The sequence below is a fragment of the Pecten maximus genome, chromosome 18 (assembly GCF_902652985.1).
Source record: "Pecten maximus chromosome 18, xPecMax1.1, whole genome shotgun sequence".
NCBI lineage: Eukaryota > Metazoa > Mollusca > Bivalvia > Pectinida > Pectinidae > Pecten > Pecten maximus.
Window position 1 is genome coordinate 12149276 of NC_047032.1, and position 144179 is coordinate 12293454.

Sequence of the window (144179 nt, forward strand, 5' to 3'; positions counted from 1 at the left end):
GGCATTACTGTTATATTGCTGTCCACAATGTTTCTGTCCATAATTAGCTATCCAGTGTATTAAGATCACATATTGAAGCTCGATAATTATGACAGATTTTCAATGGAAAATAATTACGTGAGATTTTCATTGGATGGTCATTATGAGCGAATCTCAATAGATTCTGCTCCATTTTGCTGGATAATGAGGAAAGGTCTGTCACCTAGTAACGACTCTGTGGAAATGGTCTGACTGAGAGTTTAGTACTTAAATCATTAGACAGCATGAAGTTGGTCAATATTATACTTTGCTGTTTGCATTCCTGTCAGTTTAACGATGCTGATGAGTATATTATTATTGACGGTTGTAAATCCTGACTCTGATTCTTTTGAGAGCCGAAGGGTCAGGATGACCTATAGCCATCGTGTTTCGTCCGTTGTCGTGAGCCGTCCATAAACTTTTCACGTTTCACACTTCTTCTCAAGTTCAACCTGAGGGATTGAGCTGAAACTTCCCAGAAATGATCCTGAGATGGTCATGACCAAGTGTTGTTTTTTTCGGACCAATCCGAAATCCAAGATGGCCACCATAGCCGCCAACTTGAAAACACATTATAAAACTTCTTCTCAAATTCCACCAATGCTGTTGAGCACTAATATACCTGAAATGACCCTGAGATGGTCCTGACCAACTGTTGTTATTTTTCGGATTAGTTGAGATTCCACTGTCTCACCCCCAAGGGGGTGAAAGATTCTATTAATCTCAACCCTAGGGGAAGATTCTTAAGTTGCCATACACGAGGCTTGCCAAGTGTTTGGCAGCTTAATTATCTTACCCCAAGGGTTGAGATTCCCCTGTCTCACTTCCATGGGGGTGAATGATTATTTTTATTATAATAATCGAAATACCATGATTGTTGAGAGCCCGATCTCACTCTCATGGGGGTGAATGATTATTTTTCTATTACCTTGTTTACCCTCATATGTATCTAATATTGAAGTTACATCATTGCAAGGAAATGTTGACATGGAGTGATCAATTTGTCAACATGACATTATTGTTAGCTCATCTGGTTTGAAAGACCAAGGTAATTATAAGTTTATATTAATTATGCCATATACCATAGTGTCATATCATTCTGTCTGTCAACAATTGACTTCTTCTTAACTGCTGATCTGAGAATTTAACCAAATTTGGTAGGAAGCATCCCTATGTGACTATGATTTTAATTTATACAAATGACGGGGCTGGCCCCCAAATAGCCTAAGGAGCGAGGCCAAAAGGGGTCCATTTGGCAATATAGATATCAAAGACTAATCTTCTCTGGAACTAAGCAATGTATGATTTTGATATTCAGTGGTAACAGACCCTAGGTGGTTGTGATTCAAATGTATACCAATGAGTGGGTATATAGATCTAGACCCCCTGAAGGGTGGGCCAAAAGTGGTCTATTTGGCAATATTGATATTTATTCTTCTCTGGCTTATTAAGCAATGTATGACATAGATATTTCAGTGGCAATACCCCCTAAGGGGGCAATTAGGATTCAAACTTATAGAAATGATGAGGCTATACATTTGGCAATATTGATATCAAAGACTTCTTCTCTGGAACCAAACAATGTATGACATTGCTATTTCAGTTATAACATTCTTTTTTAAGGTACAAATGTACCCCAGTAGTTAAGATTCAAATTTATGCAAATGATGGGGCTGACAGCCATAATATATGAAAAAAAGAAGGCAATATTTTCTTATGTATTGTGGTTGTTTCTGGGCATATTATAGTTGAGTGTTTCTTGTTGGAAATGAAACATGTACATGCTCAGGTATTTGGTTTTGTTTGCCACTGAAAATATGTACCACCAATCGTCAAAGATTTATTTTGATTTATTCATTTTGTATAATTTAATGTTTTCATTTTGCATATTCCTGTTTATTTCATGCAATAGTATAATTTGACCTTCAATACACCCTACATAATAGCATCAATACAGGTAAAGCTTAAGCAGCAAAGGCCCATTATGCCTTTTGTTCCCTTTCCAAAACCTACTACTAACAAAATGCACCTCAGGAATGTTTCAGCTCGAGTTTATTGTCTCGTTGATCCAGGAGCTGTAAACTAAGGAAGTAGATGTATATATTTAACCTGAGTAGTGTACGTACCTGTAGTTCTCCCAAGTGTTTTTACTAGACAACGCAGAAAGACTCTCAGCACTTAAGCTTTCTACAGCCTCTGTTCATAGCCAGTTTGTAAATACTGACATGAGCCTCTGTTCATAGCCAGATTGTAAATACTGACATTGAATTTGTATATAGCAAATGATATTTGATGCAACACAATTCCTCTTTTTGGATTTTTTCCCAAAATATCTTGAAAATCTTTTAACATTTCATTCCTTTTAATTATTAGTTCATATAATTGAAATGTTGAAATATATATTTCATTGTCAGTTCAACTATAGGGTACAGCTGCCATATGGTTTGAAGATTGGATTAGGTATATAAGAATCATGACTTAATTAATGTTGTTAAAAGTTATAATATATCATATATACCTGACATGTGACCCTCACACCTTTGTGGTGTGACCCTCACACCTATGGCTATTGTACGTGTGACCCTCTCACCTGTATCATGTGACCCTCACACCTTTGTGGTCTGACCCTCACACCTATGGCTATTGTACATGTGACCCTCTCACCTGTATCATGTGACCCTCACACCTATGGCTATTGTACGTGTGACCCTCTCACCTGTATCATGTGACCCTCACACCTATGGCTATTGTACGTGTGACCTTCTCACCTGTATCATGTGACCCTCTCACCTGTATCATGTGACCCTCTCACCTGTATCATGTGACCCTCACACCTATGGCTATTGTACGTGTGACCCTCTCACCTGTATCATGTGACCCTCACACCTATGGCTATTGTACGTGTGACCCTCTCACCTGTATCATGTGACCCTCACACCCGACTCATAATGTTATGTGACCCACACACCATACTGTTATGTGTCATGTGACCCTTTCACCTGACTTATGTGTCATCACACCTGACTGTTATGTGTCATGTGACCCTTTCACCTGACTTATGTGTCATCACACCCGACTGTTATGTGTCATGTGACCCTTTCACCTGACTTATGTGTCATCACACCTGACTGTTATGTGTCATGTGACCCTCTCACCTGACTTATGTGACCCTCACACCTGACTGTTATGTGTCATGTGACCCTCACACCTTCGTCAGTCCAAAAGTAAAGTAAAGTCATCTCAAGTTGTCACTAAATAACTACATAAAGCTAAAGCACTAAACTAAGCTACAATTCAACTATAAACTACACTGAATCCTGGAAAGTGAATCCAAACTTCTCCAGTTTTCCCCAAGTCCAAATCTACTCTCCGCTATAACACTACCTCTCTCTATCTCTTTACTCTAAGAACTCCCTACTCTCCACTATAACACTACCTCTCTCTATCTCTTTACTCTAAGAACTCCCTACTCTCAACTCCCCTCTGTTTTTGTCTCAACCCCTTATAATTACTCCTGCTATCTCTCTATTCTTAGAATGACATCATCCATCCCCCTTCCTAGATGACCTCATCCTAAATATATCTGGACCTACTCTGTCCACACCAATGACCTCATAGCTATATATATAACAAGACCTATTCAGTCAACACCAATGACCTCATAGCTATATATATAACAAGACCTATTCAGTCAACACCAATGACCTCATATCTATATATATAACAAGACCTACTAAATCTACACTAATGACCTCATATCTATATATAAACACTAGGCACTAAGTAACTACAGTGTACTCTAGCTTCTACTTTATTATGACTATCCTTAACTACATGTATAACCTATAGAAATAACTACATGTATAACCTATAGAAATAACTACATGTATAACCTATAGAAATAACTACATGTATAACCTATAGAAATAACTACATGTATAACCTATAGAAATAACTACATGTATAACCTATAGAAATAACTACCTATTCACTCTATGGACCTTAAGACTATTACACCAGTCTAAATAATCCTACTACTGATAAGACTCATCCAACTAATTAACTGGACCCTTATCTCTCCACTGTCAATTAGAACCTATACTCCATATCATTATCATTATAGAGACTATAGAGACTACAGAGAACCTGACCAAACCGACCAGACACAATAAATCAATAAACTCACCTGACTATTAGGAAACAAATAATACAAGATTATAACACAAGAAAAATGGAACCTCACATTACCCTCACACCTGTGTCATGTGACTCTTACACCTGACTGTTATATGTGTCATGTGACCCTCACACCTGACAGTTATGTGTCATGTGACCCTCACACCGGACTGTTTTGTGACTTTTACACCTGTATGACCTTTGATCAATAAGAATGTTAAAGTCACATCTGACCTAACAAACTTGATCTGTTTCATATGATCATAAAATCGGTGTAATGTTATATAACATATTGTCATGAGTAAAATGAAGTCATTGCTGAGCCTGACCTAGAATTTGTCATGAAACTTTCATTTAATTTTCATGGGAAAGTTCATGAACTATGCAGGAATATATTTCCTGACCATGCAATTCATGTTTATTCATGAAAAATTCATGAAAATTTGGCAGAGATCTAAGTAAGTTCATGTATGTATATAGAGACAATGTTGACATGTATGTATATAGAGACAATGTTGACATGTATGTATATAGAGACAATGGTGACATGTATGCAGTATAAATTTCAAATTGTATGAAATATTTTCATTACACAGACAAATTCCCTGTTTGTTGCAGAGTCCGGCGGCAGCCAAGACGATGACTGAAGTAGACTGTACCCACATGGAGGACTTTGTGAATACAGGGCGTACAGGGCGTCGTAATGCCTTAGGTGACATACAGGAAGATCAGAACAGCGCAGTCTCTACAGCACCCATCACTTTTGATATGGACAAACTCAGTTGCCATGGTAACCAATCTCTCTCAGTTCTTTAAAATGATGGAACCATATCATTGTCTGATTTTCTTCCAGTACATTTAAGGTTCAATTAGGCTAACTATTTCTATCAGTTGGCAAAACTCATTTTGTATTATAGATATATATTTGATTGAAATGCCTCTTTATAACATATATTATAATTATAACAAAGTTATGTTAAAACATTTTTAGCAAGCCATCATCGGTTGAAGAACAAATTGTCTTTCATCCCTGATATGGGTCCGTTAAGGAAAACAATGATTGTTATCACTTTTCGTTTAGAGGTGTTTGAGGATCTTTCTAAGAGTTTAAGGTTCTGTTTAGACAGTTGTGCTTGGCTAATTTTGGGAACGATCAGAAAAACAATTTGAACAACAGGCAGCCACTATGGAATTTGACAGGTGCAGTTGAATCGTTATTGCCATGCCTCGGACAATTCTGCATGGATCTTCGGTTCCCCTTAATCCTAAATTGTGCACGTTCAGTTTTGAGACAGACCAGAAAATCGAAATCGCTGCAGCTGTTTTGTGTGCAAACATAAAGTGTTCTAAAATGGTGTGTTTTCATCCTTACAGTCTACAACAAATGATTGCCAGTATTTAGTGGGCACTTATTAGAGAACACTTGTGTAGCTAGGATATACAAAATGTACCACTGGAACTATTGTTTATTCCATAACTACACTTGTTTCACAATTGATATTGCACGTGATAAAATTTGTAACAGTGTTTTATTGTTTCATTTACACACCGCGTTGTAACATTCAAAACATTCAGCATTCAAAAAGCCCTGGCCTCTGACCACGGACTACTTTTACTACTCTCACTTATCCTTTTTGCCGTTTGACAATTGAAAAATCAACATGGACACAAATTGTAGATTTGCTGGGGGTCAACATTGTCATCAGTGGGTGAAAGGGCTGTCCTCATGGAAAGATAGATTAATCTGGGGTTTGAGTCGTATGAAATTAAATTTGATATGGTAAAATAGACTATACACGGAAGAGAGATATTGCAATGATCATATAGAGAACAAAAACTTACACCCCCACTTCCTCCGCGATTCTTGATATGCAGTGGACCCTCAAATATCCATGAAAGTATCATCAAAACAAACAAGTGCAATCAATGATTGCGAAAGCTCACCGGCGGCAGCAATCACACTATGTATTCATTATTTATGTATGTATAAGCATGTCATTTTGAAATTGTATGTCACATAATATCGCTCCTAGACCTCTAATGGATGTATAAACCAAATAAGAAGAGTGTGGACTTACAAGCTTTCAAAAACTAACCACCAAAATCTTTAAGTGGGTTTTTGTGTCAAAAAAAGTAAGTCAACTAAATGGTAAAATGCCAAAAAAAATCAAAAAAAATTTCTGCATTATTTTGCCACAGCATCACTCCTGGATCTCTAATGAATGTATAAACCAAATTAGAAGGGTGATAGGTGTTTACTTTTGGACTTACCCCCAAAACTTTAAAGTGAGTTTTGGTGCCAAAAAAGTTAAGTCCACAAAATGGTAAAATGCGAAAAAAAAAACACAATTTTTTCTGCATGATTTTGCCATAACATCACTTCTAGACCTCTAATGAATGTATAAACCAAATTAGAAGGGCATGAGGTGTATACTTTTGGACTTACAAGCTTTCCAAAAACTTACCCCAAAAACTTTAAAGTTTTGGGGTGGGACGCCGACGCCGGGGTGACAGCATTACTCGTAACCGGTGGGCTAATAACAAATGTGCAACAAAATGGTTAAATTGCTGTTCCTAACAGTAGACATTTGAATGAGACAGTCAAAGCACCTAACATAGGCCTAAATTTAAAACATCAAGCTTCCCTTTTCCCTGGTAGAGTGGTATGAATATTGTACCAACAGAAAAAAAAACAATAAATAAACACTTTCTGATTATTTCTATGTACCTTAATTAATTACAAATTTATAACCCAAACACAAAAATGTAAAAATCCATATGTTGGAAAATTTGTCCCCTGTCTGTAAACTGATAAGAGATTTTGTGTAAACACAACGTGAAATACACACATTGTTCAGCACTCCACCTAGGTTTTTCTTGGCGTCAACTGTTCCATTTAAACAACTTAAATTCTTCTCAATGACCCAGAGACCTAATATTAGATATGTACAGTAGCATGCTGGGGATGAAATGCTACCAAATTTGTTTAAATGAATGAAGTTGACTTACATTCTAGCTCACAGGAGTCAAATAGGCTAAAATCTTTAAATGTCGATAGTTTTCTTCTCAATAACCAAGAGTCCCAGGGAGTTGTTATTGGGTCTGTAGCATGCTGGGGTTAAGGGCTACCAAGTTTCTTCAAATGAATGACCTTGACCATATTTTAATTTTGCCAAAATATTTAAAAGACACCATTTCAAATAACTGTGAGACCCTAAGATCTTATATCTGGTAAAAGATTTGATCTACTCTGAAGGATGTTTTGTCTTTAAAGACGAAACATTGATCTACTCTGAAGGATATTTTGTCTTTAAAGATGAACAACCTGAACAAAACGTTCCAGAATATCCAAGTTGTATATATAGGTCCAATTGATCAGAAAAACAAATTGAACAAGAGGCAGCCACCTTGGATTTTGACAGGGAAAATTCTGCAGGGACCTTAGGTTCCCCTTTATATATATATAATCTTTGATTGTACATGAATCAAATTCACAACAACTGTGTAATATGTGTGCTATCATCAGTGTTGCAAAAGATATTTCAGTAAATAAATGTCAGAAAATTCATTGAGACTCAACAGAATTTAAAGAACACTGTTGATACAAGACCGGAAACCTAATACAGTTGTAGTAACAGTATAAAAAGATTCCATACTAGCTGTAGGAAATCCTGGTTATATAAATACATGCACAATCAGAAATTTGATATATGCAGAAGGAGGTTTTCATTCATCCCTGATAACACTACTTTACCTGACATAGAGAATCCCTGATGATGAGGCTAACTTAAAGTATGGCTATTGGCCCTTATCTAGGACGGGAGATAAAAAAGGATAACTAAATCAGAGTCTACCTAATTAGACACAATGAGAAATAGATTTAAGTGTGAAAATAAAAAACAAAAATCCTGAACGTTGTTCATAATGTAATCTATACTAACCTAAGACATCCTGGTGTAGGATGGTATTTCGACACCCATTGAAATTGACCCAGGGGTCAAAATACCAATATGGTCTTTTGGGGTAGATCATTTGAAGTTGGGGCAGATACGGGATCACTTTACCATGACCATGGTAAAAAGAAGCCTTAAATACCATTATTTTGCCAATAGATTTTGTTTTGTTTTCACAAAATCTTAGGTAACTTAATTAAATTCATCATTCTATATACATTTTAACAGCAACCAGATTGGGATAAGTGGTGTCCTTAATTTGTAATGTGAACACCTGTATATTTGTTTCAAACCTCTGTAACATATTGAGGTCATGTCATCTGACCTAAAGGGTCAGGATTACCTAGACTTGATGTAATCTGATCTGAAGGTTCAGGGAGACCTAGACATCATCCCATCTGACCTGAACGGTCAGAAAGACATATAGGCATCATGTCATCTGACCTTAAGGGTCAAGAAAACCTAGGCATCATGTCATCTGACATGAATGGTCAGGGAGACCTAGACATCATGTCATCTGACCTGAAGGGTCAGGAAAACTTAGATAGAGCCATCATTTCATCTGACCTGAATGGTCAGGAAGACATTGAGGTCATTTTATCTGACCTAAAGGTTCAGGAAGACCTTGAGGTCATTTTATCTGACCTAAAGGTTCAGGAAGACATTGAGGTCATTCCATCTGACCTGAATGGCTAGGAAAGCCTTAAGATAGAGACATCATATGACACCTTGAGGTCATTTCATCTTATCTGAAAGGTCAGGAAGACCTTGAGGTCATTTCATCTGACCTTAAGGTTCAGACCTGAATGGTCAGGGAGAATTACACATCATGTCATCTGACCTGAAGGGTCAAGAAAACCTAGACTTCATGCCATCTGACCTGAAGGGTCAGGAAGACCTAGCCATCATGTCATCTGACCTAAAGGGTCAGGAAGACCTAGCCATCATGTCATCTGACCTAAAGGGTCAGGATTACTTAGACATCATGTCATCTGACCTAAAGGGTCAGGAATACCTAGACATCATGTCATCTGACCTAAAGGGTCAGGAAGACCTAGCCATCATGTCATCTGACCTAAAGGGTCAGGATTACCTAGCCATCATGTCATCTGACCTAAAGGGTCAGGAAGACCTAGCCATCATGTCATCTGACCTAAAGGGTCAGGATTACTTAGACATCATGTCATCTGACCTAAAGGGTCAGGAAGACCTAGCAATCATGTCATCTGACCTAAAGGGTCAGGAAGACCTAGCCATCATGTCATCTGACCTAAGGGGTCAGGAAAACCTAGACTTCATGCCATCTGACCTAAAGGGTCAGGAAGACCTAGCCATCATGTCATCTGACCTAAGGGGTCAGGATTACCTAGACATCATGTCATCTGACCTAAGGGGTCAGGATTACCTAGACATCATGCCATCTGACCTAAAGGGTCAGGAAGACCTAGCCATCATGTCATCTGACCTAAGGGGTCAGGAAGACCTAGACATCATGTCATCTTACCTGAAGGGTCTGATTATAGTTAGGAACGTATGGAGGGCACTGTACTTTATTTTGCACAAGCTTAAGGCAGCAATAATTTGAGGGAATATAACTGCTAGCATGAAATATGGCATTTGCCTGCAAAGCTCTGTCATCTGAAAGTACTGTACCAGTTCAGCCCTTTAGTGTTGTTACAGTTTGTCATATGTTAATACACCAGATATAGTATATTCTGTTCTGGTTTCTAGACCATAGAGATCATTTAAAACTCTATATGTCGGTTTTTAAAAGTGAATCTTTCATTTCTTTGCAGATTCATCTGAGAGTCAAACAAAACCCAAACAAGAGGAACCCCCTGGGGCCAGTGGTCAAGGCTCATAGCTCAACCAATCCTCAAAGACAGTCTGTAGGGCAGTGTGAGAAATGGAAGCCTATGTTTGACATGCTGGAAGATACATGTATTACTGCTATGCCTTAGCAATAGACTTTAGCTTGGAGTGAACATAAATCTGTTTCTTAAAGGACAAACTTCACTGTTCAACAGACCTAAGTGTGTGTTCAGCTTTTCAGATCGAGAAATCCTGGCAGAATATTTCGTGTTGCTAAGCAACAGAAAAAGGTCATCAATGGCCTTATCTTCTGATTTTGGAAAGTAGTATGCGTGTTTACCTCTGAAGGGAGGTAACTCTGGAATTACCAGACAGCGAAAATAGCTGCAATAGTAGCAATGAAATAGCTGCAATAGTAGCAATGGGTGTAATTGATTTCCGATGTACAGTCCATTGTCATCAGTTTTAAACCATAATTATTGAGATTAGTGTTTTCAGTCAAAATGAATATCATTAAAGTATGTTTGTTTAGAAACACAACAAAACTTAATCGGCTAGTCCTATGCTATTGTCAATGAGAAAGAGTAATTCGATCATACAGAAAACTGGCCTTGGAGTGTGCTTTTAATACATGGCCTAGAATAGTGATGACAGCATTCATTATTTCTCATGCACTTCTGAATGGTTTTGTGGGATGTCAGAATGACGAGTAATTATGATTAACACCGTCATTAGGATAAACAGGAAGTAGGAGATGGATTACAGTTTAATGTCATACAGCCGAGGATGGAAATCATATCAACATTCTCAAGGAAGTTTGCATTTGTTTCTCATCCTATCTCATTTAATGAAATTTCATTCACATGCCTTTTTTATGAAATAATGTCTTTATATTTCTAAGCTTTTGTACATCAAGTTAGACCCCTGCCTCACTCATCATTGTCATTCATAATTACCAAATACAGGTCAGTGTTTTATCATATCATTCATTCTCTTTTTTGCATATTTCTTTCGCCATTCTTTGTTGGTTTGGGGCTTTTAATGATATTTGTCCTAATTAGTTCAAAATATGCTATTCATACCTGTCAAATCACCAGTTTTCGAATGGAATTTTCCAGCAAACCCCAGATGAAAAATTCTGGTAGATTTTTGAGAATAAAACCTACAATACTATTATTCATTATTTCTTTCAGAAAGGAGACCTCACCAGATAGGTTAGTAATATATCCCCTCCAGGTGAGTGATACAGGCCCAACTTGCCTCTTGCTCATTATGTATTTCAGTAAGAAGACAACACAAGATAGGTTAGTAACATAGGTTAGATACAGGCCCAATGGGCATCTTGGCCATTACATGTTTCAGTAAGATTACCATACAAAATAGGTTAGAAAAATGTTACTTACAGGTGAGAGATATAGGCCCAATGGGCCTCTTGTTCATTATGTATATCTGTTAGGAGGCTACAGGAGATATATATATGTTTAAAGGTTACTAATTAAATAATTAGCAGTATAGGCCCACTCTATTTATCTACAGCAGCAACGTTCTTCTGGAATTTGTTAAAAGAGGATAAATATTTAAGTTCAATTTGGAAAAATAATGTTTTTAATTCAACAATAATTTGCTATGAAATTTGGAATGTGTAGGGTTTTTTTTAATAATTTTGTACTTAATATGTTTTATGTTATTAAGACATACATTTGTATAAATATCAGTTAAAAATCATTACATGTACCAACAGTTTTTAAAATCTCGCCGGGACAAAGTCCAATAGCTATTGCTATACCCCCGGCGTCGGCATTGTACGTAGACAGCTATGGTAAAGTTTTGATGAGACAGTGTTTTATTTATACTAATGAGGATACCACAGTATTAGACGTGTGTTCCTTGTGACAAGGCCTTTCTGTTTGACTACATTTGTGGACCTGCTGACCTTGACAATGGCTTTTGATGTACCCTAAGAAAACAACTTGACCACAGTTAACTTGACAGGAAAGGACTTTCATATTTGATATGTGTGTTCCGTAAGGTGACAATTAGGCCTTTCCATTAGTACTATATTTGCAGACCTGTTGACTTTGACTGTGACCTTTGACATACTTTTAAAAATTAATTCCTCATTTCATTCAACCCATTGGACAAGCTATGATGTCTTCTGGCAACTCTTGTTTATTTTTGGTTGTTTATTCATTTTCTACATCGCTATGCTTTGTTTGTTTTAGATTATTTTACATTTTCAGCATTACTTGCCAAATGATTTTGAAATGTACTTGCAACACTTGCGTGTTTTTGAATTATTTTTAGCAGCTAGTGCTTTAGAGACATACTTTGTGTCTAGTTGATGTAAGTTCAGTTTGTAAAAATCTTCAAGTTGATGTTCATTTTTTGCATCAGATGGTTACTGTAAGTCTAATTAAAACACTGTAAATCAATTTCTAGAATACAATTTTTTACCGACAAAGAAATTGGAAGAATCCGCATATAATATATAAAAATGATTAGTCAAATTGAGTATAATGATTGCTGTTGTACAAGTTTTATATGAAAACTTTTGTATATTTGTTTATAATTTAACTGACAAATTTCTGTGAAACCAATATGAAGATATAGGTCTGTTTGAGCACACAGACTTGGCATGAATTTCAAATCCACGGTCCATATATTTAGATGTATGAGTTTTTTGGTTCATGTAATATTCATGTATGTATATTTGACCATGGGTTGGAAATTCATGCCTGTGGTTTTGAATTCATTTAAAGGGGATGGTGCTTACAAACATCATCAGGGCAAGGACTTTAGAGTTATGCAGTCCTGGAGAAGGAAACTTCTTATTACCAGACACTGTCCTCCCGATAGAGATAAATCTGTATGCACTGTGCATCTACATTTAACATATAACTCCCTTGGAATAACCAATACAGATGTCTACTTTTGAAGAACGAAAACTACATGTATAGTTCCAAAATGATTTCAGCTGCTGCATGGATGTGAAATACAGTAGTGAGGTTTACTAGTCATGCACGTCTTTTTTTAATTTGATTTGAACTAAAAAAAAAAAAAAATTCACAAAAGGAACTTATATTTTTCGAAAAGTCTGAACAGGAGTCGTTAGTCTGAATACCTTAAAATGTAACCAAACAACGGAATGAGCAAGCAACAAATTGCTATTTTCAGTACCATGTTCTGTCATAACATTTACAACTTAGTCGGTTCAGTCGTAATCACTCAAATGGTGGTAATACCGATCAGTTATTGAACTTGGTCTACCTGTTGTGTTTGTTTGGCTATTGAACAACATAGAAACATCATTAAATGTTACAAAAAGTGGCATGCAATATTGAATTTCAATCTTAAGGCAATGTTTCTTCTAGATCAAACATTTTATTGCTCTTTGAACAAACAACTTCTTCGTTATGTACTTATGAATTAAGTACTTACTGTGTTGTATTAACATATGGCCTGTACTCAAAATACAAATCATGTACTGTAATTTTAACAGGATTTTTTATCTGTTTAAAAGGGACATAGCGAAGTAAACTGGCAACATCGCACATTTATACTGTTCAAGATATAATGATCAGAAATTAAATTTCTGAATCATCTATTCAAAATAGATGGAAACCTCCACAAATTTAAAGCTGGGTGATTACAATGACTTTGGAAGAAGTTAAAGGGAAATTTTTATAGTGACGTTCATATTATATTCCATTTTCTTGTGCAATATCAATATTACGTGTGTTTGATTTTGAAATGTTCTTGTTGTACTGGGTGTACGTTCTGATCTCTAGACTGATTTTGGTTAAAATTTTGGGTTTTTTGGATTAAAGTTGCATGCCTCTCTCAGAATTGAAATACTTCCTGTATTCAACTTTCTTATCTATTTTTATTGAAAAAGGATTTAATAGCATAATAAAATGCAAAAAATAACATGTTTGACTTTTTATTCTTACAATAGCTAATTAAAAATGAATAGTAATTTTTACTTTTTCCCCCTTTTATTTATTTATTGATTTATTAGGTCACCTGAGATGAAGTCTCAAGTGACCTATTCTAATCGCCTTTTGTCCGTCGTCGTCCGTAGTGCGTCCGTAAACTATTTACATTTTCGACTTCTTCTCCAAAACCATGCACTTAACCAAATTCAATGAAATTTGGCAGAAAGTAACTATGGCTGAAGGTCAACCAAAATTGTGAATTATATGGTCCCCACCCCCCAGGGGCCTGAGGGGTGGGGCCAAAATGGGTCAAATTGACTAAAACTTCAAAAATCTTCTTCTCTACTCTCAGATATGGTGGAGTCAAACATTCTTCATAGATGGAAGGGTCTTGTGGTGCTTTACCAAAATTGTGAATTTCATGACCCTGGGGTCTCACATTTGCCCCTGGGGAGGGGGTAAACTTTAGTATAGTTTATATAGGGAAATCACATTTTTGACTATTATTTGTTGGATTTGTTTGCCCCTGGGAAGGGGGTAAACTTTACAATAGTTTATATAGGGAACTATTATTTGTTGGATTTGTATTGGAACTCATTCTTATCTGGTCAACATTATCAGCATGGGATAACAGTTTGATGGAATGCACATGTTGGCCCTGACTGAACCCCAGGGGCTGATGGGCGGGGCTAAAAAGGGTCAAATTGACTGAAATTTCAAAAATCTTCTTCTCTACTCTCATATTTGGTAGAATCAAAAACTCTCCATAGATGGAAGGGTCTTATGGTGCTTTACCAAAATTGTGAATTTCATGACCCTTGGGTCTCATGTTTGTCCCTGGGAAGGGGGTAAACTTTAGTATAGTTTATATAGGGAAATCACATTTTTGACTATTATTTGTTGGATTTGTATTGGAACTCTTTCTAACCTGGTCAACATTATCAGCATGGGATAAGTTTGATGGTATGCACATGTTGGCCCTGACTGACCCCCAGGGGCTGATGGGCAGGGCTAAAAAGAGTCAAATTGACTGAAATTTTGAAATTTCAAAAATCTTCTTCTCTACTCTCATATTTGGTAGAATCAAAAACTCTCCATAGATGGAAGGATCTTATGGTGCTTCCTGACTGACCCCCAGGGGCTGATGGGCGGGGCTAAAAAGGGTCAAATTGACTGAAATTTCAAAAATCTTCTTCTCAATACCTATATAAAATAGAATCAAATACTTTTCATAGAAGGAAGGGTTTCATGGTGTTTTACTTAAATTGTGAATTTCATGACCCTGGGACCTCACGTTTGCCCCTAGGGAGAGGGTAAACTTTGCTATAGTTTATATAGGGAATTCATATTTTTGACAATCATTTGTTTTATTTCTATTGGAATTCATTCTAACTTTCTTAAAATTATCAGCATGGGATGAGATGACAGCTTAATGATATGCACATGTTGGCCCTGACTGACCCCATGGACTGATGGGTGTTGCCAAAAAGGGTCAATTAAATTAACTGAAATATTTCAAATCTATGGTGACCGTTAAGGCCCTTTGGGCCTCTTGTTTATTTGACAAAAACAAATCAAAACTCATTATTTCTTTAGATATTATCAATTTCAAAAATCGTTTTCTTGTACTGGCAAAGTTTTTACTTGCATTAGTTTCCCAACCCTAACCCAAAAACAAATTTAAACAATGAACACAGTATAAACTTGGTAACATTTCATATCGTCCCAGGATAAATAATCAACTCCTGTTTCAATTCAAAGTTTTTATTGATAACAATATACATTGGCCTATGCAATAGATAGTTTTAATGTTTTTGAAAGCTATAGCAAGCGATGGATTGAAAAACATCTGTTCAATAAAATTAAAACATCATAATTTTGTACATTACATATCATGCAAGATCTATTGTTAACTCAACTTTACATTCAGAGAATTTGTTGGGAAATCATTAAAACAATAATAGCTGTTATACAATACTATGATACGCATATTTGCTGTCATTCTTATTAAGGAAAAGGTATCCAAATTTTGGAACTTAAAATTTTGACACAAAATATCACTGGAACTGTTTATTGTTCATGATGTTCAATAAGTCCAATAAAAAAGCAGATTAAATGATATAGTAATACTGTATATTTTTTAAGAACATGTCTATAATTGTATAGGATTGGAATTTTGAGCAAGTGCAGTCTCCCCCATGGACTTAAATAGATACAATAACATTAATTTTCATCTCGGTTACATGTTCAAAGCAGTAGTATAATATTAAATATATCTAGATTCAAATCCAAGTGATTTCAAGTCGTATGGTACAAAACAGTAAGTATTGAGGACCTTGGGGAAACTATCCTCATTGCCATAAGAATCGTTTTCATTAATTGCTCTCAATACTTTGCCTATCCGTACACTGGACGTGGACTGTGACATCTACGAGCAAGGGGAGACACCTGGAGGAGTAAATTGGCATCTTCAAGCAAGGGGAGACAACTGGAGGAGTAAATTGACATCTACAAGCAAGGGGAGGCAACTGGATATGGATGTTGACATCAATTGCTCAAGGGAGTCATGGATTGCTTAAAATTCCAAAAACGAAGTCCCTGTACAGATCTGCCAGCACAAAAAAATTACGCCTGACATAGACACGAGCAACACCAAATCATATAAATACCCTGGTTAAATTTTAATGAGGGAGTCAAAATTAGTTGAGAGACAATAAGGAGTGTAACTTTGACAAACTCACAGTCTAGAGATGGACAGACCTGAGTGTGAACAGCAGGACATGATAAGGAAAGTCAGAAGTACACACAGACAGACAAAATCTTATTAATTCTAATTACCCTGCATTTTAAAGCACTTTTGTATGGTATAACAAAGCGGATTGAAATATTTCGAGGGAGACATTTCAGAACAATTAAGATATAATACTCAAGTGACAGACTTAATAAATATCCCTGAAAATCTAACTTCAGCACCAAGGCAATTTGTAGATTTATATAAGAAATATTTGGTTGGACAAAACTTTATACAATCTACCTATAAAACAGGAATTACCCATTATATCATACTACATAGGTGTGTGTGTGTATATAGTAAAAAATGTCATCAATAATGAACGTTATTATACTCTTAAGAATATCAATCATCGGTTTAAACGATAAGCTACAGTGAAGTAAAAACTATAACTGTACTAAGCCAAAGTCAAACTAAGTATTAATTCCTACCCGCCCTAACATAGAAAACAGTGTACGGAAATTACTAAATGGGCATTTAATTTCAAAGGATTTTGCTGAAGTGAACACTAAATTGCAAGCTATTGATTATGATTCTTACCAAATTTCAAAATCAATCAAGGAAAGAGATAGGAGTATTATCATGGCAAACTTTATATATTAATATGTCTATAAGTCCCGGAAATTGTTGATTTAAGAAAATAAATTGCAAGCACGCTGAGCTACCATAGAAATTGATAATGTGTACCAAGTGTAATTACAAACATTGAATGACACATTTCACCCTGATTCCAGTATACCCTCCTACCCCATAAACTTCATTAGAAGGGCATTAAAATGTTTCAAAAAAATAATATAGTACATGTATATGGATAACCAACACCTAAAATTTCATTTCAACTTGACATGGATATAAAATTTAAAATTTCACAAAATTGTTATATTCTCTGGAAAATATAGCCAGTAAAAATACATATCCTGGCAAACTGCATATAAAAAGTACATGTATAAGACATGCAGATTACATCTGAGACAAGACTTTCCTATGAAAAAATAACGTATTACATGTATATTTTAAACTGTTATTATGAAATTTTACATGTAGAAAAATTCAAGTCAACTTGTGTAAATATCAGGTTAATTTGACCTGAATTGGCATGAAGACATTTCTCCTGTGTAGGAAATTTATTGCACTTAAAAAATGTAATGCTTTTGAACTTTATATATGAATTTATCTTTCATAATAGATATATAATTATATACATGTATATATATTTACAATGCATATTTTCATAATGCTCTCTATGGATTGAATACTTAGATTTATCTGATGCTACAAAGTATTAGATAATTTATTACATGTTTACTAATTTTATAATAATCAATACTTTATATTCTGCACAATAATAAATAATATTGTAAATTTTGTAGGTACAGGTACTCAGATGAACTTTATTGACATAAAAACATTATCAGGTATTGTATAGTTCTGGTCAATGCTGAATTTATGTAGAAAAGGAATATATTTTAACTTTGCTATGTAATATACATCTTAGAAGGATGATCCTGAGCATGTGAAATAATTCCACATCAACTTCTGTCATCTTCATCTCAATATTTAAAACTTTAGTGCTTATCAACCATCACTTTCCATTGTAAAGAAACAATGAACGTTGGGCAATCACTTTGATGATGGATATGGATAAAGGCACTTGACAAAAATAACAACAACAAAACATATATCTTGATCTTTTAGAAGTTATAGTTAAATGTTTCAATTTAACTACTCAAGTTGGACTCAATGAAACTACCAAACTTAATCTGTTTCATTTGCTCATGAATTCGACCAGATTAACACTGATCAGTGCGTATGAATACATGGTTAAAATCCTTCCGCGGAACGATTTCACTTTGTCTACATTGCTGTTATAAACATGGAATAATTATTAAAATCATCAAATTTATAATGTATTCTTGTATTCTATGAAAGACCAGATATGCTAGATACTTCTATTTTGACAAAATAATGCTATTTTCAATCCTAAAATTGCGGACTATTTTACTCGACCGACTAGACATGCACAATCCGGAACTCCTCGGGCTTTTCCGCATTTGAACTTGCACAAACTTCAAGACATTAATATCTAGAGCAACTTTTTTATTCGAAAAAAACAACCAATTGAAACATAAGGATTGAATCTTGATTTGGTCGATTTCATGGGGTCATGAATTGAGTTGCTCTTGAGACAAATTTAATGAACTGCAAAGCAGTTCATGTTGAATTTGTCTCAAGAGCAACTCAATTCATGACCCCATGAAATTGAGTTGCTCTTGAGACAAATTTAATGAACTGCAAAGCAGTTCATGTTGAATTTGTCTCAAGAGCAACTCAATTCATGACCCCATGAAATTGAGTTGCTCTTGAGACAAATTTAATGAACTGCAAAGCAGTTCATGTTGTACGAGATAGCATGTAACAGGCTTCTCGTATACGGCTCAGTGAGGTTGCCACCAGCTGCTACAAGCATTCCGCCTTAAAATGACCTTGGCTGTTCACGGGGCGATAAATACAGCAAACAAACAAACAAACAAACAAACAAACAAATGTGGTTAGTAGCCTACTAAATCACAAGGAGTTGTAAGTATGTACATGCATTTACAAAATGTATCTTTTTATGGAATTATTGTCAAAGTACTCAGATTTTGGGTGATCTATTCTGATCTTCTTTAGTGAATACTAAATGTAAATTATTCTGAGACTGTTTGTATTAAGGGTAATATGGTGTAGCAACAAAATGACGAAGGACGACAATTTTATGACTCGTATCCTGACCGGGCCTCCAACTCACGATCTACCGCATCTAATCGCCTAGCCAGAAATACCCGCAACTTAAATATACCACTGCACCACATCCACACCCGTGTTCTATGAGTTAGATGTATGTATTTATACTTAAATGTCATGGCAACTAGAAGGCAATAGCCATATACATGTAGTTCATACAGAAAAACATCATTTGCAGATTAAAATTACAGTATCATACGCTAGACATTCATTCTTTAATTCCTCTTAAAGAGATACAGAAAAAATTCAAGATAAATACAAAGCAATTATTTTTTAGTGACAATAGCATATTTTTAATCTTCACCTATCTAAGAGAGAAAATAAACGAAACTCAACAGTTTTCATATTAACCTGTAACTATAACACAGAATTATGGCTGAGTGAAAATATTACACAAACATTAAATTGATTGTCAGAATCTCATAATATTTAACTATAAAAAATCAAGTGACATGGCAAATGAACCACACTGTGACAGATTACTGTGAAATTGATGTAATGTTTGTAGGGCTGCCAATGATTGAGAAAACTTTGATATCATTACAATAAGGTTAAATTACAAATCTTATATTCGGTTAAGACATTAATATCTTATATAGATAATTGTAATAGGAAACCAGCGGAGTATATCAAGCATTATGAAGGTTTGCTTTAAACAGAAATGATACCTGTATTGTTTTACAGAAGACGCATTAATGTTCGCTCAAAGCGTATCAACTAACTGCCTAAGCAGCAAAGACATCGATGACAGTCCTAATATTTATATCCAATACACAAAAAAATGATAATGGATACCAGGAAACCCAATTACTTTTTCAAAATTATTATGTGATTTAGTTCTTCTGTATTTTTTTATTATGCAAATAAAGTGAAATATGCTAAAGAAATATTTTCATATAAAAAAAATGTCTTTATGACAAAAAACAAAAATTTAAAAATTCACGATCTTGAGCACACTTATCATTTAAAAATCACTTAATAAATGTACACTGTTAACGAAGTAATACTTTTTTGTTAGTGAATATGGTATCTTTTTACTTTTGTATATAAAGAATTTTTTGAAGTACTGTTTCATGGACACTTGACATTTTAGTTTACACTAATAGAATTCACTAATGTTAACAAGCATGTCCAACAACTTACAGGAGTACCCATAAAATCCACGGAAATGTGAACAGGGGTCAGCACATACAAGTACATGTCAATCAAACCTCTTCAAAGTTTACTTTAAAATTCTACAATCAGAACGTAAATTGAAAAATATACTTGGTAATATAATGATATAAATAAGCAAGCATCAAGCATGAGAAGAAAACTATCAAAATTGACAAAAAAAACAAAAACAAAAACAAAAAAGAATAAACAAACATAACACTTATTTTTAAAGACCATCAAATTTAATGTACATGTATTGGTAATGAATTACCCTGCAGGTTGAAATAATTGTTAGAATACCTAACAATTTACCCTGCTAACTACCTGTAAATGACTACAACTTCTCTCCTTTTTACCTGGAGTTATGGCCCATTGATTAACTAAAACAATATTTTCTGTCGTTTCCATACTGGAATAATTGTTAACAGATTTTCTTCAAACTTGTTGAAAAGATTAAATGCCTTAAGGGCTCATCCAAGGCCCATCAGAACTTTTGCCTTACTATATTTGATGGAGTTATTGCTCCTTAATTAGCGAAAAATGTTGTTTTCTATCATTTCCATGAAATTATTGGAACAGTTGTCAACTGGTTTTCTTCAAATTTCATATAAAGGTTAAATGCCTTAATGACCAGAGTTTGATAGCCTAATGATTAATGAAAATTTTTGTTTTCTGCTATTTCCATGCAATTACTCCCATGAATATTATCTGATTATAATCAGATTTAATATACGTAACAGAGTTCTTGCCCCTTGATTCAACAGAATTTATCATACTCTCTCAAGCTAAAATGATAAACATAATTACTCCTAACTTCAAAAATGTTTACCTACAATATGTCAGGAAAGTGGCAGATATAAATTCCACGAATAGCTTGTTTATGTAAATAGTTTTAAAAGTCCTCAATAAAAACACAGTGTTGAAGTGTTGTGTAACTTGCATATTTCATCAATGATGAATAATAAAAATATATATCAGTAATACTGATTCAGTATACAAAAATATTTTGTAAATTCGTTGTTTAAAGAAGGCAATATTTCACAGGTTTCAAATTATTATCAGGCTTCACTTTTTGCTCTTTCTTCAGTAACAATCACCCATCAATGTCACTTCCGACAGCCATTTCAAGACGGAGGCTTCTCAGTATAACATCTGCATCCATTGTTTCTTTTGAACATCTGCCGTCTGCTAAATCTTTCTGCAAAATAAAAGTGAAATTTCAATAAAATTCCGTAAAAAATATCACTTAAAGGGTTCAAGTAAACAAATTGATAACCCTTAATTGAATCACTTAAAGGGTTCAAGTAAACAAATTGATAACCCTTAATTGATAGAGCTGGTGTCAGAAGTAAAGGCAGTGGACTTACTTCACTTGAGTCAATGGTACTATGTCCTCCGTCATGAACGGGCTGGTAGACATCAAATGGGGGAAACAGGATTGGCACAACTTCCTTCATCACCTTGTCCAGGTCTGAAATAAAGTTAAATCATTAAAATACAATAGTTTGGTCGGCATCTCAGACCATCGTCTGCCAATATTGTAATATACAAACATTATCAACCATTCTTTAACATGCATTGCCATTGAATAGCCAATCATCCTTTTGGACCCGCGATAATCCGGACGCCGATAGTCCGGAAAACTCGCAGTCCGGACGGAATAGCACGGGAACGGATTTCCGTAACGTTATTTGTACTCACCAGTCCGGAAATTCGGTTTCCGATTCCGGAAGCCCATTTTGGGAACGGAAAGTTTTTTTCATTAGTAAATTTCCCCCGATAATCCGGACGATTTTTTCACCACGAGGAGAGAAAAATGTCGGGCAAGTCACCCGTGTCGACAGCTGTACAGACTATCGCTTGACACTGTGCGTAGTCAGCGACCGCTGCCAGGTCATAGCCCCGGGTGTTTACCTGTGTTACAATGTAGCTCTGTTTTTATAACGGTACATTGCTTTTCTTTACGCCCAATAATCTATTTGACCAGTCACTAATAAGTCGTCAGATACCGCTGATTTACTTCAGTAAGTGTCACATTGTTAAGTGAATACGGGTTTAATAATTATCGGACAGCTTGGGTAGTTCTCGCTGGTGTCGCGTACTTTTAAATAGGTAGCTTGGAGTTTCTGGTACAGCAAAGTGAGTTACGATTCACCACATTAATTAATATTAATTATTACGTGGCGTATGTCTGAATTTTATTTACACGATTAAAAACACACAATATTGTGAATAGTTTTTATTATTATTATCCAATCAGAATAAATGGGCGTAACGTGATGCGATAACTTCTTATATAAAGACTGTGAACATACCAAACTACACATTGCAACTTATTCATTGTATCTTCATACTTACGTAAAAATCATATAAAAAAGCATGGACTAATGGTAAGTTGTACATAGTGGGTCTTTCATTTCACGTTTCTGATTTACGTAACAAACGTACAATGTACATAGCAGTTCGTTTATTTCAGGTTTTTAACTTACAGTAAAAAAAACCCCACAAAAACACAGACTGTTGGTAAGTTGTAAAAACCGGGTCTTTCATTTCAGGTTCATAATTTACGTAAAAAAACGTACATTGTACATAGTGGGTCTTTCCTTTCAGGTATTTAACGTATGTAATTTCTACTCGTTTGTGAACCTCTGGGACGTAACCCATGTGTGTTGTTTGTAGGTCACATATGCCCGCTATAAATAAAACAACTTTCACTTCACATGTCCTTTTAAAAACATTGTTTATTTTTTAAGTTTCTACAAAATAAAAGAAAACAAGAATCATATCAAGAACATAAGTATATTTATTTTTTAAAAAGACTGACTATTAGACGTGTTTATGAAACGTCATTAAAACGTCCCGTATTGTATATAATCAAGGGAGATAACTCTTACACAACAATTTTTTTTTGACCTGGTAGACGAAATTCGGTAGTCCGGAAAACTCGTAATCCGGACGGTTTGGGCTGGGAACGAAGGTGTTCGGATTATCGAGGGTCCACTGTATATGAAATTGAGATTGATATCAACTTGTTCTGATGCACAGAAAATTTGAAACCCTATATTTGGTTAACATCATGTGTCAAAAAGATAAACTGACTCAATATGTTCTAGATTTATAAACATATTTCATTGAAGTTTTTTGTTTAGTTTTGAAATTCAGAAAAGATTAAAGATGGTAGATGATAAATTGGTTTATCAATTAAAAACCAATGAAAGTACTTTCTTAACACAAATGGCTCTTGCGGTTTGATCCTTTTAACCGATCTGCATTAATTTCATAATCCCTCCTTTTTATCTAATGGATATATTAGCTCATGAATTATTAATTGATGTAGTTAATAAAACTGTTTCATCATAAGTTGTAAGCATTTTGTTACAGCCGATGTATTATAAATCCAGGCTGTGTGTGATCAACTGCCTAGAAACCTCCATATGGTATGTGGCTGGTTAGTTGTTTTATTCCCAAGTTTAGATAGTTATCATAATGTGTACTGCAAGCATTTAGTCATATGCTATTGTATCTTTTATATTAAAATTATCCATGTGATATTCATAGTCAAGTAATGCAAGTTGTCATATTATGTTAATGATCTGATTAAACAAGTATCCATTGCCTTTTTCAAATGAACATAACTAGGCACAGATACTCAAGTTACTGATATGCATATTTTAAAATTGTAATATTAATATGATGATCTGTTAATGCAGATATTGTATAGTCATAATTATTTTCATGTCTATGGCTTTTCAATAATGCACATAGGAGTTATGTCCCTTGAACCTTGAATTATCAGGTCTGTACATTAATACCAGACTAAAAATACCAACCAACCTAGAGATAAAGGGTGATGATTGGTCAATGATGAAGTATCAAGAATTAGTTATCTGTCACAAGCATGTCAAAAATTGGAATAAAAAAAGTATTTTCACAAATTGAATCCATACCATCATTTTCAGATTACACAATAACAGACGGATGGCAAACCGGATGGACAGAAGAATGGATGGGTGGATGGACAGATGAATGGATGGGCATATGGACAGATGAATGAATGGACAGACAATGGATGGGTGGATGGACAAATGAATGGATGGGTGGAAGGACAGATAAATGAATGGGCATATGGACAGATGAATGGATGGGTGGATGGACAGATGAATGGATGGGCATATGGACAGATGAATGGATGGACAGATGAATGGATGGGTGGATGGACAGATGAATGGATGGACAGATGCATGGATGGGTGGGTGGACAGATGAATGGATGGGCAGATGAATGGATGAGTGGATGGACAGATGAATGGATGGACAGATGAATGGATGGGTGGATGGACAGATGAATGGATGGGTGGATGGACAGATGAATGGATGGGCATATGGACAGATGAATGGATGGACAGATGAATGGATGGGTGGATGGACAGATGAATGGATTGGCATATGGACAGATAAATGGATGGGTGGATGGACAGATGAATGGATGGACAGATGAATGGATGGGTGGATGGACAGATGAATGGATGGGCATATAGACAGATGAATGGATGGACAGATAATGGATGGGTGGATGGACAAATGAATGGATGGACAGATGAATGGATGGGTGGAAGGACAGGTAAATGAATGGGCATATGGACAGATGAATGGATGGGCAGATGAATGGATGGGTGGATGGACAGATGAATGGATGGCATATGGACAGATGAATGGATGGGCAGATGAATGGATGGGTGGATGGACAGATGAATGGATGGACAGATGAATGGATGGGTGGATGGACAGATGAATGGATGGGCATATGGGCAGATGAATGGATGGACAAATGAATGGATTGGCATATGGACAGATGAATGGATGGACAGATGAATGGATGGGTGGATGGACAGATGAATGGATGGACAGATGAATGGATGGGTGGATGGACTTATAAACTTACATCAATAACATTTGCTGGTGCAGAATGGACCTTCCTGAAGAAGGAAACCAGAGTACCCGCGGAGGAAACCTGTGTGGTTGGGCAGGTGACCCCCTCATGGGGTGTTGCATTATAAATTAACTTACCTATATCATCCATTTTCTTCTGGACATCCTTCACAACATTCTGTGTTTGTGATGCTGCAACAATGGCTAGAGTACTGTCAACCAAGCTGAATAGCTCTACCCTTTGTGGTCGACTTAATTGAAAGAGGTCTGCCGCCTGTAGAAATTAATAGATAAATTAGGTTTTTTTCCCTTTAAACATATCAGAGAGGTTTTTTCCCCCTTAAAATTCTAAACATAACTAGAATACTGACATGTTGGAGAGGGCCTTGTATTGTATTTGTCTTTAAATCTGAGCTTAATCCGATTGTTACACAGATATTGACACAGTTATACCAATATAGATACAGCACTTATGATCCAAATATCACATGCACTTTGGTTTGTTTGGTTTGTTTTTGTTTAACGTCCTATTAACAGCTAGGGTCATTTAAGGATGTGCCAGGTTTTGGAGGTGGAGGAAAGCTGGAGTACCCGCAGAAAAACCACCTGCCTACGGTCAGTACCTGGCAACTGCCCAACGTAAGTTTCGAACTTGCAACCCAGAAGTGTCTGGACACCTTAACTACTCGACCACTGTGGCCCGTTCACATATACATTATTTTGATATTACGAAACTATTGAGAATTAAATCCATAGAGGAGTTCATGAAGTATCTTGTTCACAAACCTTTTTATTTCACAAGTGGTCAAGTGTGACCTTTGACCTTTAAACCACGAAAGACAACTACCTATTTCTAATAAAGTTGACCTTCACCTTATGGACTTTCCAAACCAATATTGTATATCTGCTCGTGATGTGATCATAAGGGCTTTATATGATGCGATTTTGACGGTATATTCCCAGTTCTAATTTTGGTAATATTGACCTTGACCTTGTTATAAGGAACTTTTAGGACATTTTTAACCTATTACAATGTACACAGTTTCAGAAGGATTGGACTTCTGGACCTCTACTGCCATTCAATGTGTATCATGTGAAAAATCAGAAAGTTTGGTTATAACTGTGAGGGCCTTTGGTGATGTTTTTTTACAGTATATTCCTGGCTCTATTTTTAGTTACAGAGATCTTGACTGTAGGCGTCGAATACGCCTCGAAATCGTTCTGGCTATCGTAATAATAAATGAGGTCAATTCCATCTTCCTGGCTTCATCTGTGTTTATTATCTTTGACATCAGTTCAACTACATACATGTACAGTACAGGTGTAGTGACTCAATGATAGTTCTACGTAGATAGATTGACTGTAATGAAAAGAAACAGTACTTATTAGACTAATTAACTAAGCAACAGTTACTATTATGCCTTGTCATCTATAACACATGACGAGTTTGATCTGTAGATGAGATCGAGACAACTCGCCCTCTACTATTCAGTATACAATACACATGACTTGACAAGACTAGGACGTTTCGGCCCAGAATGAATTTAACCGAACCTGATAAATATAGCAAAATACAATAGTATTACGATACTATTACTCTTACACATTTATAGCAAGTTAAACAGCAATGAAACAGCAATGTATCAATCATATCATAGCATACAAATACAGCAGAAATCAAGTGATAGACTAGAATGCACGAGGGACTTGTCGTCTGTCCACGGTTCACCGACATATTTATATATTGGCCGAATTATCCAAAATGACATTATAACATGATGACATGAATTCCTAAACAAGCATAAATCATATTCAAATCATTCAACAGTAATTAGTTACCGTATCGTATCCTACGATAGTCCGAACGAATCTTCTCATACTCAAAACATGTGCTGCGCTTGGATAACGCTATCCCATAATATTCGTCTATACTAAAACCGGAAACCGGATAACCGTATTTTCCGGAATCTTAACAAAATTACCACAAATAAAACTAAACAATAAATTCAACATAAAACTAACATTTAGGCCGTAACATACCGGCCCCTTAATCGAGGCTTCAACCGAGATTATCAATTCGCAAAAACGGCCTAATAACCATCAAACACATCAATTAAATCATTATGCTTAATCATAAAATAATTACAATTACAAAAGTACATCTGATATTTTAGTTCGAATTGTCCTTTCACTCAAGCGTTCACCGTATCCATTACTCAATGTCTGACTCGAGCAAGAGCACGAGTTTTGTCACTGGACGCGTTAACACATTGGAAGGGGTCTTAACCTTCACGAATCGCACAATGTCATGTTTGTCTTTCACAACTTCCTGAATCCTACCGGTTATCCACGCATGCCTAGGTGTACTATCAGCGATCAGCACAAGATCTCCAGTCTGCATATTACGTCGTTTCTTCATCCATTTCTGGCGTCCTTGCAGAAGCGGTAAGTATTCCTTGGTCCACCTATTCCAGAAAATATCTGAAAGGTACTGTATCTGTCTCCACCTCCTTCTGGCATAGTTATCCGTGGCGACGAATGTTCCAGGTGGGAAATACTCTCCAGGCTGAAGCAATAGCAGATGGTTTGGGGTCAAAACCCGTAGGTCAGTTACGTTATCCGATGCTTCAGTTAACGGGCGTCCATTTAAGATAGCCTCTACCTCACAAAAGAGTGTCTGAAGTCCTTCGTCATCCAGTTTCGCATTCTGCTCATGCATAACAGAGTACAACACCTGTCTCACAGACCTAATGAGTCTTTCCCAGACTCCGCCGAAGTGAGAACCGGAGGGAGGATTGAATTCCCACTGAATGCTAATCTGCAACATGTTATCACGAATTTTGTCTGTGTTCCATTTCTGAATATTTTCCTTCATTTCTCGTTGAGCACCGACAAGGTTGGTTCCGTTATCCGATCTGATAAATACAGGTTTTCCTCTGCGAGCGATAAATCGTCGAATGGAGTTGATGCAAGAATCTGTATCGAGCGACGCAGCAACTTCTAAATGGACCGCACGAGTCACAAGACAGGTAAACAATACCCCATATCGCTTTACCACACTCCTTCCACGTTTCAGTTCAAAGGGTCCGAAGAAGTCCATCCCAGTTCTGCTGAAAGGAGGCTGATCAGCTGCGAGTCGCTCTGCGGGTAAGTTTGCCATCTTTTGCTCAACACATGGAGCTCTGTATTTCCTACAAGTCACACATTTGGAAAGAATAGATTTCACCAGAGTGCGAGCACCAACAATCCAATATTTTTCTCGAATGAATGCAAGAACAGTGTTCTTTCCTAAGTGACCACATGATCTGTGGGCATCATCCACAACGAGTCTCGATACGACAGATTCCCTAGGCAACACCACGGGGTGTTTTGCATCATACGAAATTTCAGCTCTTTCAAGACGACCTCCTACGCGAATGACACCATCTTTAACAAAGGGGTCCATCTTGAATAATTTCGAAGTCTTCTTGAGTTTTCGCGACTGAACACCATTGTCCTGGTGAAGGATCTTGCTTTCGGCTGCGAAGTACTTTCGTTGCTCATACTTAATCAACGCGGCTTCAGCTCGTTCCAGAATATCCACAGACAGGCACGCTGTACGAAGGTTTTTCTGTCCTTTGAGAAGTCTATCCTGTCTCTCTTTCGACAATGCTAGCTTGATTTTCTGGTCACGTTTCACAGGATCAGATTCTGAACTGCTGATGTCCTGTTTTATCTGCCGGCTCCTCTCAACAGCTCCCTGCAGGTTGTCCATAGCTCTCATAAGCCATCCAGTAGCTCTCCTAAGCTTATTAAAGTTGGAGTAATAGTCGAAAAGATTTTCGACGCCACTGTTTGTGTCTAAAACAACTGATGTAGCGCACGCAGTCGTCCTTATTTCAGGATCATTCTCTTTATCCGTGATATTAACGTCCTTTTCCACAACGGGCCATTCACGTTCGGATTTCCAGAGGAACATTGGTCCACGAGTCCACGAGTCAGGCAACTTCGAAATGCTCGTTCCTCTTGATGCAACATCAGCTGGATTCTCCTTAGTGTTGATGTAATACCAGTCATCTTCCGACGTAGCTTCGTGGATAAGAGCAATGCGGTTAGCTACGAACGTGTGAAAGCGCAAATTCTTGTTTGCGATATACCTTAAGACTGAAGTGCTGTCAGTCCAAAAGAAGAATCGATCTATATTGTAATTCAGCTGTTCTGTCACCATCCTGCTCAACTTCACTAGAGAAGAGGCTGCTGTAAGTTCCATCCGGGGTATAGTCACTGCCTTCAGTGGTGCGACTCTCGCCTTCCCGAACAAGAACGTGCAGTGGATCTTTCCGGTGACATCAACGAGTCGAAGATAGAATACCATTCCATATCCAATGTCACTTGCATCTGCGAAACCATGAAGTTGACAGGAGGTTACCTTGCCGAGGTTTTTCCCTTTGTAACACCGATCAATGGTAACATGCTCTAGTTCAGGTAGCTGAAGCAGCCAATCGGTCCAGTCCTTCAGATCTTTTCCTGTGATCTCCTCATCCCATCCCTTACCATCCCTACAAAGTCTTTGCAGAATTGACTTGGCCTTAAGAACAAACGGGGATGCAATTCCTAAAGGATCGTACACTGAGCTGGTTACTGATAGAATACCTCTTCTAGTAACGGGCTTGTCTTTCATCTGAATTTGGAATCCAAGGGAGTCATTCTCCATGAACCAATAAACTCCGAGAGCTCTTTCGATAGGTGGCTTACTATCCAGACTCCACAACTTGACGTCTTGGGCACGATCACCCTCTGGAATAGATTCCACAACCTCATCACTGTTACTCGTCCATTTGGTAAGTCGGAATCCTCCGGATTTACACATTTGAGTCACATCATGTATAAGACTAATCGCCTTCTTCTCTGTAGCAACGGAGGTCAGACAGTCATCGACATACATATTTCTTTTCAGTGTGTCCTGAACTTCTTGGGAAAACCGTTCTTGACTGTCCTCTGCAGTTTTCTGAAGAGCAAAGTTGCAAACACTGGGAGATGATGAGGCTCCAAACAGGTGAACCGTCATCCTGTAGCTCCTTCGCTCATTCGCAGTATTCCCGTTGGACCACCAGTAAAATCGCAGATAGTCTCTTTCATTTACTGGGACCTTCACCTGATAGAACATCGCTTCAATGTCTCCAATGACAGCCACTGGTTCCTCCCGGAATCGCATCAACACACCAAGAAGATTGTTTGTAAGGTCAGGTCCCTGGAGTAAGTTGTCGTTAAGGGAGACACCTTGATATCGCGCAGAGCAATCAAACACCACTCGAATCTTGTTCTTTTTCTTGTGGTATACACCATGATGAGGAATGTACCAGACCTTTCCTTTGTCAAATCCCACAGGTGCTGGTTCCGCATGACCTTTCTCCAACAGTTTTTCCATGAAAGCAGTGTAATCTTCTTTGAACTTGGGATCTGCCTTGAACCTGTTCTCAATGCTGCGTAATCTCCGTTTAGCCATTACCGAGTTATCAGGCAAAATAGTGACCTTGTTACGAAATGGCAACGAAACGCAGTAATGTTCTCCATTCTTATAAATAGAGTTTTCAGCCATATCCAAAAATTGTTTGTCCTCCCTGGAGTTTTCTTTTCTATCGTCAATAAGACGCTCAGGGAAATCGAGGTTCATAGATCTCTTAACCATATCTTCGATGTCTTCTCCAGACTCATCCTGAATGTGAACTCTGTTGACTTGTATAGTACCGCTTTCTCGAAGAACATTCCAGACCACCCATCCAAGCTTAGTTCTTGTAGCATGTGGTGATCCACTAGGGCCTGCAAGTATCTCAATAGGCGAGTAGGCATCTGGTACGTTGCTGCCAATCATCAAACCTATCTCACAGTTAGGCTCAGCTAGTGAAACCTTTGCTAAGTGTTCCCACCTTGACACCTCTGCTTGTGTTGGGATGTGCTTCTTAGACACAGGCATTTTCTCCTTCGTAAACACTCGCGGAAGATCAATAGCATTTTCCGAGTCAATGTCACTTACTTGCAGTCCACTGATGGAAAATGTGTTCATGATAAACGGCTCACCCATTGTACTCAGTGTAAGCTGTGTCTTCTTACCTCTAGCTCCAAGCTGTTTCATAACTGTCTCGGTGCAAAATGAAGCGCTACTACCTGTATCCAAGAATGCGTATGTCTCTATACTATGAGGTTTATCGCGCAATCGAATTCTAACTGGGATTATCGCCATGGCACAAGACACATCCCCCTTTTGATCTTCTGTTGCGATAGCATAACCAGTACTGGCATTCGATACACTAACAACTGACGATTTGTCTTCATTGTGTAAGATAGATGGATGACCTTTTTTGCATATGCCGCACTTGGAACGATTGTGGCATCTCTTCGACAAGTGGCCTTTCTTGAGACAGCCAAAGCATAATCCATTTTCTTTAATGAAGTTGACTCTTTCGTTCATAGGTTTGGCAGTTATCTTTTTGCAAGTATCCAGAGAATGGGAAGTAGAGTCACAGAAGAAACACTTATAATTCGGGGCTGGAGGAGGTACGGTGTCACTGGTGCTCTTAGGTATAGAATCTGTAACAATCTCTGGAACTGCATTGCTGGAACGTGCAATCTTTTGCGGAGTCTTTGGTCTTGAAGTCCCAGTGGCAATACTTCCATACGTAGGGTCGTTGATTTTCTTAGCCTCTGTCTTCACAAACTTCACTAAGTCCTTGAACCGAACCTTCCTCTTTGCTTCCTTGTACTTATATACTTGGTTCCTCCATTTATCATGCAGATAGAAGGGTAGTTTGAGCATTAATTTCTTAATATTGTCCGAGTAGTCAAGAACGCCATTTGATTCTGTGCCAACTGCATTATCACACTCTACAAGAAACAAAGAGAAGTCATCGAGTGCCTTCGGGTCTCCAGGACGAATGGTGGGCCAGTCTAATGCTTTCTTGATGAAAGCTGTCGCTATAACTTCCTCATCGCCATAGCGATCCTCCAGCTGACTCATGGCTGCCTTATAAGCCTTGTCGCCGTTAAGATGGCTGAATCCTGACACCACTTTATGTGCATCTCCGAATGTAAGTTGTTCAAGGTAGTTCATCCTTTCATCGTCATCATCAGTGTTGATTACAACCTTCGAGTGAAATTGACGAATAAATCTGCGATATTCTAGAGGATCTCCACTAAACTTCTTTACCTCTGCCACAGGTTTTCTTAAATGTTGAACTACCGACTGAACTACGGTTTGTGAATGGGACGAATCAACATATTGTTCAGGTAGTGTTCTCGATGACACTTCTGCTACACCATTCATATGCGGTCTAGGTCTATCATATAGGACTGGAGGGGGACTTGCACAAACACTTTCATCTGTAAATCGTACAGGCAATGGTCGCGGCTTAGGGGAGGTAAATCGAGGTTGCTCGAACGCAAGAGCCTGGTCAACTGAAGCATTCAGATTTTCATTTGAGTCGTACTTGTCGAGTACTCCACTTCTCGCTTGAGCGACAGCTATACCGGTATCAAGTTCCAGTTCTTCCTCTTTGAGCTTTAGCGACAACTTAGCTAACTCAAGTTCATGTTTCTTTGATAATGCTAGTTTCCTTGTCTCTAATTCTACCCTAACCTGTTCTTCTTTGATACGTTTCAAAGACGCGTAAGAACTGGCAGTACTGGAAACGGATACATTATCATCGGCTTCTGGATCAGTTTTCTTTAAAATGCCTTGGCCTATTTTCTCACCAGACACACTCAACTCTTCGGCTACAGATAAAGTGTTCTTACTCAATGTCATAGCACTCCGCGAAGAAATGTAGTCCTCAATCCAACCTTTGAATTGTTTCGCAGAATCATAATTCTCATTGAACCTTTGAACAAACTCATCATGCTCATGGGAAGAGACTTGGGGCAGCAAAATGTCATACAGTTCCAAATATTTTTCGAACTCACTCATCCACATACTGTATTTTTTACGCACAATATCCAAAGGTTCGTCATCTTCAGTGGCTATTTCTTTTAAATATCTCTCTGACCTACATAGAGACTTGTATTTTTTGTCAAGCTGTTCCATATTGTACTGCATGCCTTTCTCACTAAATTTTCTGGCCCGTCCAGAATCTGAATTTAAGTCATACATGTAACCTTCTACAGCTTCTCTGTCTCTAGTAGCCATCTTGTTCCAGATCTGTATCTCTTAAAAGCTTGAAGATCATACCTCTTACATCTGGGATGATACGTCAATGAGTGTAGGCGTCGAATACGCCTCGAAATCGTTCTGGCTATCGTAATAATAAATGAGGTCAATTCCATCTTCCTGGCTTCATCTGTGTTTATTATCTTTGACATCAGTTCAACTACATACATGTACAGTACAGGTGTAGTGACTCAATGATAGTTCTACGTAGATAGATTGACTGTAATGAAAAGAAACAGTACTTATTAGACTAATTAACTAAGCAACAGTTACTATTATGCCTTGTCATCTATAACACATGACGAGTTTGATCTGTAGATGAGATCGAGACAACTCGCCCTCTACTATTCAGTATACAATACACATGACTTGACAAGACTAGGACGTTTCGGCCCAGAATGAATTTAACCGAACCTGATAAATATAGCAAAATACAATAGTATTACGATACTATTACTCTTACACATTTATAGCAAGTTAAACAGCAATGAAACAGCAATGTATCAATCATATCATAGCATACAAATACAGCAGAAATCAAGTGATAGACTAGAATGCACGAGGGACTTGTCGTCTGTCCACGGTTCACCGACATATTTATATATTGGCCGAATTATCCAAAATGACATTATAACATGATGACATGAATTCCTAAACAAGCATAAATCATATTCAAATCATTCAACAGTAATTAGTTACCGTATCGTATCCTACGATAGTCCGAACGAATCTTCTCATACTCAAAACATGTGCTGCGCTTGGATAACGCTATCCCATAATATTCGTCTATACTAAAACCGGAAACCGGATAACCGTATTTTCCGGAATCTTAACAAAATTACCACAAATAAAACTAAACAATAAATTCAACATAAAACTAACATTTAGGCCGTAACATTGACCTTGACATCAGGAACTTTTTAACCCCTATTGCAAACCCTCACATCATAGAGTAACATCACACCATGTTATGTTTTAGAAAGCTTGGTCTTCATGACTCTGAGATAATTTCTGGAAACAAATTGAAAGTACTGAATCTTGACACTATATTTCCTGTTCTATTTTTAGTAACAGCTACCTTGACCTTGGCCCAAGGAATGTTATCAACTCCATTTGCACATCTTCATTTCACATTGTTTGAAAAACCAGAAGATGATGTATGTTTGAAAGAACATATTCCTAGTTCTAATTTCAATATCAGCGACGATGACCTTGCACATCACAGCTAGTAAAATAGCATGTGAAGTTTCATAAACATTAGCTGTTTCATTTCTGAGAAAATTTCAAGAAACAAAAAGTGATGACAAACAGATCGATGGACCAAAAAAAAACCTTACATTTATGAGAATAGATGCTACCACTAATAAGGTATGCCAGCAGAAGCCTAATTCAATGTGACTGTCAGTTGAATTAGGTCTTACATTAAAAAGAGGCCCAATAGGCCTGTACTGCTCATCTGCTTCTAATGCAACTTTGCTCAGCTGATTACAACATTAAATAAATGATAGTGTATTGTGAAGTCCTTATTTTAAGATTTTAGTGCATTTCACCCCTTCGATCTTCAAAGTAGGTCAAAGTCATTCATTATAACAAACTTGGTAGCTTTTCATCCCAGCATGCTTTTAACTGGTCAAATATCAGGTGTCTGGGTCTCTCAATTATTGAGAAGAAGTTGTTTGAAGAGAATAGTTGATATCGAACAGATGACGGGCACCGCACCAAGGCTTAAGGTCACTTGCCCTTTGCGGTAGGGGAGGTAATAAAATGAATATTCTTCATTTGAGTATGCATTACATTTAAAATTATAACCATTGGCTTCTTAGATCAGATTTTATCATTAGGATCTTTTAACAAATCTTACCCTTATGACTTTGGTGATATGGCAAGGTCAAATATATTTGTAAACTTAGCAGTATTTTATTACCTCACCCAGGTCAGATTTCCAGGTCTGAGCATCATCCAAGTCCCTTGGGCTGTTGAACTCTTGGCCTGCATATAGAGCTGTGAATTTACGGACTGATTCTTTTATGTCAGAGCGGAAACCCTGCAATCCTCCCTTTATATCTAGTCCAGACGCTAATCCAAAATCCACAATGCGAACTTTAATGGAGCAATCAGATTCTTTTTGGAGCAGGATATTTCCAGCTGTCACAAATAACAAAGATCAAAGTCAATAATTAAAGTACAAATTATTGTAGACAGTGTCTGAATCAACTAACCACTGTCTACATTAACTGACCAGTGTCTGAATCAACTGACCAGTGTCTAAATCAACTGACTAGTGTCTGAATCAACTGACCAGTGTCTGAATCAACTGACCAGTGTCTGAATCCACTGACCAGTGTCTGAATCACCTGAGCAGTTTCTGAATCCACTGACCAGTGTCTGAATCACCTGAGCAGTGTCTGAATCCACTGACCAGTATCTAAATCCACTGACCAGTGTCTGAATCAACTGACCTGTGTCTTAATCACCTGAGCAGTGTCTGAATCCACTGACCAGTGTTTAAATCAACTGACCAGTGTCTACATCAAATTATCAGTATCTCAATCAACTAATCAGTGCCTGAATCAACTGACCATGGTCAAATGACTAATGTCTACATCAACTGACCAGTATCAAAATCAACTGACAAGTGTCCACATCATCTGCATGGTCTAAATCAATTGACCAGTATATCAATCAACTGACCAGTGTCTAAATCAAATGACCATTGTCTCCATTTAATGACTAGGGTATGAATCAACTGACCAGTGTCTAAATCAACTGACCAGTATTAATATCAACTGGCCAACTGTATCCAGACAAAATAACAATTATCCACATCAACCAACCATGCAAATCCTTGTGTGTCCAGTTGTTGTCATGCATTTTTTGGACAGCAGATAGAACTCCATGGAAAACACACAGGGAGAAAGGCCGGACAAGTGCTGGGTTGGAGGCTCTGATGGTGTCCATGTGAGAATCAATAACCTCTCGCAAAGTGACCACTGTAAAAAATGGACTGCATTATATATGGGATATCAAAACCTGGAATAATTAATATAAATCTCAAATAAAAACAGAATTCATATCATGTAGAGTCGCCAATTAACATCCAGTTATCGTAAAACGGAAAATAATCCTTCTTCATCAGCGGTCAAAAGGTGTGCATAGTTATCATATTTGCATATTTACATTTACACTGCAGCCCCACTATATAACTTTACCAAGCTCACTTGGAAGTTATGAGTCCATAACTTCCAAATCTTTATTATGATGTCATTATTATAGTGACGTCATAATTGTCACATCGGCGATAACGAAAGATGGCTGTTGAAAAGGCTGTTCTGTCTTTGACGATAATGATTTGTTCATTCATCGTCGGAGCAAAATTCCTGGATATAGTCTTTAAAAATCGTTGTCAAATGTAAATATAAGCATTGAACTGCTTTCATTTGGAAGTTATGGGCTGATGAATGCCAACTGCACAAAAAGGCAAATTCAACATGAAGCGCGCTAAATGTACCCTGAATTTGATCATTATACTTCAAATCTTATTTCAAGCATTATTTTTAATTTTTGAATTTCTTTTAAACATATTTGAAGTTTTAATTTCTTTTTCAAAGATCTATCTGCTTCTAACCGTTTTCTAATTTCTCCATATGGATATGGACTTTGTTTCCTTCGATTCTGAAGAGGTAGAGTCTTGGAGCGATGCCGGTTTTATCCAGATCAACCCAGGCTTGGATTTCTTCTTTGCGAAATACTGATATCATGATCTGAAATAAGCCAAAAAAAAAATTTGATAATAATAAACCTATCAAAATAAAATATTTTTAAAAATCTATTTAAAGGTAGACCTATTCCAGTTGATGGTGGTGATTGCCCTGGTGACTTAAGAAGATATTGGAAAACTATCAATCGTTACACTACTTTAAATGTAGATAGTGTTTACCATTTCTCCTTTAACTGACTTTAATTGACAGTCTAGTGTCCAGCTTGACCAAGAAAAATCTTCAAATAAACCCTTTCTAAAGGCATAATGATAACACATATCGGAAGCGAGGCAAAACCAACACTGCAGTGCTAATACAATGGTTTGGGTGAATTTGTGTACATTAACTGTGCCTGGTCCCTGTCCAGTTTCCAGTTTATCTGGACTACATACTTTATTTTGGTAATTATTAACGACTTTATCTTCTGTGGTCGGTAGGGGTTGAAAGTTGGAGCCCTTTTGCTAGACTAAAACTCTATAAACCTACTTAGAGACAACCCCTATATCGGTTTCAGTAGGACTGAGTGTAATACATAATTTGATTTTCAATGAAATACTAAGTAATGTAACTGCTGTCTTCATTTTTTTCAAATATTGTTGTGTCCTTTACAAACATTCGTTATCAAGCATAGTTTAATGTTCAAAAGAGCAATGGTAAAGGGAAGTAACTCTGACTCACTGTCTTCTGAGCATGCTCAGTCTCCGTCTTTTTGTCCTTAAGCACAAATATGTCACCTGCTGAGTTGCCTGTACCCAAAATATTCTGTGTTTTCTCAAACTCTGAACCTTCTTCATACCAATTGCCTTTGCTAGGGGTTATCTGAAAAATTACATTATATGGAAATAATCATTTTTTTTCCTAACAGTTTATCTTTTCAAGAATACAAACTTAGAGTTTTGGTGACTTAATATGCTGTTCGACCAATGGAACAGGGTGAAATATGGAAGGTCACACTCCGTAGCCGTGGTTTGTTCCAGGCTGGTTGGATGTGAAAAGGTATAATGGATTGTGCCACCTACTGACCTAGTGGGTTTTCTCTGTGAACTACGCACTGTTTTCTCAAACAATAAGAAAAAGTTTTTTTTTTCCACAAAGATTTCACATGGAAACTTTTCCTTTATAAATTGTGTTTTTGTAAGTGCACATTGTGCTAATTAAATGTCATATTGTTCTGTACAGATTTGTGTAAATAACTTTAATTTTTGACATCTTTTGATGTTGACTTTGATGTTAGATTTGAACCACTTTCCATTCTCCTGTCCATGTCTACCTTTGAACTATCCAGATTCACTCCTGAAGGGTTCTTGTTTTTCTTAAGGTATTCAATAAGTTCTAAACAAGCATCAATCTTCCGTTGATGATCCCCAACTTTTGGGGTAGTAATGACGTTTGCATTGGAAGGATCCCAGTACAAAGGTCTACAGAGAAAAATAAAATTTAAAGTTCAATGTCACCTAAATGATAAATAAAACAAAATTTAACGTTCAATATCACTTAAATGATAAATAAAACAAAATTTAAAATTCAATATCACTTAAATGATAAATAAAACAAAATTTAACGTTCAATATCACTTAAATGATAAATATATCATTTTATTTAACAAACCAGAAACCAGTGCAGGTTTTTTGTCTAACGCCTGGTCTTAGCATTAAACTTTTAATATTCATAAAATCGCCTTTGTGCCATTGTGAACTGAAAGTTGAAGGGCTATAAACTCTTGAAGTCCTTGTTGAAAATGCTGCAGGCAACACAAAAAATTATCACACAGAAATGGAAACTTTATCTTCATAAACTGAAACTAGAAAATGTCTGTAAGACATAAATGTCCCTCTGCTACTTGAAAACCTGAACTCAGCAGTTCCTGAGTTTAGCAAGTTACATTGCATCAGCACAGGACGGACATGGGTAACACTATATGACCACTACCCCCCATTTCATGGCAGAGGGCATAGAAACAGACAACAAAAAACTAAGGATATTACATTCTCATGAGAGGCTGTAACAAGGCAGAGACAATTGAATCTAGAATATCCATACTTATGTGTATCTTCATACTGTATGACTGGACGGCCTTGGTGATCTACTCCTATCTTTGCTGAAACCAGAAATAAGCCATCAATTGTAAATCACGTACTGCAAAAATATCTAATTTCTTCACATGAAAATAAAATGGCAAAAATTCATTTAGAATGGCTTATTTGTGAATACTGTTTTTTTAAAGTGATGTAAAACTATGAAAAATATTTTCGCACCAATGCAGACTAATCATATTGGTGTTATTATTTATATGAATCCTTAAAACTCTTCACAGAATTCCATTAGAGTGTTGATACTTTGTTTTACACTGCTATCTATGAAAAACTATACACACTCTTTTGACTTGTTGAAACATTACAAGTGAATCATAACTTTGCAATTTTTTTTAAGATTATTCATTTCTCTGAGTAACATGTAAAAAAAAATGTAAACTGCAATGTGAGGTCATCATTTGTCCCGTCCGATCAGGGAATCAAACCCAGGCTGCTTAGGTGAAAGGGATGTGTATAATACCACTATGCCACCCTACCACCCAGGCAGTTACATACCTTTGTGACTGTGAAGGAGTTGAACTATTTGGTTAAGACCCCCTTGGCTGGATGGAGACAACCTCCCAAGGTTAATGTTGCCCTGACTGTCAACTTGATCTGAAAAACAAAACCCCAAAATCAAAACCTTTAATATAAGCCTACACCAATACAATCCTTTCATTTTGCTTAAATTGTAACAAATTTTAATGACAATAGAAATGTTTTAATCTGCAACTGAGCAGAAATCTGGAAAGTAGTTTTGAAGATGAAAATGTTGATAAATGACTGATAACTGTTAGACGAGGGCTTGAGTATTACTGTATATAGTAGATCTCTGAACCCCTGGAATATGTCATGGCAAAATTGAAAGAACACTTAAAGGTATTTGGACGTGTCAGGAACATTCCATCGGTATCTTAATTTTGAACCACTATAAGCAAACAATAGTATACTCTACAACATTGTATACTGTAAACTTGTTTTTTCGTGGGGGGGAGGGGGGGGGGGGGGGGGTTCAATTTCACGATGTTGATATATAAACTATACAAGTGGGATAATTTTCATAACTGATCTACCTTCTGCTTAACTAGCATAAATTTCCCCCTCGCATGAATTTCCACGTTAACAGTAATTTCCTTTAGTATTTCAAAATAACAAATTTCTCACCAGTTGTCTCCTCTGTTGGGTGACTCAGGGTCAAAGTTGAAAGGTCACATGGACTAGATTCTGTACACTCAGTTGCCATGGCATTTAGATATTTTTCAGGGGTCACGGCTAAGACTAGAGGTCACAGATTGTAGAAAATGACTAGAATAATAAAAGGCGATCCATGTGTTGTATCTGCAAAAACAAAATTAAATCCATTTGATTTTTAAAAGTGATATATACATGTATTCAATGAACATCAAATACAGTTTATAATTTTTTCTAATCTGGCATTGAAATTTCTTTTTTTCCCCCAATAAATAGACCAATTTGAAAGCTGCTATCAGTCTGTTCATGAAATATGCAATGCTGATGGTATAACGGTAAACTATTGGAGAAAGCTATACAGCTGTACCAGAGGCTGACACTGGGTATGTAATCATTCATATGGACTGAACCCAGGACCTCTAACTTACTAGTGTTGTGCTCATGATCAACTAATTGCCATAAAGAGAAGTTCTCTCCAGAGAGTGGGTATATTAGTATTGTGGCTATTTAGGAATTCATCATAGATTCATGACAGCTGGTAGATTTTATTTAATTTGATGTATAATGAAAAAACAGGAAGGGCTAGTGCACCACAATAATCTAAATTAATGACATTAAATGTAGTTAGTCTTTTTTTCCCTATTAATAAATCTTTCCCTGGAAACAGCTTCACTTTTGCCTTTAGTTGAGCATTCACCCCTGTGAGTTTGGCCTTTGGTTGAGCATTCCTCTCTGTGAGTTTGGTCTTTGGTTTAGCATTCATCCCTGTGAGTTTGGCCTTTAGTTGAGCATTCCTCCCTGTGAGTTTGGCCTTTGGTTGAGCATTCCTCCCTGTGAGTTTGGTCTTTGGTTGAGCATTCCTCCCTGTGAGTTTGGCCTTTAGTTGAGCATTCCTCCCTGTGAGTTTGGCCTTTGGTTGAACATTCCTCCCTGTGAGTTTGGTCTTTGGTTGAGCATCCCTCCCTGTGTGTTTGGTCTTTGGTTGAACATTCCTCCCTGTGTGTTTGGTCTTTGGTTGAGCATTCATCCCTGAGTGTTTGGCCTTTGGTTGAGCATTCACCGCTGTGAGTTTGGCCTTTGGTTGAGCATCCCTCCCTGTGTGTTTGGTCTTTGGTTGAACATTCCTCCCTGTGAGTTTGGCCTTTGGTTGAGCATTCATCCCTGTGAGTTAAGCCTTTGGTTGAGCATTCCTCCCTGTGAGTTTGGCCTTTGGTTGAGCATTCATCCCTCTGAGTTTGGTCTTTGGTTGAGCATAATCCTCCCTGTGAGTTTGGCCTTTGGTTGAGCATTCATCCCTCTGAGTTTGGCCTTTAGATGATCATTCACCCCTGTGAGTTTGGCCTTTGGTTGAGCATTCCTCCCTGTGAGTTTGGCCTTTGATTGAGCATTCATCCCTGTGAGTTTGGTCTTTCGCTTAGCATTCCTCCCTATGAGTTTGGCCTTTGGTTGAGCATTCACCGCTGTGAGTTTGGCCTTTGGTTGAGCATTCCTCCCTGTGAGTTTGGCCTTTGGTTGAGCATTCATCCCTGAGTGTTTGGCCTTTGGTTGAGCATTCCTCCCTGTGAGTTTGGTCTTTGGTTGAGCATCCCTCCCTGTGAGTTTGGCCTTTGGTTGAGCATTCATCCCTGAGTGTTTGGCCTTTGGTTGAGCATTCATCCCTGAGTGTTTGGCCTTTGGTTGAGCATTCATCCCTGTGAGTTTGGCCTTTGGTTGAGCATTCCTCCCTGTGAGTTTGGCCTTTGGTTGAGCATCCCTCCCTGTGAGTTTGGCCTTAAGTTGAGCATTCAACCCTGTGATTTAGGCTAATTGTGCTCTGTCCCCTTGCTATCGAGACATACCGACATTTACAAAAATGATAGTTGATTGCTATGCCTGCTTTATTAGTGTTGAACATTTTTGGGAGTGTGAAGACTGGTTGGCCCGTTGTCAGTATAATGTGACCAGGTGGGATGTCCTGCTGGGTGTCTTCAGTGGTATGCTTCAGTGAGGTAGCACTATAAAGGTGGCATCAATTCTGTGCTATCACAAGGAGACAAACACGAACATACTTCAGCCTCCCAAACCACAAATACACTACAAGTATATGCATCTTGCACACGGGGAGGCCAAAATTATATGACCAAGTTAAAGCTGTTGATAGGACATTAAAAAATACCAACCAAATCAATCCGATCATAAAACTGGAATCAAATCATTTTTCAGTACTTTTGACCAGAATCAAATAAGCCAAAATATCAAATTAATGTTTAAATATAGCATAGAATATCATCTAAATACGTACCAATGTGACGTGATACAAGGGTAGGAAAACATACAAGGTTGTTTCACTTGGTAACCTTTATGTGACCCACTCAATCTTGACACAACAAGATGTTTGATCACCACAGGCTGATAACACTGATTAGAGTTTCCTGGTACATTATCACCGAGCTATTTTTGGAATGTACAAAATTCAATATCTATTTGAGCTGTAATCTTCAGAATTTCTAATATTGTCTAATTTAAAAGTACCTGTCATACCAGCAGATGTAAGGGGGATATGTGCTGGTCTTTTTTCCAGTTTTAAACATTCTGTACATACTGTATAACAGAAATATCTAATAATTTTAAATTAAGGGCTCATTACATTGTATTACATATCAAATCTAACCAAGTCTTAATTCATTCAATAAAACACTTTTATTTCACACATTCAGCTGACAATATCAAAATGTTAGCCAATGTGTCTATAACAGTCCAGTAAAAATGTTAACAAAAAATGCTCCCCTCTCCTTCAATAAGCCTACCCCCTACTGAGAGTCAAAGTTATGAGTTTGCCTGGACATATTGCAGGATAAATGTAATAATGATTTAACAAGCATTTTCATTGGCGCAAAAAATGACGTCACTGTTTGTAACGTCACTTTTGATTGGCTGATACAGCAGTGTAATAATTTCTAAGAGAGAAAAGTGGATTTTTACAGTGATCATGTACAGTAGATTTTATAAGAATTATGTTGAATATACTTTTTTTATGTTATGGAGCTATAGATCACAAAAAACAGAGTTTGCTCTTTGCTGTTTATGGTATTTTTTGTTAGCAGCTCCATCAAGTAAACAATGTATTCAATTTAATCCTTAGATATTTGGAATATGGTAACTACTTACCTATTTTTACATACACCTTGCCCCTTAATGTGCCTCATCAGGATAAAAAGTGATGTATTTAGGCCCAAAAAGGAAAATACATATTTATAGATATTTGAATTATTGTGATCAAGTTAAGATCATAAGAACACGAGAATTTGATACAGTCTATATTTGGACATATCCTACACAGGGACATGAGAATTTGATACAGTCTATATGTGTATTTGGACCTATCCTACACAGGGACCTGAGAATTTGATACAGTCTATATGTGTATTTGGACCTATCCTACACAGGGACATGAGAATTTGATACAGTCTATATGTGTATTTGGACCTATCCTACACAGGGACCTGAGAATTTGATACAGTCTATATGTGTATTTGGACCTATCCTACACAGGGACATGAGAGTTTGATATTATATTTGGAAATATCTTACAGAGGGACCTATATATTTATTTTGACTCATCCGGTGGCAGTAAATTATGATGACATTTCAGCTTAATAACAATTATATAAACAAGTATTGCCCCATTTCCCAGAGCATTTCTGAGAGGGATTTAACTATTAATATCTGGGAATTATGTAATCTTTTTTGTCATGTACTCTAAAACGTGAACAGGTATCAAATGAAAACAAATTGCAGTTAAAATATGTACAAGGAAATACTAAAATTGTTATTTTTAGAAATTACCCTGGAGTTATAGATAATATTTTAGACATTTTGTTCATTTATTAGTATCTCAATCACTATGTATCAACATTCAATATATAATAACATTGACATGCAATTTAAAAGCAGCCCAGCAATAAGAATATTTTACAGTGCATAAATTTATCTAAAATGTTTATTTTTTACAAAAGTTCTAGGAAATTTAAACAACATGTCAATCAAATGTGTCTGACTGTTGATTCCTATAAATGTACAGATTTATACTGTCTTATGCTGGAGTATTCAGCTAAACCATTCAGTTAAAGTTAAATATTGAAAAAATGAACCTCAAAGATATACACTGTAACAGTCAAACCTAGGGACAGATCAAAAGTGTCTTTAATAGACAGGTGTCCTTTTAACAGATAACAGATAAATGTGTAAGCAGAAATATTATCTATATCAATGTACATATCTATACAAATAAAAATATACTTACAGGTATAGAGGGAGATAAAAATGATTATGAAATATTCTCAACATATACTTCCAGGAATAGGAATATTACACATTGACAGGCTATGAAATAGTCTTTGTATGTTTTTAAATAGGAAGCAAATTTAATCCCAAATAAGAGATCCCAGAGGGATCTTGGCGCCCACCAGTGAATGATCTTTATAGATTCCATGTCAGATTGATCTTCTCTCTATTTTTCCCTTCCAAGTCTACTAATCTGTGTAAATTGAGAAACATCCCTCCAGTACTTTTCAAACAAGTGGAACTTATCTATGAAATGTTGATCATGTTTTTTTCCAGATTGATCCCAAAATACAATATGACAGACCAAGGGCAACCTATATATCAAATTTCAGAAAGATCCCTTCAGTACTTTCTGAGAAATAGCGATAGCAATCTTCAATTGCCAAAATCCAAGATGGCTGCCTTTCGGCCATGTTTTCCGATCGGTCCAAAAATGCAATATGCATAACTACAGATCAAGGGGAACCTGCATGTGAAATTTGAGAAAGATCCCTTCAGTAACTTCTCAGAAATAGCGATAACAAGAATTGTTTACGGACGGATGGAGGGAGGGATTCAGACACAAACACAATGCCCAGAGGGCCTGTATGGCTCACCTATAGATATGACAGCAAAGAGAAAGAATTTTTTGCTACATTTCCCTTGACAATTTAATATGGGCCCTACTCCTCAGGCCCATGGGGCCAGACTAAATGTTAATACAAAATTGGATAATTCCGACCAAATTTGATTAAAATCCACACACTTGTTCATGACAAGGAGTGATTTTTGGGACAGGTGGGCTATATCATAAACAAGAATATTTTGAAAATAAACCAGCTACAAAATGTGACCTGTACCAGACCAAAAATACATGGGGAAGTTCAAAATTAATTTTCTCTAAGGGTCAGGCAGTAGGGTATAGGGGGAAGTAAAACTTGTTAAAGTAAACAAAAAATATATACCGGTATATAAATATATAGATACATGTATCTATTCACATTTTTGACAATTAGATAACCATTCATCACTGCTTGTAAAAGTTAGGTAAAATAATTATATAACTTGCACAACAAATTAACTGTACAAAAAATTCTTCCTGTTAGTACTAGTTAGGTTGATTCCTTTAAATCTACACACACAGAGAATGATAATTGCCCAGTGGAGTGAGGTACAATATGGTATTTAAATTAAACAAACATTTTGACAACCCTTTCAAAGCATTTTCAATATCAGCTCTGTACTTTACATAATGACCCGATTTTCAAAACTTCAATATACAGTACTGTATAATATGTTTTGTATAGGAGCAAATTTCCTAAAAAAAAATTGGCCAATTTACGTCTGTTTATTAGGATGCAAGTACCTATATTGGGCCATGCTATTGTTAGTACTGTACTTGCTAGACCCTATATACATGTATATATATATATATATATTATATATAAAATAATTAGCACAATGTATCATATGTGTTGGTGATCTGAAGATAAAGATTTGAATTTCCTGTCATAGTTGTACTGTGATGAATATATATATATATATATATATAAATCCTCTTTGGGTTTACCTGGTTCCAGATGAAATAATCCTTTTCCACTTTCACCATTTACGTGACAATCACTAATTAATTGTTTAGATTATTAAGCCAACATGAGATTTTTAGAAATATTCACAAAATTTCAACAGTGAAATTAAGTTTTTTTGACAGAATTCTTCCTGTGTCGATAGTTAAAGAATATTTATGATAAAACCAGGATAATCCTTCCTACTTACCATAAACAGGTGTCCACAGTGCTTAAAGGTAACTCATTGTATTTATACAAATAGAGAAATGATTATCCAAGGGTATAGTTTACCTGAATAAGCTTCCTACACTCAATCACACTATCTGGGGCACAGAAAGGGGCTCGGTACACATTCCGACAGCACATACTAACAAGAGGCCCATGGGGCCTGTATCGCTCACCTGGTTGGATTAGACCAAATGTCAAAATAATGTTCATGCTCAATTCGTTTTATTTGTCAATCTCAAACAATGCTATATATGGTTATGGTGTGGGGATCCAAACTGCTTTAAAGAAATAATGAAGTCCAGACTCTCTAAGGGTCTGAAAGACCTCAAGAATTGTTTTTAGAACATCCATTTATAACTTTATGACTATAGTAGCGATTTAAAGGAATTACCTCTATTTCCCCTATGGGGCCCCACCCCTTTGGCCCCTCGGGGGTCAGGGTCACTATTTATGCAAGATCTGTTCCTCTTTCCCCAATGATGTTTCTGACCAAATTGGGTTCAAATCCTTTCATAACTTTATGAGTAGTAGCGATTTAAAGGAATTACCTCTATTTCCCCAATGGGGCCCCACCAATTTGGTCCCTCAGGGGTCAGGGTCACCATTTATGCAAAATCTGTTCCCCTTCCCCAAAGGATGTTTCTCACTAAATTGGGTTCAAATCCATTCATAACTTTATGACTAGTGGCGATTTAAAGGAATTACCTCTATTTCCCCTATGGGGCCCCTCCCCTTTGGCTCCTCGGGGGTCAGAGTCACCATTTATGCAAAATCTGTTCCTCTTTCTCCAATGATGTTTCTGACCAAACTGGATTCAAATCCTTTCATAACTTTATGACTAGTAGCGATTTAAAGGAATTACCTCTATTTCCGCTATGGGGCCCCTCCCCTTTGGACCCTCGGGGGTCAGAGTCACCATTTATGCAAAATCTGTTCCCCTTCCCCAATGATGTTTCTGACTAAATTGGGTTCAAATCCATTCATAACTTTATGACTAGTGGCGATTTAAAGGAATTACCTCTATTTCCCCTATGGGGCCCCTCCCCTTTGGCCCCTTGGAGGTCAGAGTCACCATTTATGCAAAATCTGTTCCCCTTCCCCAAAGGATGTTTTTGACCAAATTGGGTTCAATCCAAATCCATTCATAACTTGATGACTAGTAGCGATTTAAAGGAATTGCCTCAATTTTCCCTATTGGGCCCCGCCCCTCAGGCCCCTTGGGTGTCAGAGTCACCATTTATGCGAAATCTGATCCCCTTCCGCCAAGGATGTTTCTGACTAAATTTGGTCAAAATCAACTAGTAGCGATTTGAAGCAAATGTTGATGGACGGACGACGGATGATTGACGACGCACCATTGCATAAGCTCACCGGGCCTTCGGTCCCAGGTGAGCTTAAAATTGTAAATCAGAACATTATTATATAATTTCATTTTAACTATCATGACTTTAAGTTTGATCATTATTAATCCCTTCCCTGGCTTTTTTATTTATTTATTTGTTTATTTTTTTTATTTATTTATTTATCTATTTTAACTTATTTTCATATTATTAAATTCTATTTTGACATCAACATATATAATTATAATCAGAGACTATATAATTTTACTTCAAAAGTTGCATTTTCAAGTAAGATTATTATCAATCACCAGCTTCTTTATTTACTTAATTATTGTTTTAATATACCATTTTAATATAAACATTATATATATATAATGTAACTCTTTTCTGCTCTGTCGTAACAATATGAAACCATATACATGTACATTGTAGTTCAATATTTTGTACATTATGACCTCCATTTAATTATACATACCAAGGTATGTCAGTCCAAACTGACCTGTTATGTTGAACTTTACAAGTGTTATTGACGTATTGTGATTACAGGTATGTAAACACCTGTTTTATCGTCCAGTTGATACATATAATACACACCTCAGGATAAGACCGGTGATAGTCTTATAGAATGTAGAACCAGATTTAAAGTGTTATATATGTCTGGGTTCAGGTATCTGATTATTCATCCACTTTAATGGTTTTCAGATTCCTTTTGAGGTATGAACAAAAGTGAAATGTGAATGCAGCATGTATATGATTTTAATTAGAATGATACCAAGGTAGGACAAATATATCATCTCATGACACCAAAAAAAAATTGTTTTTATTTGTTTTTAACAATTTTTAAAAATAATATCACATTTTGATATAAAATTGTGTGTCTCGATAAATAATGATTTAGTGTACATACATGCATTGTCTGGTGCATATTTTAATGGTTAGAACCAATAAAATATTTTGAGGTAAGTTTTTTTTCTGGGTTTAATTATTACTTTAAGCCTGAGATTGTTTGATCTTTTGATTAACATGTAATCGTGCAGTCTCTTTGAATGAATGACCTATATGCTCCACTGTGACATGAATACCAATTGTATTGAACTCACCTGCAATGATTATATATAATTAATCAATAAACATAAGGAGACCACAAATGCTCAGTTGGTCGAGCTCCGACCACATCAGTTTTAGGTGAAGATCCAAGGTACGTACTTAACTCCATGCTTCCTACCCATATCAGTTTGTAATTCTTGGGAAGCTGTGTAACGGACTGATCTGTGCTGTTGCGGTTGTGTCCTTGGGCATAAGACTGCCTACGGTTCAGTGAGGTAGTCACCAACTACTACAAGGAGGCCCTGCCTCAAAATGACCCTAGCTGTTCACAAGGTCCATAAACCCAACAAACAAACAACCAACCAATATATATGATATGGTTTAATTATAGAGGTCAATAGGTCATTTGTGGTCGACTTTATCATATGAAATGATCAGCACGAACTCCCACTAAAAAAAAGAACTTCCAGGGATATACCTTATAAAGTATGTATGTACTTATATGCAGGAATGCTCATGTTTCCCTATGAACACTCTGAAGTCAGACAATGATCTAGCTACTATTGAGTCAATGCAGACCTTTAAAACATCTATGAGTTAACAAAAACTCAAGCAATTTGTCACAATAGCATATATAGAACTTACCCATTGAATACAGAAATAGACAGGAATTATTTCATTTCTAATTGGAACCATGTACAGGTTCTCACTTCCTCTGTTGATACATTTAAGACGAGTACTTAAATATATAAGTGGTTAAACCGAAAAATATGGTGAAGTCAGACCAATTTCCTGGTAGATATTTCCTATTAAAATCAACCCTCTGTTGTGTTGTTCACAAACTGAATCCCTTCAGAACTGGGTTTTATGTGATAGTAAGACATTAATTGATGTGACTAGAATAAATCTACTACCCAGTTGCAACACTTGGGATCATAAATCACTGATATCCTGTCCACTCTCTCTCTCGGAGTTTAATTAAAAATTGCTTTCTTCTTTTAATGTTCTCCTAGATATCAATCGTCACATGACCCTCACTGTTGGTGTCTCTCTAGATACTCATCCTCACATGACCCTCACTGTTGGTGTCTCTCTAGATACTCATCGTCACATGACCCTCACTGTTGGTGTCTCTCTAGATACCAATCGTCACATGACCCTCACTGTTGGTGTCTCCCTAGATACTCATTGTCACATGACCCTCACTGTTGGTACGTGTCTCTCTAGATACTCATCCTCACATGACCCTCACTGTTGGTGTCTCTCTAGATACTTATCGTCACATGACCCTCACTGTTGATGTCTCTCTAAATACCTATCGTCACATGACCCTCACTGTTGGTGTCTCTCTAGATACCTATCGTCACATGACCCTCACTGTTGGTGTCTCTCTAGATACTCATCCTCACATGACCCTCACTGTTGGTGTCTCTCTAGATACTCATCCTCACATGACCCTCACTGTTGGTGTCTCTCTAGATACCTATTGTCACATGACCCTCGCTGTTGGTGTCTCTCTAGATACTCATCGTCACTGACCCTCACTGTTGGTGTCATTCTAGATACTCATCCTCACATGACCCTCACTGTTGGTGTCTCTCTAGATACTCATCCTCACATGACCCTCACTGTTGGTGTCTCCCTAGATACCCCTTCTCACATGACACTCACTGTTGGTGTCTCTCTAGATACTCATCCTCACATGACCCTCACTGTTGGTGTCTCTCGAGATACCTATCGTCACATGACCCTCACTGTTGGTGTCTCTCCAGATACTCATCGTCACATGACCCTCACTGTTGGTGTCTCTCTAGATACTCATCGTCACATGACCCTCACTGTTGGTGTCTCTCTAGATACTCATCGTCACATGACCCTCACTGTTGGTGTCTCTCTAGATACTCATCCTCACATGACCCTCACTGTTGGTGTCTCTCTAGATACTCATCCTCACATGACCCTCACTGTTGGTGTCTCTTGAGATACCTATCGTCACATGACCCTCACTGTTGGTGTCTCCCCAGATACTCATCCTCACATGACCCTCACTGTTGGTGTCTCTCTAGATACTCATCCTCACATGACCCTCACTGTTGGTGTCTCTCTAGATACTCATCGTCACTGACCCTCACTGTTGGTGTCATTCTAGATACCTATTGTCACATGACCCTCGCTGTTGGTGTCTCTCTAGATACTCATCGTCACTGACCCTCACTGTTGGTGTCATTCTAGATACTCATCCTCACATGACCCTCACTGTTGGTGTCTCTCTAGATACTCATCCTCACATGACCCTCACTGTTGGTGTCTCCCTAGATACCCCTTCTCACATGACACTCACTGTTGGTGTCTCTCTAGATACCTATCGTCACATGGCCCTCGCTGTTGGTGTCTCTCGAGATACCTATCGTCACATGGCCCTCGCTGTTGGTGTCTCCCCAGATACTCATTGTCACATGACCCTCACTGTTGGTGTCTCTCTAGATACTCATCGTCACTGACCCTCACTGTTGGTGTCTCTCTAGATACCTATCGTCACATGGCCCTCGCTGTTGGTGTCTCTCTAGATACTCATCATCACATGACCCTCACTGTTGGTGTCTCTCTAGATACTCATCCTCACATGACCCTGGCTGTTGGTGTCTCTCTAGATACTCATCCTCACATGACCCTCACTGTTGGTGTCTCTCTAGATACTAATCGTCACAGGACCCTCATTGTTGGTACGTGTCTCTCTAGATACTCATCGTCACATGACCCTCACTGTTGGTACGTGTCTCTCTAGATACTCATCCTCACATGACCCTCACTGTTGGTGTCTCCCCAGATACTCATCCTCACATGACCCTCACTGTTGGTGTCTCTCTAGATACTCATCGTCACTGACCCTCACTGTTGGTGTCATTCTAGATACCTATTGTCACATGACCCTCGCTGTTGGTGTCTCTCTAGATACTCATCTTCACATGACCCTCACTATTGGTGTCTCTCTAGATACTCATCGCACATGACCCTCACTGTTGGTGTCTCTCTAGATACTCATCGTCACATGACCCTCACTGTTGGTGTCTCTCTAGATACTCATCCTCACATGACCTTCACTGTTGTTGTCTCTCTAGATACTCATCGTCACATGACCCTTGCTGTTTGTGTCTCTCTAGATACTCATCGTCACATGACCCTCACTATTGATGTCTCTCTAGATACTCATCGTCACATGACCCTATCTGTTGGTGTCTCCCTCTTAAGATACCCCTTCTCAGATAACCCTGACTGTTGGTGTCTCCCTAAATACACCTTCTCACATGACCCTGGCTGTTAGTGTCTACCTAGATACCCCTTCTCACATGACCCTATCTGTTGGTGTCTCCCTAGATACCCCTTCTCATATCATGCACCCTTGCTATTTGACCCTATCTGTTGGTGTCTCCCTACGTTGCTTTTGTGGAATGTTTATTTAAAACCTATATCAAACAAATGAATGACATGTATGGTATGAGCTACACATAGAGTATTTCAGCTTTGTAGTGTCAAAGTTGCTTCACCTATAAGAAGCAGTTTGTAACAGGGAATTTCCTGATCAACACAGACTGCGACATCCTTTGACTGATGACCACCCAACATCCTTCCTGTTATTGGTACATTGTATAATCCTTGGCCCTTGGACAAATTTTCCTAACATTGACATTGAATTCAACGTAAAACAGACTTTGATACAGGGACTTGGCACTTGCCCCCAGCCAACAGTTCATACATATATATTTACCATTGTATGGCACTGCCACTATATAACCCTACCAATTCAGTTGACCAGCTTATGAACTGCCAACTGAAATTTGAATTTGAAAATTTCAAAAAAAAATCGCACGACAAATAAAAAATTGCAGATGGTAAATATAAGCATTGAACGGCTTTCAGTTGGCATTCATAGTCAATATGAATGCCAACTGAAAGCCGTTCAATGCTTAATTAAACATGATACATATAATGCTGGAGCATGGGTTGGAAAAAGTGAGCAGATAGAGTTAGGTTTGCTGGTACTACAAATGCAATTATTTTTTCCCTGGAGGATGAATACACTATACAAGAGTACGGTCATCAGTACAAAGCTCACCTCACATTGTATATCACTTTCTACCACAATACGCTGTGTTGTTCCACTCTCAAGTCATTGTATAAATGTGCCGACTGTTGGATATATATGTTATATTCCGTCTTTTGATTGGTCAAGAATTCGAACTTTGAACCCAAGCTGCAATTGTTATTGACATCATCAATAATCGAATGACGTCACATCACTGAGTCCTGGCCGTCACCCTGTATACCTTATTTGCATACGTGAAATAAGCCTTGGCCACGTTTCCCTTTGATTAAAGCCGATATTATTGTGGTAGAAACAGGCCACACGATTCGTGATTTTTGGATATGGAATTTATTTCACACTCGTAAGTTATATTTAAAAAAATAACTTACGAGTGTGAAATAAATTCCATATCCAACAATCGTTGTGCAACCTTTATATACCTCATCACTAGGGGGTGAGTTCACCAACTGGAATCTAACGTACATGTAAACCGATATTTTAACAAAAAATATTTTATATCTAAAGGTAGAAATGACATAGAATCAATTAGTTTTTACCCCTTCAGCAACCCTTTAACCAAATTTAAGTATCATAGAGTAATTGTAAACAAGAGGACCATGGGCCTTAACGGTCACTCGACTTATGATATATTTTAGCATATTTGGTCCCTGTGACCTTGAATGAAGGTCAAGGTCATCCATTTGAACAAACTTGGTAGCTTTTTATCCCAGCATGCTACAGACCTAATATTGGGTCTCTGGGCCTTTTGGTTATCAAAAAGAAATCATTTCAAGATCTAAGCATATTTGGTCCCTGTGACCTTGAATGAAGGTCAAGTTCATCCATTTGAACCAACTTGGTAGCCCTTCATCATATCATTCTTCAGAAGACTGAATATTGGGTCTCTGGGCCTTTTGGTTATCAAGAAGAAGTTGTTTAAAGATTTTAGCATATTTGACCCCTGTGACCTTGAATGAAGGTCAAGGTCATCCATTTGAACAAACTTGGTAGCCCTTCATCCCAGCATTCTATAGACCTAATATTGGATCTCTGGGTCTTTTGGTTATCAAGAAGAAGTTGTTTAAAGATTTTAGCATATTTGACCCCTGTGACCTTGAATGAAGGTCAAGGTCATCCATTTGAACAAAATTGGTAGCCCTTCGTCCCAGCATGCTACTGACCTATCATTAGGTCTCTGGGCCTTTTGGTTATCAAGAGTAAGTTGTTTAAAGATTTTAGCATATTTGACCCCTGTGACCTTGAATGAAGGTCAAGGTCATCCACTTGAACAAACTTTGTAGCCCTTTATCCCAGCATGCTACACACTCAATATCAGGTCTCTGGGCCTGTTGTTTATTGAGAAGAAGTTGAAAATGTAAATTGTTTACGACGCACGACGCCGGACAAAAGGCGATCGCAATAGGTCAACTGAGACTTTGTCTCAGGTGACCTAAAAAGTTTACTGATGCCTTTCAACACTTGCACCAAAAACTTAATATTACATTTGACATAAAAAGTCTAAGTCCAAAATGTTTACTACAAAAACAGACATTTTCCCCCAAAAAAATTCATTGACTTCAAGTAGTAATAGTTACATGTAACCTCCAGAGCAACCCTCAAACCAAATATCAGAACCCTAGTACAATAATAAAGGAGGTTACTCAGATCCCATTTAACACTTAAATGCACCAAAAACTTAACAATTATTCGCTGACATCAAAGTGACAACATAACCTTGATCCCTCTCAAAGAGGCAAGCTCATAAAAATTTCAGTAGAGATCTCTATGACTTAATGTTTCATATTTTTTGTTAAAAGAAAACTCTTTGCTTTTACAACATTAAAGTGATCTATGAGAATTAAAGTTTTCCATGTGAATGACTATAGTCCTGATGTGATCACTGCAGGTTATAATTTAAAGGCATAAAATAGTAATCCATTCAATCAGGACATAAGAGGTCTGGTATATATTATGGGTTATGTATTTGTGGCAGATCATGCAGGTCAGATAATCCAGGAAGCATCATTGTTTTTTCGGCATAGCTGTATAATATTTTTTTGGCACCGGATATGACGCGACAGGTGGCGTTACTCAGGTCAAGATGAAGTATGTGATTAGTCAATGCAGCGGTAAATGCAAAATGCAGATATGCAATTAAAAACAAAGTAAAGATTGAATGCAAGCTGAATAAGTGGATGTATCTATTCACATGACACATTAATAAAATTATATTCCTGATACAAATGCAGTCACCCATTATCACCAAAAATGATTCAAACTGATATAATTTTGCTTTCTGTGCTGAAACGCATTAGTTCATTAATTTATTTCACCAGCAGTTTTACATTATATCAACAATTAAGCATTAAAACTATGCCGTTTATCTTTTTTGAAAGATATTTTTTGTTTTATGTTACATACCTATTTATCTAATTTTTAATTTAACACAACATAGTATTATAATGGTACGTACTGTTGATCCATAAGTTAAGCACATACACTATTTATGCTGTCAGTCATATAGAAATACAAATGTATGAGATTTGTTATGCAATCACCATTTGGGCGTTTCACCATTGTCCCATCCATTTCTTTGTCCTCAACTTTACAAAGTGTAACTAATACTTAGTTCTTTAAGCTTGTCATTATAGTCTCTCATAGTAATAAAATATCTCTGACATGCAACATGGATGTAATATGCTAAGATTTTTATGTTGTTTACCTGTTTCTTGCACAATGACAGCTAGATTTTTACGTCAAGGAACCAACAGGTGTTTTACTTGAACTTGTTTACAAATATTTATATTGAAACAGTAAAAATCTATAGCACAGTAAAATTTGGGACCAAAGATATGTCATTACACATTTTCATATTTCATATAAAGTCATAAATCCAAGATTGCTGCTATATGGTCGCCATCTTGAAAAAAACATTTTTTTAAAATTTCTTCTCCATTTCTGCTGGTACCATTTGGCTGAAAATTGGTAAGGATTATATGGAAGGAGATCAAACAAGGTGTTGTTATTTTTCGGACTCGTAAGATTTTCGCCATAGCAGCCGCCTATTTTATACAACATTATATGAGTTACCTCCCCTCTTCTAACTTCTGTGTTGACACATAATATCTCCGATGCCAGCATCATTGCATGGAGACTTGATACAAAATTAGAATTTGGAAAAATGTCTATAAAATATTTTACGCTTAAAGTTTTAATGTTTGGAAATAAACTCCTGTAGGTCTCTTCTGTTATAAAGTAGGTAAAAATCCTGTCAAAATGTCTGAAAATATCTTGTTACTCCTGAATTTAAAATCATTCACATTTATACCACCAAATGCAGTTATTGAAGTAATTTGAATATGATAGGTCTGTCAAGCATTCAGTTTGAATAGAATTAGTTCCTACACAAATTCATTTAGCATGTATTATTTCACAATCTGTTTAAAATCATCTGTTCTTGATAGCTTACTTGGCTTTGTTTCTAAAATTAGGTTGAGGAAAACCACTGACTTTTTTTTTTGCAATGCGTATTATTCACCAATTGAGGTAGATTGTATATAGATTTGTTACTAAAAATAGGAGAAATCACTTTACACTGAACTTTGAAAAAAAAATTAATCCAAGTTGTATTTATTTAGTCATGAAACATCATACAAATGCAGAAATAAAAATAATTTGCACATTTACCAAAAATTGATGTACTGGTAACATATTTCAGGTAGTAACTTCATGTTTAACTTTAAATTTCTAAGTAGACACCGCTTATAGTAAACATCTTTCAGATCAATATTATAAACCTTCATTGTCTTAAATTAATGTGACTTTTAATAATATATTGCAAAATTTACTATTTTGGCTATTTTTAGCAACAAATCCATGCTCCAACTGGTATACATTGAAGTATATACAGTGTAGATATATAGAATAATTCTAATTAAGTATATATATATATACAGAATAATTCTAATTATCTTAAAGATATTTTTCAAAAGTTTTTCAGACTTTGTACACAATATTTAATCAATCACTGTAGAGACGATAATGCAACATTTTATTCTGAAATCTGATATCAATGCAATGTCATCCACTAGCAGTATTTAGGGACGAATCGTCTTTGAACTCTTCGATATACTTTCACGTGTGGGGGAATTCAAAATATCTCAGCCGTTGGTCGCATAGCGTTCTAGTGTTGAACATGATACAGTCACGCTAGTATCCGCCTTTGGCCCACGTTTGCCGAAGGGTTCATTGTGGTTTCTCCAGTTACTAAAACATTATTCTTAATGTATTTTATTGTATTTCCAGTACTTCTTATATATATTATGTGATTGTATCTGTATTTTTTGTGTTTTGATAAAGGGGTGGATTGCCTCGAAAATTTAACAAGCCACATTGTCCACACTGTTTGAATTACTTCTTTGCCCCAAATAATCATTGTCGACCAGGTAGCTCAATATTGGTAGAGCACCTGGCTAGTGTTCGGAGGTCCCAGGTTCAAGCCCCAGTCTGGCCGTGCATTTTCCCACTCCTCTTACACAATAATATACAGACGTTAGGACCTGGAGTAGATTAGCAATGTCTATCTCATGATATAACGATCAATGCGTCCCCAAACTATACATGTACACAACACATGCAGTAAATAGGCCTAATACACGACTACTACGTATACATTAGTGGGGGAATCAACCTTTACCTCGTCTACTGGAAGTGGAAAGGCTTAACTAGCAGATGTTAACCCGCAAGAAATGATTTTTTTTCTTAACGACAAATCATTTGGAAGTGATGACTCGAAGTATCACTTGATTAAGCCTGTGGCTGTGATAATAAAAAGTTACACCTTTCACACTTAACTTTTCTTTGTTATCACATGTACATCGCCAAATCATACAGTTTACCAGTTAAAGTGTATCTAAATAATATATCAATAGTATACTTACCGTTACATGTCTGCAGATGTCACTTAGACCACAAAAGCGGTGGCCACCTGCAGCAAGAATGTTAATCCCGTCATGGTTTTTGCGATAAACTTTGACGCCATTTTAAGGTCATGTGACCACACAGTACTTTCTATTTTTATACGCACTCCGTGATCTATAGAGAAATGTAGCGGGAAAATCCAAATACCATGTCATGGAATCGTCAGAATTTTCTTTAATTTGGCATAAAATAGGCACAGATGATCAGTGTATAACTAGACATTATTTCGTAGAAAGGTAAGATAACCCAGTACATGAAATGGCATGTTTTTTCATACCCTTGTGCAATAAGACTGATTTAAATCAATACATTATAAAATAGAATCTAGACTATATGAAATTTTTCATAACGTATGCAAGACATTTTACATTACTTGGTTAATTACTGGATCACCATTTCTCCACGAATATTCATCACTGTCAATTTCCGTCGGATTAAAGAAACAAACAAACTGTCCCCAGTAATTATCCAGTCCCGCTTTCAAAAGTTTTCTTGAGTTTTGACAATGGTTGACTACTCTTCCTTTAAATGCATGTTTTTCTCTTATTATTAAATTTTAAAATTTCGTTTTTAAAGAAAAGTCAATAAGACTTTCAGCGAGGCCGAGTAGATTAATTTGCGAATCACCTGCGAATTTTCAAGCGACAGGCAATGATTTGAGAAATCGTACAGAAATGTCATAGTGCCCATATGCTAAGTTATATTTGTATCTTATTCTATGGAACCAGGCAATTCATAGCATCAAGCGATCTTGATAACTTAGTTCCTTAAATCCGGATAACCGCGTTTTTGCTCTTTTCTGTACATTTTCAATTCTGTTATAATGTCGTTTTGTTTTTTGTTTTTGTTTAACGTCCTATTAACAGCCATGGTCATTTAAGGACGTGCCAGGTTTTGGAGGTGGAGGAAAGCCGGAGTACCCGGAGAAAAACTACCGGCCTACGGTCAGTGCCTGGCAACTGTCCCACGTAGGTTTCGAACTCGCAACCCAGAGGTGGAGGGCTAGTGTTTTGTTGGTATAATATGGTTTCAAATGCTAGCCCGTATTAGAGACTTGTATGATATATACGTCTCTGCCCGTATATACAATTTAAGAGGTTGAAATTAGTTTAATCTTAAAATGTAAAATCCTATTAGTCCGTAAAAGTACGGTCTTTAATTATCTCGAGGTCCATTTCCCATTAAGTTTCATCTTGGCGACAAACACTTTATTTAAACGAAGGAATGTCCCTTTAATTCTGCTTCATGACGTTCGAGTTATATTTGCCTTAGCATTGTTAAATTTTTATGATCTAGGATATTGTGATGCGAGATGCCAGGCAAGTTCACGAAGAAGTACATTTAATAGTGAGTTTTCGCGGTGGGGATGAAGGCTTTGTATATGTTTCAGGTAGCATTCGTCTTTTTTATGGATTTGCCAAAGTTCGCAAAGACATGGTATCTTGTCTCTGGTTTAGATTCCTATTGTCTGTTGAAGGGAGTTTGTACCACTCCGACTTTTCGCTCTGTCATCTGTCCTTCCAGTACACAGGGGCTTGGCACGATTTTCCAAATGATAGTCTATATATATATGTATATACTATATACATATATATATGGACTATCATTTGGAAAATCGTGCCAAGCCTCGATTTTCCAAATGATAGTCTATATATATATGTATATACTATATACATATATATATGGACTATCATTTGGAAAATCGTGCCAAGCCCCTGTGTTCCAGTATACATGGTAAATAGAAATGGGAGTTTGTTTCATTTTTTTTTCAATAACCAAGGTGTCGTTTGAATAACGTGTTGATAGGTGCTGATATTTGACGACTTTTGTACCGTCCTTTGGGATTGTCGGTGGTAGACACTGCTGGTGGACTAAAGTCCCCTGAAGTTTGCCGTGTACGAAACGTTCTTTTGAAATCCAATATTAAAAAGTGTTATTGAACTGTGGGATTATTGCATCTCTTCATCCAGATTTTGGCATTTCTTTCATCCTATTATAGTTACTAGAAAGCAACGGAGAAACTAAAAAAAATCCAAATATATTTGCAGTTTCCTTGGTTACCTACTAATAACTAACAAACATCTGTATGATGCAGTCTTACTTGTTTAGCTCTATCGTATCGGATTCCTAACTTAATTTGTTTTCAAAAGCTCTATATATCTTCTTGTCTTTTGAAAAATCATTTTGTTATTTTTTTTATCTAATGCAAGGTTTTCAATCAGATTGTTTAATGTCAAGTGATGCTTTCCTTTCATGGGTTGAAGTGTGACTGGAATAAAATGTTGATGAAGTGTCAACATTGTAATAAAACGTTCCGTCTGATGATGCTTTTGACACAAAATTTAAGAAATCCTTACAAAAAGACTTTGTAGTAGTTGGTGACTACATCACTAAACAAAATACGGGAGAACTGTAGCATGCCACCCTGAACAATTAGGTTGAAGTGTTTTGCCCAAGGATACAACCACAACAGCACAGACCAGCCTGTTTCTCAGAAAAACAAACGGACAACATGAACCTTGAATCCTCACCTGAGCCACATACATGTACCCTAGATCTTCCGGAGGTCACGTGGTCAGCGCTCTAACTGACCAAGCTATTATGGCCTCTAATGGAAGCAGAATCAGATATAAATCCTGAATAGTGGGACTCAAACCTACATTCTTCCTGAATAGTGGGACTCAAACCTATATTCCTCCTGAATAGTGGGACTCAAACCTACATTCTTCCTGAATAGTGGGACTCAAACCTTATTCTTCCTGAATAGTGGGACTCAAACCTATATTCTTCCTGAATAGTGGGACTCAAACCTATATTCTTCCTGAATAGTGGGACTCAAACCTTATTCTTCCTGAATAGTGGGACTCAAACCTATATTCTTCCTGAATAGTGGGACTCAAACCTACATTCTTCCTGAATAGTGGGACTCAAACCTACATTCTTCCTGAATAGTGGGACTCAAACCTTATTCTTCCTGAATAGTGGGACTCAAACCTTATTCTTCCTGAATAGTGGGACTCAAACCTTATTCTTCCTGAATAGTGGGACTCAAACCTTATTCTTCCTGAATAGTGGGACTCAAACCTTATTCTCACTGAATAGTGGGACAAACCTATATTCTTCCTGAATAGTGGGACTCAAACCTACATTCTTCTTGAATAATGGGACTCAAACCTACATTCCTCCTGAATAGTGGGACTCAAACCTATATTCTTCCTGAATAGTGGGACTCAAACCTACATTCTTCCTGAATAGTGGGACTCAAACCTACATTCTTCCTGAATAGTGGGACTCAAACCTTATTCTTCCTGAATAGTGGGACTCAAACCTTATTCTTCCTGAATAGTGGGACTCAAACCTTATTCTTCCTGAATAGTGGGACTCAAACCTTATTCTCACTGAATAGTGGGACAAACCTACATTCTTCCTGAATAGTGGGACTCAAACCTTATTCTTCCTGAATAGTGGGACTCAAACCTACATTCTTCCTGAATAGTGGGACTCAAACCTACATTCTTCCTGAATAGTGGGACTCAAACCTACATTCTTCCTGAATAGTGGGACTCAAACCTTATTCTTCCTGAATAGCTGGACTCAAACCTACATTCTTCCTGAATAGTGGGACTCAAACCTTATTCTTCCTGAATAGTGGGACTCAAACCTACATTCTTCCTGAATAGCTGGACTCAAACCTACATTCTTCCTGAATAGTGGGACTCAAACCTTATTCTTCCTGAATAGTGGGACTCAAACCTACATTCTTCCTGAATAGTGGGACTCAAACCTACATTCTTCTTGAATAGCTGGACTCAAACCTACATTCTTCCTGAATAGTGGGACTCAAACCTACATTCTTCCTGAATAGTGGGACTCAAACCTACATTCTTCCTGAATAGTGGGACTCAAACCTACATTCTTCCTGAATAGTGGGACTCAAACCTACATTCCTCCTGAATAGTGGGACTCAAACCTACATTCTTCCTGAATAGTGGGACTCAAACCTTATTCTTCCTGAATAGTGGGACTCAAACCTACATTCTTCCTGAATAGTGGGACTCAAACCTACATTCTTCTTGAATAATGGGACTCAAACCTACATTCCTCCTGAATAGTGGGACTCAAACCTACATTCTTCCTGAATAGTGGGACTCCAACCTTATTCTTCCTGAATAGTGGGACTCAAACCTATATTCTTCCTGAATAGTGGGACTCAAACCTTATTCTTCCTGAATAGTGGGACTCAAACCTTATTCTTCCTGAATAGTGGGACTCAAACCTATATTCTTCCTGAATAGTGGGACTCAAACCTATATTCTTCCTGAATAGTGGGACTCAAACCTACATTCTTCCTGAATAGTGGGACTCAAACCTACATTCTTCCTGAATAGTGGGACTCAAACCTTATTCTTCCTGAATAGTGGGACTCAAACCTTATTCTTCCTGAATAGTGGGACTCAAACCTTATTCTTCCTGAATAGTGGGACTCAAACCTTATTCTTCCTGAATAGTGGGACTCAAACCTTATTCTTCCTGAATAGTGGGACTCAAACCTTATTCTCACTGAATAGTGGGACAAACCTATATTCTTCCTGAATAGTCGGACTCAAACCTACATTCTTCCTGAATAGTGGGACTCAAACCTACATTCTTCCTGAATAGTGGGACTCAAACCTACATTCTTCCTGAATAGTGGGACTCAAACCTACATTCTTCCTGAATAGTGGGACTCAAACCTACATTCTTCCTGAATAGTGGGACTCAAACCTTATTCTTCCTGAATAGTGGGACTCAAACCTACATTCTTCCTGAATAGTGGGACTCAAACCTATATTCTTCCTGAATAGTGGGACTCAAACCTACATTCTTCCTGAATAGTGGGACTCAAACCTACATTCTTCCTGAATAGTGGGACTCAAACCTACATTCTTCCTGAATAGTGGGACTCAAACCTACATTCTTCCTGAATAGTGGGACTCAAACCTACATTCTTCCTGAATAGTGGGACTCAAACCTACATTCTTCCTGAATAGTGGGACTCAAACCTACATTCTTCCTGAATAGTGGGACTCAAACCTTATTCTTCCTGAATAGTGGGACTCAAACCTACATTCTTCCTGAATAGTGGGACTCAAACCTATATTCTTCCTGAATAATGGGACTCTGACCTACATTCTTCCTGAATAGTGGGACTCAAACCTACATTCTTCCTGAATAGTGGGACTCAAACCTACATTCTTCCTAAATAGTGAGACTCAAATCTATACTCTTCCTGAATAGGGGGGGCTCAAACCTACATTCTTACGGAATAATGGGACTCTGAACTTTTATTCATCCTTTCTTCAACACAGTCTTCGACCCTGAAGACGCACACAAGATCTTACACTCCATTTGTGGATACGCTTATTTTGGCGTCAAATATCACAGGAAAGTTAAATGAAACAACCAGACTGGAACTCAAACCCAGAACCTCCCAATTATACATGTAGGCTCTAACCACTTGAGCTTTATGTACTTGACCACATTAGTTCACTCCAGTCCAATCTCACAACAATTGTTTAAGTTCTGAAATGGGCATTTTCATCATTTTTTTCCCATAAAAAATTTGATGCTGTTGACCAATCCAAATCAAATCTATAGAGAAAGATAAAAAAAAGTTTCATTTTATCTGAATTGTTTGCGGGGTTCAAAACCCAGGTAACAGCCGAGGGTCATTTGAGGTAAGGTCTCTTTGAAGCAGGCGACTACTTCCCTGAACAACATACAGGATTTGGTTTATTGTATTTTGTTTAATGTCATTTTAACAGCCAGGGTCATTTAAGGACATGCCAGGTTTTGCAGTTGGAGGAAAACCACCGGCCTACGGTCAGTACCTGGCAACTCCCCCACGTGGGTTTCGAACTTGCGACTCAGAGGTGGAGGGCTAGTGATAAAGAGTGGGGACACCTTCACCACTCCACCACCGCAGCCTCACAACAACATACAGGATACCCGTAGCATGCCATCCAGAGCAATTAGGGTAAAGTGTCTTGCCAAAAAACACAACCACAACAGCACAGACTGGCCCATTTCTCAGCTGCCCGGGGAAACACTAGCTGATTCAGGTGTCAAACCATTGGACCTGTAGAACCTGGGATGTCTTTGAGAGCGAGGACTTTGTGAAGAAGGGAAGAGTATAAAAAGTAACAAGTTAATATTGAAATATTTACATTCTGTGTGACAGTCTCCCATTACTCCTGTGTTAAACCAGATGGTATTGATCACCGTATAAATGCAGCCCAGATCACATGACGTCACTTCCGTCAGTGTCAAAAAAATGTTTGGCAATGCGTTGCGGGTGAACCAAACCTAGCAAGGATTTCGACTTGGAACAATCGCATAAATATGACGTCATTTTGGTGCTTTGTTGATCATAGTCACACCGAGGCGTTGTATTACACATCAATTTGAATGCAAACCAAGCACTACAAAAAAAATTGATTTCACATGTGCCGTTCTTTCAATTGAACAAACAGGGGAAAAGCTGAACTTAAACCCCAGATTTAGCAAAGAGAAAAGTTTAACGTATCTTGATGTAAACATAACAATTAAATGCTTGTAAGATTGTATTTATCGCCAATATCAATGCAATCTGGGTGACAGATAATTATTCATTAGGCGTCATTCTATTTATCTGTCACCAAGATTGCATTGATCTTACCAATAAATACAATCTACCAAGCGTTTAATTGTGAAATAGTTTTGAGAAAATAAATTGATGATTGTCAGAGTGATGAATGTACAAATGCATGTTTGTAGTTTTATCCAGGAATAGAATAGGCTGTTATTTTAATTTTACAAGGTATATATAGAAATGAGTGTGTAAATGATCAAAATGCATATCTATTAAGAACTAAATAAAACTGCATCATTTAATACCTATTCTTATTTTCATTTTTGATGTTTTATCTTGAAATGCTGCACCGTGATATTGCATGACAACCACAAAGTATGTGTCAGCGCCAAATTTTTTTTCAGAAACTAGAACTGTCGCCAGGATGGCTGACTAAATATAATACCCGTGTAATCTGCATCGGTCAATGGACAACTGGAACTGTTATGTAGAGGCTAAATAAGATCACCTATGCATGCCCCTATTTCTGAAATTCAGAATGGCTGGAATATGTGTTGTTAAAGAGAATCTAGTGATAAGTTTTGTTGAAATCAGTCCACAGGTTTTGGAAGAGTTGTCCGGACAATAAAAACCTGTTTATAGTGACCAGTTACCATGGCAAAAAAATTTAGCATTTAAACTGCTGCATGCACATCTGCACATGTTCCTTTACATCCCCGTCACTGCACATTTTCCAAAACATTCCCATAAAATGTTGTAAAAATCGGTTCACCAATTTAGGAGGAGCTGTCCAGACAAAAAAACCTACAAATAGTGACCAGTAACCATGGCAACCAAACTTTTGGAATTTAAACAGCTGCATCCACATCTACACATGGTCCTCTCTATTTGTGTGAAGTGTCATTGGAATCAGCCCACCGGTTAAGGAGTAGTTGTCCGGACAAGATGCGTTTACAGACAGATGGATGGACAGCCCGATTCCAGTACACCCACCCTAACCTCGTTGCAGGGGTATAAAAATTTCCTCCACTCAGTATTTTGAAATTGTGTTGATCGCTGATTAAACCTTAAGGTGTCCAGCTGGGTGGATTTTCTCTTTAGCCTGGTGGTACAGCCTCCATTTCTAGAGCTAAAGGTTGCTACTTCCTTCCTCAACAATGACATAGGCAAGATTATTTCATTTTTTCTTAGTGTTACAATAATTTTTTTTTTTAAAGTAAAATTTCATATTATTATCAAAACAATAAAAACTAAAATGATTTAGCACTAGGATGATTTATTATTCACATAACACTCTCAGCCTTGAACACCGAACCTCCTCACAGCTTGTTGAATGCAGCAATGTCTACACTTTGAACCTGTAAGAAAAAGTATGACATTGTTAAAACCTAGGACACCAAATTCCAATAGTAATGTCATTTTCCCATACACTACTTTACTCGGGCACCTCCAAAAATCATTGCCAGGCAGAACTTCCATAAGAAGTCTACACAAAGGTTTATCAAAACAATCAATTTTACTTCAGTATAGTGAGTTGTAATAGGCATCATTTATATACACAAAATGTGTATTTGTTACAGTGGTCGTACCACTTAAACAAAAGCTCAACTGTTTTTTTACATTTCAAAGTGTTATAATTAATTTTTCTTTGTTTTCATGGTAAATACTCAAATGTGATCGGTCGAAAAATTCTTTTCATTCTTCTATGAAAGAAATTCCGAGAATGGCGCGAAAAATGTGACGTCACAATACGACAATTGACGTTGCGTATTGATTTGAGAAAAAGAATCCCATTTAAAACCAGAAAAATTGTACATAAAACATGTTTTGAATTAGAAAATCATTTTCAAAAATTAATTATAAGCGTTGATCATGATGTCAATTATTTTTTAGTTTAATCGGGGTATGAAACAAATTTTGTTTGCAAACTGTATGAATCCGCTTACGAATACCCCGATGAAACTAAAAAAAAAAGACATCAATGCTTAAAAGAAGATTAACTTACTTGATCTCCAAAGTCATCTGTAATTTTTTCTTTTAAATCTTCCACAGAGACTTTGGCATCCTCAATAACTATGGCTATCTGCAGTTTCTTGATTCCATATGCCAAAGGAACCAGTTTTGCTGAAATAGAACAATTAATAATTTACATACTGACGTAAATATATAAAGATATGATGTTTTACTTTTCAATCAACATTTTAAACATCTCAGCCCTGTGACCTTGAAAGTAGGTCAATGTCATTCATTTGAACAAACTTGGTAGCCCTTCATCATGCTACTGCCCTAATATCATGACCCTGGGCCTTCTGGTTATTGAGAAGACGGAAATATAAATTACTTAAGACAGACCTCGCATAATGACAGACAAAAAAAAGATTGCAATAGGTCATATCACAGATGACCTCAAAATCCCAATAGAGTCCGTCAAGATGCTTCAACTCTGGGCCTACTGTATTGATCATAACTCTAAGAGAAATATTGAAATTGACCATAACCAAATCAGAACTTGGCCTATACATGATTAATATTCAACTAGAGCCCAAAGTACAGTTCTATAGCTGTATCCCTTTCAGAGTAAATGAGCGGAAACAAAATTAGTTAGGGCAGAATGAGGGCAGCATTACATCTATGTGTCCCATCCACAAAATGGCAGCACACATGGAAGTACATATACTATAGACACTGAATATCCTAACCTTTACAGTATACTTTAAGCACCATTTCTTACATCAACACATTCACACTAGCAGTGAAGTTTTCTTACCAGCGCCCCACAGTAAACCATCCTGGTTTATCGAGCGTAGTGAATTTTCAACTTCCTTCATATCGGTTTCATCATCATAAGGCTTTACATCCATAATAACACTTGACTTTGCTATAACTGCTGGTTCTACAAAACAAGATAAAATATTGAATGTGTATTTAGTTATAGATGGCACAATACAATTTATGAAGACAAGAATTACATGTAAATATATATTAGACTTGTTCCTCTTTGGCAGTAAAGTCAGTTTTAAGCAAACTCCAAAAACCCTCTAAATTATTTTTTTTCCATACCAGAGGCCCAAGGGCCTTAACAGTCATCTGACACTAAAGCCCCTTGTACTATATATTGTAGTATACATACTCAGCAGTGAGTATATAGTGGTATTGTATAGGCCATGGCAGCCATCTTGGATTTTGAACCCCAAAAAATTATCAACCCTTGGTCAGGACTATCTCAGAATCATTCAAGTTAAGTTAGAGCTGAATCCCACTGGTGGAACTTCAGAAGAAGTTTGAAATAAGTGTTGTTCAGGAAAACCATGATTGTACAATCACGTTACAAAATAGCCACCATGGCTGCCATGTCAAAGTATTCACTTGGCTGAAAACAATTAACACTTTGTTGGCTCCTCTTTCTTAACATCCTGGAACTGGAGAAGAAGTTTAAAATGGGTTTTTAAGATGGCGACCATCTTTGATTTCAGATCGACCCAAAAAATAACACCACTTGGTCAAGACCATTTCAAAATCATTTCCAGCAAGTTACAGCTCAGTCCCACTCGTGCAACTTGAGAAGAAGTTTGAAATGTGAAAAGTTTACACAAAGCTGACGACAAAGAACAAAGTATTATGAATATAAGTCATCCTGACCCTTTAGTCTTTGTTTACAAAATCACCCATTCTCAAATTTCACCTTTAATAATATGACATTTTCACCTTCAAAAATTACTCTTTCTGAAAAGTGAGAAGAAAATAAATCTTATATACATGATAGATATCATTCAAAGTTGGCAATCAAATAACTGGTAAACCAATTGGAGACTCAAAATTTAAGGTAATAAACCCACAAATACAACAATAAAATGAAATTCATATAAACTGTCGAGTGTGTTGATGATATCCATACTGCAATGCACCTATATTTCCAGCACCCCTTATTTACAGTCACTGGATCATAAATTCTAGATGATATTTTTTAAAATGCTGACTGTGTTGATATGTTCACTATGAGATCTAACTACCTATACACCAAGTTTACTTAAAGTTATTCTTTTTCTTTTTCAGCACCAGATACAAATGCAAAACTTAAAGTGAAATATTTTTTGACACGCCATTGTCGCGGTAAAAGGAACACAATGGTCTCACTTTGCGGCTTCGTTACAGACAACAACCAGATTACACATTACTCACTTTTAGATTTTTTCTCATGGTAAGCTTTTAGTCGTTCCTGTTTGATTCTTTCTAGTTCTTCTTTCTGTAACATCAATTGACACGTAATTGTTTTTGATAACAGGAAAATAAACTGTTAATCATGTTGCTGTTGACTGGGCTATCAGAGAATTTTCTCCAATGGTATAAGAATATATAAACACAAGGTTTCACAATGTAACACTCGTCCAACACTCAGTGTTTGTCATTGCGGCTTGTGAAAACATTAATTTGAATAAGAGGAATTATGATATATTATCTCCTTATATTATTGACGAGCTCTAATATTTGGAACGGGAGGACGATTCCCGTTCAAGCGCTTTCTACGAGGAAGAAATGATTGAAGGTTGAGAAAAATTGGCCCCACAGAACTCTGAGATACTCTGTGGAGAATAATTTTCTGTTCATAGAAACAATAATCTTAACCTTTGACCTACTGTCCTTAAAGGGACAATTTAGTCTAGTTTGTTTACTTTTTTACCATTTCACACATTATTTCATGATAGTGTACTTCAGTTCTTCTTATGAACTATCCTTGGTCATATATTGATACAAGTTTATGTTTTTCGTGCGTTTTTTAATTAATTGTAAGGGGGATCCTAATCGTATAACCATACGATTTATATGCAAATGAGCAAGTCGTCTCTAGTCTCTCTACACACTTTGTATACGTGTGTGCAAGCACAGCCCCGTCTCGTGACTGTAAACAACATTGGTTTGCATTTGAAGCTGTTAGCGGATATTTTAACTATAGGTTGCAGCTAGTTTTTCGAACGGTTGCGACAACAATGAAGAAGTTCATACAGTTGCGAGCGAGTTTGCCGAGACTTGACCTAGATTGGCCTACGGAGTTATGTTGAGTGCGATATTTTTGTTCTGTACAACTTCCATTATCATAATTCCATTCGTACTTGTTATAAGTATCGTTCTGATTACATCCTGGATGGAATAAATCACATAGATTGGTGTTAGCGTTTGTTGGCATTCGTACACAAATGAAAATACAATCTTTTTCTGCATACGTATCGGCCGTATACATGCATGTGTGTACACAATTACATGAACACTAATTCCCGTTTGGTGATCCTGGAATAAACCTATGTTTGGTGGATTTGAATTGTCAAAACAATAAATCATTATTGAATCAATCAATTATAATACATGTAACAACTGTTTGCCACGCATGTTGTTAAGTCGAAATCCAAAGAAATAAGTATCTACCGTGTCGTCACTTACAACCAACTCTGTTCCCCCCAGATGGCGCAACAAGTTGCACTATATTTGGAGCATAGCTATAATATTTGACGTGGGCTTTCCCAAAACTTAAACTGACATAATGGACATTGGCTACGTAGTAGATAACTGTTGACCGCAGATTATTTAGTCTGGGTATATGTTTTATCGATTCTGCTTGAATTATAAAAGGATGCTTGACTAATTAATTGTCCCTTTAAAAGCAGTCCTAAACAAGCACTTTCTCCAAGCCATGAAATAAGTGTAAGAGACAAACTGACAGATGCACTGAAACATGGACATGTTTAACCTGATCTTAAGAATGGATAGAACCACACAGATGGCAATAAGTCACATCAATATGTTGAAAGAGGATAAAAAGTTATCAATGCCCATCTCCAGTTACCAGATCTGATACCTACGTCTTCATCATCGTCACTGCCAAACAAATCAATATCGCTGTCACTGTCATCATCTTCTGCAGCAGCTGCAGCCGGGGCCTTAGCAGGGGCCTTAGCAGGGGTACCACCTGATCCACCTTCCAGGACCCTTACACGTCCCTCCAGCTTCTGAACAAGGGCTTTCATCTCATCCACAGCTGTAAAAAACATAACATTAATTATATGTAAACAGAAAGTAGCCAGTGGTATATTTTTTCAGTATTGGGTTATATACACAGCAAATTATGAAATTCACAGCATTTTCCTATACCTACAAGATACATTGTCCCGAAATCATTGACCACTTTGACATTTATGTAAGTCAAAGCATTCATTTACACATGTAACAGGCCAACATTAGGTATCTTGGCCTATAGGTTATTGATAAGAAGTTGAATGAAAATATTGATGCTGGCTGGCATTAAAAGCTGATGATCAATTGCCCGTCAAGCAGCGAGATAAAAAATTGTTTCTAGCACCATACAATGACTTATTAAGATTTTTGATATGACTGTTGGCAATCAGATGTTCATTATAGTTTTGACAAAAAGACACTGACATGGAAATATGTCTTAAAGAAGAAAGATTGAATATTCTGTAATTCACCTAGAGGTGTAATAACGACGACCGAGACAGTTTTATTTGCAGATTGTGCCTCTGTGTCCTTTTTAGTGTATATCTTACCACCTGTCCAACTGTTGACTTAATTAACCTCAAATACTGGTAGGTAGTTCAAGATACAACTAATGCAAAAACATTGTGAATTTCGCAAGATACCAACCAGTACGGAGTTCCTTGTTTTCGCGTTCTAGGTTATCGATCCTCACGGTAGCATCCCCACCACCAGAGGGTGCCGATGAAGCTCCGGCCCCAGAACATCCACCCTATAGTGAAAAGATTTTTTATTTCAAAACTGAATCGTTAAAATAACACAACTGTGGAGTGAAAAACATTTTATACATCTCATATAGTAATCCATGCCAGATAGAGCACTGGTTAAAATGAGGTAGCTTTCCCAGTGGAAGGGAAAAACAGCCTGCCTACCAACCCCACTTTTGAACAAACCAAAAATTAGCTCACTTATAAATACATTATGCTGTTCCTGTATCTGAAAATGTTTTATTTAAGATTTTTTACAGCTGCATTTCTGAGTATGTTTACTGTATCTCAATTATATACCCTTCCTTCCCTTCATTTGTCAAGCTATTACGTACACCTAGTCAATACACTGGAGTTGTCACCAAAACATACCACGGAGCCAAGTTTAAACAAAGATTAGAAAGCATACGTAGACGTGAGTAGCACATTTACATGTGTATTGTTAGTCATGGTCTGCAAAGACCAGTACAGTCAAACCTGCCTTGGTGACCACCTTTACTAATTAAGCAGCTAACTCTCTTATATGACCATATTTTACCAGAACCTGGATTAAGAGACCACCTGTCACATGTGACCGTGGTTTTCCCTCCCTATACTATTTACTATACTAGTTACCAGAACCTGGATTAAGAGACCACCTGTCACATGTGACCGTGGTTTTCCCTCCCTATACTATTTACTATACTAGTTACCAGAACCTGGATTAAGAGACCACCTGTCACATGTGACCGTGGTTTTCCCTCCCTATACTATTTACTATACTAGTTACCAGAACCTGGATTAAGAGACCACCTGTCACATGTGACCGTACTTCCCCTCCCAATGTTATTTACTACACTAGTTACCAGAACCTGTATTAAGAGACCACCTGTCATATGTGACCGTACTTTCCCTCCCAATGTTATTTACTATACTAGTTACCAGAACCTGGATTAAGAGACCACCTGTAACATGTGACCGTATTTTCCCTTCTCGATACTATACTATACAAGTTGCTTGAACCTGGATTTAATAAGAGACCACCCCATCTAATTAAAATTAGACTTGTAATTTCCACTCCTCTACGATACACTCCAATACAAGATCTAACGATATCCGGTTGTAGGAGGTCATCTCAGCATGACCTTTGAGCTTCAAATATAAGCCAATGAAAACAGGTCAATGACGTCATTAATCAACCAATGACAAAGAGTCTTATACGAGCCTTCGGTTGCATCTCCTTAGTATTTATGACTCAATTCATCGCCTGACTTGAAATACATGTACGCAAAATTACACAAACAATACTGCTAGATTATCTTAATGGCCACGGTAATAAAAATATTGCTAATCCTCTGGACGTTACATTGAAAGAAGGAACAGAAAACAATTAAACAATATCTCGTCAACAGGACGGATTGTGTAGCCGGCTGGATTTCGAAAATCATTACTGTACACAATTATATTCCCTCTCAAACTATCTTTGTTCATGATGCTGTTGCCTTCAATGTCTATCTCCTGTAAGATGATAAAATCATGAAGGAAAACCCACACAAACAGTACACATTTGTTGAATTATAAATCCATCGAGGTTTCTTGGTGAGCCGTAGTGGGCGAAGCCATATTGTATGGCTATCAACCATCGCAATACCTCACGAACGATGCATGAGTATTTATACTTCCGAAGAATGAAATCACACTGACAATTTCATAGGCGTCGCGTTTATTGGCTGAGCTCAAAGGTCATGTTGAGATGACCTCCTACGGAGCATCGTTAGATCTTGTATTGAGTGTATCGCAGAGTATTGTAGAGGAGCGGAAATTAAAAGTCTAACTTTAATCAGATTGAGAGACCACATATATGTGGCCTTTCTTACTGCCTCCCTTGGAAGGTCACACTAAATGACAGGTTTGACTGTAGTGTATAATTATGTTGTGAATAGAATATATGCAATAAGGGAGAGAAAATACACACAGGAATTTGTATCCACCAGTTATGAACCCTCAATCGCACAATGTATACAACATTGTGAAACACATTTTGATTATGGCAGACTCCAGATCTCCATTGCCAGGCCTTTACAATTTATAAACCTGCACCAATTTTGAACCGGCCCTCAATTTTATATATTGCATTGTAAAACAAATGGCAGACTGGCCTTTTGGGCCACCTGCACTAGTATTGTATCCTCAATTATAATGATTTCAAGTTTAACTCATTATAAGGCAGACCGACTGATATAACTTGCAAATTCATATAAGTAAAGTAGATTTTGGATTATATTGTGCATCACTCATGCATATAATTAGTGGCGTACACAGTGAACCGTTGTACGTAATCCATACTTGTTTACCAATCATATAATGTACATCAACATTAACATACAGTTGTGTTTTATAAGTTGTGTTGCCTACGTACATGCAGTACTCTTCCATGTAAATTTTAATAAAATCTGAAAATCACTTGTCAGGGGAAGAAATTTTAGTGATGGAACAATGATGGGGGATACCTTATTCAACCTAATAAGTACGCTGTGCCTTTACAAAAACACAAAAGGGGTGTGCGTAATAAAAACATGTACTAGGAAAAGATTCCATGATTAATTTTGAATTTGCACCTAATTTTCCATCCCTAGCACATACACTTTAATTAGAAACAATCATGCAATATGATGCAATATCCATCATTAATATTTAGCCTCTTACTTCCTCTCTAGATCTTAAGTACCTCATCTTTGTATGGGTCAATGGCTAAACTTTTTTAAGAATGACTAAACATTGTGTGGAATGGCCTGGTTAGTCTTTGCGTGGAATAATCTGTCAAGAATAGATATTGCTTGTGTGGAATGGAAAACCTTTGTGTGGAATAATCTTTGTCAAGAATAGCTATTGTTTGTGTGGAATGGCAAACCTTTGTGTGGAATAATCTTTGTCAAGAACAGCTATTGTTTGTGTGGAATGGCAAACCTTTGTGTGGAATAAGCAACCTTTGTGTTGAATAATTAAGCAACCTTTGTGTGAAATAGCTAACCTTTGAGTAAAATAGCTAACCTTTGTGTGAAAAAGCTAGTCTTTTCTGCAAATAAACATGTTTTCCTTTGAACATAACATTATTGTACAGAGCAATAAATTAACACAAAATAATTCACAAAAGCAACACAAAAAGGGAAAAAATGCATGAAAAAAGTGCAAACTTATTGCAAGCAATCCTCCAGACCTTTTTCTTTATACTGACAAATTGTCGTCATTAGCATATATAAAGCAGAGAAGTAGGCATTGAAAGTCTTTGTCAATTACCGAACCTGTCAGATAATTAAGATAAAATCATTGAATGGTTTAAGTATACGTACACTGAATTTTATTGTAGTCTTGCCTATCTATTATTCAGCATATAAAATAATACGCCAGTGACAATGGTTACCATGCCATGCACTATCTTGTAGTTTTGATGCATCGTCTCATTGATACCCAGTCGACAGCTACATATATACTATCAATTGATAAATGTACAGTGTAATCATCAGAAACAGACAATGGTTTTAAAGCTTTTATCATGAAATTTCTGAAAATGAAAAACATTTCGAAATTGGGTTTAATTTTTTGATAAAAGCATCAACTTGGAATGTTCATGTATAGTATATTCTCACTAAAATACACAAAATATAGCATAAATTATCATTTCAAGCAAAGGTTCTCTTAAAAATAAGTAGCAATACTGCAAATATCTTGGCCAAGGAAGACAGTCAGCAGTGAAAACTATACCAGCATATATACAAAAAGAACAAAAGACTCACAACACAAACGGATATATAGAATTAAAAAAAAAAATTTGGGTTATCGGATCCTTTTTATCAATACTTTGATTCCGAGTTTTGAGCAATAGTATTCTATAACTGACATAGAACCTAAACGAACAAAAAATAAATAAAAACAAAAAAATTACTACTACCACAACATTTACAAAACAGAAAAAGTAAAAGATATATTACATACAAAAAATGTATATAACATACTCAGAAATTACTCACAGATCTCAAAACATTTTGTATATGTTGTCGTGCCTGAGCGATTTCGTTTTTGATAGAGCTTGTCTCAGTTTTCTGGCCTGATGGTCCTGCCTACAAATACAGAGCACACAATTTACTTGTCTCATCCAGATTCTTGATTTTCTCTTTCACATATTGCAGAGAATTTTGTACCAAAGCTTCAATTTATTAAGGATTTTTTCCCCACTAATTTGAGAAGGGAGTTTTTTTTTGTTTTCTTTTATTTAGGGATAAAGTTGTTCAATTAAATAGGGGAGGAAATTTCAGGAGTAAAATGTAAGTTTTTAGTTTGCTTATAAATTATAAAAATATTAATATTAGCATAATTTGAAATAATTCAATTTGTGTATGTGATCAAATTAACAGGATATCTGTTGCCATCCCAATAATCCCGCAGAAAAAAACTCTAGTATCAGTTATTTTCCTTGAATTTCCTGACCAGAATCTATGAATCTTTAAGTTAATAATTTATTTGATAAAAATACTTCATCAATATTTGAAGTTTTATTGAAATGCACTTATCGACGAATTCACTAGAGCATTGCAAAAATCTTCTATAAATAGCAAGTGTCCTTGACCTTGCATTTGGCACCGTAGGCCTGAAACCAACTTGTTCAAGGTATTTTCATATAATTATGAAGTTTTATCAAAATTCATTTCGAAATAAAGTCACTTGAGTGCTGACAAAAGGTGAACATACGAACGAATCTCCTTCCTGACTTCGTCACAAAGGGAAACATAAAAACCCTTTAAACAACAACTTCATACGTATACGGTATCCAATAAAAAAAGGCAAAACTCCTATCCTATATTGCAAACAATGTTTTATATAAACAAGAGATCCCACAGGGATCTTGGCGTCCACCATTGAATGATCTTTATAGGTTCCATGTCAGATTGATCTTTTCTCTACTTTTCCCTTCCTCTAAGTCTTACTAATCTGTGTAAATTCAGAAACAGCCCTCTAGTACTTTTCAAACAAGGGGAACCTATATATAACATTTAAGATTTAGCGATAATGGCTGTCTGTTGTTTTCGGATTGGTCCCAAAATGCAACACAAGGGACCAAGGGGAACCTACATATGAAATTTGAGAAAGATCCCTTCAGTACCTTCTGTAAAATAGCGATAACAAACTTCAATTGTCAAAATACAAGATGGCTGCCTGTCAGGCAGGTTGTTTTCTGACTGGTCTCAAAATCCAATATGCATAACTAGGCACAGAGGGCAACCTACAAATGAAATTTCAGAAAGATCCCTTCAGCAATTTCTGATAAATAGCGATAACAAACTTCAATTGTCAAAATCAAAGATGGCTGCCTGTCAGCCATGTTGTTTTCCTATTGGTCCCAAGAATTAGATGCAATATGCAGAACTACAGACCAAGGGGAACTTGCAAAAATGTTTGAGAAAGATCCCTTCAGTACTTTCTGAAAAATAGCGATAACAAACTTCAATTGTCAAAATCCAAGATGGCTGCCTGTCGGCAATGTTGTTTTCCGATTGGTCTCAAAATGCATTATGCATAACAAGGCACCGAGGGGAACCTACATATGAAATTTGAGAAAGATCCCTTCAGCACTTTCTTAGAAATAGCGATAACAAGTTTCAATTGTCAAAATCTACGATGGCTGCCTGTCGGCCATGTTGTTTTACGATTAGTCTCAAAATGCAATATGCATAACTTGGCACCAAGGGGAACCTATATATGAAATTTGAGAAAGATCCCTTCAGTACTTTCTGAGAAATAGGGATAACAAACTACAATTGTCAAAATCCAAGATGGCTGCCTGTTGGCCATGTTGTTTTCCGATTGGTCTCAAAATGCAATATGCATAACTAAGCACCAATGCAAGGGGAGCCTACATATGAAATTTGAGAAAGATCCCTTCAGTACTTTCTCAGAAATAGCGATAACAAACTTCAATTGTCAAAATCCAAGATGGCTGCCTGTCGGCCATGTTGTTTTCCGATTGGTCTCAAAATGCAATATGCATATAACTAGGCACCAAGGGGAACCCACATATGAAATTTGAGAAGGATCCCTTTAGTACTTTCTGAGGATTAGCAATAACAAGAATTGTTTACGGAAGGACGGAGGGAGGGACGGACGGACCACGGACCACGGACGCAGGGCGATTTGAATAGCCCACCATCTGATGATGGTGGGCTAAAAATGCTGACATCCCTGTACCTAAATGTAATCAATTCCTTAACTAATTGCTTAGTTTATTTCTTTATTGCTAATAGTTTATTTCTTTTAATTTATTTATCATTATTACATTCTTAACAGCCCAACAACACTTAAATGGTCATATTAGAGCAAATTAATGGTATGCATAATAATTATAGTAGCGTTACCCGATTAAGTGGAATGTGCTGTACTTAATTAATTTATAAGTCATACTTTAAACTAAAGCATTAGAACAGGCACCTGTAACTGGGTATATGATTAGATTATAAATTCAATTTAAACAGATATCATTTGGCTGAACTCGACTGGCAGCTTTTTGACCTCCGATCATGATTTTGTTGTTTGTAAAAATCTACAGCATTCTCACTGCAGCAGAAAAATTTACCGAACAAAAACTGTCACCACATTTGAACAGATTATTTAAAAGTTGAGAGACACTTTTTAAAACTTATAATTATCTATTGTATTGTTCATTTTTCACTTCAACCCAAGTCAAAAACGCTGATAAGTTGAGCTTGGATATATACATATACAAAAACTTCACATTATCTTTCAACTTTTGGTATATATATGCAGTACAGATTTCCATCACGATGCCACCTTCAATATCATATAAAGCGTTGGCAAAAAGGTCGTTAAAAATTACTGATCATAATTAATAAGGGAATTAATTGTTACTATGGCAGATGAATTAGATCAAAGAATTGCAAAACATATGCAGAATATTTCTATTCAATATAGACATTTAATCTAATTCCTGACATCAGGCAGGTGATGAGCTACTACTTACATACAGATACACACAAAAATGATAAAAGAATTAACACAGTACTAGTGTCACCTATCATACCTCATGTTAATATTCAATGGACAAACATTTTCATAATATGTATGAAAAACTTAGGTTTGAATTGAAATATATTGTCCTTACTATCTACCTGGTATATATATACATGTATATATAAATATATTTATGGCAAACATGTCTTCCTTGAAAATTAGTCACTGAATAAGTCTGACACCATGGAGTACCAGCTTGGACTAACCTTTTTGTATTAGGGATAATTTCAGACATCATGAATACAAGCGGTAACTGATAGTGATGGGACATCGGTTGAAAATCTGTTTCGATTATCGGTTCGCATCGGATAGGACAACCGATGTAGTCAACCGATTAATAATCGGTTTATCACAAGTGTTTTGTTTCAGTTATTAATCATCATTTTGTTATGTAATGTGTATCAATACTTATCTTTTGTAAGTGTAATTATTCCTATTTCTAATAGTTGATGGTGCACATGAATGTATGATTGAATGATTAAGACAGTTACAACTGTACTTTTGGTCAACAGCTATGACTTTCAAAATAGATATTAATTATCCAAGAAGAATGAAGAGTAAAAGTATCTGGATTTCACAGATTTGTTTATAAAACATGAAATTGTCCATGATTATATACTTTTGTTAATAAAGTGACATTTTCATTTTCTACATGGTCTTTGTAACTTTTGTTCGTTGAATTCTAGATGCAAAAGTAGTAGAATACAATATGAGCAGGTACACATTGGTTTATTAATCATGCATGAAAATGCAATTATTAGCGCTTTTAATTTGTCGAACAATGGCCAAATAGTTGGGACTTCCAAAATTGATGAAGAAAGTTTCAAAAACCTATTTATGAGAAAAAATATTATAACTAGCAAAGTTTTATTCAACAGATTAAGTAACAACTAATTAACAAATCCACTTTCTTTGATTTAACAAAAATATAATTTGGAAACATAACTTAACAGTTCAGTGAATAAATGTTAATTTCAAATATTGTGGTAAACCATAACTTTATCTATTAATATTACAGTATGCAATTACAAAATATAAATAAAAATGTGCTTCTTTAATTTGTAGAATGTAGATTGTGTATTTCCTATTGCGAGATTATATAAGTATGCAGGGATTGAGCAATGTGGCTGGACTGTTTCCCTTATATCTAGCAGAAACATACCTCATTACTCAGCTAATATATATCACGATAAAATATGCTAAAACTTATCGTTCAGAAACCAAATGATTCCTCCACTGGGCTACTTATTATCAAAAATAATAAACAGATGGAGTCATTTTATAAGTCTTTATCTATCTAATACTATCAAATACCGAAATGTAGCTACCTGTATTTTTGTAACATTTCTTACAAAGGCGGCAAACAGCAACCGTCATGTCAAGGTTTTTTCTAGAAGGACCCCGTTCTTTTTTTTATTTTGCGGAATGCATATATCCCATTCTTTTGACTTTGGCTTTCCAACCCCGGGTGGTCGAATAGCTCTGTATCAGTATCCGTTGTAGTGGCAATTGCAACGGAGTCGTCGACGACAATGCAGCCGTCTGCCATCTTTATTCTAAGGTTATAACATTAGAGTGACTTCCCTTGATTCGGGCGCGTTCGATGATCGATTCTTGAAAAACGGAAATCGATGGTCGAAATTGAAGGCGCATTCGATTCGTCAACTGATTATAATCGATGATCGGCGCACCACTAGTAACTGATTTAAAAAAAAAATATACATGTATGTATGTATATGCCCAGTTACTATATATAGTTAAACCAGAATGACCCGTCGCGTTGAACTTTTCGTGGAATATTCAAAGAGGGTAGTTCCATTTGTGCACAGGTAAAGTGCATGTACGTGTTAACAAAACATATTGATTTAGAATACTACTGTGTCCAGCAGAGTGCTGTTTTGGACCATTCCTTTTTCTTATAATTTTATATTGACAACACAGGGATTGTATCATTTATTTTTTAAGCATGGTTTACACATATTCCATGTGATCAATTGTTCACGTTTACAGTTTTGTCACTAAATCTAAACCAGTATAAATACAAATGATGCAGCTGATGACAAGGTTTGTTACATTATAAACAACTAACAGATATACATGTATATATTGAAGCACCTTTTTTCCCTAAATGACTATAGACTCGTCTGTTATCAATATGCTAATCAAAGTTCAACATGACAAGTCATTCTGATTGGACTATAATAAGTTTAAGATATATTTCCATTACCCAGACTGCATAACCAGCAATGTTTACCACAATCACCCACAACAGGGATTTCATTTGACCCTTGAAACCATAACTCGCTACAGGAATTTCGTTTGACCCTTGAAATGTGTCTGACATGAAATTTCATTTTGTTGTCATTCTCTGATTTGAAAGGACACTTATTCCATTCTCTATATATACATATATCAGAACATTATTAGGTTTACTTTTTGTACTCCTTATATATGTACATCATGGATCCAAATGAAAAGCCCTGCGCATCACAATTAATGATATAAGTATTACCAATCATATAGCCCTGGAAAGGTTGGTTATATGCTTATCAGAAACCATTAGTAGGAATATGAAACAACCCACAGCAAATAAGTTAAGGGGAGGTAATCATTTATCATAGTTTTCATGTGATATTAGGCATTAGTAAAAAACAGATAACATGAACATGTTTTGTACATTAAACATTTCAACAGCAGTAAATATTCACAGCATTCCTGTTGACAGAGACTACCTTACCACTACTTATTTTTTTCACATTAACCCAACACTAAGGCTGATAAATTGAACGGGTAAATTAACACCAGATTGAAATTGTAAGCAATTTTAAAAACGTGTAAAAAGTATATTGTACATACATTTTCAACCATTCCAAGTGTAACCCTGGTAAATATTAGCCTCAATATACCTCTTGGCTAGATGAATTTTTCTTAAGCTTGATTTGCTAAAAGTAAGACTAGTAATCCTGAGGTCCTGAGTTCGATCACTAGCAGAGGCAGTGATTTAAATTTAATTTCATGCACTCTGATACATTGGTGCCGATGTAAGGACTCAAAAACTATTTTCAGTTTTGTTTGCAAAATTATTGCTGTAAGCCCAGGAAACTTGAGGACGAGTTCATTCTTTGTGGGGGAGAATGGTACTCTGGTAAATATAAGCTTCAATATATATAGATCTAGACCAATCGGCTAGAGAGATTTTCTCTTTCGCTCTATCGGTTGAGCATACGACTAGTAAACCAACGGTCCCTGGTTTGATCTCTAGGGGAACCAGTTTTTTTTAGAACATAATTTATCATGCGCTCTGTTACACAAGAAAATATAATGATTTTAATTCCTGACAAGAAAAACAAATGCATTAGATCTTCATTTGTTACCAGCATCTGTTCAACAGATATATAGTTATCAAATTCATTTCATTCCTGAGGGATTAAAATAGTTTCAAACGATATCAATCTGGAATCTTGTAAAATGCCTGATCAGCAAAGTGTTTAGATTTCAGTGGAAGGGAGAATTAATTATGACTGGACCTGCTGGGCTCCTGTAGCTTGTGTTCCAGACAGCACTTTCTGGTAAAATGCCTCAGCATCTTCAAACTTCCTTTGCTGAAGCCAGACTGAATCCTTCATGTATGGAGAAGCCATTCTAAAACAACAAACACACAAAAATTGATATGCATGAGTCATCAGAGATTAATAATTTCAGGGTATCCACAATTTACACATTCTCTTTTATAAGCAAAAGTCCTTGGCCTATTCTGCAGCATGTGAAGTAAAGATTTACATGTAATTCAATTTCATGTGGTAGTGCATTTCAAAGTTGATTAAAATATGGCCTTGGATGATGTGGAACTCTCTCTTTTTAAATAACGGTTATGTATAACTCTATAATTTGGGTATTCAGGGAACAAATCATTTGGAGACAATCACATTTTTATGATGTCCAAAAATGCTGTTTTTCATCAGGTGTGAAATCACTCAATTCATCAAAAATGAAAACTGTTCAAACAAAATGTTGTTTATAATGAGCAAATCAACTTTCCATGTGACAATAACTTGACTATGACAAGATCAACCACATCATAGGGGTGCATGACTAATGCTAGACTAGTATTCTCATTCACCAAACTCGGAAAGTGGATAGAGCATCATCACTCTCATCGGTGATGGGTTATTTTCGCCCTAAATCCTGTTCGCACTAAGGGTCATTTCGCGCTAAATCCTGTTTGCCCTTATTTTTTATTTTTGTACAAATTATCAAACATACCAAACTTACAATTCTATTCAGCATAACGATATAGTTTATAAAGGAAGACTGTGAATGAACCTGTTCATTACCGAAGCTGAGAACTGACATATAAACCAAGCTAAGCCTAATATATATATTAGAAAACAAAACAAAGTAGCACATTAAATTGATTTAAATGAAAGTTGATTTGTGACAAATTAGAAGCTACTAGACCTACAATGAAAAGAAAAAAACTAAACAAGGTTTCGCACTAAAATTTTAGTTTTTGGGCGAAATAACCTTGTGCGAACGGGATTTAGAGCGAAACAACCCGGATTCATAATTAACATCCATCCATCAATCAGTTCGAATAGGTCCAAGTTTAAATAGTTTCAAAGTTGACAACAGACAAGGCAGCAAGACATAACTCAATCTAACCAGGAACCTATCTGGCAGGTATAAACAAGAGCCAGCAATCTAACCATGCCCCCCCCCCCCCCCCCCCCCCCCCCCCCTCTCTCTTTTTTTTCCCCGGAAAAAAATCTGGTACTGAAGTATGTCAGACAGCGAGGAAAGATGTATTCAAATGCTTCCTAAAAAAAATGTGCCTGAAATTAACCGATGGGTCGGAGTCGTAAAATTGTGCTTTTTCGGCCTCTGAATTGCTGAAGATGCAAAAATATACGTACCTATTAAAGAGACCGGTGCGGTGTCGTCGATTCAGGCCGTTAAAAGGAAGTTACACATGGAAAATTTCTCCGAAGTAGCTGACATTATTTTGCGTTGATTGGACAAAAACAAATGAGTCCTAAATGGTGTATTTTCAATTGCCCAGTTAAAATGTTACTTTGCTGAGGTATTTTCGATTTACAAGTTATCCAGCCGACATATTATATATAAAGTTTGTCTAAATTAAATTTTATTCATTTTTTATTCACTCCATATCGACTTCCGATAACGATGGCGGACAAAGATGAAAAGAGCTCCTTGCCTCTTTCAAGAATCCGAACGATAATGAAAAGTTCACCCGACGTGTCTAGTATCAGTCATGAAGCGTTGTTCCTCACTGGAAAAGCAACGGTATTTTGGTCTTTATGTATTTCTTACAATGGCCGAAAAAAGCGTTCCGTTACTTAAAGAGAATTTTTTACACAAAAACTTTGATGTGCAAAAAATGTTACTAAAAGAGAAATTAGCCCAAACGCTCTTTTCTGTCAATGACAAAAAACTGTTTAAAAAAAAACAGAAATTTGCCCAAACACTCTTTTCTGCCAATGACAAAAACTGTTACTAAAGGAGAAATTTACTCGTGTTCTTAGTTGACATAGCATTTGATTAGTGTTTAATGGTTTTAACAACATCTTCTTTGTCGAAATCGGTTATTTTATTTTATTTACTTTTAGAAATTAAAAATTAAGGCGTTTCTTAAACATGATTTCTAATTAATTCCAATATTTCAGTATTTTAGGAAAAAATCTGTTCATAGTTATTAGTATGTATAAGCGAAAGGTTTACACTGAAGGTATAAATCATAAGTGAAATAAAACATAATGAAATAGAACATAATGGTAATAAACCATAAGTGAAATAAAACATAATGGAAATAATTTTTTTTGACCTTGGAGAAAATAAAACTTAATGGAAATGAAACATAACCTATATTGATATCTGTTTCACTTTACTTTCATGATGATAAAAAAAGTATCTTCAAGTTATGGTTGTGGATATACAAATGTGGTATAAAACCGGTTTGGAGACAGGTCCAAGGGGAGGGTTCATTCCATTATACCATGGGGTGGATAGGAGGACTGAGTGACTTTATGAACATATGGTCAGTTTTATTTACCTATAAGATGAAAAGAATTTCACTTAAGGGACAAGTATTTTGCATTATGTCTGCACATAATTTTTTTTCACTTAAGTGAAATTCTTTTTGTCTTAAGGGATATTAACCTTTATTTGCATTATGTTTTATTTCACTTAAGTGAAAAAGAATTTCACTTAAGTGAAATTCTTTTCACCTTAAGGTGAATAAATTATTTGCATTATGTTTTTTTCACTTAAGTAAAATTCTTTTTTCACTTAAGTGAAAAAATATCCCCTTAAGAGGAAATAGGATTAAATGTTAAAACGGCTTGCCATACTCGTGTAATTAGTACATACCAACAGAGACCTATATACTAGTACATGTATATAGGTCTCTGATACCAATTACAACTCTTTTCCGTGATTGACAGAAACGTATAACTTAAGATAAACCTTCCCAAACAACATATCAGTGACATCACAAAAGTGTTGGAATGTCTTAACGAGAGTTGAAGCAAAACAGATGGCTCGGGCCTTAACAAATTAGACAGAGGACATTTCACATCGTGATTCACATGCATCATGTTCCCATTTACTTGGTACTTTTCTCGAGTAAATGTCCGTCAGTAACATTAGAATTAAGTTTTGTTCTCAAATATCAATTTAATTTTAGTACTTGCACCATATAAGCACAGACCTATATACTAGGTCTCTGATATAAGTTAAAACGTATTTCTACCACAATACCCCGTGTTATTCAACTCTCAGACCATCAGTTAATCATTACAGCCGTTGATTAACAATCTGTTTATACCACACGTGGTATAAACTCTGTACGCATTTTGATTGGCTAACACAGTGAACTTTGACCCAAGCTGCAATTGTTATTGACGTCATCAATAATCTAATGACGTCACATCACCGGGTCCCGGACATACACTTTATTTGCATACGCGAAATTATACTTGGCCACGTTTCCCTTTGATTCAAGCCGATATTATTGTGGTAGAAACAGGTCACACGACTCGAAATTGTTGGATATGGAATTTATTTCACACGAGTAAGTTATTTTTTAAAAGTTGCAAAAAACACTCGCTAAAGCTCGTGTCTTTTGTAACTTTTAAAAAATAACTTACTCGTGTGAAATAAATTCCATATCCAACAACCACTCGTTGTGTAACCTCTATATATATTAGGCTAGTGATTTTACTTATTCATATATGAAAAAAGATCAATCGCAAATCAAAGTTTTCAACTTTCTTTGTAATATTATAAAAAGCTGCACTTGTTTGATAACATTATTATGCTTCTTTATATTTATTACCATATTACTTCAATATAAGCCAAGAATTAAGATCCAAATCGATAAGGAGTCTAGTCTGATACTATATTCTCAATACCGGACCAGCAGCTAACTCTATCTGATATCCGTGATCTTTGTGAGTTGATTTATTATCATTATCAATGATTGATAATCATTTCTTTTGAATGTATTATTGTCATGCACACTAAACAATTCATTAATTGAAGGCATAATGCATATTTCAAATAAAATTAAACTATGTAGACCTTTAAAATACTGTACACATAATGTGCGTGTCTAGGGTGCAGTTCGGTAATTAATCCAATTATGATACTGGTTTATTGTTTTCTGCATTTGTAACAACCAGGCTGTACACCAATGTGGATATACCCTTCTTATATAAAAGTCCATAAACTCAGAATGAGATCCAGTGACTTCCAGTGACGGATTATTAATCATGGAAAGTTTCACTTTGTCATGATTTTGTTGTTTAATTCAACATTATGTAACAAGTATTAACTTATCGTTACCACGTACAGCGTGTTATATTTTCGCAGGAATACTCAGTAGATCATTATCTTTGTATCAACAGAAACACTGCCGATTAAAACTTAGCATAATTTGTTATTGGTAAATGCATGTTTAAAATGTATCTCATTGTTTGTTATATATTGCGGGTAAATGTAAATTTCCATAATAAAAAAACACAGAACTACACATATATGTGAATAAGCAAACTGTTTTTGAAAATATACAAACAGGCGTTATACATAAATTTGAAACATTAAATCACTAAAAGAACAATATTTGGTCCATATTTGATTATAACTTAGGGCTCATCTGTTTGATATCATTGCAGGTATTGTGTTTCCGACAGCTATTGCCGGTCGTTGTCGTGATGGGACCGAATAGTTTTTTGGCAAATTTATCTTTTAGTAAAGCTTTTTTTATAAGAAATACATATATAGACTGTTTCTAATCTCTTTGATACATTGTATACACGTCTCTGCCTTGGTTTCTACGATAACTGTGTAAAAATTAAAATATCACTTGTGCATTTTTCTGTAAAAGAAAATTTTGTAACAGGAAATCACAATTTCTGTTTCATTTGCTTATTTCTTAATATTCAGAATTTCAGAGCCACTGCAACCTTTTTCTTATTTTTTTCAACTCAGAAGATGATAACCATCATTCTGATCTATTAGAGTTACTTCCCTTTTTCCATTTGGTAAGAATATATATATATACAGAGATAGAAAATTAAAACAGTGATTTTATAGAAAATGCACAGGTGAAATTTTAATTTTATTGCTGATATTGTAAAAACCAAGTACATGGATCATATCCACTCAGGGATTTTCCTACAATAGAATATGGGTCCTTTAGAAGGACCCATTCCCCTAAAGAAAATCTACTTGCTACTGAAAATTCCCAAAATAAAGGTAAATTTTTCAAGATTGAATATGCCTGATGGGAAAAGACCTTGGGTAATTTTGAATAAATAATATGATGATGTAAATAGCAAATGAAATAAAGATAAAGGTAATATCTATTGAAAAAAACCTGAATTTCACTTTCCTCTGTTTTCCCAATTTCCCATTTTGCCATGAAAAAAATGTCCAAATGAGTACGTGGACCCTGACGAAAAATTGAAGGAAAATTCCTGCCACTATAACTCTCACTTTTCACTTTTGCCACATCTCCCCATTGATTTATCCTCTATAATCAACGTTGATGAATAAATTTTTTTTTGTGAAAATGTTTCTATACATGTTATCTGAATAACCTGTTTTACCTGATGGTGTTGGCCATTGCACTCGGCAACTGTCATCCATGTATTAAACACCAGCTTACATTCCAATGATGTTAGAGGTTCAACACAGCGAGAAACTTTTGACAAGGGTTGCATCAGCACAATAATATCAGATAATATAATAAAACGACCTATTAGCAGCCTCTATGCCATAGGGATATTAACTGATTTACTGAGTGACTGCATTGCTTTATATATATATATATTTCACTTTTGAAAAACCTGTTTCAATTTTTTGTTTTACATTTCTTCAGGAGCTGTTTGTTCAAAACCTTGCACAGGTGTCTCTTGATCGAAGCAAGGAAAAAAAACAGCTTCATTACGGTGACCTGTCAGAAGTGGTGAACACTAACGACGTACTTCAGTTTCTACAAGGTATTGTTTTTACTATTTCAACCATTTATACAATTTTGATTTTTGATTTACATAGGATTTTAGGCAGGTAAGATGATTTCTTTTCAAAGTTTGATAAAGGAAACTTCGAAAATCCAAAATATCCTGATGTACAAAGAGTGAATTTCCATATACCAAATACAATATTTCCGGTAGTTAAGACTTTTTTTCCCCCAAGATGACAATTTCAAAATTTTCATAATGCACAAAGAAAGAGATTTTTGAGGACATGAACCTGATATGAACAAAATGCATTCATCACATTTGTTTAATATTTAGTGGGTGGGGAGAGGAGGACAGGAAGAAAGGGAGTCAAATTTGATATAAATGTATAAACGATAAAAGACATGAGAAGAGATTACTGGAGGAAGAAATAGAATATTATGCAAATTTGTTTCTTATTTACCAAGAGTATTGTTGAAGCAGAATAATTCAGAGACACGATTAACAAATTAATAGATTTATCGGTTTAATTTCAGACATCATTCCACGCAAAATTAAAGCCCAAGAATATTTCGACTTGATCGAAGATGATGAAGAGGAAACTTGACATGAGAGAGGAACTAGATAATGGCAAATCATTGAGACCTATACTGAAATGCCTTTGAGCTAACAATGAAAATTTACTACTGGAACATTTGACAAAAATTCATACCCTGCCTACATTGCTCTCCGACAGGCCATCTGTCAGAAATTGTCCATCAGTCGTCCAGAGCTACGTTATCGCAGCTACTAGAACATCAGAGGATCCTATACATGGCTACACAATGTTGCATTGATGTATTATTTGTTAGTGTCCAATGAAATTCAAAAGTTGTCGGTGTATGTAATATACCAGTAAAACAAAGGTTCTATTTCTGAACAAATAAAAATCAAGGATTGAACATCTGTTTATACATTGAATATCATTTCTTCTTTTTTTTTTTCTTTTTTTTTTTTTTCTTCAAAGCACAATTTTTTTATTTTTTTTCTTCAAAGCACGATTTTTAGAGCTATTTTGTCAATTGTAGAACAGGAGATATGAAGCAGAGGTCTTACATTTTCAACTTGTAGATTTTTCAAAGTCTTAACCTTTGTCTAGTATATAGATGCATTCTTGTGATTACATATACAGATCTGAGATGCTCCATCAAATTAACTGTAACTTCTTACCTTTATTACGATGTGTTAATTATAATAATAACTTATATAATTACCAGTAAAATAAGGAACTATCATTCTTCTCAGATTATTTTTTCATTGTGTCTTTTGATAATGAGCTGAAATTTGGTATACAGCTAATAGGCAGTAGCATGTTGTATTTCGGTTTGATATATAAGTCTACGACAGAGTTATGGCCCTTTCTAACTTACAGTGTAATAATTTGTTGGAGTTGGGAGCGTGGCAGGGATATAGTTACTTTAGTAATATATACTATGCTTGTGTATAGTGAAAAGAATAGTTGTATAATGGCAAATAAAATAGCTGGGCCCTGTTTATGCAGACAAATGTGTTTTAAATGCAACATTTTGGGCGTGAGTCTTGGCTAGGGGTGTATAAAGTATACATATTACAGTCCTAGATCCTAACAGACCTATAGATGTTCATACAGGCATTGAAAGTCTTGGTTTACTAGAAATTAAATTAAAATTAGATCACTAGATCAAGCCTTATTTCATTAATGAACAACTCTTTGCCTACTTGTCAGACTGTTTGTATCCACAAAAATGAGGCACTGATGCTTTGATTGAATGAAGCTGTAAAGTTCACGTGGAATATCAGAATCTGTCTTGTATTAAATGACAAATAAATTCCATTTTTGTTTTTGTTTCATATCAGTATTTGTTATATATTTTGATTGACAATAATAAAAGTATGTATTTCTTGCTGTTTTATTATACGGGTATAGTTGTATGTATATCATCGTAAACCATGTTATATTGAATACGGATTGACTCTTGTTCACTCTGCCCAAGATGAGGCATTGTGTCATGTACCAAAAGTAGGTCACTTTACCTTTGACCCATATATAGCCACAGGCGCTTGCATAGAAAATTAGAAAAAAAAAAAAAATTTTAAATGATACCAGTGGTATGTGTACTGTGTAATACACTGTCAAATAAAAAAAAAATGAAAATCACATATTCTATGCAAGCGCCTGTGTATATAGCTACATCAAATGAAAGTGCCCTCTCGATATATCTGGACTCCGTTTCCTACACTACTGGTTACATGATGTTGAAAACATAACACGGTGTGTTAATGACATCTGACGACAAAAAAACAATGATAACATAAGACTGGTTGAATATAAAAAAAATTGAGACTATATATATAGAGTGTGTTAGAGAATGAATTATTCCATGATGTAGTGTGTGATCCCATCAAGACAAAGTAGGGATAAATAAACATCGGAAATATCAATTTTAAATTAAACCCATTTAAAAGTTAGACATAATCTGGGAACATTGGTGATGTAAAGCACAGGGACTCGGCATGAATTCCTAACCTATGGTCCATATACACATGTATGTATGTATTTAGCTAGAGTTTCCTCTGGCCCTGGTACATGTATCATGTCTGGTCAGGGCCAGAAGAATCTCAGGCTAGTAGATATTAAAGTAAAGTATATATTTTATATATTGACCGTGTGTTAATTTTGGATTTAGTGGCAAGACCCTGTGATGCTCCCAATTGCCCCTCCCCTCTCGGTACATATTCTAAAAGAGAACATAATAAAACGGTTACAGGTTGAGTTATCACTATCAAGTAAGACTACCAGGGATGTATAATGAATATTAGCCCAAATTTCCTCTGGTCCTGATGTCTCCGACTGAATGAATACATACCAAGTCCCTGGAAATGCCTCCATAAATGTTTAGTAATTGTACTTTTAGCTCACCTGGCCCAAAGGAGTTATTGTCCTTGGTAATAATATTATTATTAACAATTTCTTTTGGTTCACCTTGGCTGAAGGGTAAATCTTTTTAAAAAGCTACTAGTCCTGAACAACTAAATGGATTTTGATGAAATTTGGTCTGCAGAATTATTTGGCAGTGTTGTCTGCTGTATAAATGAAGGATGTGACACCTTTGGGCAGTAGAAAGGGGGCCTTATAGTAGAAAGATATTTAAGATATAATTTAAGAGTATTTTGCCATAATTACTGAAATATCCAGGTTAGCGATGCAGGCCCTCTGGGCCTCTTGTTTTATTCTTGGTCTGGGATCAGTTGCAACAAAGGAAATATAGTGCAGTGTCTCAGTAATTTTTATTTTGTAATGATATTATTATTATTATTATTTGACCTTGTGAACATGATAACTTAAGTAAATATCAACAGTGTTAGCAAAAACTGAATATACATGTACAGACTTATGTCAATAGGATCTTACACAAGTTCAAAAATGGGAATTATTCGACAGTAACTTACAGAGTGTTTGGCCTTTATAATAATATCATTGGACCTTGTGAACGCGATACCTTAGGTAGATATCAAGCAAAGTTGATGAATCTTTGTATGTTCCTTATGTCTAAGATATCAGACAAGTTTAAAATTGGGAATTATACAACTGTTTCAGAGTTATTAGCTCACCTGCCCAATGGGCAAGTGGGCTTATGCTGTGGTGCGGCATCTGTCGTCCATGTGGTGACAACTTTTTCCTTTAAACAACTTCTTCTCAATATCCATGAGGCACAAAGGCCTGAAATTGGTCCAGTAGCATGCTAGTGTGAAGGGCTACCAAATTTGTTCAACTAAATAATCTTGACCTACATTCAATGTCACAGGAGCCAAATTAAATGATTTCTCATTAACCAAAAGGCTCAGGGACTTGATATTAGGCCTGTAGCATGCTGGGGTGAAGGGCTACCAAGTTTGTTTAAAAGAAAAACCTTGACGTACATTCAAGGTCACAGGGGTCAAATAGGCTTGAATCATTATTTTTTCCATAGCCAAGAGCCCTGATATTAGGCCAATAGCATGCTTGAATGAAAGACTAAAATTTATTTACATGAATAAAGAAAGCTTACAGTGGTAATCAGCATTGTTTCTGCAGAAATGACTTAGATCAACTTCAAAGTTGAAACAGGCCCATTTGGCCTCTTGTTATCCTTTGTAATAATATTATTATTGGACCTTGTGAACATGATAACTTGAGTAAATATAACCAAGTTTGTTGAAACTTTGTATGCATGCTGGGGTGAGGAGCTGTCAATATTGTTCAAATTAATAACCTTGAACTTCATTGAAGTTCACAAGGGTCAAATATACAAATATATGTAAAAACTTGTTCATTGAATGCATGCATATCCATTTATAGATGACAACTTCATTGAAGGTCACAGAAGTCAAATATACAAATATATGTAAAAACATGTTTATTGAAGGCTGCATATCCATTTATAGATGACAAGTTCAATTTGAATACAAACCATTGAACCACTGTCGGTTATTACCCCTCCCAAATTTCATAAATTTGCAAAAGTGCAACCAATACTGCTAGTTCATGGCGAACAAATTTTGATACCCAGGGATGTTTATGTACATGTATAGACTATAATGATAACCTCGTTTTACGTCTAGTCCATATCTTGAGCAAGTTAATGTAGTGATCACCGTCAATGTAAATGCAATATATCGATTTAATAACGCAATTTAAACTACCAAAATGATGCAGCTGAAGAAAATGGGACGATATCATCACCGACATAAAAAAAAAACCCACGTCATCTACTTAGGTTTGATCTCACAAACGATGTCCTGTACCTTAACTTGATTTTTTGCAACCAATCCATAGCATTTTTTCCAAAACATAGATTTTATAACGTTGGAACAATCCGTAACCTAAATAAACAATTTATCTCTTGATTTTCGACAAAGTATCTCATTTGGGAGTTTGGTTTATTTTGTTTACCGTCCTATTAACAGCCAGTGTCATTTAAGGACGTGCCAGGTTTTGGAGGTGGAGGAAAGCCGGAGTACCCGGAGAAAAACCACCGGCCTACGGTCAGTACCTGTCAACTGCCCCACGTGTGTTTCGAACTCGCAACCCAGAGATAAAGTGTCAGGACACCTTTTTTTCCCAGATAAAAATCATTTTATTTTCCCTGTCAATAGGGCCCCGGGGGTTGGGTCCCCCGTGGTTCCTCACAATGCATAAAACGTATTGATATTTTCATTTTATACACTTTCTTATACATTCTTACATTAAGACATAATATCACAGTCACATTTCTTGTGTAGACATATCAAAACATAATTTGTATATCACAGTTACTTAATATGATTATATCATTATCAGAAGTAAAATACTGTATAAAAATTGCCCTTTGATGTGCATTAATGAAATAGGTTAAAATATACTTGACGAAACGATTGAAAGTGAACTTGAAACATTTGATAATATCTACATTGCCTTCTTTACACAAGACAAGTTTTCGTCTTTTAAAAATACAAAATCGTGCTACACTTATAGATTGAAGTTTACTATAAAACTATTAACATTTTTCCATTTCTCATTAATAGCCAAGCAAAATAAGACGAATAAAGTTAATACACTTAATGTTGTCAATGCTCGCACTATAAAATAACTTTTTTAGTAAACATTTGAAAAATACATAAAAAAAAATTAGGACACCTTAATCACCCGGCCACCGCGCGGCCCTTAAAATCTGCCGAGATAATTTGGCGATATCGAGTTATCTAAAGGGTCTAATATCTCTCTACCTAGTCGGAGAAATACTCCAGAGTGAGATAAGTTAACATGTCATATACTGTTTATGTCCACATGCCTATACTTTTCGAAAATTAAGAGATAAATTATTTATTTTAGGGGTTGGTCCAACCTTATAAAATCCAAAAACGCCATAGATTGGTTGCAAAAATCAAATTATCTGGTTTCGATTGGTCCCAAAAACTATTGCATATATAATGCACTATACGTATGATTGATAGCATTGATCGTTGCAAATGATGGTATCAAAACTTTCTTTTACGGATATTTGATCTAACGATGATGGCGGCCTTTCGTTGCTTTAATTTCAATGCCGGGGAGGAAACATTGAAACAAGTTATTGACCTTAGCTTCTCTGTCCACCCAACCAAAAGGTTAAAGAGTACTCCCAATGTTTCCTTCCTCCAGTGTTAATTTCTTCAGTGCTATTTTTGAATGTGAGATTTTGTTTTAGGGGAAATTTATCAGTTTTGTTTTAACATTATATTAAGAAACTTGAATCTTATCATTATTAACACGTGTTAATGAACGTTGAAGACATCGATAATTATAATGACTCTGCTCTTTGCTCTTACGGGGCCGAGTGGTTAAGGTGTCCCAACACTTTAACACTAGCCCTCCACCTCTGGGTTGCGAGTTCGAAACCTACGTGCGGCAGTTGCCAGGTACTGACCGTAGGCCGGCGGTTTTTCTCCGGGTACTCCGGCTTTTCTCCACCTCAAACCTGGCACGTCCTTAAATGACCCTGGCTGTTAATAGGACGTTAAATAAAAACAAACCAAACCAAACTTTGCTCTTTGGTAACCAACATTTTCGAATACTCGAGAATATTTTTGAACCCCTGTTTGTGTAAAAGATAAAACCTTCTCAGATAGTGAGATAGTGTTACTATATAACCACCCATGATGTACATGTACTGTAAATCGCTTATATTTCGCGTGGGATTTATTTTCGCGTTAATTCGCGAGGAGACTCAAACGCGAATTCAAATCCCTCGCGAATATTTGTATAAGAATGACAAATCTACCGTAATCTTAAGTTGGTGAGCAAATATCGCTGTTAAAGTAATGATAGCGTGATATCAGAATGTGTTTTTATATCACAAAACATCAAAATTTCACACACAAAGAAAAACACTGAACACAGATATTGTGGTTGAACTCGGACTTGGTTAACTTCTAGACTACGTTTTACATGTAGTTTATTTAGTATAATAGGTACGGTCCCGAGGATCCCGGACGATCACCCGGGATACGTCGTACTTTATTACCCAAGCTGTTGTAAGTTATGTAAGGTATACCGTATACAGGTAGGTTTTCACTACTATGCCGTAATATGGCCGTATACACACTATAATCAGATACAAAAAAAAACCAATGCAAATGTTTTAACAGCATTTTATTATGTCTCAGAAATGCACCAGTTAACTTAACATGTCAATAAATCGTCTAAAATGATAATTACATATATCATCTTCACATTCAGATATTATAGAATGCTAATATCAGATTGAGTAATGAGATGAATGAAGCGATATATTAAAATTAACAATATTTCTTCTAATAAACATTTGATATATGAAGGCAATCACACATAGATCTAATGATTTTTTTTTCGTTTATATTTATTTATAAATTGTTAAAATTTCACTTGATGTGTGCTGAAATAAAAGTCAATAGAATCAACAGTTTCCAATTTACCGACACATTAATGGAATTTGTAGTTGCTGAATTTCTGTTTTAATACGAACGATTAAAAATATTATATATTTTGAGAGAGAGAAAAAGAAGGAGAAGAAAAGTTCTTTAATCCAATACAGTTTCAATTTAATACTTTATTATCGTTAACATACAAGGGTCTCGGTACGATACATCTCTATTCACTCACAGGGGCATGTCTAGTTTTATATTAAAAAATAGTAAGAAATACCTCTCTATATATAGGTATTTCTGACTATTTTTTTTAATATAAAACTAGACATGCCCCTGTGATTCACTTGCACCGATAGAGCGGGGGTACGTACATTTTTCGCACACTTTCGGTATGTATCTTAAAACATTTCCATCAAATTAATTCAAATCGAGAAAGAATACCTCATATTGTTAGATGTAGAGATGCTTCGTAACATACATGTGTAACCTGATGTGCGCACACGTATCACTGCGCATCGGAACTGTTGTTAACTTGTGTTTATGTCCGAGTTTGAAAACGATCGGGAACGTACATTTTGTAATTTCGCACACCCATCTAACTTCTTTAATTTTGTAGGTAAAATTAGTTTTCAGCCATTTTGTAGACAAACAACATCCTAAACTAAGATTAATCCCAATACCATGATTAAAATAATATTTAAAATCAAAATAATGTAAAATTGTAAAGTGTCAATTTACCGCCATTTTTGCTTTGAATAATGACCGCTCCCTATGGAGGTAATGTAAACAAGAAGGCGAAAATGACGGGGTGTATGCAGGTCAACGCTGTTATTAGTTATACTTTAGAGGGTTTTATTCAGTTTTTATTATAATATGATCAAATGATATTTCCCCTGAATATTTTCATATTCACATCCCAATCAACAACTGGGATTATTTTAAATAAAATATTTAATCATCCGTATCAATTTTATCGGAAGAGAGTCGTATCAGTTAAATTTTGGTAATAGTATCAAAACGATCTAATCTAAAAGGGAGAATTAAAATGGCAAAAGTTCCACTTAAGTTTGGCCTTAGTCAACATATAAACAAAAAAGCACAGTCCTCGACCACTTGGAGGAAAAACGCAAAAAAATCGTCAGGTGTGCGAATTTACGTACCCTTGCCCTATCCTGAAAATGGCATCCGATGTAATTAAAAATTAAACGCTTAAAACAGGGACTTAGTATAGATTCCATACAACGATCATGCTTAAATATACATGTAGATATCCTGTTGAAGCTATCTAGTGCAGTTTATCGTATACAACGTTCTTTGATCGCGAAGGGTTAATAAAAAGTACACGTAAAGGGAAAAAAACCCGCAAGAATCAATGACACATTTCAAAAGAACGTAAGAATCAATGACACATTTCAAAAGAACGCAAGAATCAATGACACATTTCAAAAGAACGTACATTTCAAAAGAACGCAAGAATCAATGACACATTTCAAAAGAACGCAAGGAGTGTCCTGATCATTTTATAGCGATAAACGAAGATGCCACCTTGAACAATTAGAATTTTGTCAATAATTCAGGACAGTGAAGTGTTTTGAATATTTATAAGGAAGGATTGAATATTTTTATCACTATATACAGAAAAAAGAACAAGAAAATATGGTTTTATAGGAGCAACACATACTGACTAATTCATTTTAAGTAACATTCTTATTACAATAGCGTGCAATGCGTTGTATTCACTGATTTACTACATTTTGACGGATGCTCGAAACCTCTCCCACGGTCCTAAGAAAGATAATATCATTATTTTAGCACGAATTAACTGAGGCAAGGATACCTATGTTCATTTTCATATGATTAATTTTTCTTTGTTTTCATGGTAAATACTCAAATGTGATTGGTCGAAAAATTCTTTTCATTCTTCTATGAAAGAAATTCCGAGAATGGCGCAAAACAAATGTGACGTCACAATACGACAATTGATGTTGCGTATTGATTTGAGAAAAAGAATCCCATTCAAAACCAGTAAAATTGTACATAAAACATGTTTTAAATTAGAAAATCATTTTCAAAAATTAATTATAAGCGTTGATGTCAATTATTTTTTAGTTTCATAGGGGTATGAAACTAAAAAAAAATGACATCAATGCTTAAGTGGTAGTTATTTTAGTCATCTCTGACTGTATATATCATATACTTTTCATGTTATGTTTAAACTTTGAACCATAAAACGTTAACGTTATCGCAACAGTCTTGGCCATGTGACCTAATCAGTAACACTTCGGCCGATTCCGGCAAGATTCCGTTCGGGCATTGACGAATTTAGCCGAGATGCTGCGATTGGATACGATTGTGCTGAATTAAGATATTTCACTAATATCAATGACAGAGATGCTCAATATAATTAGCATTTCTCTTATAACTACCGGTGAAACTCTCGTAAATAAAACATATCTACATGTAAAATTATCGCAAAATAATGCACACACTGAAATAAAATAAATATTTTAATGTACATGTCTCTAATGCATCTTCCGATTCCACCACAATAAATAGTCGACAACATAATGTATATGATATAAATTATTTGGCATCGAGGAGCAATTACAATCTTCAATTTTTTGACATAATTAACGAAGACATATTTGACATGATGTATGTGTCGTATGGCAAATTGATAGAATGTCATTAAATACAAATACATGTTTTATTTTACTGGCAAAGCAATTGTTATAACTGATAAATAATATTATGGGAATGCCATCGAGTTCAACAGAAATATCAAATTTCTCCCAGGGGTTCCTTGCGTACACTGAGGAGGCCCCAAAGCACTCTGGGAGATTTAGAAATATCGGACAAAAGTAACAACCGGAACCGGAAGTCAGCTAAGTGGTGGGCCGGAGAGGCGGGTGTCTTTTGTATATATTAGCTTCAGGGTGTGTACCAAAATCTCAATGATATATTGAGATCTATATCATCTCATGATAACTTCTTTCAGTAGATATTTTAACAAAACCAAAGGGGCTCTATATATATGCTCTTGATCCACAAAACTGTAATCAAATATCATTTTATCTGACAATAGAAACGAGATCACGTTTTAAGTGGGTATAGCAACTAGTGAAACCCCATGAAACTTTCTACTCCATGCAGAAATGGTAACTATGTCTTGGAAACTTCAAAACACATCGGGATGTCTCGTTTTTTAGAGGAATTTTTTTACCGCGTCTACGAACGCACGGTAAGTGTGCCACGCCACTGTAACGTGCGTGATATGTATAGTCGATCAATGGAAACAAAATTATCCATCCATTTTCTCAAAGACACCATGCATATTTTGTCACGGTTGGACCATAATTGTTCACTTAGCTTCCTTGAAAATCTAATAATAATATTGTATATACGTCAGGAATATCCAACTTTGCCGATTCCCATAATATTGACAGTAATTGCTTCGAAGGTGAGAACTTAAACAAGTTGGTCAGCCATTGTGACTTCACAGCTGCTTATTCAACCAAAATGAATCGGTAAGTGAGAGCATATTGCTTCTTCAGAAGATTTTCTCAATATCTGCCATAAGGTCTTCCTCTGTTTTATCATAGGTCGGTGCTTTCCTGAAATAGAAGAAAAGAAATGTTGATGAAATTAACGAGAGCGGTTCTAACTAGCCTAGTAACCCTTTATGAAACGATATATTCGCCATTTCTTAAATCATGTTTTATTTGCTGCACACGTGATACATTTTTACGTCATATTCTGTTTGTTTAACCTTGCTTCAAAAAAAAAAATAAAAAAAAAATAGATAAATATTATTTATCATATATCACAAAGTTCACAAAATCTATATTCGTTATAATTTCTATTATTCTAACCAACTTTTTTATCGTAATGATCTGAATATGCAATACGAATACTTTCAAAAATGAACATTTTTATCTGATTTTAAACTCAAATAAACTAAAATAATAGTAATTTGTTTGGCCACTAAATGGACCGCAGATGTCAATAGGCCGAAAAACCCAAATGTTCCCATACTGTAAATATCGTGAGACCTCAGAATGTGTACAGTCTATGTGTATTTTTTTTTACCCTAGTTCGAATAACACATTTTCAGACTTTTTCTTTTTCTTTTTCTTTTTCCCCTTTTTGTGAGTGGGGTGGGGGGTGGGTGGGTTATCCGGTAAAATTTACCCCCTAGTTGATCATTATAAAGAGCTCTTTGCTGGTTTTCAGTCCTCTGTATGTTGTAGTAGACTGTAACCAATTCCTAAGTCTCTCCAGATAAGAACGACAAGATTGCGACATACCTGGGTATGGATTGGCGACCTTGTTCGTAATAGGAATCCGGGTCATGCATGTCGTCATAGCCATGTCGTGACGTATACGGATCTGGATATCAAAATTGATATATAACTATACATATAACAACTAACTGTATATGTTTTGTCTTTCTGTCTTGGCAAGAATGTGATACATATATATGTACATATTAATAGAACTTACATGTCGTTTATACATGTTATAAGATTATACAGAAATTGCAGAATATCATCAATAGCACTTTCACGTTGCAATAAAGAATACAATTTTTAATAGATTAAAAAAACAACAACACAAAACAAAACTCAGAACGGTTAACAAAGCTGCACGCATCCTTGATTTGATACGTCGTGTGCCTTTATATGACGTCATCAGGCGCGGATGCAGGAATTTGAAAAGGGGGGGGGGGGGGGGGGAGTCCAGTAATTTAGTGGTTATGCGAGCGCCGTAGGCGCGAGACGAATTTTTTTTGGCGAGGGGTCTGGGAACCAAAATTTCGGAAAATGAAATGATTATCGAATAATTTGATAGAGGCTGCTGACATAGTATGAAATTGTTGAACTATTTTGATTAATTTTATGGCGCGGGAAGGATGTCATAATTAAATATTTCTGCCTAGGCAAAAATCGAATATTGCTTAGGCAAAAATATTTCAGCCTAGGCAATATTCGATTTATGCTTAGGCAAAATTATTTCTGCCTAGGCAAAAATCGAATTTTACCTAGGCAGAAAAATAATTTTGCCTAGGCAAAATTATTTTTGCTTAGGCAGAAATATTTTTGCCTAGGCAATATTCTATTTTTGCCTAGGCAAAATTCGATTTCTGCCTAGGCAAAATATTTAATTATGACATCCTTCCCGCGCCATATAATTTCATATGACATAGCTTAACATTATATATATACTAGTACATGTTTCCGACTGATTTATAAATATGGACTGGAAACTATATATACATGTAATAAAGGACCAAGGTTTGTTTATATATATATCATAAGTTATACACTGAAACAGGTTTCCTAAAACGTCTGTTGTCGAGGACTTGATTTGATAAAACGTAAAGAGCCTGGTTGTATCATTCGCTATCTTTGTCATTATCGATTATAGGTTCACGCCCTTGGTGTAAGTCAACATTGTTACACACTAGCACTATCTCACCAGTAACTAACTTTATCAATAATGCAAAACTCTGGTACCTACGTTCTACGTACATATATATATATGGGTCAAAGAAGTAATATGAACAGTATAATCCAGATAACACTGGATCCTCACATAAATGTATGGAGGATACGAATTACTTGTAATGATTATATGGGGCAAAGAAGGCGAACGCTAATATCCGCCTTCGGCCCACGTTTGCCGAAGGGTTCATTGTGGTTTCTCCAGTTACTAAAACATTATTCTTATTGTATTTTATTGTATTTCCAGTACTTCTTATATATATTATGTGATTGTATTTGTAATTTTTTGTGTTTTGATAAAGGGGCGGATTGCCTCGAAAATTTAACAAGCCTTATTGTTTACACTGTTTGAATTACTTCTTTGCCCCATATATATATATATATACAGATGTAATATATATGTCTACACATTGTGATCAAGGTTTTGGGGCTTTGTTGTCCAAGCTTTATTTAGTTTTAAAGGGAGATTTTATGACAGTTCTATGTAGTTCATAATTATGTTCTATGCTATAATTCATAAAATAAATGTATACAACATAACAAATGTATAAATGTATAAATGTATAAAAGTATTTTTTACTAATGGAGGACATATAGTTGATTTTTCAACCGAATTTTTTTTATGTACCATTATTTTGTATATATATATACATTTTTTGATTGTATATGTAATTTAATTTTCATCAAGCAAACCATGCTTTTGTATACACTGGCTACTTGACTTTAATTAAGACTCAGACTCACTGTTTTTGTATCCTGGACGAATATGTGCGAGGCTTAATGGTAGATAGTCATTCAATATAGGAACCATCACATTGATATAATCACACAACAAAAATATTGATTAATGGTCGTAATACAAATTACGATACATTTTTGTATTTTCATTTTACCACACATCTAGACCGTTCTGCCATGTAATTTGGGAATGTCATAAATAGTATTTTACGTATAATAAACAACTTGTGACGTCATTGGTGACTTCCCGCCATTGTTTCGATAGTGATTAAAATTTAATTACAAGAAAATAGTAATTGTATTCGTGTCAGCTTACCTGGTGTCAGATCAAATATATCTCTTCGTGGTGGCTATAAATAGAATACAAAGAAGTTGTATGTCTTATTGAACAGTAACGCTAGGTACGTCTATCATTTGTGTTGTATATAAATGTATATTTCTTAGAAAGATATCTTTAAGGTTTATTATTGAAACAGTAAAGTTGTATATTGCGAGGTCTTTTAATGTTCAGCTCTGATCAACTGATATAAGGCTTATCAATTTAATTCAATACAAGTGTCGACAAGCAAAATTTATCATTTATTTTCAATTGTTGCCTGGTAGTCGAAAGATTATGAAATGTTTTTATGTATTATGTTATATAAAAGCTACAACTGTATGATGTGGACTATCTAGGAGATTAGTTGTAGTGGTGTTACTCACCGGAGCGGCTTTGTTCGCTGCCCTGAACTTCGAAACATCAAATTCTCCCGATTCGTTCTAAAACATAAAAAGAAAACAATAACATTGACAATAAACAACCCTATTCCATTACAAAACTGGCCTTGTTTGTAATATTGTATGTTGATGTGATTTGCTTTAGGAGCCGCGTAATAATCTCAAACGATAATGTCCCTTCAAGAAAATGAAAAGTATGTACATCAATTTGTCTTGTTAAAGTGTCATTCTTCTGATTTCATTCTGAATTCCAGTGGTGTATCGGTGGTGTATCGGTGATGTATCAGTGGTGTATCAGTGGTGTATCAGTGGTGTATCAGTGATGTATCAGTGGTGTATCAGTGGTGTATCAGTGGTATATCAGTGGTGTATCAGTGGTGTATCAGTGGTGTATCAGTGATGTATCAGTGATGTATCAGTGGTGTATCAGTGATGTATCAGTGGTGTATCAGTGGTGTATCAGTGATGTATCAGTGATGTATCAGTGGTGTATCAGTGGTGTATCAGTGATGTACTTCGTCAGGAAATCGTTAATGTATGAACAGGAATGGGAAAACTTAAAGCACGACCATGAGAGAAGATCGTTATTTAATTATTATTTACTTGCCGCTGTAATAAATCATTTATTTCAAGAAACAGTTATTTTTGTTTGAACAGTATGACAGATTTGAACGCACATAGATTTCGGCAGAGGTTGACTTTAATGGTCCAGAGTGCACATAGAGCCATATTTGACAGAAACTGTTTACTTATACTAAAGTTCCCCCTTCAGGCCACACAGGGAATGTAAGAATCATTATTATTTTTACCTTTTAATCAAAATGTCGACAGCATATATCTTTTTAATAACAGTACATGTATAAGTCATATTTATTTCTAAGAGATTCATTTGGAAGGAATAAATAAATAAATAAATAAATAAATAAATAAATAAATAAATCAGTAAATAATAAACAAAAGAAAACGAAAGAAAACAGAAGAAACAACTATTTACTGTAGTGATGTGTTTTGAATTGAAATCGATTTTAAAACTTATCTTATCAGGGACCCTTTTGTCTGATGAATATAAGTGAGATATTATAAAATGTTCAACTACAGTCTGAATATAGCCATGTGTAAACGCCAATTCACTGTCGTACACAGAACATTGAAATATTGGAAGTCGAAAATATTGAAATATACGAATAATGATGATGATAATAATAAATAGATAAATAATTAAATAAAAATTTTTTTTTTTTTTTTTTTTTTTTAAGTAATAAATAAAATAGAGAGAAATTAAATTGTATCTTTGCATCTCAAGTATGTCTTTCATTATATCATGTTAATCTGATTGATTACCTGATCTATTTTTCAAGTTCACTTTTCATGAAAACTCGGAATTTCAAACCCCTTCTTGAACCTCCCAAAGTCGAAGTGGCTAAGTCTCTAAGGAGGGACCCACCCGTCAATATTGATATTGACAGACTACGGACCTAGATATAGCCTTTTATGTAAACTAGCCTGTGGTACAGGGGTATTGTAACATTGGGGAACTTTCATTGTCAACTTCTGGTGTAAATAGTAAGTATCGTCATATTAACCTCGATATGATATTAGTATGATGTCCACAGCATTGTCAACTTCTTGTCTGTATAGCTGTATAGTATCGTCATATTAACCTCGATGTGACATCAGTTTAATGTCCAAAGCATTGTCAACTTCTGGTGTAAATAGTAAGTATCGTCATATTAACCTCGATGTGACATCAGTTTAATGTCCATAGCATTGTCAACTTAACAAGCAGCGTATACCAGCTTACCATTAGTGTCGACTACTACATACATGAACAACATATATATCTTTACCACGAAAAAGTGACACCTAGTGAGAAAGGGCTATAACTCTTTTTGCAAGGGATACAAGATCTGATTTTCGTATGCAGCATTCTTACGTCAGAAGCAGTAATTGTATACACTAGTACATCATTCTGACGTCAGAAACAGTATCCGTATACACTAGTACATCATTCTGACGTCAGAAACAGTATCCGTATACACTAGTGCAGCATTCTGACTTCAGAAACAGTACCCGTATACACTAGTGCAGCATTCTGACGTCAGAAGCCTCACTGTTATATGATATATAGGAAATTATATGAAAGCTTACTTGATGTTTACCCCGACACACACGTTGGATGAGAATGAGAGACGTACGAAAAAGTAATGGCGGTATTAAACCAAGTGCAATCAATGATTGCGACAGCTCACCGACGGCACCAATCACAATTGTGTATAATATCGCTCCTATACCTCTAATGGATGTACTTTTGGACTTACCCCCAAAACTTTAGTGAGTTTTGGTGCTAAAAAAGTTAAGTCCACAAAATGGTTAAATGCGAATAAATCACAATTTTTTTCTGCATGATTTTGCTATAACATCACTTCTTGACTTCTAATAAATGTTTAAACCAAATTAGAAGGGTGTGAGGTGTATACTTTTGGACTTAGAAGCTTTCCAAAAACTGATCCCAAAAAAGTGGGGTGGGACGCCGACGCCGGGGGTACATCATTAGCTCACGGTTGCTCGTAACCGGTGATATAATGATCTTAACATAACCATATTATACTAATACAGACCTTCCATGTTGAGTTTCAGGGATACTCTCAAAAGTTAAACGATCCTAAATATGCTAACCATATGTTAATAACTGCTTTCACTACATATGTCATTTTTCATAACAGAGTTAGGACATTCTGTAAAAGGGAATATGTTATTTTGTTTTATATTCATGACTGGAAATAACTTCTGACTTATCATGCATAGTTTTTGTCCTTCCGTTTGTTGTCATTAAAAATGACCGTAGTTGTTGATAGGACGTTAAACAATACAAAACAAACAATTTTTCTTTGTTCTTGTTAACTTACTCAAATCAATAATACTCGAATATATCAACAAAGGGAAGATTTACAATGAAGACACTGAGAGAAAGAATAAATAGAACAGGACCAGGTGTTCCTGAATGGGAACGTCTTGTATGAAATGAGTATCTTTTCTATTGTGAAAGAAATAAGCAAAGTTATTCTTAAAGAGTATTTATGACAAGTTAATGTATTCTATGGGGACAAACATGTAATTTGAAAGGGTAATCATCAAGTTATTTCAAGATTTGTGTTAAAGTTGTATCAGGTAAGACCAATACCAGTTATAATTAACCATCCTATAAGTCCTACAACATTAAGTAAAATCACTTATAATCTGACATAAATTCAAACAATACTTAAGTTAGTGGTCTCTAGTTGGTGCGGTCACTGACCTACGATGTATTATTTCTCCGAGATTAATACTAACTACTATTAACAGATTTTATTAACACTGTATACGTGTACCGACATTTCCAACTAAAGGACATTCCTTTAGATTGTCGCCGTTAACCCCGAGACTTGTTACCTCAGATTTATAGAACCAAAAAGGTTCCACACATCTGAGGTACGATCTAGTTTTTACAGATGACTAGACACGAAAGTTGGATTACATAAATGTTCGAATATAGAACAAGTATTTGCTTTGCATGACCGAATAGCTAGACTGTCACGTAATTCGAGATTCATCAAAAACCATAGTCTATATTTGGTGTCCTATAAATTCACCACTTGTGTTGGGTCTAAATCCGAAGCGGCAATCACCGTAAGTCTGTAGTAAGGTAACTCAAATACAGAGAATCCTATATCAATACCTGGTGGATTTGTGGCGTGTTAAGTGGTAAAGCAGGCAGATTCAAAACAAATCTTTGAAACATGTATCCTATGAATCATTTTAAAGGAAAACCTCCAGACTTTTACTAGTGTATATGGTTACTGCTTTTTATCATCGTCATTTCGAAGCTACATTTCTTAAATGTCCTGCTAATAACCATGTAAGAAATGAATTTTGAAATAATCGTACAAAACTCTTACAAGTTGATATACCTTGAAATATGAATGTAAAAAGCACCATACAAGATTTTAAGATATTCATATTTACATATTTATTAATATATATAAAATGTGTTGTTATGTAAATTTATTAATATTATCTAGGCCATTGAATGTTTTATTGTTTAATTATATGTTGGGAGAAGGCTTTTATAAGTTCTAAAAGCTTGTGCCCTTTCCTTTTGTTCAAATGACAATAAAATAGGTTTAAACTAAAAAAATACAGGTGTTTCATGCTTTTAGAGCTAATCAGTAATGCTATATAATTCAGAATAGAATTGTCAGTGAATATGGAAAATGTGTTTAAAAGGGGTTTATTTCAAAAAATATTTTTCCAAAAAAAAAAAAAAAAACAATATATAAAAATGAATAAACATATAAATAAAAAATAAATAAAAATATATGAAAATAAAAACCAATTCAAAACTTTTTTCAAACAATTATGTAGTTCTTACACAAAATATTTTTCAAAGAAAATTTTTTCAAAAACATATTTTGTTCTTAAACAATGTTTTTCTCTCAAAAATAGTTTTCTCAATACAGAGCTGTACACTGATCATGAGTTTCGTAATCATATGATTCAGCAAGTGGTATATTAATCAATAAATTCATAATACATATATATTCTGTGATGTTCCATTTAACTAGCTATTAACTGTACATAGATTATTCTCGTGTTAAGTATAAGTATAATTCGTATCCCTTCAATCCGGAAGCTGGATCAATGAGACAGTGATAACCATCATAATTCACTATTTGAATTATAATTTGTGTGATACATAATAAACTACGAAATTAGAAATTTATAGTCCGTTAGTCCGTTAACATCATTACACGAAAACCAATCATATAAATAAGAGCCATATATATTCTTATGTCTATTTACGCTAAAATATCAATACACATACATGTACTGAATGGAAAATTCACATTGAACGATCTGTTCAGTAATGTGGTATGTATTAAGTTATAATGGACATGACTTATGATGAGGTGCATATATTGATTACTTCACCATGAAACGGTTATATTTACACGATACTATAACGGTAGTGGGAGACTCATAGATATCCATTGTTCATACACTGAACTAAGGGGAAACCTAGAGTTTACTGAACAGGAGCTAATTAGGGATTACTTCGCCAGTCCTTATAAACAAGGTACGGGTCGACTCGCCCAAGCTGTAAAATCTCATTACACGGTGTTGTAGATTTTCTCAATAACATGAAAATATCTATATAGAATGTTGGAAAATTCTCATTTAAGCGAAAACAATATTGACAATACAACATATTAGTTCCTAAATGTGTCATATAAACATTATGTTGTCATGGAAACTCAAGTGTAGTCAACTTCCTGACGATAAAAAAGATAATATTCCAAAATTATTTTTATTTAAAAAAAATTAATAAATCAAAATAAATTCGATATCAAATTACCCTTAACTAACTTATAAACACGACAAGCATTAAAACTGTTTGACATTGTTACAATATACGTGTATATATGACATGTTATAATGGAATTTTTAGTCTTCAACAGTTTTGAATGATGACATAACTGGGTGTTAGAGTGAATCTATAATATAATCGGAATGGCTTATCAGGAATTGTTCATGTTTAACTAGACCAGCATCATATAATCCAAACCTGTAAGAAAATTGAATAATATACAATGTATGAAATTCTGATTAGGCTGACATTTTTAGGGGACCTATTTTGTTTCTCTTTTTTTTTAGATTATAAAATGGCAAAATACAGATCACATAGAAAGTATAATAAATAGAGTAGATTATAATCTGTTTCATTATTTCCACGAAAAATGCATTTTTTCATGAAACTTTCGGCAGTAACAATATTTGTGCATTTCTTTTTTTGTTCCAAATTTGTGTTAATTAAGAATTGCGTTCGTGAATATCAATGAAATATTACTTTCTGGTGAGGTGAATAAAAGAATAAAAATGTGGTCTTTATTGACAGTTCTTTTTGGGTTTATTGACCTTTATTGATCAATTGTATAATAACTGGGGAAAAAAATAGAAAAAAGTAACCCCAAAAAATAAATAGATAAATAAACAAAAATTGATGACGGGATAAAACTGCACTTCCCATTTAAACGGAAAATGAAGATGTGCACTAAATGTATAGAGAGTTCGGTAGGTAGGGGCTGTCCCAATCACCTGCTCTCTGGATTGGAATTTGTGATTTTGTTATTGGTTTAATTTATCTAAAAAAAAAATATATTATTGTAATAGTCCTTTTTCAGAATATCAATATTTATATCTTATCATGGTTAATATGATTTATCCTCGATATTAAACTATGTTTTATACTTTGTAACTATATACTTGTACAATGTAATTGTGATATATGATACTTAAATAAACAAAATTGATTGATTGATTGGTTGTATATCATACTTATATACCATGTATCTGTTGCTGTTGTAATACCACTGTGGACAAAGGGCAATATCAACGTTATATTGAAGGTGAGGTACAGATACACATACACGTGATTATATGTTCAGATGGACATTAAATATAAATGTGTGAGGGAAGGATATACAACACAAACATAAAACATTTATCTCTGTCCACGTAAGAATATCAAGAGATCACCATTATAAATTGTTCGACTTCAATAATTCAGGATGATCAATCTGTTTATCAATGTGAATGTTGGATAATTAAGTTATTTCTGGATAGAAAACCGTTTCCAACACGTTTCAATAGAGGTTTGGTGTTATAATCCCATAACACACATTGATATTGCTGACAATCTTCAAAAATTGATTTCTTAAATATCCATCACTTGAATTTTCATTTCAATGGATTAGCTACGTTTTATATAAAAAAAAAAAAACGTTTATAACTTACTCTCACTTTTTGAAGCTCTTCGAACTGATGTCATGAAAGTGGTCATGTGATCAAATGATGTTACAGACTTACGTGTATTGTAATCGTTATACATTGCACATATGTGAATATTATATGAATGAGTGTGATATGGACGAATATGAATGAATTCAATTGAATATTTCAATGATTAATTCAATCCTGTGGTACAAATATATATGTAAAATGTGAATGGAATCAAATAATACCTCGGAAAGTTCAGAAAGTCCCTCAGACTGAATGAAATAGAAACATGACGGGTGTATATTTCAAATGAGGTAATGAATGAACTTTTTAAAACAACGTTCGTTCTCAACATAAATAAGTTCTGAATTCTTTGAAATATAAAATGTAATATAAAATGAATTCCTCCGAATTATATCTTAATAGTCAATGATATCTAAATAATGTAACTTGTAAATACATGTACGATGATAAACCAACGAATGAACGTGTGTTGAGATTTCACTTACAGTACATTTTCACAGTGACATGAATTACTGTTACAATGCGAAGAAAATATAAATGAAAAAAAGTGGTCTACCTGTTCCTCCTCTGTCGGCTATTGAAGAAATGAGAAAAATAACATGATCAGTACATGACACAATAAACATACAATGAAATGGAAATATTTAACATTGAAACAATTACGACATTTAGATAACTGCTTTATCATGACGTATGTAGATATTTTATTAATACGTTATTGAACCCGACGAAAAATGTCAAACAGAGATTGTATAATGGATGAAAAGAAAAAAAGAATCTTAGCCCAACTCGGATATAAAGATACAGGTTAAAAGTATATTACCCCGATCTGGGGTATGAAGTCACATGTCAAGAGCATACTACTCCAACTCGAGTATAAAGTCACAAGTCAAGTGTATACTACTCCAACTCGAGTATAAAGTCACAAGTCAAGAGTATACTACTACAACTCGGGTATAAAGTCACAAGTCAGGAGTATACTACTCCAACTCGGGTATAAAGTCACAAGTCAATATACTACTCCAACTCGAGTATAAAGTCACATGTCAAGAGCATACTACCCCAACTCGAGTATAAAGTCACAAGTCAGGAGTATACTACTCCAACTCGGGTATAAGGTCACAAGTCAAGTGTATACTACTCCAACTCGAGTATAAAGTCACAAGTCAAGAGTATACTACTACAACTCGGGTATAAAGTCACAAGTCAGGAGTATACTACTCCAACTCGGGTATAAAGTCACAAGTCAATATACTACTCCAACTCGAGTATAAAGTCACATGTCAAGAGCATACTACCCCAACTCGAGTATAAAGTCACAAGTCAAGTGTATACTACTCCAACTCGGGTATAAGGTCACAAGTCAGGAGCATACTACTCCAACTCAGGTATAAAGTCACAAGTCAGGAGCATACTACTCCAACTCAGGTATAAAGTCACAAGTCAGGAGTATACTACTCCAACTCGAGTATAAAGTCACAAGTCAAGTGTATACTACTCCAACTCGGGTATAAGGTCACAAGTCAAGAGTATACTACTCCAACTCGAGTATAAAGTCACATGTCAAGAGCATACTACCCCAACTCGAGTATAAAGTCACATGTCAATATACTACTCCAACTCGAGTATAAAGTCACAAGTCAAGAGTATACTTCTCCAATTAGGGTATAAAGTCACAAGTCAGGAGTATACTACCCCAACTCGGGTATAAAGTCACATGTCAGGGATATACTACTCCAACTCGGGTATAAAGTCACAAGTCAGGAGTATACTACTCCAACTCGGGTATAAAGTCACAAGTCAGGAGTATACTACCCCAACTCGGGTATAAAGTCACATGTCAGGGATATACTACTCCAACTCGAGTATAAAGTCACAAGTCAATATACTACTCCAACTCGGGTATAAAGTCAAGAGTATACTTTCCCAAATTGGAAAACGAAATAAATGATAACTATGCTGTTTGGTCCTTTTGCCAGTGGTTCTTAATGTCAACAAAAAGAAAATCCATCAGTTATCTTAAGATTCGAAAATACAGCAGAGTTAATAAATCAATATAAATAGTAAGATTTTTAAAATCCTACATCAAGGGAATGGTCTACAGTATTTAAAACAGTGATGTAAAGCTAATACATAATGAACCAGCGTCCTCATGAATCCTTACCATGAAAACGCGGCATATGCTGCATTATCGGTTAGGTCACTTACACCAACGGCTGGTGTTTGAGTTATATTTAAACCATGATATATATTTCTTTCTTTTTTCATTTTTCCACCTGCCATTCATTTGAATAAAATGTCAATGATGCTTGAAAGAAGTGCTAATTAAGATACAGGCATTGTATTTCACACTAGTATCTCCGTTAGGATGTGTCAGCATCACTTCATATCTCTGGCTCTTTATCTTGTATGTACTCTTATATTATGTGTTTTTATTTTTTTTTTTTAAAGATTTTTAAACATCTAATTTTGTAATGTGTACACCTATGTACATTTCCTTTAAGAATAATTTACGCTTTAATAACAGCTGAATTATGCAACAAAACTGTATGCACTACTAAAAGCCAACGTTGACAATTCGGAATGCTTATTTAAATCTAAAGCCATATCCACAGCTTTGGAAGCAATCAATTCTATTTATTAAAAGGGAAAATGACATCACTTCAAATCAAAATTCTGTCAGCATTTTGAACCTGTTTTATCTATTTGTCTGTGTAATATCATTAGATTGACTTCTGTCTCATACAGGTGTGTCTGTGTACGTACCTATTGACAAATAATATCGAAAATCTTAACCTCTGACAGCTCCTTCGCGACGTTGGCCCCGCCACAAACTATAGTCCTCATTTTTGTTTTACCTCGTGCAAAGAAACTTGAATGTCTATCATGATAATTGACCCATTAGAATATATATTACATGAACATATTTTGAAAACTTACATTTAAATATTTAGAAGAATATATGAAAATATTTACAATACACTGAAACGTGTTATGGATGTCAATCGCATCCTCATATTTATTATAGATATCTGATTTAGGAATTACGGAATTGATATTAAGAGATAGTTTTGAATATCTTTACATTTTGACCATTCATTATCAAATGGTTTTAGTTAAAGTAAAACAAATGGCAGTTATCTAAACATTTTGAAGATATTACCTTAACATATTACACCTTTAAAAAGGGCTGGTAGATGAACACAGTGAGTGGTTGGCCATTTTAAAGAGTCGATTTATCGCAGCTCATAAGACTGTCAGTGAAGGTAATTAGAACATATTAACCGTGTTTACAAGGGTGTGCTGGGGTCTAGTTAGCTGTATGTACACAACCCAAACTCTGGCCTCAAATTTTACATAGATACATACAGCTAACCGTCCCATTCAGGCACTAGACCAACGCCATGCTCTCTATTCAAGTTCTATGTTTGCCTTTAGTAAATCAGTTATCACTAAATCTAAACTGTTTATCAGCCCGGGGTCCATTTTACTGGACTTTCATTGCACCTATCATTAATTTATTGTGAAATATGATTTATTAGAAGGAAAATATAAAATGTAAGTAATAAAATCGAAAAGATCTGTTCAATATGACTTTTTGTATGTCTAGAGCTAAGACTATTGATGCGGTTTTAAGTAAAGTGTTCCAGAATTGCATTGTTGTTTGGAAGAAATGAAACGTTTACGTAATTTTGGTAAATCTTAGCAAAGACTTTTGAGGTGATATTGATTAAGAGTTTTTAGACGTGCAGTTTTATTATTGTTGTCTGGAGGAAAAGGAAAGAAAAGACTAAAATATTGATAGGTCGGTACAATGGAGCAGGGTGGTTCATCTTTAGATGTAGACTTACTGGACAGAATTAGTTTCGGTGCCAGTTGTACTATTTGGCTTCCTACCATGCAGGATCAAGCGATATACATGTGCTTAAATGAACATCCTAGAAAGGAACCTTACTTGTAGGAAACCGACATTATTTACATCGGATGTCATGGTGTCAGATGTTTATTTACATGTTTACGTCACTTGCCATATAAGGACATAAACTTTAATGAATAATGAAAGTGTTTGCGCCAGCATTGGTCTAGCGAGCCATATAACACGCGCCGTCGCGTGGAGCTCTACACTCATATGTTGTGTTAGCTTATTACCTGATATAATCTATCGATGAAAGTCTTGCTTTTTACAATTTTAAGAGCACATCTTTATGCAAATTTACCATGTTGATATTTTAAACTTACCAGGAGACATTTTAAGGTAGACGTAAACATGTAAAAAAGGTTATCAATTTTTCTTTATTCGGATTATCAAGTTGTTCAGTCTTCGACAGTAAGCTTAATGATGTTTTATTTAAATGATATTTTCACTTATAGTCATTTTGATATATAAAATCCAAGTGACTTGTTCCGCACATAAATTGATAAAATTGATATAAATAGCAAGATATTTAAATCTTGCATCAATAGAATGGTTTAAAGTATTTTAAACTAGTGTGTAAAGCTAACAAATCATGCGCAAACGTCCACACCTAATAGCAAACAGAGGGTAAACTGCACTTACAAATATATTGCTATTATCAATTTAAATCTGTCGACTTTATGTACAAGGATTCGACTTATGAATTAATTGATTTATCTAACATATCAATCATAAAACCTCGTGTTAGTAACTGAGTTATCTATATATATATGTAGAAGTGGGGTCTCGTGGTTGTATAACGATTCCTTGTGCTATATAACTATTTTAATCTTCTGTTGGATCTTGCCACACCCCAAAATAACCTACACAATGCCACCATATATCAATCCTAACTAAAATGTAACTGTAACTAAAATGATATATTTGTTCTAATATTTGTTACAGTTAAGAGCCTTGTTTGAAAAATGCATATAAATAAACGAACTTGTATTTCAAATAGGTATAGACAAAGTCATTGTATGATAGTAACTAAAAGCTCATGAGTACCTTTTCCTTATCCGATATAAGAACCAACAATTAGAATATTGTTCCTTAAATCGTTACTACGCCAGTTCTCACTTCAGGGATATGACATGGCATTAGTTGGATTTACAATTTCAATGAAGGATGTGATCAGTAAAACAGCAGAACACGGAGAAGCTGACCATGGTGAGAACAAGAAAATCACATTTCTGCTAACACAATGTACAAGTCACAACGGCCAGTTCAATTTACAATTTTGTTTCATCGAACTTCGCTTTGAATGGCGGTTCAGCTTTATTTTTTACTTCTGTTTATGAAATGACACTTTAATTGGCCGCTAGAAGCTCTATTTAATGGTTATTTAGTAAGCATTAAATTTCAATTATTTCATAAGTTACATGAAACCCAGTGAACATAAGCCTACATGCCTTTTATTGTCATTTTTTTTATTAATTTTTTTTAAACAATTATTTTTGTGTTAAGTACACACTAACAACTTTCCCCCTGAATTTTCCCGCTTAACACATAAACCGTTTGGTACTTAGTGCACTAAATAGGTATTAAAGGTCAAAAGGTTAGGCTTACCTTAAAGTCCTATACAAGGGACAATGGCCGCCTTCATATATAAACCTCACACGTTTCACACACTTGGGTGCGTTTAATCTTATTCGTGGTCATGTGCCATTTTTTTTCTTCTCAATAGCATTTTTTTCCTGTCTGTACAATACCTTTTATACAAATCCATGGTGTATTGTAATATATACAATAGATTTACCTTAATAATACGTCACACATATACAATATACCCAATAACTAAGGTTGAAAACGTTATATACACATACGATGTACATTTATACAACCATACGGTATCTCATCCCAGACCAGCTGCATTATGCATATCTAGATATATACCATAGTAACTCAAGACTGGTACAAGATGAATTATATATAGAGACTCTAATACTATGCCATCCTTCGACAATACTTTCAGTGCCCTCTTAATAAGAAAATAATATAGAGATAGTCATATCAAACCAGTTTCTCCATTACCCATATCTAAAATAAGCCAAATGCCTCTTAATCAAAGTCATGAATTGTTTTTTTTCTTTCCCCCCCCCAAATTTTGATTATTTATTTTCTGATTTATCTACTATTTTATTTATTTATTTTTTTATTTACCTAGAACTATTTTCTATTTATCTTTTTTTTTTATCTATCTATTTTATTTTGCTGAACAGCAACATATATGAATGGGCTTATTCCCGAATAAATTTGATGATATGCTAAATTGACCTGCTTTATAATTGTAAAGCAGGATCCACAAGTTTACAAAGTAACATAAGAAAGGGTTGGTTTATTACTAGGCATGGTGATATTGTTGAAAAAAAATGTGGCATTAGTTATCACAAGTCAAGTATTCGTATAAACCAGTATGTACTATGTCTATAGGACACTGCGCATTTCTCTGGTTCGTTTAATAGGAGTCCCGCTTTATCTATGTATTCACTACCCGTACATATTTTATGACGTTTTAGTAATGGTAGCACACTGTAATTCATTTTAACGAGTCTATTGCTATTCATTGACAGAAAGCCTATTTAATTTCTAATCCATATCGGCCTGGAACTGTGCCACTTCGTTTAAAAAATATCTGAAAGATATATGAAGGCGCCCCGGAATTTTTTATTTACGTCACAACCTACTATCTACTTAAAGTCGCTATGGCTTGGCGCTTTTCTATTTGATTATTTTCTATCTGACGACAGAATGAGGGGTAAAAATGTGGTAACTGGATACACTGGGACAGGTGCAATATGCAATGGCAATTATTAGATATGGCGACATTATAAAGTGTGTCACAAGTGGTGACTGGATACATTATAACGGGTATCATATGTGGTGACTGGATACATTATAACGGGTATCATATGTGGTGACTAGATACATTATACGGGTGTCACAGGTGGTGACTGGATACATTATAACGGGTGTCACAGGTGGTGACTGGATACATTATAACGGGTATCACTCGTTGTGACTGGATACATTATAACGGGTATCATATGTGGTGACTGGATACATCATATGGGTATCAGAGGTGGTGACTGGATACATTATAACGGGCATCATATGTGATGACTGGATACATTAAAACGGGTATCATATGTGGTGACGATACATTATAACGGGCAACATATGTGGTGACTGGATGCATTATACGGGTGTCACAGGTGGTGACTGGATACATTATACGGGTATCACAGGTGGTAACTGGATACATTATAACGGGTATCATATGTGGTGACTGGATGCATTATACGGGTGTCACGGGTGGTGACTGGATACATTATAAGAGGTATCACTCGTGGTGACTGGATACATTATAACGGGTATCATGTGTGGTGACTGGAACATCATACGGGTGTCACAGGTGGTGACTGGATACTTTATAAAAGGTATCACTCGTGGTGACTGGAAAAATAATAATAGGGTACCACAAGTGGTGACTTGATGAATAGTGACAAATATGCATTTCTAGAGCATCAGGTTTCGTCTTTGTATTTGTCGGGCCCTGGTGTCATTCATTTCTTTGTCTTATATTTCAGTTCCTACTGTCGTTTTTGTTCATTGTTTGGCGCAGATAAAGATACATTGCACATTCAAAGAGAGAAGTAATTTTGTTATTGATCCGTTCATGTGGCAAAATTTCACAATTCGAATGGAAGCATATCTTTAGAACCACAAATCAATCTAACTAACTTCAAACATGTATAAGTATTTACTCTACTGTGTCGAAGGGTAAATGTCAATATATCTTATTTACTATACTAGTAGTTCATGCATTAATTCAGTGGGATTTTCGTAGTTACGGCTATAAAACACGAGATATTTATAGCTAGAGAGCATATCAGTACACACCTAAGATAGAGGATTAACCATCAGAGGAAAACCAGAGTTTAAATAGCATTGTAAATATTTTATTATTCTGTAGTTGAATCAATAGCGAACAGAAAAATAGAATATGTGCATTCTATTATAAATATATTTTGTAGGTTTATCGATATCGAAAAAAACTGGATAAATCTTTTGGTGGCATATGTATACAGAAAATATCTAGTATAGAATAAAGTTTAAAGTGACCATGTGACGATAAATGATAATGAAACAAAAAGTCAAACACATATCTGCTGTCTTCAAAGTACTTTCGCGGCTACAAAACTATGACGTCGTATAATGATCTACCGAATAAAATCATATTCCCCTGAAGAGCGGCACGGTGTAGCCGCGAAAGTACTTGGGAGACAGGGGATCTGTGTTTGACTTTTTACCTTATTATATAGATATATTTTCGTGTATGCATCTGTCTCTTGTACTAGATACTAACACTTTGCTACTGGTGCATTGGCGTTGACAAGTACAGTTTACATGTCTAGTTTCTCAACCCATATGATAAACCCTATAGAATACTTTCTTTTAAAGCAATACAATTATGATAAATACCTGATAAGCTTAATGTCAAGTTTGATGGACATATCTTATAAAAGGTTTTCTGAGGTTAAGCTGACAAGTCTTCAGACAATTGCTGTTGCGTTGAATAATAATGAGTTCATACGTTGATAATGAACATAGAATCCACAACTTCATGGTTAATACCAAATACTATTGATATAGTTATTGATCATGTCGTTGTTTGTAGAATAACAATGCGTTATCTACCGGAAACCATGTTGATACTATTCTAAAATTGTCAGTATATAACAAAAACCCATTTCATACTGGTATCTATACAATACCTTTTAATAATGGTATATATACAATACCATTTCATACTGGTAGAGACACAATACCATTTAATACTGATATATATACAATACCATTTAATACTGATATATATACAATACCAGTTAATACTGATATATATACAATACCATTCAACACTGATATATATACAATACCATTTAATACTGATATATATACAATACCATTTAATACTGATATATATACAATACCAGTTAATACTGATATATATACAATTCCATTCAACACTGATATACATGTATATATAATACCATTTAATACTGATATATATACAATACCATTTAATACTGATATATATAAAATATCATTTATACTGGTATATATACAATACCATTTAATACTGATATATATACAATACCATTTAATATTGGTATATATATATAATACCATTTAATACTGGTATATATACAATACCATTTAATACTGATATATATATACAATACCATTTAATACTGATATATATACAATACCATTTAATACTGATATATATACAATACCATTTGATACTGGTAAATGCAATACCATTTGATACTGATATATATACAATACCATTTAATACTGATATATATACAATACCATTCAACACTGATATATATACAATACCATTTAATACTGATATATATACAATACCATTTAATACTGATATATATAAAATATCATTTATACTGGTATATATACAATACAATTTAATACTGATATATATACAATACCATTTAATATTGGTATATATATACAATACCATTTAATACTGGTATATATACAATACCATTTAATACTGATATATATATACAATACCATTTAATACTGATATATATACAATACCATTTAATACTGATATATATACAATACCATTTGATACTGGTAAATACAATACCATTTGATACTGATATATATACAATACCATTTAATACTGATATATATACAATACCATTTAATACTGATATATATACAATACCATTTAATACTGATATATATATACAATACCATTTAATACTGATATATATACAATACCATTCAACACTGATATATATACAATACCATTTAATACTGATATATATACAATACCATTTAATACTGATATATATAAAATATCATTTATACTGGTATATATACAATACAATTTAATACTGATATATATACAATACCATTTAATATTGGTATATATATATAATACCATTTAATACTGGTATATATACAATACCATTTAATACTGATATATATATACAATACCATTTAATACTGATATATATACAATACCATTTAATACTGATATATATACAATACCATTTGATACTGGTAAATACAATACCATTTGATACTGATATATATACAATACCATTTAATACTGATATATATACAATACCATTTAATACTGATATATATACAATACCATTTAATACTGATATATATATACAATACCATTTAATAATGGTATATATGAAATGCATTTTAATACTGGTTAATAAATATCTTTTAATACTTGTATATATACAATACCTTTTTGTCCTCGGGTTCCCATTCATTTGGATCCCTATATATGGTTTTCTGTCTGAGGAGGTCAGTACGTTTGTATTGTTCCCGTGCATTTCGCTGGGCGTATGTCTCTGGGTAATTTTCAATAACAGTGTTATTGTTCATTTGTCTGTTATAAGCATTTCGCGCGTCCTCACGACGAACACCTCCCCGCTCAGACAGAGGTGTAGGGTACACTTCCTGTCGTTTGTTCTTTGAAGACCATTCTGAATCTAGATTTAAAACATCATCAATATCCTCTTTTTTATTCCGATGTGATTGAGGGAATGAGAGGATTTCTGGACATTATTATTTTGAAATGTTTGATTATTATCAAACTGTGTCCTATTATTGTTAGGATATTGATTTTCAGATGTTTGTTTCTGTAGCGACGAATTTTTGTTATCATTGTCATTTTTTGTCATCAGCGTTTTCGTCGTAGATATTTTCGCTGGCGTTGTGTGTTTAGTTTCCTCTTTTTTACTTCCTCCGGATCCCATCCTGTCTGTTAATTCCACTGTTCCAATCCTATAATTCACAACATTCCAACAAATACGGCCCTCGTATCAAACTATGACGTAGAGATATCCATTGCGAATCACTCCTAAGGGAAACTCCAACAAATAGGAAAATATATAAATACCAGAACAATATGGAACACTTTATCCAGTCCACGCTATAATGTATATTCCGTTTCCAGATCGATTTGAAATCACACTGCCACAATGGACACTTTGGGTTAAGTTTACATTAGTACATGAGCTTACATATATATGTACATATTTCTCCTACACCGAATGCATACGTCACATTGTCCTCTTGTGGCACGATAGAGACGGGTTATTGGCATTCATAAAAACACTTTACCATATTTCCCGCTGGCCGGACCACACCATATCGGATTTATACCTTTAACCCATTAACACATAACCCTCTGTGTCGTATATACAACGCACTTTTCAAAATATCCAAGGTAGATTTTATACAGGTAGCCGTACAACTTTAACACCTGTATATTCAGGAAGGCTTATATATACAAATATACCTTTAAATACCTGAATAAAACCCCGGACGATTCCATTACACTGCTAGAGGTAATCACTGCGAGTCACGATCGGGTGTATATTGAAATCCCATAAACGTTAATGCTATACCAGTTCAAAGAAAATTCCATCGATCTGATATCGGAATGAAAAAGTCGACAGGATATTGCATTTCTGCCCGGGTTAAGATTTGACATGATGCTTTCACGTGGAATAATTTGAAATTGGGGTTAAATGGCGTATGTGTCAATAGCTCTCCATTAGATATCGCCAGTGTTATACTACTGACCAAAGTGGCTAAGTAGAGGGCTGGAAGGGAAGTCACTCAGAATGGTTACTTTTAAGGTCTCGCACAACTAATTCAGCCAATCAGCTGGTATTTCGCCTGAACCAAGTCACTGAAGAAAATGTATTTCTTAAGATTGCAACTATTCCCTGAGTAAATAACACATGAAATGGGTATTTTCTATATACGAGAATAAAGAGTATGGTCTGAGGGTTGAAAATCAAAAATATACACTCCTGGTATAAATAGAAAGACAAAGGATTCCAGGAGTAAAAAGGCGGGAATTCCCAAGGAGGGGTTGCCTTGTTCACTGTAAATATCAGGGTTACTGTCTTCCAAGTACTGGTGTGCTCTTATATGCTGTTACATGTAAACATATACAATAACATCATTTTGTTGGTAGGGAAATCTTCAAACTTTAATTTGATCTAAATTTAATAACATTTGAACTTCAAATGAGCGATTAAGAAGATGGTGTCATTTGTAGTAATATATAGTGAAACAATTAGTTGTGTGAGACCTGCACACTTTCCTTTAACGAGAAATAAGCATCTTCTTTACGCTCCATAATCCGATGACTACTAGTAAAGTAAAGATACACGGTACAATGGGACGTAGTATGTTATATTTCACTGGAGGAGGTATAGTAACCCATCCCTACAAGACCAAGACAAATTCCTAGGTGAAGCTGTCGAGACGACATTCATCTTTCACCTTTCCATACGATACAGCCAAATGGAATGAAATATATCCAATGCTTTGAAGAAGCCTACATACTGCTTTTTAAATCTTATAGACAGCATGATATGGGAGCCTGCAATTGGTTCCGAGTTCCGAGTTCCGTTTTACTTAAACGGAACTCGGAACTCGGAACTCGGAACCAACTTCAGGCTCCTGCATGATATCCCAATTTTACGCGTATAATATCTTCTAATCATCTGTAGCATTTATTTTATATTGTTATTCTTAATTTACCATGTTTAATTGTTTTTAGAGTACAAATATCATTATCACTTACAGTTTACTTATCTGATGGTATTGGGGGTATTTTTACCTGCTCGTTTCTGTATTCACATTTTACCTATAAGGATACATCTGTGTCCTATAAGGAAGTTGGTTATAAGAGCGAGATATTAGCAGGTCAGACCCTAGTAGGGTTATTAAGACAGACCCGGTTAGGTCAGGGAGACCCGGGTAAGACCCGGCTACATTGTAGGTAAGGGAGACCCTGCTAGGACCCGGCTAGGGCTAGACACCCGGCTAGGTAAGGGGGACCCTGGTAAGAACCCGGGTAGGACCCGGCTAGGTAAGGGGGACCCTGGTAAGGACCCGGGTAAGACCCGGCTAGGTACAGTAGATCCTGTAGGGCAAGGACCCGGGTAGGACCCGGCAAAGTAAGGGAGACCCTGGTGAGGACCCGGCTAGGACCCGGCTAGGTAAGGGAGACCCTGGTGAGGACCCGGCTAGGACCCGGCAAAGTAAGGGAGACCCTGGTGAGGACCCGGCTAGGACCCGGCTAGGACCCGGCTAGGTAAGGAAGACCCTGGTAAGGACCCGGGTAGGACCCGGCTAGAAAGGGGATCCTCCTGGTAGTATAAATAGGGCTGTAGTCCTTTAACTGTGGAGCCAGACCAACCAGGGAGCCAGACCAATTGGGGAGCCAGACCAACTAGGGAACCAGACGAACTAGGGAGCCAGACAAACTAGGGAGCAGTTGATTTAGCTTGAAGCCAGTCTTACCAGAGAATCAGTTAGTGTGCTGGAGTGTGTGATATGTAATATTGCTGTACTGGACATGTCTGTATACTTTGTTGCTGGATAATAATACAATTTGGAACTAGATGTCACCTCGTTGGTTTTCATTCAGCCAGGAACTGTTTAACTCACAGACCCACATTAATTTATGTAACGGTCTCGTGCGCTACCTATCACCGAGACCTCCGGATTCACCTACGTAGTGTAGGAGAACACAAGGGCGGTAACAGCTGAGTCGTGTCAGGCACTTATTACGCACACTTATCGAAGCAGGGATCCGGATAGACCGGACCGCGTTACACATCTTTTTATTTAGAGGGGAATAATCAATGTGAGACTGCCTACATAGAGGGCGGTACTAACGTCATGGAAGGAGATAGAATTTACCATTAACCATTCCACGAGAGAAAGACGACTCGTTCGATCCTATACTTTTCTTTAAACCGCTTTTAGCTAGCAATATATATCTATTCAAGAATCAACACCCCAACCCCTTTTTAATTATCGCATTTCACTAGACCCTTATGAGGGACGATTATTATGTTGTAAGCCTCGTATTGAAGGAGGTACCCAGGGATAATCTGTTTAAGTCCTACTATTCTATGAATATATAGGGCCGTGTGCCCAAGGACTGGTCTCATTTGGCTAGTTTATATCGACAAGGTAGCACTCTAAAGTAAACAAGGCAAGCAGCTTTTGCAAAATGGACAAAATCAGTAAAAGAGCAGTGATCCAATATTTGCATAAACAAGGTTTAACATCATAATGATATGGTAGCAACACTAGGGAAAGATGCCCCTTCATATTCTACAGTGAAAAGGTTGGTGGAGGAATTTAAGCGCGGTCGACAGAGCCTTGATGACCCCCGTCCTGGAAAGTAAGCCTGTCAATATTGCAACCCCAGAAATGGTTAATAAAGTTAATGTTATGACTGACAGATGTGTCACGACAAGATATATATTCCATTCCATTCTGACCGAGGATCTTGCAATGCGAAAGCTTTCGGCCCGATTGGTACCAAGACTTCTGTCAGTTGATCAGAAGCACAACAGGCGCACATTATCGCGTGTTAATCTTGACCTTTTTGAGGAAGATCCTGCCAACTTTTATCAGAGATTTGTCACTATGGATGAAACATGGGTTCATCATTTTACCAAACAGCAATCGAAGCAAAGGAAGCATCCTGGCTCTCCCCCGCCAAAAAAAGGAAAATCTTTTCCATCAGTTGGGAAGATTATGGCTTCAGTTTTTTGGAATGCAGATGGTATTCTGCTGATTGATAATCCCCAAAAGGGACAAACAATCAATGGCCAATTTAAGCGCCGCGGAAAGCTCACTAAAGGTGTGTTATTCCATCAGGAGAAAGGTCCTGTTCACAAGTGTGCCATTGCCATGGCAGCAATTCGCGATTGTGGCGTGATTGAGCATCCGCCTTATCACCTAATCTCGCTCCATCAGACTTTCATCTATTTCCAAAACTGAAAACAGCTATTTCAACCACTTTCAGTCCTATGATGACGTCATATATGCTATGCAGTGGAAGGCTTTCTGAACAGCCAACAAAATGAGATCTATAAAAGTGACATTGAGACCCTTAAACACCGCTGGTGTGACTGTAGATAATAAAAGGGATTATGTTGAAAAATAACACAATATGTCCGGCAAAATTAAAATCCTTTAATATGAGGATCACAAATATCTATTAGCCCTCATATGTTTGTGACTCCCTGAGTTTTGAGTCCTAGGTATTAAAGGACATATATGTCTATTTGTCATGTTTTGGGCCTTCCTGGGAAATGGGATTTTGTAGTTTCCAAAATCCAGGTAGAAAAGAGTCGTCCAAGCAAGGACTGACGACTTGCTACACCAGGGGGCTAACTCAATAAAAATACTTTTATTCTAGATATTTCTTTTTTTTTTATAAATTGAACTGATTAATACAGTATATTTGACTACAGTGAAACGTTTTGAAGAAAAAATACATTTGAAAAGGACAGAAAAATCGAGATTTGCAATAACAAAACGATTGAATATCTCAAACGCTTATGCCTTTTTCAAATGTCTTTTATTTTTCAAAACATCTCGCATTGTTTCCTATTATAACTCCTTTACCTAACCTCCTAAACCAACATGTTGTTTGTCAACGGCTATGTTCATTTAAAGCCATCTCCAGCACTTGTGCGAGCTGCATGTTTGTGGTGAATGCGTGTGTTTTTGGAGGCTGCGTTATTATCGTGTTTGTCTTATCTAAGAACGAAAATAAAATGCCCATCGCCATGCAACGAATCGAAGATGTTCTAAACAAAACCAGCTCAGAAACATACTTGTGTTTTTCTGAGTTTATACGTGTCAACACTCATTTGTTATCGTAACTGAATACTACGTTCATGTTTCTTATATTACCTCAGAGCTAATTTACACTGATTATAGTGGTTCAGTTATTTGATTTTTTCAGGAAGAGAAGTACATTCTACATTACCAACTTTCAAATGTCTTCATGCGATTTGTTCCATAACAACTAGAATAAATATCAATAATAAGAACACAAAATCGAAAAGTTGAGAAGAATACTAAGCAGAAGAAAAACATGGGTCGTCAAGATTGAAAGTCGAATAGACCAACATGTAGCATACAGTAACTCGGCCATGTAAGAATTATACAAAGAGCAGCATTGCCTTTGTGGGCAATACTTAAGGCACCTACCGGCAGTATATCTACCATTGTTTCTACTGCTTTGTCAAATTGTATAACGTTAGTTGGATGTTATTGGGGTTACTATAATCACCAGATGAATGTTGTTTTATAGCTGTTATTTCTAACTGCGCTAATTGCTGGTATGGCTGCATTTGTACAAATGGTAGATGAGTATCATTATAAATATCGAATCATCTTAAGATATCGTTTATCAGGTGCCAGTTCTCATGGCAATAGCTTCACATTCGGAACTGAAAAACATTTACTACGCTTTATTTTATTTCTTTCTTTTAGAAAGATAAATTGGATTTCAAAACAATCTGGTTTAATCTGCTACGGGAAAACAATGTAAGAGAAAGGCAGATTCAAATCCTAGTGAAGCCATTGATTTATTCAATCAATCAATCAATCAATCAATCAATCAATCAATCAATCAATCAATACCATGGTATGTGTGTTACAGTAGTATATGACATTGTGTACTATGCAGATGACATTTAGAAGAAAAAAAAGAAGACCTCTTGTTAATCCTGAAACACGTTAGTTATCACTTGACAACAGTTTTCTTATTATGAAATGTTGTAGATCGATACTGACATTCAAACTGGTGAACTTGGCACTGCAAGTGTAACTTTAACTTAGTTTGTCAAATGGACAAGATGAAGAATACTACCAATACTAGTTCCATAGCATTGGATGGTGCATACGGGCGGTTGAGAATTTTTGAAGTAGCGAATTATTTTTCATGCGTAAGTCTAATAGTCTTCAATGGATATCTGGCAATGATAACGTTTAAAATGAGAACATGTCGGAAGAAAACGTTGATTTATCTGCTGCCGGTAAATATAGCGTGTTTGTCACTTGGCTTTGCTGCTGTTTGGCGTGGTGTAGAAGAGGTGATTGTTGATCAATCTTACGTATCGTGCTTCTTCTGGGAACTTCTTAGAATCATTTCAGTGGCAACAGTAGTGGCGATGTTTTTACTCATGTCGGTCGTGCAGTTCGTCTCCATAGTTCATTCAATTACGCATAAGAAGACAATGGGGACAAGGTTTGCTGTGATTTCGTCTTGTGTGGTTCCAGTAGCAATTCTAACATTCGCCAGTTCAGTATTGGTTTTTTTGTATGAAAATAACGGACCGATACAGGTGTGCCTAGATATGGAACTCTTCAGATCAAACTATAAAGTGTTTGGACTACCAATTGCGGCCATTTTAACGTTTACCATGATGGGTATGATCACTTTCAACGGGATGTGTATTCTGGCTTTGATCAAGAAGGTAAGGCGGGTAGGCAAACCTCATACTAGATTTACAAATCCCGAAAATGTCTTTTCAACTCAAAGAAAAAACATCAAAAAAGGGCAATTGAATAGACAGAAAATCATGGCACTAAATGCAAGAAAATATGGAACTAGTGAAAAGTCTGGAGCAGTATTCAACGCATCTGAAAGTGAAAATACAGTGCAAAAAGACATCAACATTATCTCATTGGAAACGATAAGAATAACCTCTCCAGATATGTGTCCCTATGAACACGCAACAAAGCCCGTGGTTCGAAAGGAAATACCACAAACACATTCATCAAAATTGGTGGGCGCGGTGGCCGAGTGGTTAAGGTGTCCCGACACTTTAACGCTAGCCCTCCACCTCTGGGTTGCGAGTTCGAAACCTACGTGGGGCAGTTGCCAGGTACTGACCGAAGGCCGGTGGTTTTTCTCCGGGTACTCCGGCTTTCCTCCACCTCCGAACCTGGTACGTCCTTAAATGACCCTGGCTGTTAATAGGACGTTAAACAAAAACAAACAAACAAACAAACAAATCATCAAAATTGAGAGACAGACTGGATTATAGGAGTTCATATGTAACCCTGACTATAATGAACATTCTATCAGTATTATGTATGTGCCTTTTCATCGTCAAGGTAATCTTATTTCTTGTCTACAGTTCTGTTCCAGCCTCATTGGTCCTTCTCAGTGACATTGCTATTTCGGCTAACTCCGTCATCAACCCTATCATAATTTTGTATCGTATCCGTTTCTATCGGGAGCAAGTTAAACAGAACTTCAGGAACATGTGGAGTCTTGGGGCGTCAATGTTTAAAAATATCGGCAATTTACAATATTGATCAATGATTAAAGTGCTTTGACGGTGTTTTTGTCGAAGATTAAAGTTTAGATAACGTTCAAAACCGCTTTGCGTGTCATTACAAATATCGGTAGAATATTAAACTTTAATTTTCGATAAAAACAGCAGAAGGCCACGTCAATTTTTAAATGGTGTGTCTTGTGTAATTTAGCCCAATGTTTGTTCCCGTGGAAATATCTAGTAATTCTTATATAAATTAGATTGCCTTTTTTAACTTACGTTCTATAATAACACGAAAAGATTTTTGTCGGATTTAATTCCTACCTATGACTGGAAAATACTATCGAAAGCTTATTTGATCCGCATGATCACGCTATGTATACTGCTGAAGCGAACATGGCGATGAACAATTCTCCGAAATAAGATGACAGAGATACCAATGCTTAGTTCAGTAGTGAGTATTCCAAATTCTTTCGATAAGTATATCTTTCACAAAAGCATAACATCGTGCATAAAACATCGTCCTGTCGAGAAAGAAAATGATCCGCAAATACACGGGAACCTTTCTTTAAGTAAATTTAACAAAGAAACTGTGTCCACTGGTTTAAAATCATGAAATAATTAATGAGAGCAATATCATGATATGTAGTTGTTGATATTATTTTAGAAGTGTTAGCATGGACAAACAATAGGAATATGTGTTCCAATATCCAGATCTCTCCGCAAGAAGTCATTACTATTGCATTATCTCCAAACGGTTATAGTTTCCTGTATACGTCTGTATTCGCTTATATTTGTTTACATTGTATTATTATTGCTTTAAATGTGAATAAAACATAAATGAACATGAAATTGCTGAGTAACAATGTGTCAGTTCTTTCGCCTGCTTTATACCTATTACCTAATGCCACACCAAATTAATCAGTTGTTCGTCGGGAATCCCGTTACCAAAATGTCCATGTCCAAAACCAAAATGAATGATACAACAAACCGACTTCGGGCGTACTTTTAGAATTAGTATGGATGTTTTTGATAGTAAGTGTACATAGGGGCGCAGATGCACAAATTTCTAACACGGCCATCGATGCTAACGATGATGAAACATGTTGCGATTTATTCATTAAGCCGATAAACATACACAGCATCTGACATGTCACTCGATAATCTGGAGAAGATTAAAATATCAGCTACGCCTTTGAATCTTGAATAGATATAAAAATCAATTGTTCTGTCTGTTTGTGCAGAGTTGAAATATAAATGTGATTTAATATAATAATCAGTTTTGTTTTCTGTCCATTTATCTTCCAGGATTGGTTCATGAGAAGAATGTGTTTATAAATTTATCGCATTTGACCCAAAATATTTCTAACACATCTTGTTCATGTAATCTTTGAAAATAAAATTCCTACCATATCTTAAAATCCTTTTTAAAATTTCTATTCACCCTTTTCTCATAACCAAATCACAATTTTCCCCTAACCCCTAAAATTAAAAAAACCCACTTTTTTCCCCCCCCCCCAAACCCATTTAACTTCCCCCTCCCCCTCCCCCCCTCCCCAAAAAACCCCCTTTTTACCCCCTTCCCAAATTTTTGCCCTTTAAAACCCCCCCCCCCTTTTTTTTTTCCCCCCCCAAAACCGGGGGGGAAAAAAAAAAAAACCAAAGAAAAAAACAAAAAAAAAAAAAAAAACAAACACAAACCACCCCCCCACCCCCCCCCACCCCCAAAACCCCACCCCAAACCCACAACCACCACAACCCCCAACCACAAAAACCCACCCCCCCACCACCCCCCCACCCCCAAACCCCCCAACCAACCACAACCCCCCCACCCCCCCCACAACCCCCCAAACCCACCACAACCCCAACCCCACCAACCCAAAAAACCCACACAACCCCAAAAACCCAAAACCCGGAAAAACCCCCAAAACCCCAAAACCCCAACCCCCCAAAAAAAAAAAAAAACAAAACCCGACAAAAACCAACCCCCAAAAACCAACCCACCAAAAACCAAAAAACCAAAAAACCCCCCCAAGACCCAATTTAAAAAAAAACCAAAAAAAAAAAACCCAAAAAAAAACCCAAACATCCAAAACCCCCCCCATAAAAAAAAATAAAAAAAAACCTCCCCCCAAAAAAAAAACCCAAACAAAACCCCCCCAAAAACCCAAACAACCCCACCCACCCAAAAAAAAAAGGGGAAAAAAAAACTACCCAAAAAAAAAAAAAAAAAAAAACAAATACCCAAAAAAAAAAAAAAAAAAAAAAAAAAAAAACAAAAAGAAAACAAAAACCCAAAAACCCCCCAAAAAAAACCCCCAAAAAAAAAAAAATTGGGGGTTTTTTAAAAAAACCCCAACAAAAAACCACAAAAAAACAAACCCCCAAAAAAAAAAAAAAAAAAAAAAAAATACAAAAAAAAAGAAAAACCCCCCCAAACCCCAAAAAACCAAAACCCAAAACCCCCCCAAAAAAAAAAAACCAAAAACCCCCCCGGGGGAAACCCCAAAAAAAACCCCAAAAAAGGAAAAAAAAACAACCCCAAACCACCACGCCACCAAACCCCCAACCAAAAACACCCCAAAAACCCCACACCACACAAAAAGCCACAAACCCCACCACACCAAAAGGCCCACCCCCCAAAACCCCAAAACCCAAAACCCCAAAACCCACCAACCCCCCCCCCCCACAACCCCAAACCCACCACAAACCCAACCACCCCCAACCCCACCAACCACAACCCCACCCCCCCCAAAACCCCCCCCCCCAAAACCCCAACCCACCCCAACCCCCCAAACCGCCAACCCCAAAAAAAACACCCCACCCCAAAAAAAACCACCCACCACAAACCCACCCCACCCCCCCCACCACACACCCACCCAACCACCACCCCCCCAAAAACCCACCCCCCACAACCCCACCCCACAAACCCCACCCCGGGCCACCAAACCCACCCCCCAAACCCACCACCCCCAAAACCCCCCCACACCCCCAAACCCACCCCACCACCAAACCCCAAAACCCCCCCCCACCCCCTACACCCCCACACCCCAACCCCCCACTAACCCCCCCCACCCCACCACCCCCACCCACCAACCCACCCCCCCCCCCAACCCAACCACCTACCCCCACAAACCCCCCCCCCCAAACCCCCACCAAACCCCCCAAACCCCCCAACCAAAACCCCCCCCCACGACCCAGGGGGCCACAACCCCCCACCCCAAAACACCCCCCCACCCCAAAAACCCCACACCCCCCACCCCCCAAAAAACCCCCCCCCCACCCCCCAAAACCCCCAACCCCACACACCCACCCCCAAACCCCAAACCCCACACCCAACAACCCCACCACCCCCACAACCCCCCCAAAACCCAACCCCAACCCCACCCACCACAACCCACCCCCACCCAAAACCCCCCGCCACAAACCCCACCCCCACCACAACCACCCCCCACCAAACCCCACCCACCCCAAACCCCCAAACCAAACCACAAACCCCCCCCCCACGCACCACGCCCCACCCCACCAAAACCCACCACCCACCCCAACCCCAACCACCCCAACAACCCCACCACCCCAAAAAAACCCACACCCCCACAAAACCCACCCCCCCACAACCCCCCCCCCCCCAACCCACACCCACCCCAACCCCCAAAACCACAACAAAAAACCCCCAAGAAAACCCCCAAAAACCCCCCCAAACCCCCCCCAAAACCCCCCACCCACCAAAAAACCCCAAAACCCCCCCCAAACCCGGCACCCCCCGAAGGCGCCCCCCCCGAAAGGACCCCCCAAAAAGCAGACCCAACCCCGAGGCCAAAAAGGGGAAAAAACCCCCGAAAGGAAAAAAAAAAAAAAGGGGAAAAAACGGAAAAGGGAAAAAAAAAACCCAACCCCCAAAAAAAAAAAAGGGGAAAAAAAATAAAGAAAACCGAAAAAAAAAAAACAAAAAAACCCCCCAAACCACCCCAAAAAAAAAAAAAATTTTAAAAAAAACCCCCATAAAAAAAAAACAAACCCTAACCTTTTAAAAAAAAATATTTTCCCCAAACCCCAAAAACCCAAAAAAAACCCCCCGGGGAACCCCCCACCCAAAAAACCCATTTCCCCCCCAAAACCCCCTCCCACCCCAAAACCCCTCCCCCCAACCCCACCCATTTAAAAAAGAAAACGCCAAAAACCCCCCGGAAAGTGAAGTTTAAACCAATTTTTTTTTTATATTTTGTTATTTGATATTTAATGGACGCGGTCGATTTCGTTTTGGTATTTATTATCCAATATAGTATTAATAAAGGACATTTTTATTCGTTCTAGCAGTGTCGGCCGAATTTTTTTTAAGAGAAATATGATGCCCAAAACCCATTGTTCGGGTACATATATAAGTGTTATTATGCAAAATTTATAGATATGTATCATCAATGGAATTATATTTACCATATATATATAAGATAATATGTCACCACGCAATTTGTGATCACGACGCAATTTGTAATAAAAAAAAATAGAAGTTTTTTTTTAACGGATAAATTGCCACCATATGGAAAGATAATTTTTACTTTGTACATGTTTCAACCTATTTCTATTAACAAAGTACTTATTTATTATCTATAATGACATTCAAAAAAATCTTTATTAGAATTAATAGGATCAGTGAAAGTGCATCTAACAGGATTTTAAAACTTGTAGTTAGATTTTGAACCTCCTGGCATTCTCTCCGGACACGTATAATAGTTTCAATCTCAAAATGACATAATACTATTTTAAATAAAAAGTTGTTAGTTATCAGACCATAGAAGCTTTTTTAACAGCAAAAGGAAGTTTGAATATTTATGCCAAGTGGAATTCTGCAAATCAAAATTATCGTTCCTTTTTGTCTTGCCTGTTGGTACTACATTTTTAGCTCACCGGTTACGAGTAACCGAGAGCTAATGCTGTCACCCCGGCGTCGGCATCGGCGTCGGCGTCCCACCCCAAAACTTTAAAGTGTTTGGGGTAAGTTTTTGGAAAGCTTGTAAGTCCAAAAGTATACACCTCATGCCCTTCTAATTTGGTTTATACATTCATTAGAGGTCTAGGACTGATGTTATGGCAAAATCATGCAGAAAAAAAATTGTGATTTTTTTTTTGACATTTTACCATTTAGTGGACTTACTGTTTTTGCCACAAAAACCCACTTTAAAGATTTTGAGGGTTAGTTTTGAAAAGCTTATAAGTCCACACCCTTCTTATTTAGTTTATACATCCATAAGAAGTCTTGGAGCGATATTATGTGACATACAATTTCAAAATGACATGCTTATACATACATAAAAAATGAATACATAGTGTGATTGCTGGCGCCGGTTCAGCTTTCCCAATCATTGATTGCACTTGTGTATCTTATTCTTTATAGGAATATTATAAAACTGCTTGGAGCCTTTGGTTTTTTTTTTCAAGAGTGATTCTAAATTTATAGAAAAGTAAGAATATTAAACTGTAATCAAGAGGGACTGGAGTGAATATGGAAGTTTATAGCAGAAAGAACACTTTGATATCGGAGAAAGTTAACCTGAATTTGATATTTTTTGGAGAATTCACGATCAGTGTAAAGTATACCAGAATAGTAATCCTTAGGCTTATGCGAGTTACTTCCCTTCCACCAGCTACACCCGATAATTTGTCTTGTGCGAGTTACTTCCCTTCCATCAGTAAAACTGTTGAAAGATTATAAGTCTCTGATTTTATTGAGTGAATCTCTCAAGACATCGTTTCATTTGCTTTAAAACACTTATTACTATTTTGTGTTATAGCTGAGTCCTTGGATAACTTTGATTTTTTTCTGTAAGTCGTCTTTATGTTACATGTGTTTCGTTTGTTTTATGGAATTCTAGATATTGTAATTCTACCAACATAAAACACGTGATCAGCCTCTTTCTCGATTGGTGATACTGCGGTGAGCACGTTTTCTACAGAGCTAATAATTCACTGAATTAAAGCTGCATTTTAACAAAACTTATCATTTTTTTACGAATAAATGAGGTGTCAATGACTTCATTTTAAAGTTATTTGTTGGAAAATGATAAATTTATCCTCAATTGGTAAATAGCTAGATGTATTTATAAAAGTTTTCGATGGGACTTGCTAGCCGTTTTATCATTTCCACGTGGTCCGATCATTGACAATTTCAGAAGTTAAATGACTATTTCTTGGAAATCTGAATTGTCAAACATATGTCGAGTGGGCATGTTCCTTCATTCCAAAGAGTCAAATCTGAATTTGGGGAGTCAAACATACTCTCAAAAGTCGAACAATAGTCTACTACACAATGTAAACCTCGAAGGGAGAAAGTCAAGTGCCTTCACTTCAATGTTTTTGCTGTATTTAAGAGACGTTCCATGTGACCTTGCACAGGTGTAAATAACCTCAGGCTATTGATTAATACATTTTGATATTTAAAATTTGACAATAATTTTAAAGAATAATAATAAAAAAAATGATTCCTTCAAAAAATATTTTCAGAAATTTTATAGAGAGGAGCTGTAAATTATCAATGATTTATAATAAGAAACTACTTAACTTTAATATATTTTGTTCTGAAATATTAACTCTCAACATTTTCTTTCTTAAAAAATGATAATGTTATTGATTAATTATGTTTGTATTATTTCTTTTTATGGAGGCGTTTACGCCTGCCATATTACAATCACCTACGAGTTGTGACGTCACAATCTCTCACTTTCATTTTCGTTATATCACAGGCGTCTGAAGTTCTGACAGTAAACCGAGATATAATACCATATAAAAAAATAGAGTATCTAACTATTTTTTATAGTAGATATTCTTATTTTTTATATGGTATTAGATCTATATCTAGATTTACTGTCAGAACTTCAGACGCCTGTGGTTATATTTCCTTTCACAGTTCATTTTGTAGTTTCTTTCGGTTCATATATGATGTAGTTGAACTATATATACATTTATGAAAACTATCAAGACTACAAATAAAGTGCTATTACATGAAAAAAGGTATATTCAGTATAAATTTCTCTTCGGCGGAAGCCCGGAATTTGAGACCTCTGGTGGTAATTTCTATAACTAGGGGTAATGATTCGCTTATACTATTAGTTCCAAGTATGAGGCACGTCATTGTAGTCCGTCATTCAAAGTAGATGTGCACAGAAATGTATTAACTATGCTAATAATGTTGTGAACATTTCAGGAACTATTTTGAATAAACAATAAGAATAATGTCTTGTAAATATCTACACCTGCATCGATTTTTGCAAATCTATATCGAAAATACTGTTTGAAGGGAGATAACTGCGAGATTCTGACGTTACCTTACAGAGGACACTTGTTTAACTACTAGGAATAAAGACGGCATAACAACCAAGCGCAAACAAATTCCCGATTTTCATAATACCCTCCAGGTTTTGGCTTACAACATTTCTTTTGTTTAAAACTTGGTAGTTTGTTCACGAGATTTTATGAGATTTGGTCCGATATTTAGCGATCACGTGTTCCGTCTGTTTTCGTTAGCGAGCACTCTGTCAAAATGGAGGCACGTGGACACGGGCTTCACACGAAGCATCAAAGTGTGATGTTTGTTGCTAGAAATTAATATCTATCAACATGAATTAAAGGCAAGTTGCTTACAAAGTTTAAATCTGTTTGTTGACCCACTGAAATAAGCGTTTGTTTATTTAGGACGAAACTGTTTACGATAAGTTGTTCAAGCCTGGCCAGACCACAAAAGCACAATATCTACTGCGATTATAGTCCGAATTTTCTGACGATCTTCCTATATACTATATGCAGACTTTAATCAGCGATATCAACACCAGAACCCTTCGGATTACTGCGATAACTGTGTTCCTGTGTTTCAAATCTATGAATCGGTAGACCTAACGTGATCGGTGATGGCGTGATGGAATTCGATCGTTTATTTTTTAAAACTAAGAAAACTGGCACATATCTGTCGTGGTGGTCATTTGTGCTGTACCTTCCCCGACAGAGACAATATACATAATCTGGGCTTTTGTGATAAGGTTTACTGCAGTAGCTACTCGCACTCGTAATATATATGAAAATGCTAAATTATTATTGAACCAGCTTGTCTTATTTATATATTATTCAGCTCACGATTCAACCTTTTCAAATGTTTTCATGTAATATAACTTTTTGTTGTTTTCATGAAAAATGATAAATACATGTATATCTATTGGCAATCGATATATCAAATCCATATAATATAAGACTTTCTCAAATATCAATATTCCTCATAACTTTCAAAATAAATCTATATTTGCTTTTGAAATTTAATTAAAAATGTTTGATTTTCATGTCACGAACAAATCCCTTAAAATGATCATCAATCTCCTTATTGGTCTCCAGAAAGTGTGAAAATAAATTCTATTTATTATGAATTCATGTATAACCATTGAGGTTTTTTCCAATGTTGACCTTTAAAACTATATATATACAAGCAACAATCTGTGGGATGTCAAATATGGAAGGCTATATAGCTGTTTCAGGATAAATTGCCAAAAATGCTTATAAGTACTGTTTCTTATCACTGATCACATATATTGGGTTTTTGACTATTATGTGTTATTGCTACTTAAGTGTGAATTTTTTCGGCTTAAGTGATAATGTATTTCTTTGTACTTGTGTGCAACAGACATCGCAAGAGTTTAATTCTCCTACATATAATATTGACTCCTACAAAAAGAAGTTGAGTGATCATGAGTGGTTGACTACGAGAGGCATTTTATCAAATCTCATATTGACCATACTGATTGCTCATGATCATATTTCATCCGGCCTAGTAAACTCTAGAAAAAACATCTTAATTTATGAAAGTAGCTAACTCCTTTAATGTATGTGTAAAAATTAAGTATATATATATATATATCGTACAAAACATCAAACTTCTAATACAATCCTTTGACATTCAGCTCATAATATACACCATTATAATTTGATCTGTCGTCATGCGTCGGTCTTCTTCTTAAGACCAAGATATCGCAGAATGGTGTACAAAAGGTTCTTAAGCTATTTTATCAAAATTGTTAATTTCATGGCCCCCTATGTGTCGCATTCCCCCTGGGGAGAGGATACATTTTACTATAGTTTATATAGGAAACTCATCACACATATTTTAGCATAATTTGTTTCATTTTCATTGGAAATTGGTTAGCACGTGGTTAGGGCAAACTTTTCTCAATGATATATTGTCAGAGAATGTCAAGGCCAACGACTTGTTATGGGTTCGAATGTCAAAAATAAAAATCTTATATTGATTATTTTTTTCATTTCATATGAACGAACATAGTCCACTGAAACAGAATGTGCATATTTTATTGTCATCAGATAAAAATATGGCAGAAAGATATGGCACTTGGAAAAGAATCATAAAGCTATTTTCTCCAGCCAAAATTAAAAAATAATCCAAAATTGCAGAATAAAGGTTTCTGCTCTTTTATCTATAATATACACATGAAGGCTTGATGTTTGGCGCATCGATAACGTATGGCTGGCTACAATTGTTATACTTATATTTGACCTTGACCTTCATTTAAGGTCACGGGGGTCAAATGATGAAGAAAATTCAAAGTTCTTTCAAAATTATTAATTTGGGTCACATTTTAAAGAATCGGCCCTTTTAAAGGTGTCTGCAATGTATCAAGGTCAAATAATCAAAATGACGCAGATATGGCACTTTTAAAAAGAAATTCCTACCAAAATGAAAAAATGACCCAAAACTGCACATACACATGAAGGCTGGATATTTGGCAAACAGATACATGTAACATGTGTAACTGGCTACAAATATTGAGTTTATCTCTCTGACCTTGACCTTCATTCACATTTTAAAGAACCGGCTCTTATGAAGGTGTGTGCGAAGTTTCAAGGGCAAATTATTAAAAATGATGCAGACATGCCCTTTAAAGAATGTTTTCTTGCCAAAATCAAAAATTATCCTTAAACTGCAATTCAATTGTTGGCTCAAAAGGGGTCAATTTGACTCAATTGACATAAATAACTTCTTCTTTGAAACTAAGCAATCGATATAGCTCATACTTGACTGGTAGCATCCTTTTGGGTAGGGATTCAAAATTGTAAAAATGGTGGGGTTGATCCCCGGGGGGCAGGGTCAAAAGGGGTCAATTGGTTTCTCTGAAACTAAGTTATGGATATAACTCACATTGGTGTGGTAGCAATCCCTATGGGGTTGTACCCAAAGTCAATTTCATTTCATGGATTAATTGCACAATTTGGTATAAAACCTACATTTGTATGGTAGCATGGTTATGGGGTGGGTATTCAAAATTGTACGAATGTTGGGGTTAACCTCCCGGGGGCTGAAGGATGGGACCAAAATAGGTCAATTTCGCTAAATTGACATTTTTACACAATCCTGATGTAAAAATAGGCCCAGGGTTCTTTCCCCACCCCAAGGGACTTATACAATCGTATTGAATTGATATCAAATATGAAAGTTTTCTTCAATATTTTGCATGTAAAACGCTGTATATTTATATACAGTACCTATAGCTACTAGGCTATTATCTACATCTTGGTGGTAAATTAAAAAGCAACAAATCACAGTTTATTGTTAATATTGACATTGGATCTATTAAAATAGATGGAATTGATATCTAATTTTGAAATAATTGTCCTTAAAAATGAGGTCTTTGTTAAAAAAAAGTGTAATAACTTTTAAAAGCTGTCAATCTAATTTTGATATTATTCTAAGATCAAAATAGAAAGGAATAAACAATTTTGTTTACAAGATATTGAAAGACATTGTACACTTTCAACAAAAAAGTAGCAGACACTCCCTGTATTTTCAATACATATCGTGTATTGCTTAACTTATCGAAATGCATATCTTATTGTTTCGTCATTTCTAATACCCAGGCCTATAAAATATAAGTTTGTTTTAAACACATAAATGCAAATTTTGAACTACTTAAGTATAAAAGATGGTTTAAAGTATGAATGTTAATGACATGTACCTAAGTAGACGTTGATTTGAAAAAAATTAAAATGTTTGACTTTTTAAGTAAAGGTTTGATTGAAATAAGAAATGTTTAACTTCTTTTAGAAGTAGGTTTGCAACTTTTCAGATGGTTAAAACCATTATGTACATCGGAACAGTCTAAACCATTACATTCATCAGGACTGTGAAAACCATTATGTCCGGTTGGTTTGACACATTTAAGTGGAAATGTTTAGTCATGTTGATATCAGTTTAATTTGTATTCTTGCTTTATTTCAAATATCTCCTTTTACATCTGACTAACGCCTCCTACAGTACTTTCAGTACTTTGATTGACATTTATGGACGATTAACAACATCGGAGTTCGATGTTTTCAGTGGCAGAGCTATTTTAGTTCGGCTGTGGTCTTTAAATTTAGCGACTCTCCTGATTTTAATTCACAAATTTTAACCTAGAATCTTTCAACGGCAGTTAGTAGACCCGCAACTCCTTAGTTGTATTAAAGATGGATATTTGTTTTGTTTTTCCAGTGCTTATCTTTAAACAGCAGACCGGCTATCCCTGAACCACTGTCAAGATGGTCAAGGAAGATAAGACAACATGGAAGTCCAACTACTTCCTCAAAATCGCTGTGAGTATTGTAAACTTAATTCAAATGATGGAATGCCCATTTAATTGCAGACACTTGCCATACAAGTCTAGGTAAAATCAAGGTTCAGTCACTTTCTGAAGTTAGGTGAAAGTTGATTCACAAAGAAAAATGTTGAGAATTGATCAGTGGGGTCCCACAAATAGTTTCAAAGTGATTGGAATATTTCAATAATTGCCTAAACTTGGACGTTCCATTGTCAAAACCATATGATGGATTAAAACATAGAACAAAAAAAATGAATTTGAAACATGAAGGTTTTGCTGCAAATTAATAAAAGGGCTTGTGATGATCAGATTCAATTTCGTTTGTCCTAGCAGTCAGATTTTGGCTGTTATGATGACAACTTAAGGTCTGAAGCCTTGTGTTGACTTTTAAAATGTTTCAAAAACAAAAACAAAAATCATTAAAACCAGCATAATTATTGATACACTATATAGCAAGGAAAAGTTCACTAAGCATTATAACCAGCATGTTGATTGATACCCTATATATATAGCTATAGCAAGGAAAAGTTCACTAGCAATAGAAAGCAGGCTGCTTTGTGATGAATTAATTTGAAAGTCTGAAGTTTAAAATCTTATCAAGTTTGATGTAAAAGTGGAATTCTTCCTTGGGGAAATCAGTTCTTTTTCTATCAAGTAAAATAATGAGTTGGTTGAATAGTTTAAAGTTTCTTGTTGTATTAAAGTTAAAAGCAGATTTCAAATTTTTCGGTATATAATATAAATACCACATCTTTTTCGAGCATGCTATTCAACCACTTGTATTAGATGATGGAAACCTTATTTCAACACAAGATAATAAATATGTCATTTGACGAGCTTAAATTATTGTTCAGCCCATGACACTTTTGGTTTTTGTCTACCTGAAACATTTTGTGTGAAAAGAATCAATTGTCTCCAGGACATTTTGGAGAGATGTGGGGATCGATCCATATACTTTAGCAGACATTTAATAATATTTATACATTTAATAATATACATATATACTATATATATATAACAACACATGAGGTGACACAAATTTTTGTCATGTACTTAGTTAGATGCCAGTGAGGAAAGCCGTCCGTTCTGAGACCATGGTTAATATCTGTTGAGCCCATTGTTGGTTCCAGTCCATGGAAACAATGATCAATAAATCGTCGTTAATATCTGAGGCATTCCTACATCAAGCTATAAAACATAGATTTGATATATTTTTGTTGCTCATCAGGTAATAACTTTATTTTTAAAAGGTGGAAAACCTGGACATTTCTTGATGTTATTGAAACAAAACCTATATAGTGCAAGGTAAATTATGTACACTATTTAACTACTTCTCATCATGAGTAGATCATCAAGTACATATACATTTTACGTATGCTGGGTCACCGTCGTTGATAATCCTTTCAACTGTTTTAGTAAGTCATGAGTGTATGTAGTGGTCGTAGTGGCTTCATTGTTTGGTTTGGTTTCATTTGTTTACTGTTCTATCAACGGCATTTAAGGACACCTTCCGTGTGTGCGATATACATGTGTGTGGTGAGTGCATATGTGTTTAGGGAGACTGATAAGCTCGTGTTAATTAAGTCTCCTTGTGATTGTCCGGAAAGTCCAATTTATGTGAGGCTTTGTTGAGGGATATAGACATTAGGAAGAAGAAAGTTATCTAGAAAGAAGAGAAAAGACAAGATCCCAAATTTAGTCGCCTCTGATTAGGCTTCATTGTTAACACAGTTGAAAGGTTTTGACAAAATTATGATTTCATAACATTTTCTTTATGTGATTGCAGCAACTGTTAGATGAATATCCAAAGTGCTTCATCGTTAACGCCGACAATGTGGGATCTAAACAGATGCAACAGATTCGTCAGGCCCTCCGAGGCAAAGCAAGTACGTAAATTACATAGTATTCTCAAGAAATAGTGATAACAGATCATCGATAAAGAGTGATGTTGTATTCCACCATTATTGATGAATCCACAAATTCCTGTAATGATGAAAATCTCTTAAGTTGTGAGTTCCCTGATCTCAGTTTTGGAGCCAGAAATGGTCGAACCCACCAAATCTGCAGGGACAGAGATCAAAATCTAGCCACCAGGCTGTCTGAACAGGAATACAAATGGAAATAAATATTTGATAGTTTTACTTGCTTGTAGGCAATTGAGCTGATGTCTTGTCCTCCTTATAAAGGAAGTGTATGGTATAAAATGTTATATAATAGGTTATGGTTTTGCAGGTGAACACAAGGCTGTGTGTCGGGTTACATGATTAAATTTTGAGAAAATAAAAATAACAAAATTTGATGCATTTATACATAAGAAATAATAAAATGTCCATTGAAGTAAAATATTTTTGTTTGTTGAAAAATCAATTTATTCAATTTTGGAAAATGAGAATAGATTAATGGCTTTTCTTTACAATTACTGCTCTATGTCATGTAATTAATTAGATCGAATATTGTTATGTTCAAACTTTGTTTACTATCATTCTTGAAAGTAAAATATGTTTCAAAATGTATACATGAAATTTCATTGAGATCGCTATTTTTGGTTTGTGTTCAATGGTCAATAAGCTGATAACACGGTAAATGTTTTAGCTTTCTCTGGAAGAAAGGGGAGCTTCCCAATTACAGAAATCAGAATATAAATGCAGACAAAATTTAGGTTGGAATCAATCAAATTTACTATTTCCTGTGGGGATGAAAATCTCTGAAGTTGTGAGTTCCCTGACCTCAGTTTTGGAGCCAGAAATGGTCGAACCCACCAAGACTGCAGGGGCAGAGATCAAAAACTGGCCACCAGCTGGCTGTCTGAACAGGAATTCAAAGGAAAATTATTAAGTTGTTGTACCCTTTTGAGCTTATATATGGCGAAGCACATATGTTGGTTTTCGTCAGTCTGACATAAACTTTCCTTTGAAAGTTTACTAAATGTATTCCAGAGATTTCTAAGTCTACAAAAAAATATTTGAGCACGCGTGCTTTCATGAATACGAATCCTGGAGTCGTATTTAGCCAATAGCATGCTTGCATATGGGATGAAGATCTTTGAACTTCAGTCAACCAGATTACCTTTATACATCCCAATATCAAGTTGACAGGGTTCAAATGACTTTAATCCTTTAAAACAACTTGTTAAAAAAATGCTCAGTTGATTTAGAGTCGTGCTTTAATTTTGGACCAGTATACGTAGCATCCTCAGGGGTTGACACTAACTTAATCACCTTGACAGACCGCTGGGCTGCCAGGTTTTGGAATGAGGCAGCCCGGGCAGCCAAAGGTGATGCCCCTCTTAGGGGATTAGGGGGCATTATCCCTCCAGCCCTTACCCCAACACTGAGGAAAAAATTGAAAATTCTAGATGCAGTTTCCTGCATTCTAGTTCATTCTGAGCATAAGATATAAGACCTGACATCAAATGTTTTCATTAAAAAATTTCTGAAAATAAAATTATTGAAGTCAATGAAGAAAACTTTAGTTTATCATTATACATTTGACTGAAAATGTTGGCAGCCCACAGGGCTGCTGGTCTAGACATTCTAGCAGTCCAACCAGATTCCAGGCAGCCCAGGGCTGCCGGGCTGCCGGGCTACTGTTAGTGTCGATCCCTGATCCTTTGTTAAAAGCTTATCAAATTTGTTTAAATTGACTATTTCCTGTAATGATGAAAATCTCTGAAGTTGAGAGATCCCTGAGCACAGTTTTGGAGCCAGAAATGGTCGAACCCACCAAGACTGCAGGGGCAGAGATCAAAAACTGGCCACCAGCTGGCTGTCTGAACAGGAATTCAAAGGAAAATTATTAAGTTGTTGTACCCTTTTGAGCTTATATATGGCGAAGCATATATGTTGGTTTTCGTCAGTCTGACATAAACTTTCCTTTGAAAGTTTTCTAAAAGTATTCCAGAGATTTTAAGTCTACAAAAAAATATTTGAGCAGTAAGAGCACGCATGCTGTCATGAATACGAATCCTGGAGTCGTATTTAGCCAATAGCATGCTGGCATATGGGATGAAGATCTTTGAACTTCAGTCAACCAGATTACCTTTATACATCCCAATATCAAGTTGACATGGTTCAAATGTCTTTAATCCTTTAAAACAACTTGTTTTAAAAAAATGCTCAGTTCTTGATTTAGAGTCATGCTTTAATTTTGGGCCAGTATATGTAGCATCCTTTGTTAAAAGCTTATCAAATTTGTTTAAATTGACTATTTCCTGTAATGATGAAAATCTCTGAAGTTGAGAGATCCCTGAGCACAGTTTTGGAGCCAGAAATGGTCGAACCCACCAAGACTGCAGGGGCAGAGATCAAAATCTAGCCACCAGCTGGCTGTCTGAACAGGAATTATCGCAAATGCAACACAAGTGTTTAATATTAAAGCATGCATAAATTTTTAGGCAGGGTTTTCCTTGTGATTTTTATATGAAAGGTCCCATGGATTCTCAGATGTGAAAATTTGGGATCTTGTGACATTTTGGTATAATAAAATACTATTGTAAATTGAAATCATTTTACCTTTTTCTGTTTGGAATAGAGTCGATATATAGGCTAGAAACACTGCATAGGAAGTGTCTGATATAAATTGCTAGGTATCTATAATCTACAAATTGTGGGGTTTATGGAATTAAATAATAATTAAAGTTAATTGAATTGCAATGAGCTCGGGTGGCAGGCAGGGCTCAGTGTTGCCTATTTTATAATTAGTGGCCATATATGGCGCCTTAAATTCACCATTTGTAACCAGTTATTGATCATGACCTATAAGGTGCCTGCATGGCATTGGCCACTAATATTTTTAAAAAAATTGTGTAAATTTGCGATTTGGTTAATCTTTCAAAGGTTGAAGTCAATGCTAAAATGACGTTCTCAATTGAAAAAGTTACAGTGAGGTGTTATACTGAACTAAAGAATTAAAAGACTTTTTTTTTTTGATGTAAGACAACTTGGCGGGGCAACTAACTTGTCCAATTGGCGCCTAGATTTTATGACTTGGTAGCCAAACATCCAC

The 144179-nt window shown here is 35.8% G+C and overlaps 6 protein-coding genes across 10 annotated transcripts in view; 2 read left to right on the forward strand and 4 right to left on the reverse strand.

Moving 5' to 3' along the window:
• Nucleotides 1-21699: 21699 nt before the first annotated feature.
• Nucleotides 21700-58357, reverse strand: LOC117316512. Of its 2 annotated transcripts, none has more exons than XM_033871130.1 (12): nt 58262-58357; nt 40726-40899; nt 40078-40176; nt 39530-39587; nt 38760-38907; nt 38168-38308; nt 37357-37492; nt 36566-36721; nt 35656-35876; nt 25691-25826; nt 21992-22095; nt 21700-21822 (listed from the first exon to the last, which is right to left on the reverse strand). In XM_033871130.1, exons 2-12 carry the CDS (start codon nt 40802-40804, stop codon nt 21718-21720), a joined length of 1383 nt encoding a protein of 460 aa, XP_033727021.1. In that variant the 5' UTR covers nt 40805-40899; nt 58262-58357; the 3' UTR covers nt 21700-21717. The 2 variants fall into 2 exon arrangements, with proteins under 2 accessions (XP_033727021.1, XP_033727022.1); XM_033871131.1 differs by lacking the exon at nt 58262-58357 and adding an exon at nt 46831-46871.
• Nucleotides 26743-28444, reverse strand: LOC117316514. Its single transcript, XM_033871132.1, has 2 exons — nt 27392-28444; nt 26743-26912 (listed from the first exon to the last, which is right to left on the reverse strand). The coding sequence occupies exon 1, from the start codon at nt 28425-28427 to the stop codon at nt 27765-27767; it is 663 nt and encodes a 220-aa protein (XP_033727023.1). The 5' UTR covers nt 28428-28444; the 3' UTR covers nt 26743-26912; nt 27392-27764.
• Nucleotides 58358-66167: 7810 nt separating the features above from the next.
• Nucleotides 66168-83802, reverse strand: LOC117316515 (elongation factor 1-delta-like). 2 transcript variants are annotated; one of them, XM_033871133.1, is made up of 9 exons: nt 83633-83802; nt 82247-82361; nt 75668-75757; nt 71563-71665; nt 70764-70939; nt 69091-69154; nt 67679-67804; nt 66917-67035; nt 66168-66269 (listed from the first exon to the last, which is right to left on the reverse strand). In XM_033871133.1, the coding sequence occupies exons 2-9, from the start codon at nt 82358-82360 to the stop codon at nt 66231-66233; spliced, it is 831 nt and encodes a 276-aa protein (XP_033727024.1). In that variant the 5' UTR covers nt 82361; nt 83633-83802; the 3' UTR covers nt 66168-66230. The 2 variants fall into 2 exon arrangements, with proteins under 2 accessions (XP_033727024.1, XP_033727025.1); XM_033871134.1 differs by lacking the exon at nt 75668-75757.
• An 88-nt stretch (nt 83803-83890) lies between these two features.
• Nucleotides 83891-90125, forward strand: LOC117316516 (chromatin accessibility complex protein 1-like). Its single transcript, XM_033871136.1, has 3 exons — nt 83891-84023; nt 88120-88240; nt 88738-90125. The coding sequence occupies exons 1-3, from the start codon at nt 83904-83906 to the stop codon at nt 88806-88808; spliced, it is 312 nt and encodes a 103-aa protein (XP_033727027.1). The 5' UTR covers nt 83891-83903; the 3' UTR covers nt 88809-90125.
• A 7992-nt stretch (nt 90126-98117) lies between these two features.
• On the reverse strand, nt 98118-120886 carry LOC117316517. Of its 3 annotated transcripts, XM_033871137.1 has the most exons (7): nt 119675-120886; nt 109976-109993; nt 109641-109667; nt 102568-102624; nt 102182-102215; nt 99931-100012; nt 98118-99237 (listed from the first exon to the last, which is right to left on the reverse strand). In XM_033871137.1, exons 1-7 carry the CDS (start codon nt 119813-119815, stop codon nt 99174-99176), a joined length of 423 nt encoding a protein of 140 aa, XP_033727028.1. In that variant the 5' UTR covers nt 119816-120886; the 3' UTR covers nt 98118-99173. The 3 variants fall into 3 exon arrangements, with proteins under 3 accessions (XP_033727028.1, XP_033727029.1, XP_033727030.1); XM_033871138.1 differs by lacking the exon at nt 109641-109667 and having other exon boundaries at nt 119675-120755; XM_033871139.1 differs by lacking the exons at nt 109641-109667; nt 109976-109993 and having other exon boundaries at nt 119675-120757.
• A 12578-nt stretch (nt 120887-133464) lies between these two features.
• Nucleotides 133465-144179, forward strand: part of LOC117316518 (60S acidic ribosomal protein P0-like) — a 19447-nt gene continuing 8732 nt past the window's right edge. The window contains exons 1-3 of the mRNA XM_033871140.1: nt 133465-133486; nt 139070-139170; nt 140962-141061. Of these exons, the coding sequence (XP_033727031.1) occupies nt 139117-139170; nt 140962-141061 (154 nt within the window). The 5' untranslated portion in view covers nt 133465-133486; nt 139070-139116. The remainder of the gene's footprint in view (nt 133487-139069; nt 139171-140961; nt 141062-144179) is intronic.

Bases quoted from the DNA above. Each gene is read 5' to 3' on its own strand.
- LOC117316515 (XM_033871133.1), bottom strand. From the start codon at position 82,360: ATGGCTTCTCCATACATGAAGGATTCAGTCTGGCTTCAGCAAAGGAAG. The intron at 75,758-82,246 runs GTCCAGTCATAA...CTGTATTTGTAG, and splicing joins AAGCTACAGGAGCCCAGCAG to GCAGGACCATCAGGCCAGAA. The intron at 70,940-71,562 runs GTTGGTATCTTG...TGTTTTTTACAG, and splicing joins AAACAAGGAACTCCGTACTG to CTGTGGATGAGATGAAAGCC.
- LOC117316512 (XM_033871130.1), bottom strand. From the start codon at position 40,804: ATGGCAACTGAGTGTACAGAATCTAGTCCATGTGACCTTTCAACTTTG. The intron at 38,908-39,529 runs GTATGGATATTC...TTTTCTCTGTAG, and splicing joins CAGTATGAAGATACACATAA to ACCTTTGTACTGGGATCCTT. The intron at 35,877-36,565 runs GTTGGTTGATGT...TATTTGTGACAG, and splicing joins GACACACAAGGATTTGCATG to CTGGAAATATCCTGCTCCAA.
- LOC117316514 (XM_033871132.1), bottom strand. From the start codon at position 28,427: ATGAAGGAAAATATTCAGAAATGGAACACAGACAAAATTCGTGATAAC.
- LOC117316517 (XM_033871137.1), bottom strand. From the start codon at position 119,815: ATGAACAATAACACTGTTATTGAAAATTACCCAGAGACATACGCCCAG. The intron at 102,625-109,640 runs GTATTATTTGAT...TTTATGTTTTAG, and splicing joins GACTTTCTGAACTTTCCGAG to AACGAATCGGGAGAATTTGA. The intron at 100,013-102,181 runs GTAAGCTGACAC...TTTGATATCCAG, and splicing joins TATATTTGATCTGACACCAG to ATCCGTATACGTCACGACAT.
- LOC117316516 (XM_033871136.1), top strand. From the start codon at position 83,904: ATGGCGGACAAAGATGAAAAGAGCTCCTTGCCTCTTTCAAGAATCCGA. The intron at 84,024-88,119 runs GTATTTTGGTCT...ACATTTCTTCAG, and splicing joins TCCTCACTGGAAAAGCAACG to GAGCTGTTTGTTCAAAACCT. The intron at 88,241-88,737 runs GTATTGTTTTTA...GTTTAATTTCAG, and splicing joins CGTACTTCAGTTTCTACAAG to ACATCATTCCACGCAAAATT.